We start from the raw sequence: 144,179 nt of genomic DNA, 5'->3' as shown, positions 1-144,179 counted from the left end.
GATATATGCCAACAAATTATATTTTTTTAAATTAACCGATTTTAATAAATTATTTGCCGATTTATAGTCTTTTAATTTAATTCTCAACCTATTACGCCCTATAGAATCTATGCAATTAATTTTGGAATCCAACTCTGGATGTTCTTTGAACAAAATATCTCCTATTCTAATAGCGTTTAATTTACCATCGAATTTGTCTAGACTATTTTCAATATACACGTAGTAAGGTGCGATATCGACATTATTATAAAAAGTTGCAATACGTACTGGTTTCTGTTGTATATCTGTTGTTGTCTCCGTATGTTTTACGTTAGAAATATTATTTGTACTTACATTTGGAATGTTGATATTTTCTATTGTTTTTTTGTCTAATACATTACGTTGTGATTCGACGTCCATATCCCAATTATTCGGGACATCCATGTCACCACTGCTTGGAGAATGAGTTCCAATTTGGGGGGCTTCACCACCCCCCTCGGTGGCACTCATATTATACACTCACTGTTAATTAAGTTTTTTATAAAATCTACTACACTCGAAATTTTAACAAAATTATTCGAAATTGGACACTGGTATTAATTACTTCGCACTCGATAAATCGACCGGTCGATTCAATGATCACGAACGAACTCGATAAATAAGTTAGATGTGCGTTTGTGAACATATGTATTGTCTTATACAAAATATATGTAAATGTAAATGTGTCGGGTGCCATACGCTAAATAAAATCAAATTTATTAATGTCTGCATACTAAAGATTGCTTCTCTAGTAAAAAGTCCATTTTTGAAACCAAACTGACTCCAGCCACTGACCTCTTCACATTTCTTAAATAATCTAGTGTGTAGTATTCTCAAGAAAAGTTTTAAAGAGTGACTCGTTAGGCTTATTAGTCGATGGTCCTTGCAGAAGTTCGCACGTGGTGTTTTGGGTAGGACGATAAATATAGAGCGAAACCAATCTTTTGGAATATGGCCCGTATCGTAGATGTAGTTAAAGAGCTTCACAATAATGTCTAGGTTTTTCTTCATTAAGTAACTTGATTGTTTCTGCATACATATCATCTGGTCCTGGGGTTTTGTTACTTTTTAATAGTTTGATAGCGTGTACAACCTCAGCTTTCAAAAAACTCGGGTCATACAAATGGTCTCCCAGTTTTGGTGGCTTTTGTGTTCTGTGATCATTGAACAAATTGGCTGTGTACATTTTCCAAGTATTAAGTATTTCGCTAAATATTTTCCAAGTATTAAATATAATCGCGTAAACGCGTAAATCATACTCTCTCTAAATATGAAGAATATCAGAGACAATTAACCCAAAATCATGGAACCAAAGGCATAGTCATTTTTGGATAACTCCTGTATAGATTTTTATTAAAACTATCTACCTTATATATTGTTACAGGTACAAAACAAGGAACAAAAAACAAATTCTAGCAACAAAACTCCAGAAGATGCCAATTCAGAAGTTTTATTCGTCCCTCGTCCCTCACAAAACTTCTTCAGGGATGGAGTAGTTGTTATGGTATGGTACAATGACCGCTGGCTATGATCCAGTATATTCGATCACGCAAAATTCAATTCGAGGCTACCGCCTGTCAGCACCGAACATTCTCGACTCTTGCTCTTGCAACATTAATAATTGCGATAGTATTGAAAAAACAAACTCAGCATTTGTATTCATTAAAAAAGCATCCCAAAACCACCGTTTTTTAGTCTGATATTATAATAGTTTCGATAAATCGATATATTTTTAGTCTGATTTTTATATTTTGAATTATAACTAAAATCTTTGCTAAATCTTAGTGTAAATAAAAACTTCATTTTAGTGTTAATGTTTACAAAAAAAGCGTTTTTCTAAAGAACATTCATAATTCGCGTGAAAAAAAAGGTAGAAGATTTGCCTATATTTTTATAGTAAAGTATCAATGGCATAAATAATGTTTTAATAGATCGGACTCAAAAGTGTCATTATTAGGCATTATAACAAGTTTTTTTGATTTAAAACAAGTTTTTGATCAAATTTTAAACGTAGAATGTAGAAAACGTTAAAAGACCGTTTTTTTTACATATTCCTCCATTCCCAAAATACATGTTCTTCGATTTCGATTTGGCTGTAAATTTGCCCACAGATAGCCAAAACACAGGTCTTTAAGTGGTTGAAAAAATTTGTATAGTTTTACAATACAAGAAAGGTTACACGCAATAATGTCAAGAGTCAAAATTATATAGTCCAGTCGAGTTAGCATTTGATCTTGCATGCCGAGCTACCCAAGATTCTATTTTTTTAATCTTTAGGGAGTCAATAGTAGTGTAAATTTAAAATCCCGAATGAATTCCACCGTTGCGTTAGCCGCCATCTTGATTTTAAAGGAGAACCGTTTTTGCCCAATATCTCCGCCATTTTTAACTTTTCGACAAAAAGTGTAGGGACTGAAATTGTTGAAAATAAGATTTCCTATAATTTTTTTTATTTTTTTGTGCCGTCGATATTTTCCGAGTTATGAGGGGAAATAGTGACAGTTAGAGCATAATTATTGAATTATCTCGTTTATTATTAGTTTTAGCACAAAAATGTACCTATACAAAAATGGAGAGAATTAAATTTTATACAATTTTGATCTCTTTCATTTTTTTGCTAAAATTAATATTTCAGGTAGTACGTATGCGGTAATGACGCGAGCATAAGACCTGATTGGTTTGATAGCAGTGGTTTTTGTTCAATATCTCCGCCATTTTCAACTTTTCGATAAAAATATTAGGAACTGATATTGTTCCAAATAAATCGTAATTACAATAATTATTACAATTTTTTAACCATTTTTTTCATACGGTCGATATTTTCCGAGTTATTGTACTTACAGTAGACACCTATATTTTTGACTCTGATATTATTTCACGTAGTTTTTTTTGTATTGTAAAACTATACAAATTCTTTTAACTACTTAAAGTCCTGTGTTTTGGCTATCTGTGGGAAAATTTTCAGCCAAATCGAAGGTGTATTATGGAAATGGAGGAATATATAAAAAACAGCATTTTAATGTTTTCTACCCTAAAATTTGGTCAAAAACTTGTTTTGAATCAAAATAACTTGTTATAATGCGTTATAATGACATTTTTGAGTCCCGACTATTAAAATATTATTTTTTCCATTGATATTTTACGATAAAAAATACAAATTTGATATTTAAAATGATATTTTGAGAAAAAAAAAAGAAGAATAAGACTTTTTGAGCTTAAATGTCTTATTTTTACGTTAAGAAGAAGCTATACACAAGTTTCAGACAAATTGGAGATCAAAAAGTTTTTATCTGAGTGATTTGACCTGGAATGTACCATATATAATCTAATACAGCGGTTCTTAATCTTTTTGAGTCATGTACCACCAAATACTTTTTATTATTTTTGGTACCACCTAACTGAAATACCTGTCTAGCTAAATGATCTAATTAAATATAATAGTGGTCTTGATATTAGCTGTTTTTGCGTTTTGTGTACCACCTCAAATAATGATATTTACCACCAGTGGTACACGTACCACAGATTGAGAACCGCTGATCTAATATATTGAATAAAAAGTACATTCAAGATATAAAGAACTTAGGAGTTACTAAACGGGAGTCTTACAGCTTGTAATAATATGAAGAAACGAATTCTCGTTAAGGGTGCAATAAAAAAAATACACTTTGGTTTATCAAAGGACAGTTCAAAATAAAATCATTTGGAGTTTTTATGATTTTCTTTTCAGGTCGAAAAGATTATGATTTTCTTTTCAGGTCAGGTCGAAAATAATATGTGGTGCCAGGCTGCCACATCCCTCGAAAACATGACAATACAAAAGTATTTTTTTAAAATGTAAAACTAACCATAGTGTTATTGGTTTTATATCTAGAATTTTAATTTTTTTCGGATACAGGCTACAAATGTTTGGGTTTAAATTTTAAATAAATTAACGTAGATGCATTAAGTTTTCTTAATTATCCTAACTAGCGGGTTTATTGGGTTTTATTTGTCTGTCTGTGGTTTATCATATCAGCTAATACATTTCTATGTTTATTGAAATTTATCAAAAAAATTTTTGTATCTTGTTGGGGGGGATTTCCTCTATTCCCCACCCCCCGTAGATCCGCCACTACTCTTAAGTTGATAAGAGAAGCAAAGAACAGAGTACTAATAATCAATAAGAACGTGTATTACTTTAAAGGACAGAAAGTATTACTTCAATTCAAATTTAAATACTTGGGAGTGTTGGTGGACGAAAAGAGTGTAGAAATAAGCAAAACAATTAAAGCGGAGAACGGAGTGTATTGGAAATATCACCAACTGCTTAAAGATAAAAACATGAGCAGCAAAAAAATATATAGCGCAGCAATTAGACCCATGATAAAATATGGAGCGGAAGTAATGTGTCTTACGAAAAAATATTTTTTATGTTGTCTATTTAATGCTACAATCTAGTCAAAAATCAATCAGTAACTTTTTTATAGATCCTAACTTACTATCTGCTTTAATCTAAGAATCACCCAGTGGTGTATTCTTTCTTAGTTTGTTCTAATTTTTAAAGTACTTCTTTCTTGTGCGCCCATCACAATAGCTTTTTCACTTAACTTGCACTATGCACTATACTAACTCATATGGCTTTGTCCTCTTGAGTCTTCTTTCTTGGCTAGAGTCATCCAGAAGCTGAATGGCCTCGACGTTTTGATGCCGTGAAAACCCTTCCTCGTGCCTGCAGGCGATTTGTTGTATTTCTTCATTAATATACTCACTCCAAGGTATCTGTGAATATCTTGGTTGCGGATGTATCAAGGTGCCAAGGTGCGTTAACAATGCACCTCAATACTTTATTTTCGTCTGAATTATTTTAATATTAATTTTCTTGGTACAACCCCACAATTGGATGCCATACGTCCACTTAGGTTTTAAAATCTGCTTGTAGAGTAAAAGCTTGTTATGAATTGACATTGACTAGGTTGAGTGTCTTCCCAGAAGCCAATACATATTTTTGAATCTGATAAACAATTCTTCCCGTTTTTTCGTTACGTGTGCTTTCCAGTTCAGCTTTGTATCTAGGGTTAAACCTAGATATTTGGCTGTATTAGCATATTTATGGAATTTCATGCCCGTTAAAGTTGTTTTGCAAAAATTTTCTTATTATTTTTTTTTTGAATGGAACGGTTGTCATATTTGTAATAAATAAAAATGATGTTCGGTATGCATATTTACAAATGCTCCTATACTACGGCACCAGAGTGTTGAAATCGGTTAGCATTTGATATACACTATTACGCTACAAACCTTCATTAATTTCGGCACCTATTAAATAATTATAAGACATCTATTAAATTTTGGTGTCTAAGTTTTTATTACAATTAATATTATTGTAAGTATTGTATATTTATATTTCAATTTATTGTTTGAAAAACAGGAATAGAAATGTCTTTTCTTTTCTGAAAAATGTCTTTGGCAGAGCCAATTAGCCAGACTTGTTTGTGATTGATTGCAGATTCATAGTCATAAATTTCTTATTTCATAACATAAGTACTACAATATTATTTTTATAGATACATAGGTACATTTTGTTGCTTTACTTTTTTTTTATAGAAATGTCGAAATTTTTAATAGAAATGTCTAAACTGCAATAAACCTAGCATATTTAAGAATGTGTTTTTTGACCCTAACCCGAGAAACAAATAAAACAAAAATTATAAAAAACGCCATTGAATAAAAAAGAAATAAATATTTTTATTTTTATTTATAGGTACAGATATAATTACTCGTTTACAGTGCGTCCATAAAGTATCGCATAAATTCATTATTAGCTAAATAAACAACATTATTAGAAATTACCGAAACAGGTCGACTTTTGATTTTAATTTATGATATTTGGCATATATATCATACTAGTGACGTCATCCGTCTGGACGTGATGACGTAATCGATGATTTATTAAAGGAGAATAGGGGTCGTGTGCTAGCTCATTTGAAAGGCAATTCAATTCTCTATTCAATAATATAAACATTAACATAATTATTTATACAGGGTGTTCAAATTTTTTTTATATTAAATTAATTGACACAAAAAGACGAATGTGCGTAATTTATTTAATTCAAAATACATTTTACTGCTGTCATAAAACAGAGAAATAAAATTTTTTTTGGCAAATAAACATTGCCTTTCGCTTAAATTAAATGTTCAAACTGTCAAGAGGTAGGTAGGTGGTAGCTTAAACATTGAATTTAAGCAAAAAGTAATGTTTATATTTGAAATAAACCTTTTATTTCTCTTTCCTGACAGCAGTAAAATGTATTTTGAATTAAACAAACTACGCAAAGTCTTCTTTTTGTGTCAATCAATTTAATTAAAAAATTGTTTTTGGACACCCTGTATAAATAATTATGTAATGTTTATATTACTGAATATAAAATTGAATTGCCTTTCAAATGAGCTATCACACGATCCCTATTCTTATTTAAAATATCATCGATTACGTCACCACGTCCAGACGGATGACGTCACTAGTATGATATATATGGCAAAAATCATAAATTAAAATCAAAAATTGACCTGTTTCGGTAATTTCTAATAATGTTGTTTATTTAGTTAATAATGAATTTATGCGTTACTTTATGGACGCACTGTATACAGGTAATTATATCTGTACTTATAACTAAATAAAAATAAAAAATATTTATTTCTTTTTTATTCATTGGCGTTTTTTTAATTTTTGTATTTGTTTCTCGGGTTAGGGTCAAAAAATACATTCTTAATTATGCTAGGTTTATTGCATTTTTTGCATAAAAAATTGCATTTTTTTGCTTAAAAGGATCTATGTACATATCAAAACATATTTTTTAAATTCAAACAACTTTTCATAATAACAACTTTCGATTATATTATTATAAAAAGTATAAAGGTACTTTATACTCTTAAGCAAATTTTAAAAAGCACCATGTTCAAGCTTTGACAAAAAAATTCAAACCGATTCCTGTAAAAATGCGAAAAAGCGAAGCGATTTTACTATTTCAAAAACTGAATTCATAACTTCAAATTTATAAATGTTGCAATATCTTCTTCTTCTTCATTTAATAGGACATGTCCTGTTTCTTCTGTTACAGTCTCTACTACGAGCCGTAGCTCTCGTACCATCGTTTTTTTGGGTCTTCCTATCAAGGATGGATCCAGAACCGATTTTCGGGAGGGGGTCATGAACTTTTTAGGGAAAATTTAAAATGATTATTGTCTTATTTATCAATTAATTTTGATTAACATTATGGAACATAAAAAATCAGTCAAAACCTTTAACACAGAACTTTAATCAAAAATAAAAAGAATTAACAAAATTATAAGTAACAATAATAAATAAAATCAAAGAAGATGATATATATGTCCACCACCAACATCTCTACATAACCTAACTTTTCTTGTTAAGTTGACGTACACTGCAAAGTTGACGTAAGCTGGAAAGTATATCTGAATTAAGAATAGACATGCACTGTATAGCTATCTCTGTCGTTCAGAGCCACCTATGGTGACAATAATTTTGGATCGCACGTTATTATCACTTATTTCAGGACTTTAAGAATTCATTAGTCCATTAGTGTACTGGGACTGGGAGCTTCCCAACAGAACACTGGTGGTGACCGTAAGTGGACCAGTGACTTATCGGTTTATCGGTTATCGTTATTAACGTAAAGGAAATTTTATGGATGAGAATAGCCAGCGAACTCAACAACATGGATGTAAGTGTTAGTCCCAATAATTGGCTAAATTAATGGCGTATAGAGACCGACCGATTAATCGGCATCTTCTTCTTCATGTACCATGTCCTTTCAGAACGTTGGTTACCATCATAGCTATCTTAATGTTATTCACTGCAACCCTAAATAGCATGCTTGTATCAACACCATACCAATTTCGCAAGTTCTTCAATCATGAGATTCTTCTTCGTCCTGGACTGCGTTTGCCTGCTATTTTTCCTTGCATAATATTTTGTAGCAACCTATATTTGGGACCTCTCATTACATGTCCGAAGTACTCCAGCTTTCTCTGCTTGATGCTTTTTATGATCTCACTAGTCTTGCTGAGACGTTCTAGTATTGTGGAGTCTCGAATCTTCTCCACCCAGGAAACTTTTAAAATTCTTCTATAGCACCACATTTCAAAAGCCTCAAGGCGATTTAGATCGATTTTATTCACAGTCCAGGACTCGACACCATAAAGTAAGACCGAGAACACGTAGCAGCGAAGTAGGCGGATCCTCAATGCCAATTGTAGGTCTCTGTTACATAACACCTTGGACATCCTTCTAAAAGCGGCTCTAGCCTGCTCTGTCCTAGATCTAATTGCGCCGTGACTTTCTGCGTTACAATTTAGTTGCTGTCGAAGGTAAACGATTTTATCAACTGCTCAAGTTTGGTATTATTTACATAATATACAGGGTGCGCCAAACCTCTGGTTTTCTTTGATTACGGCTAAACTATGGGATATACAAAAAAAATATTTTTAACAAAACTAATGTATATCAAAACCGTCTATATTTTAAAATTATTTTCGATTATACAGGGTGAGTCCGAACGACGGTACGAACCAAAGTTGTGTTTTATTAAATGGAACACCCAATATATTAGATCATTTTTAAATACAGTTTTTAAAAATATGAAAAATTTGTATAAAGTCTTATAGGCCTAAAGTTAATAATTTTCGAAATATTTACATTTTTATTGAGAAAAATGGTAATATTTATAGGGCTGTGGATTAGTGTGGATTATGTTTCCAAGGTAATAAAAATTTAAGCGGTAGGTCAAAGTTTTTATAGTGTCATTTTTAAATAATTTAATATCTTTTACTTATAGCCATAAAACATACAGTGTGATCACTATTTGCAAATACAAAATTTTCTCATTTTTTTAATGGAACACCCTGTATGCTAGTATTGCATTTTGTAGTAAATATTACAACCTTTCTTTTGGTATAAGGTTGTATGTACATAGCATGTTTGGTTTTGTAAATATTTAAAAAAGAACTATAGATTTTACGTTTCGCGGATATTTTAATTAAATTTTTTTGCAAAAAAAAATTATAATCTGATTTTAGAAACGTACACTAAAATATCAAAGATGAAAATAAAAACTTAATTAAAGATTAAAATAAAACGTATGCCAGTGCAACTTAATTGAATTTAATAACTTTAAAATTATGTTACAAACAATATTTTACCATACTAATAAGCAATTAATATGGATAAATTAATTATTAAATTAAACAACCAATTTTAAAATCTAGCCTAGAAATTTTTCTACCCTAGTAACTTTATTGGACCCAATTTTGTTAGTTAAATTGTATTTATGAATAAGATCAGTTAATAACTTTTTAATTTACCTACATCTTGAGAACGTATAAAGTGTGCTTTGAAACAAATGAACGTTATAGAAGTATATTATGAAGTAAATAGTATCCATGTAGTCGTGTCACAAAAGCTGGTAATAAATAATTTCTAATGGTTTCGCCCAAAACAAATGTCATATCCACCAATTGTTCGGTTGAAAAATTAAAATTTAAAACATAAAAAATTGTTACAAAAATTTCAACTACAAAAGTATTACCAGCTATTGTGACACCATTTAATACTATTTATATTAATAAATAATTTGACTGATACATTTAACATTCATTTGTTTCAAAGCATACTTTATAATTATTATGTTCTCAAGATGTAGTAAATTTAAAAGGTACATAAATTAAAATTTTAACTGATCTTACTCGTAAATACAATACCTATATTATGTAACTAACAATTAATTTGGTACAGGAAAGTTGCTGTGGTAGAAAAATTACTAGGGTAGATATCAAATTTGGTTGTTTATTTAATTTAGTAACTAATTTATGCATTCATTAGTATGGTAAAATATTTTTTATAAAATAATTTAAGTTATTAAATCAACTGAATTGTACTAGTATACGATTTATTTTAATCTTTAATTACGTTTTTATTTTCATATTTAATATTTTAATGTATGTTTCTAAAACCAGATTATAATTATTTTTTTTTGCAAAAAAAATCTTTAATAAAAAATCCGCGAAAACGTAAAATCTATAGTTTTTTTTTAAATATCTACAAAACGAAACATGCTAGGTACATACAACCTTATACCAAAAGAAAGGTTGTAATATTTACTACAAATGGCAATACTAATATACAGGGAGTCCCATTTAAAAAAAAGTAAGAAAATTTTGTATTTGCAGATAGTGATCACACTGTATATTTTATGGCTATATGTCAAATTTGTTAATTTATTTAAAAATAGTAGTATACTAAAAAACTTTGACATGTCATTTAAATTTTTATTACCTTGAAAGCCTAATTCACAGCCCTTTGAATATTACCATTTTTCTCAATAAAAGTGTACATATTTCGAAAATTGTTAACTTTAGGCCTATAATACCTTATATAAATTCTTAATATTTTTAAAAATATATTTAAAAATGATTTAATATATAGGGTGTTCCATTTAAAAAAACACAACTTTGGTTCGTACCGTCGTTCTGACTCACCCTGTATAATCGAAAATAATTTTAAATTATAGACGGCTTCAATATACATTAATTTTGTTAAAAACATTTTTTTGTATATCCCATAATTTAGCCGCAATCAAAGAAAACCAGAGGTTTGGCACCCTGTATCGACGGTTTTATATGCTGTTGTTTACTTAATTCGAGTATTTTGATTTTCCGTATGTTCAGATCCAGACCTGCCTTCTTACAACTCTCAACGACACTATCAAGTAGTGTTTGCAGATCTTCTTGACTAGAAGCTAGGAGTACTGTATCGTCCGCATATCGTAAGTTATTGATGACTTCACCGTTCACAAGTACAGTAAAACCTGTGTTAACGGTCACCTGCCAACATCGGCCACCTGTCCTAACGGCCAGTTTAAAAATTTCCCAAACCAATTATATGTAGACTACAAAAACTGGCAATAGCGGCCACCTTTCTATATCGGCCAAAAGTTCTTTCATTTTTAGTGGCCGTTACTGACAGGTTTTACTGTATTCCTTCTTGTTTTTCAGAATCGGCATCGGCCGATGTTTAAACATTCTGTTTCAATGTGAAATTGTTTTTTTAATGTTATTTATTTTTGGTATTGCTCCTATTACTAAAGAATGTATGTATGTTTGACTTTTTGATATTATAATTTCATATTTTTGTTTATCACATATCAGTTAATAAAAATATAATGCACATGATTTAAATTTTTATCATTTAATATATTTTTAGTCACCTTCGGCTGAAGGTAAGCCACAGGCCGAACTTCGGCTTCGGCTAAAAAATCAAATTCGGTCGGTTTTGACGGGTACTAGAAAGAGGCTTTAAAAAGTTTAAAGACAACAAAAACCAGACTAGAAGAAGAAGAAGAAAGTTTTTCGAATACGAAAAGGAAATGAATGGGGTGTTCCAGACCAGAAGAAATATAAATCCAGAATTGCTGCTGGAGGTGGATGCCCACCCGAGTTGGACACTGTTCTTCCAGAGAAGAAAATATTGAGGAAGAGACAAACGACGTTGAAACCAAAACAATGTTTGCAACAACTTACAACAAACGGAAGCGAGATGGCAGTTTTAAGAGGAAAACAAATATGGAGCAGATGAGAATGGATAGAAATAGAAAGCACGGGCGCCCATATAAAAATTGCAAGATGTTGCACATTATATTTTGATAACCTTATTATTAACCTTTAAGCCACCCGAAAAGCAGGGGGGCCACGCCCCCCCTCTGCCCATGGGTATGGGCGCCCATGATAGAAAGCGTTATCAAGATGAACGGATAAGTGTTGTGAGAGAAAAGATGGCTTAAATGAAAAGACGGAACGATTTAATCGGTTCCAGAAATTTCAATTTTGGAGAAGCTAGTGGAGGTACTAGATAAACTAAATAAATGAATATGGGTCCGCCGAATAACGTAAGCGCCACATTATTCGTTTTCCAGGAATCGAAAAAAAGGTTTAAAAATTATAATAATGGGTAATTTATACATGTTAAGGGTTACTTTTTTACTGAACTGATTATTTTCTGAATAATAACATTGCAGAAAAAAGCTCTGTGGGATAAACAAATTGAATAAAATTTAAACTAATTATTGACGAATAGTCTTAAAAATTTTTGTGCATTATATAGACTGCTTGGTCATAAATTATACTACAGATTCTGGGGTCAAAAATAGGTTGATTGACCGCACTTACCTATATACAATAGTGCACACAAAAAAAGTTACAGCCCTTTGAAGTTACAAAATGAAAATCGATTTTTTTCATACATCTTAGAGATTTTTTATTGAAAATGGACATGTGTCATTCTTAGGGCAGGATGATCTTTAAAAAAACAACAGTGAAATTTGTACACTCCATAAAAATTTTATGGGGTTTTGTTCCCTTAAACCCCCAAACTTTTGTGTACGTTCCCATTGAATTATTATTGTGGTACCATTAGTTAAACACGATATTTTTAAAACTTTTTTGCCTCTAAGTATTTTTTCGATAAGCCAGTTTTTATCGAGATTCGACTTCTTTCTTAATATGTTTACATATGTACGGGGCTTTCGTTCCTTTAAACCCCCCAAATGTTTGTGTACGTTCCAATTAAACTTGTTTTGCGGTGTTTTTAAAACTTTTTTGCCTCTTAGTATTTTTTCATATTATAAAAATTTAAATTATACATTTTTCATATTATTATCTACCAGGTCTCGATAATCGTACTTAACCATATACAGGGTGTTTCATTAACAATTGTCCATATCGTAACTGAAGAAACCTTAGCACAAAATACAAAGATTTAACCTAAAACACTTAAATAAAATGTAGTTCCTTACTGAGTTACAGGGTGTTTTATCTAAAAATTTAAAAATTATTTTTGCTCAGCAGTTTAAAACTATTCAACGTATAGTTTTTATACCTGGCAGAAAGTGCGACTACTATACACCCTGGTAAATTATGGTAAACAAACGCTTCTTGCTACTACCAGAGGTGTACGACAGGGGATAGTGAATGGTTGACCCTTCTCAAATTCTACGCCACTGGAGGAATTACTATTTTAGTGCCATTTGTAGATTCTCCAATACTTTCTACGTAAATATTATACTCCTCATTGGTAACCATAAAGTCATTAGTTTTCGAGATATTTGAAGTTAAATATGAAACAGCACAGTTATTTTGATTAATTTATGATATGATTCATATGATGAAAATTTTAAAAGTATTTGTACCCAGTACTTTAAAACTACTTTGCGCATCATTTTCATACTTGGCAGAAAGTGTAGGTACTGTACACCCTACTAAACTCAGATAAATAAACGTTTTTAGCTACTACCAGAGGCGTACGACAGGGGATAGTGGCTTGTCGATCCTTCCCAAATTCTACGCCACTGACGAAATTGCTATTTTAGTGTAATTTTTGATTGTCCAATACTTTTTATGTAAATAATATACTCTTCATTCGTAACGATAAATTGATTAGTTTTCGAGATATTTGAAATTAAAAATGAAGCGACACAATACATTAATCAAAATAACCGTGTCGTTTCATTTTTAACTTCAAAGATCTCGAAAACCAATGACTCTATCGTTACGAATGAAAAGTGTATTATTTTCATAGAAAGTATTGGAGAATCCAAAAATTGAACTAAAATAGCAATTCCTCCAGTGGCGTACAATTTGGAAAGGGTCAACCATTCACTTTCCCCTGTCGTACGCCTCTGGTAATAGCCATAAACGTTTGTTTAACATAATTTAGTAGTTTGTACAGTACCTTTACTTCCTGCCAAGTATGAAAAGGATACATTGAATAGTTTTAAAATGCTCTGCAGAAATAATTTTTAAATTTGTAGATAAAACACCGTGTAACTCAGTAAGGAACCACATTTTATTTAAGTGTTTTAGGTTAGATCTTCGTATTTTGTGCTAAGGTTTCTCCAGTTACTATATGGACAATTATTAATGAAACACCCTGTATACAAATATGTGGTGGATTTGACAAATATTCAAAATATCTCGATAAAAACTGGCTTTTCGAGAAAGTACTAACAAGCAAAAAAGTTTTAAAAACAGTATATTTAACTAATAGTACTACAATAATAATTTAATAGGAACATACACAAAAGTTTAGGGGGGTTTAAGTGAACAAAACCCCCATAAATTTTTTATGGGGTGCACAAATTTCACTATATTTTTTTCAAGATGCTCCTACCATATGAATGCCACATGTCCATTTTCAGTAAAAAATCTCTATTAGTTTTCGATATATGTATTGGAAAAAATTTATTTTCATTTTGTAACTTACTTACTTTACTTTAGTTAGTCCTAAGACTTTCTACCTTTAGGTGTAAGGCTGGTGGAGTTGAGTTTGGCATTGTAGTCTCCGTGCTTTCTGATCTTGCGTTAGGTTTCTTGCACTTTCCAATGTCAATCCCTTCTTCTCGACTTCTTTCCTGATTTCATCTACCCACATAACTTGGTCTTCCTCTTTTGTTTTTCCCCTGCACTCTCGTTTCGAACACTCGTTTTGTAAGCCTCTCGTTCGACATTCTACACACGTGCCCGAACCATCTAAGTTGTCCCTCCACTTTTTTTTCATTGATTGGTTCTAGTTTTGGGTTTTGTCTAATTGTTTCGTTTCGTATTTTGTCTGTCCTCTTTCTGTTTGCTATTTTTCTCAGGAACCTCATTTCCATAGCATTATTATTATTATCCAGATTTAGCCATACGGCTCACACTCCCTCTAAGGGGAAAATTGACTCATCCCAGATACCTACGGTATCAAAAGGATTGAGCTCTGGTGGGACTCTTTCCGTGTTATCGAGCCCTAGGTGACTTGGTATGCAGGTGTATCTCCCAAAAACTTTCGTACACATCTGGCCGTTGCGAGTAGTACAGCTTTCTGCATGGTCTTGTAAAGATGTTCATTTAGACCCAGCCTTTTTATGCTTTCGAGGAGGTTCTTCGGAATGACTCCAGTAGTAGACATAACAATAGGTATCGTCTGGGTACTTTGCATTCTCCATTGCCTTCGTATTTGAATTTCTAGATCTCTGTACTTGGCGATCTTTTCAGTGAATTTACTACGTAGATTATTGTTGTTAGGTATCGCCACATCAATTAGTGTTGTTTGTCTTGTTAATTTATTAATTAGCACGAGATCCGGTCTATTATGTGCCACTGTTTGGTCTGTGAGCACAGTGCGGTCCCAGTATAGCTTGTAGTTGCCATCCTCAAGCATACTCTCAGGGACGTATTGATAATACGGGAGATGGTCCGTTTGGAGAAGTCCCAGCTTGATAGCTATCTCTTGATGAAGGATTTTTCCCACTGCGTCATGCCGTTCCTTGTATTCAGTTGCAGCAAATGCCTGGCAGCCCCCTGTAAGATGTTGGATGGTTTCTTGGGCTTGACATCCATATCGGCATCTGTCGTTTTGAACCTGAGGGTCTTTGATGATATATTTCAGGTAGTTTCTGGTTGGTATAACCTGATCCTGAATGGCCAGTAATGAACCCTCCGTTTCAGGGAACATCTTTCCTGATGTCAACTTGTCCTGATCTTATTATTATCCAGATTTAGCCATACGGCTCACACTCCCTCTAAAGGGGAAAATTGACTCATCCCAGATACCTACGGTATCAAAAGGATTGAGCTCTGGTGGGACTCTTTCCGTGTTATCGAGCCCTAGGTGACTTGGAATGCAGGTGTATCTCCCAGAAATTTTCGTACGCATCTGGCCGTCGCGAGTAGTACAGCTTTCTGCATGGTCTTATAAAGATGTTCATTCAGACCCAGCTTTTTTATGCTTTCGATGAGGGTCTTCGGAATAACTCCAGTAGTAGAAATAGTAATCGGTATCGTTTGGGTACTTTGCATTCTCCATTGCCTTCTTATTTGAATTTCTAGATCTCTGTATTTGGCGATCTTTTCAGTAAATTTACTACGTAGATTATTGTTGTTAGGTATCGCCACATCAATTAGTGTTGTTTGTCTTGTTAATTTATTAACTAGTACGAGATCTGGTCTATTATGTGCCACTGTTTGGTCTGTGAGCACAGTGCGGTCCCAGTATAGCTTGTAGTTGCCATCCTCAAGCATAGTCTCAGGGACGTATTGATAATACGGGAGATGGTCTGTTTGGAGAAGTCCCAGCTTGATAGCTATCTCTTGATGAAGGATTTTTCCCACTGCATCATGCCGTTCCTTGTATTCAGTTGCAGCAAATGCCTGGCAGCCCCCTGTAAGATGTTGGATGGTTTCTTGGGCTTGACATCCATATCGGCATCTGTCGTTTTGAACCTGAGGGTCTTTGATGATATATTTCAGGTAATTTCTGGTTGGTATAACCTGATCCTGAATGGCAAGTAATGAACCCTCCGTTTCAGGAAACATCTTTCCTGATGTCAACCAGTAGTTCGACGCTATATTGTCGACATAATCTTGGCTGACCTCATTGGGATGTCGCCCGTGCAGAGGTTTATCCATCCAGGCGCGCACTTTTTCGTCCTTAGTAAGGTGGTATATGCGCATTTCTGGTTCCCTCAGTTTGATCGGTGTTGTGTCATCTACTGCGCAGATAGCACGATGTAGAGTAGATGTCTCAGCCTGCATCTGAAAATAAGTTCTTAAATTAGCAATTTGTTTATCTAATTGCTCACCTATATCCATAAGTCCTCTTCCTCCTAGATTCCGTAGTAATGTTGTTCTTTCTACTGCACTTTTAGGATGGTGTTTTTGTGCCTTTGTGGGGTGTGTTCGTACTTTTCGTTGAAGAGCATCTATATCTGTTTTTGTCCACTTAATAATACCAAATGAGTAGCTAAGCGCGGAACATGCGTAGGTGTTTAGTGCCTTAAACAAATTTCTACTGTTAAGGTGTGAGCGAAGCAGCTGTTTTACCCTTCGTATAAACTCAGTAGTTATCTCTGTTTTCATTTGTTTATGGTCAATTTTCCGCGCTTGCTTTACTCCAAGATATTTATACATATCGTTTTCACCCATGGCCTCGATGTTCTGGCCATTTTGCATATCAAATCCTCCGGGCTGTACTTTTCCTCTGACTATATTTAAAATACGGCACTTGTCTAGTCCGAAGTGCATACTAATATCATTAGAAAAAGTTTCTACAGTTTTTAGCATCTCGTCGAGTTGGTTTCGAGTGGAAGCCATTAATTTCAAATCATCCATGTACAATAAATGATTAAGCTTCGCCACCACATTGTTGTTATTTTTAATGCCAAAACCTGCATCTGTGGAGTTCAATAGCTGAGATAGTGGGTTCATAGCTAGACAGAACCACAGAGGACTCAACGAATCTCCTTGAAACAGGCCCCGGCTGATTGCGATATTTTCAGTTTCGATGTTACTTTCACCAGGTACTTGAAGGTGAATTCTGGTTTTCCACTTTGTTATTATATGTTGTAAAAAGGTTACTATATTATCATCGACTTTATATATTCTCAATATATCTATAAGCCATTCATGCGGCACTGAATCAAAGGCCTTCTTGTAATCAATAAAAGCAGCAAATAGGTTCCTCTTTTTGGAATATGCTTGATTAGAAATGACTGAATCGATGATAAGTTGTTCTTTGCAACCCATGGAACCCTTAGCACATCCTTTCTGTTGAGGCTCTATGATATTGTTCAGAGCACAGTGTTGGTAGATACGCCGGGCTACACAGGATGTGACCAATTTATACAAAGTTGGAAGACAAGTAATTGGGCGATATTTTGCTGGATCTTGGGTGTTATTTTGATCCTTCGGTATTAAATAAGTGGTTCCCTGAGTTAGGAATGATGGTATATCCTGCGGATTAGAAATAACATGATTAATTAGTGTTGATAAGCATTCATGAACACTCCAAAACTTCTTGAGCCAAAAGTTTTGAACTCCGTCTGGTCCAGGAGATTTCCAGTTATGAAGCTCTTTGATGATATTTGAGACTTCTTCAGTGGTGAAGGGTTCGTAGAGAGTAGTAGTGTAGTGTTGGCAGTTCTGTGCCGTATCTTCTATCCATACTGCATTGTTGTTAAGAGCAGCTGGTGTGGAAAGTTGATTTCCACAAAACTCATGAATTTCTTCTTGGCTTGGATAAGACTTATCGAGATATTATTATTATTATTATCCAGATTTAGCCATACGGCTCACACTCCCTCTAAGGGGAAAATTGACTCATCCCAGATACCTACGGTATCAAAAGGATTGAGCTCTGGTGGGACTCTTTCCGTGTTATCGAGCCCTAGGTGACTTGGAATGCAGGTGTATCTCCCAAAAATTTTCGTACACTTCTGGCCGTCGCAAGTAGTACAGCTTTCTGCATGGTCTTATAAAGATGTTCATTGAGACCCAGCTTTTTTATGCTTTCGAGGAGGGTCTTCGGAATGACTCCAGTAGTAGATATAACAATAGGTATCGTCTGGGTACTTTGCATTCTCCATTGTCTCCGTATTTGAATTTCCAGATCTCTATACTTGGCGATCTTTTCAGTAAATTTACTACGTAGATTATTATTATTATTATTATTATTAAAGAAGAAAAAGGAGCCGAGGTCTAGGACCTATATAGCTCCATTTGACTACAAAGAACTATGCAAAAAGAAACCTAAACTTAAGACTACATACGACTTATAAATTAATTTAATTTAAGAAACGAAAAATTATTGTTCCCGTGGTACAGAACTAAAAGAGTCATATTTATTTTTGAAGCAATTTACAGATACAGCCCCGACGACGTCGTGTGGAAGTGAGTTCCAGGTATAAAATATTCTATTGGATATAGAGTTCTCACGACATTTACTGTGAAACTGTTGACTGGCTAATTTGTATGGATGACCCCGCAATCTAAGGTCGTTACTCAAAGGGAAAAGATGTGATAGATCTATCCCAAACTTTCCCTGTAACGCTCTATAAGCAATTATTAAATCCCCACGAAGTCGTCGGTTCATAAATGTAGGATAATTTAAGTAGGTTAACCGTTCTTCGTAGGAAGGACGACGACGGCCATAAGGAATTCTTGTTGCCCATCTTTGCACAGATTCAAGTCGATCAGAATCCCTTTGCCAGTCGACATTCCACACGGGTCCGGCAAACTCTAAAATAGGTCTTACATATACACTAAAGAGAGCAACAAAATTTTTTGGCGATATCTTAGAGAAAGTCTTAGATAATAAGTAAACTGATGTTCTAGCTTTATTGCATACCGACTGGATATGTTCAGACCAAGATAATGTTTCCGTCACAAGTACACCCAAGTCTTTTTGCTGCGAAACAGTTTTTAGAGAAACATTTGAAAGTACATACCGATTCCTTGGATTGTTTTTACCTAAATGTAGAACTGCACACTTGGATGTGTTTAATTGCAAGCACCAATCGTCTACCCACTTAGCAACCTCTTGAAGGTCGGTCTGTAATTGATTGTAACCAGAAAAGGGATTTGCATATAACTTTGTGTCATCAGCGAAAAGCGACATGTTACTTTTAAGGTGAATTGGCAGATCAGCAACGTACACTAGGAACAAAATCGGCCCCAACACTGAACCCTGCGGAACGCCACTGTATACACTAAACATTGAGGAATAACAGTCACCGCGTACACAAAATTTACGGTTTATTAAAAATCCTTTAATCCACTCAAGTAAGTTTCCTCTAATACCGTTATGTTCAAGCTTAAATAGTAGTCTCTTATGAGGAACTCGATCAAAAGCCTTAGCAAAGTCTAAATATATAATATCAACAGGTTGATTACTGTCCAAACAAAGAGACCAGTCATTAACACATGTTAACATATTAGTAACTACCGATCTTCCAGGTACAAAACCGTGCTGGGAAATAGGAATTCTATTATTGTTTAAGAGAAAGTTCATAACCGATTCGCGAATAACTGATTCCATCAATTTAGCCGCAATGGATGTTAGACTAATTGGTCTATAATTGTCAGGATCTAACTTGTCACCTTTTTTATAAATTGGAGTAACACTAGAGATTTTCCAGCCATCAGGTAAAGTGTGTGACAAAAATGAGGTTTTCATTATAAAACTTAACGGATGGATAATCGAGTTTGCACACTTCTTAAATAAAATTGCGGCGAAACCGTCTAATCCGGGAGCGGAAAAGGATTTTAAACACAAAATTTTTTGTTTAAGAATCTCTGGATCAAAGTCTATGTCACTAATATCGTAGTTACTTCTTGTAGAAACAACACGTAAAGTATTCGGAAGAGCCTCCTCGATTGTAAACACTTCTTGAAATTTTTTGGCAAAAATAGTAGCAACTTCCATTTTCACTGAGGTTGGTTCGCCTGTTTCGGTTTTTAAAATAGGTAACGAAACTTTAGATAAAATAGAATTTCTGACATATTTATAAAGAGGTTTTTTGTTCTTATTTGAGGACAGTTGGTTTTCAAAATTTTGTTTAGATTTAAAAATAGTTGATGTTAAGTTATTAGAAAAAGTTCGATGATTGAGGTAGTCAGCATTCGTTTTACTTCGTAAATACTTTTTCCATAATGACTTTTTAAATTTTATCATTTCAAATATTTCTGCACTTATCCATGGCTTATTAGGATTACATCTACGTTGCACATAATGAGAGTTCGTGCGCATGGATTCATTCAGAAAATTTTCAAAAATTTCCCACTGTTTGTTAACATCCTTACCATTCAACATATCTGCCCAATCTGCAGTAGATACATCTAAGTTTACATGATGATAGTTTATTCTTTTATATGTCATTAGCATATTATTTTGTAATATTTCCGACTTGAGGATCTGTATGGAAGTTGAAATAACTGCGTGGTCCGACTTTCCAATTGGAGATGTAACCGAAATATTAGTTAAAAGATTAACATCAGAGGTTAAAGTAAGATCTGGCTGAGAAGGTTGTTGATTCAGACGAAAACGAGTCGGTTCATTGATTATTTGTTCTAATCCAGAATTTTCTAAGAAATTAATAAAAAGCTGAGATTGAGTATCATGAGGGTGATTGATCAGCGGCCAAGAAATGTTGCTTAGATTGAAATCACCAAAGACAATTAAGGTTTTATGTTTGGCTATGAGCGTTTCCAATTGACTGTATAATTCTTGATCACTTTGAACGGAACTGTAACCAGGTCTATATATACAAGCTATAGCAAAATTTATTTTTAACTTTTTAGAAGGAAAATTAAGCGTCAACCCTTCATAATGGTGATCAGAGAAGTTTTCACAAACAATGTTAAATTGGCAGAAGTCAGATTCCTTTGCATATATGCAACATCCGCCTCCTATTCTCCCTATGCGGTCTGCTCTAAAATTTTTATACCCAGGTATATTTACCATAGAGTCCAAAATATTTTTATGCAACCAAGATTCGGATACTAAGAACAGTGAAGGTTTTTCGCATTGCATAAAAGTAATGGTATCTAAAAATTTCGCTTGCAGAGAACAAAGATTAGTATACATAATACGCCATTGATGAAAGCTCGAACTCAGTTTTTTGGTGAAAGATCAATTATACAGGGAATACCTTTCTGATACTTGATTGTGACGTTTTTTTCTCCATTCTCGATGCGTTGATTTAATTTAAGACGCAGGTCTTTTAAGTATTGTTCTTGCATTGGAGTTTTATCGTCATCAATCTTTATTTTTTTGTATTGCGTGTTCAGTAGTTTCCTTTTGTTTTTTAAAATAATTTTAGCGACGTGTGCATTCGGAAAAATAACTTTTAATGGACGTGGAAATTTACGATTACTGTCTGGTTTACCTAATCTAAAGACAGATGTTGGTGCATTTGCGGAAAGATCTGTATTAATAGAATTCAAAATAGCGTTAACGGCATTAATATCGTTGTCAGAATCTGGAACATTTCTTATAATGATGTTACTAGACCGATGGATCCGATCCATTGTTTCAGAAATAACTGCCTCTGTATTTACCGACTCTGTCTCAAGAATATGTTGACCAGAGAGTTTTGATTCAAGCATGTCGATTTTATTTTGCAGAGACTGAATAACATCTCTCAAAGAACTAAGGTCGGCAAGGCGATCAACGCATGTATTGCAAAATATTTTAATATTCCTAGTTCGGCTACGCGTGATTTTGTCGTCGGATTTCAAACCGGCACACTTAAAGTGTATTCGGCCCTGGCAATGATCACACTGAACGGTTTCTGATAGTAAGCCTTTAACAATTTCAGTACTACAATTTAGACATGCGCTCATGTTTACAATTAGAATGGGACAGTTCACTGATAAATATAATTAGTATAAAAACCTGATTTTTAACCACAAAAGTTGCAACAGCGCATTGTAGAAAAACTGCTATAAATTTCACTTTGCTTCTTTAGCACTGAAAAAGTCACACCACTAACTATCACCCAGTAACTTTTTTTCTAAATTTCGATCACTTATAACTACAAAATTCCGTATATAATCTAGACACGACGTACAAACGATGTTGACACAGCGGTTTCATTAATGTAATCTGGATTCCATTGACTCTGGATTTTTGTCTCCCCGTCAATGTCCATGTCTCGCTGCTATACATGATTGTTGGTCTAACTACTGATTTAACGACTGCCGTTTTTACTTTCTCCGGTATCTCTTTTTTCCCCAAAAATGTTGTTTTCATAGCGTTAAATAAGCTTCTTGTTCGTCCCATTCTCTCGTTTATTTCCATGTCTTGTTTACCATTTGATTCGATTATTACTCCTAGGTATTTAAAATATTCCACTTGCTCTAGTTGTTTCCCGTCTAATTCTATTGCGTGTGTCTTCCTCGTATTTGAAATTATCATTGTTTTTGTTTTCTATGTATTAATTTTCATATTTATGTTTGATAGTTCTTCTTCTAGGATTTCAAGATTGTTCTGTAAGTCTTCTCTGTTTTCTGCTATCAATACCATGTCGTCTGCACAGTCCGTTTCATTTGCCAGTATCCTAATGTTAGTTTTCTCATTCTTCTCTTGGCTTCCTTTATCGCTTCATCCAGTACCACTGAGAATAGCAGTGGACTCAGCACGCATCCCTGTTTGACGCCTTGACTTGTAGTAAATTCTCTGGATTCCTTGTTATTGGTTCTTACTGTATTTGTATTATTTTTGTACATGTCCTTTATTACTTCTATTATGTGTCTGTCGACTCCCCTTTCTTTTAGTGTCTTCCATACGTCCTTTCTTCGGATTCTGTCAAACGTCTTTTCCATGTCAATGAAGCACATATGTATCTCTTTATTCTTCTTGATTACCTTCTCACTTACTTGTCTTAATGTGAAAATTAGGTCTTGCGTGCTTCTGTCCTTACTTCCTGAATCCACACTGTGTGTCTTCCATAGTTGTTTCTATTTGGGTTTTTATTCTTGTCTCTATTATTCTTGCGAATACCTTCCCAGGGATACTTGCTATGGTGATACCTCGGCAATTATTACAGTTTCTCTTGTCTCCCTTTTTGTGTATTGGTAATATAATGTCTTTCTTCCAGTCCTTTGGTAATTCTGCTCTATTTATGATATCATTCATTAGTTCTTTCATGCTATCCATTCCCTCTGTCCCCATGAATTTTATCATTTCCGGGTGATATTATCCTTGCCTGGTGCTTTGCCCAATTTTACTCTTTCTATTTTCTATTGCTTTCTCTAATTCCTCTCTTGTTATGGATTCCACTTGTTGTTCTTCATTCCTTTCTTGTCTCTCCCCTATGTTGTCCATGTCTGCATGAGTTAGCTCTTTGAAATGTTCTCTCCATCTTTCCATTACGTTTAGTCTACATCTTTCTGTTAGTACGTTTCCATTCTTGTCTTTTATATTCTGCATCGTGTGCTCTTTCTTTTGTCTGAGTTGTTTTAATGCGCCGTAGAAGAGTTTTTCGTTTTCCCTATAATTTTTTGTCCAAATCTCTCCCATGACCTTTCCTTTCCTGCTTTCACCGCTATTTTAACCTCTTTCCTTTTTTCTTTATATGCCTCGTAATCTTCCGGGTGTTTTGTGCTTAGGTATCTCTTCCATTTGTCTTTTTTGTTCTTTATTTTCTCTCGTATTTCTTCCGTCCACCATTCCGTTCTCCTCATGTTAGTATTTGCTATTTTTGCTTTCCCGCAAGTTTCCTCAGCTGCTTTGATTATGCTGGTTTTTAGACATTCCCATTTTTCTTCTATATTTGTATTTCTTGCCCTACCTTTCAGAGTATTATCTAATTTTTCTTGGAATTTCTTCTTATATCTTTCCTTTTTAATTTGTAACTTTTTATTTTTTTCGTTTACTACCTTTCTTCGCTTTTCTTCTTTTTCCTTTGTTGTTCTCATTCTCGTTATTACTAGATGGTGGTCACTGCCAATCTCTGAGCCTCTTTTCACTTTCGTATCCTGTACTCTTTTCCATTTGTTGCTGCTTACCAAAAAGTAATCTATGATTGATTTTTCGTTTCTGCTGTCTTGTACTCTCGTGTATTTGTGTACTTCTTTATGTTTAAATGTTTTATTTGTTATAACTAGTTTATTCTCCATACATATTTCTATTATGCTTTCACCATTTCTGTTTAGTATTTCTTCTCCTTCTTAACCCATGCACTCCTCTATTCCGCTGTTGTTGTTTCCGACTCTACCGTTTAGATCTCCCATTACAATTATGTTTTCTTCCCCATTATCAATTTGCATTTGGAGCTCCTCGAAAAATTTATCTTTCTCTTCCTTTCTTGCATCTTCATTTACTCGGTAGGCTGTTATTATTGTCCATATCTCTTCGTCCATCAGTTTCATTTTCACCGATAATATTCTCTGGTTAACATATGTTTCTTCTATAACGTGTTGCAGTCTATTCGGTGCAATTATTATCCCGACTCCTTCTTTTGCTCTCTCTTTTGTATCCGCTCCTACCCAAAGCAACCAATATCCATTGTGTATTTTCTTAAGACCTTTTCCTTACATCTTCGTTTCCGCTATTCCTAGTATTTTTATTTTTTGTTTTATCATTTCTTCTACCAGTTCTTCCTCTTTTCCATTGATGCTTCTCACATTCCATGTTCCCATTTTTATCTCTCCTTTTTTCTGCAATCTAGCTTTCCCCTTCTTCTTATTTTCATCCTTGTTTACCTGTGCATCATCTTTTTCCCTATCGCTTTTCCCATTCATTGCCTTGGTCGTCATTGTTGTGTGTCCGGTCTCATTATTTTCTATTACTTTTTTGGAGTCCTTTCCCCGATATTTCTGTGAATGTGTATAATTTTCTCAATATTGTGGTCCCATTTCCACTCCTTCCCATTAATCTCCAGTTTCATATATCCTATCTTCGTAGTATTACCTTTGTCTTTTTCTTCTTTTGCCATTTTCCTAATTTTTGCTTGTATTTCCCTTTCCTTTCTTGTTAAATCTTATTCTATATACACCTTTTGTCGCTGTAGATTCTTCAGTTTTCCTTTGTTTTTTAGTACACTTAGCTTATCCCTTAGGTTTTCCATTTCTGCTACAAAGATTTGGTCTCCGATCTTCACCGCTCCTCTCAGTTTGACCTGTAATTTCATATTTCTTCCTATGAAGTGTTCTACTGACTCCTTTACTGATTTTCTGTCGTTAGGATCCAGTGTTAGGCAATTTAATACTATATTATTTCTCCGTCTATCTTTTTCCAATTGTTCTATTCTTTTGTTTGCCATTTTTAAACCTTCCAATTTTTTGTTTTTTTCTTTTAGCTCCTTAATATATTCCATCGTTTCCTTTTGGTCTTTCCGTATGGTTCTTATTTCTGCCATCATTTCATCTTTTTTTCACATAACTTCCCGCATCATTTTTATCATCTCTTCATTTGTGTCGTTGCTTTTATTAGGTGTTCGTCTCGTCATGTTACTCTTTTCAAAATACAGTTCATCTCCTTTATATTTTTTATTCTTAGATTCTTCGTCGCTACTATATTCGTTCCTTTCGGATTGTTCCGCAACTGGCCATTTTAAATTAAATGTTAGATGTTATCCTCAGCACTAATATAAATATTATTATACACACTTTAAAGTTTATTTTTTATTTCGCACAAGTACACTTTTTAACTTTAACGATTATCGATAACGATAGGTCTTTAAAAAAAACCGGTGTTTTTATTGTGATAGGTCTCGATTCCGAAAATTACCTTAGCGCCAACCCACCGGTCGCACAACCTCTCGCTTCGCCTGCCAATCTCGAATTTAAAGGGTTGTAACTTTTTTATGTGCACATTTGTACCAAGGTAAGTAAAGTTAAATCAACCTATTTTTGAACCCAGAATCTGTGGTATAATTTATGACCAATCTTTTCGGGACACCCCTATAATAAGTTGTTTTTTGTGTGAATTTGATGGCCTTGGCTGAGCCAGTTAGCCAGACATTTTATTTTAAAAACAAACAATTTTTTTCAATTAGAGGAATTTTTTCTGTATTTCTAACTCTAAATATATGTGTACATAACAAACTAACATACCTACTCCTATCTAAAAAATACACTGTTTTGGATGTAAATATTTTTTTTGTATATTTTTTATTATATTTTTAATTTGTTTTTTTAATTGTTTTTTTACTACGCTAAGACATAAACCCGATTCAACATCTCGGAGGTTTACACCTTCTTTTTTTTTCCTTTTTTTTTTCTCTTTTTTTGTTTTTGTTTTTTTCTTCCATTATAATATACAATAATTACTTATATTTACAGGGTTAAAAAATTAACAACAAAACAAACATATTTTGTTTTAACAAACATGCCTGTTTTGTTTTAACAAAATTACTTAAATACAGGGTTAATTATATTGCTACAATTTATATTTACAGTTTTTGATATGTTCGTAAATTATTTTTAATGTATTAATATCTTCAGAAAAAATCAAATTGTTTAGGTAGACGGGAAGTGGAATTTTTAAAATATTAAGATTATCATAAAATTTGTTTATATTTACTGATTAATGGGAACATTCGAGGAGAATATGTAGTAGATCACCTTCTTTTCCACACTCACAGTTAGGTGACTCTGTGAGACCCAAACTGAACATATGAAGGGGATTAAGCGCGTAATTACATCTCAGTCTATTTATAACTCTTATGAAATGGCGATTTGATACAGAATGAAACCATCTTTTTATGGGAATTTCAGGCTGCATTTGTTTGTAATTACTTCCAGTTCTCGTGTTTCGATAATACGTTTGCCAGTTTTCTTTTTGATGTCGTTTACTAATAATATTAGCCTTACACCTAAAGGTAGAAAGACTTAGGACTAAGTAAGTAAGTAAGTACTAATAATATTAATATCCAAAATGGGTAATAAGTTCAAGGGAGGTTCTTCGCCTATTTCTAGCGCGGATTTGGCTAGCCTGTCTACTATTTCGTTACCCCTAATGCCTGCGTGTCCCTTTATCCATGATATAATGATGTTTTTTCCTAAATTTGCAATTTTATTATAAAGAGTCATAATTTCCAGTTCTATATGATTTAGTTGTTGGGACTTATGTACGTAAGTTAGTCTTTCAACGATACTCTTACTGTCTGTAAATATTATGCAGCTATAGTATATATAGTATAATAATTTATATGAGTTGATTTCAATGCAAATATGTGTTCATCCAAATATTGTAGCGAAGCGCCTATACTATTAAAATTTCATTCGACAAATTTCTAGAATCTCGTCGAAAATGACTCATCTCGTCCGCAAGCAAAGTTCAGTGGTTCAGCACTCTCCGGATGTTTACCGTAATTTTGAGTTATGAGATATAATAAGGACGCTTTTACTTATTTTTAATGGTTGATCTAAGTAAAGTATTGGAGAAATAAATTGTTCGTTGTAAATATAACTGCAGTAGAGCGTCGATAATCCGAACTAATTGGTACAGGGGTAGTTCGGATTATCAAATTGTTCGGATTACCGAACATATGTTCAAAATATATATACAAAGCTCATAAACATAGTATGGGCCATTCCACGAACATACGCCTGTTTTGGATTACTTCGACAACGAATATTGTACTGTGCAACATAAGAAATACGAAAGTAAATGGCGCTAATAATTATTCCAATAAACAACAATGTAATTTGCAATTTACTTTCGTTCTTCTTATTTTGCACAGTAAAATATTCGTTGTCGAAGTAATCCAAAACAGGCGTATGTTCGTGGAATAGGGTATACATATTATGTACATACGTTTTAGTTACAAGGAATAAAAACCTGCATAATAAACAAATATTTATATTGTATGTATTTCTGCATAAACAAAACAAAAATCCGCGGTCATATTTTGCCCATATTGTCATATTAAATCCAAAAATTCGGTCCGTGATCATATTTTTTAATTTTATAATTTTTTTTGCGTTCGGATCAGCGATCGTTCGGATTACCAGGGTTCGGATTATCGACGCTCTACTGTAAATAAAATAACCACACATTTGAATTTAACGTTATTAGCCCGATCAAATAAAATTACAATAGGTAGGTACATACATGTAAATCAAAATGTAATTCCGTACAGGTTGGAATACATTTTTTATCAAAGTTTAGGTCAAAGTAAATGAAAGAAAGTATATGATTCATATGAGGGGATCCTTGTTTAAATAATTAAAAATGGGTAATATTTGCACAAACCTTACTTTTTTAACTGCTAAAGTAATTCATCTTTTTATGAAGGTTTTTACGATTTTTTTCTGCGAAGCTGAAGAAACAATCTTTCATATAAAACATACTAAATTAAATTTGACCCTTAATTTATTTAAATAATTGTAAATCAAGATTAAAAAACAAATTTTCAAAAAAATATTATTTGCATTATAAATAACCATTATAAAACATTTTATTTTGCAGAAAAAGTTGCGTTGTGTGTTGTGTTACCATTATAAACAAAAAAAAATGGGTTAAAAATGTTGAGTAGTTTATGAGATATTTTTGCTTTTATGTATGTTTTCAGTAAAGTAAATGCATTGAGAAATCAATATTTCAATTAAACTCCCCCCGCCCGCAAAAAGTGTTTTGAAAATTGTTGTAATTTGTTTAAAATTTGTTTCTTTAATAACATCGCCGGGATTAAAAATTTTGATTTTCTTTTTCGATATTCGTATTCCGGGTAATTTTTCACACATTTACAAAAGAAAAAGTTTTTCTAGGACCTTTTTTTTGTCGAGATAGGTTTTCCAAATTTAAAAATTCATAATTTGTTTACTTATCAATATTAACATTTAAAAGTGTTTTCAAGCCTACCACTTAACAATGCCATTAATAAATATAGTAAAAATTGTACAATATTTTGAAAAATAATGATTTTGATAAATTTAATGTTTGTTTTTTAATTTGGGGTAGCGTATAAAACAATAGCATCTGCATGACTCTTGCTGCAATAAATCTTCACTAATTTGATAAAACAATTTGTATTCAAAAAATTTTCTTTCTCTAATATTTTAATACAATAACAAATGGCTCAAAAGATAAACACAAAACAGTAGGAAAACAATTTTTTATATTAAAAATTTAACAAAATAGTACTTATTTATCATTAAAATTTTGTTAAAGAAACATAAAAACTTTTTTCTTGGTCCGTACAATAATATACAGTGATAAGTGCGCTAGTAACAGGCAAAATAACGGAAAAGACGGAAAACATAATACGTTGTAAAATAAAAAGGGATGAAACTAGTAGAGGTGGAAAATTATCAATAGAAACCTATAAATTTACATTATGTTAATAGTTTCACACCTTTAGACGTATCGGAGTCAAACTGTCACAGGAGAATTTTATAAAATTCTCCAGTCACAATGGCAGTTGCCAAACTCCTCCGATACGTCTAAAGGTGGGAAACTATCAAAATAATGTAGCTATAATGTAAGGTAGCTACAAAAGTCATTATTTTTCAAAATATTGTACAAATTTTTACTACATGTACAAATAGTGTATATTCGTAACACCCTGTATATTCGCTGTGTGCAAGTACTTGGAGGGGATATGAGAAACGATCGTGCGCGAATAGCGGATATATCTTGTAGTTTTCTTAAATAATTCATATTGTCAATTGAAATTGTCATATTGACATATTTCATACCTACTGTCATTGAAGAAAATGGGATGTCGCAAATGCTGTGTTATAAATTGTAGAAATGCAACAAGAAATTGTCAATTCTATTCGTTTCCAACTTCTAAGCACAAATTAATACAAAGAGAAAAGTGGATTTCCATCATAATAAAACAGCATAATAAAGTAACTTGTAGTAACATAATAAAGTAATAAAGTGTGTGTGTGTGTGTGTGTGTGTGTGTGTGTGTGTGTGTGTGTGTGTGTGTGTGTGTGTGTGTGTGTGTGTGTGTGTGTGTGTGTGTGTGTGTGTGTGTGTGTGTGTGTGTGTGTGTGTGTGTGTGTGTGTGTGTGTGTGTGTGTGTGTGTGTGTGTGTGTGTGTGTGTGTGTGTGTGTGTGTGTGTGTGTGTGTGTGTGTGTGTGTGTGTGTGTGTGTGTGTGTGTGTGTGTGTGTGTGTGTGTGTGTGTGTGTGTGTGTGTGTGTGTGTGTGTGTGTGTGTGTGTGTGTGTGTGTGTGTGTGTGTGTGTGTGTGTGTGTGTGTGTGTGTGTGTGTGTGTGTGTGTGTGTGTGTGTGTGTGTGTGTGTGTGTGTGTGTGTGTGTGTGTGTGTGTGTGTGTGTGTGTGTGTGTGTGTGTGTGTGTGTGTGTGTGTGTGTGTGTGTGTGTGTGTGTGTGTGTGTGTGTGTGTGTGTGTGTGTGTGTGTGTGTGTGTGTGTGTGTGTGTGTGTGTGTGTGTGTGTGTGTGTGTGTGTGTGTGTGTGTGTGTGTGTGTGTGTGTGTGTGTGTGTGTGTGTGTGTGTGTGTGTGTGTGTGTGTGTGTGTGTGTGTGTGTGTGTGTGTGTGTGTGTGTGTGTGTGTGTGTGTGTGTGTGTGTGTGTGTGTGTGTGTGTGTGTGTGTGTGTGTGTGTGTGTGTGTGTGTGTGTGTGTGTGTGTGTGTGTGTGTGTGTGTGTGTGTGTGTGTGTGTGTGTGTGTGTGTGTGTGTGTGTGTGTGTGTGTGTGTGTGTGTGTGTGTGTGTGTGTGTGTGTGTGTGTGTGTGTGTGTGTGTGTGTGTGTGTGTGTGTGTGTGTGTGTGTGTGTGTGTGTGTGTGTGTGTGTGTGTGTGTGTGTGTGTGTGTGTGTGTGTGTGTGTGTGTGTGTGTGTGTGTGTGTGTGTGTGTGTGTGTGTGTGTGTGTGTGTGTGTGTGTGTGTGTGTGTGTGTGTGTGTGTGTGTGTGTGTGTGTGTGTGTGTGTGTGTGTGTGTGTGTGTGTGTGTGTGTGTGTGTGTGTGTGTGTGTGTGTGTGTGTGTGTGTGTGTGTGTGTGTGTGTGTGTGTGTGTGTGTGTGTGTGTGTGTGTGTGTGTGTGTGTGTGTGTGTGTGTGTGTGTGTGTGTGTGTGTGTGTGTGTGTGTGTGTGTGTGTGTGTGTGTGTGTGTGTGTGTGTGTGTGTGTGTGTGTGTGTGTGTGTGTGTGTGTGTGTGTGTGTGTGTGTGTGTGTGTGTGTGTGTGTGTGTGTGTGTGTGTGTGTGTGTGTGTGTGTGTGTGTGTGTGTGTGTGTGTGTGTGTGTGTGTGTGTGTGTGTGTGTGTGTGTGTGTGTGTGTGTGTGTGTGTGTGTGTGTGTGTGTGTGTGTGTGTGTGTGTGTGTGTGTGTGTGTGTGTGTGTGTGTGTGTGTGTGTGTGTGTGTGTGTGTGTGTGTGTGTGTGTGTGTGTGTGTGTGTGTGTGTGTGTGTGTGTGTGTGTGTGTGTGTGTGTGTGTGTGTGTGTGTGTGTGTGTGTGTGTGTGTGTGTGTGTGTGTGTGTGTGTGTGTGTGTGTGTGTGTGTGTGTGTGTTTGAGCATTATTGGCTTCGGAGTCAATGTCCATTCGCCATCTTACCATTTTGAAATTGTTTGTATTATTTATGCGGAAGCTCTAAAGGAGTGCTTCCTGCTTTCTACTGGTTTGTTTCGATAGGTATCCAATCACAATCCTGCTCCAATTTTACAAAGAACCGTTTTATATACCTATATCTAATTTTTCAACGATTTTTATTTCTATTTGGAATTATTTCCTTTCGTTGTAATTTTTTTTAAATCTTTATTTATTTATTTATTTATTTATTTTTTCCATTTTTTTTTCATTGTCTTTTTTCCAATATAAATTGGGATATTAGACTAGGACACAATTTGACGCTCAGGGGTCGATCAGAGCATTTAGACGATTTATGTACTTTATGTGAAAAGTAGCGTACCGATAGATCAGCGGGCCCTGGTTCTAGTTGAGATGAGGGGCCGCCCGCCCAATAAAAGCACACATTGTATACCAAAGTTTTTAATAAACATTAAATATAAATCATCATATATATCATAAAATATATCATATACCTGTTGTCCGATTTTAACGATTTTTTTAATATGTTATAGCTTTATTCTCTGAGAATATCGATGTATTAATAGTGTTGCTAAAAAGGTAAATGTCATTGTATACCGGGTGTAACAATAATACTGTGTTTTTTCCTGAAAGTTCACCCTGTGGAATATTCTGGCATTTAACAAATATTGAAATTAAAGCTAAACTATAGCCTTAGCCTTTCTTAACATTCTGCTTTTTGACTTATTCACTTATGTTGGATAATGAAAAAGTTAGGTACTTTGACAACTAGCCATGTTCTTCATCAATACAGGGTGTTTCTAAATAAGTGCAACAAACTTAAAGGGTTAATTCTGCATGAAAAAATAATGACAGTTTGCTTCATAAACATATGTCCTCAAATGCTTCGTTTCCGAATTTTTGAATTTTTTCTTACAAACTGACGATTTATTTATTGCTCTAAAACCGGTTGAGATAGTTATTTCACATTTTTTGACATACTAATAAAAATTTTATATTCACCATTGGCGTGCATACAGGTAATATGACCGGGTGATATGACCCGTATGCACGCCAATGGTGAATATAAAATACATAATTGTATGTCAAAAAATGGTCAATAACTGCCTCTTAAAACCCACCAAATTTCATTTGCATATATCAGCCGGTTTTAGAGCAATAAATAAATCGTCAGTGTGTTAGAAAAAATTCAACATCCTGTATTTCGGAAACGAAGCATTTGCAGACATATGTCAGACATAAATCAAACGGTCATTATTTTTTCATACAGAATTACCCCTTAAAGTTTGTCGCACTTATTTAGAAGCATCCTGTATTGATGAAGAACCTGGCTGGTTGTCAAAGTACCTAACTTTTTCATTATCCAACATAAGTGAACGAGTCAAAAAGCAGAATGTTAAGAAAGGCTAAGGCTATAGTTCAGCTTTAATTTCAATATTTTTTAAATGCTAGAATATTCCACAGGGTGTTACGAACTTTCAGGAAAAAACAAAGTATTATTGTTACATCCGGTATACAATGACATTTACCGGTTCAGCAACACTATTACTACATCGATATTCTCAGAGAATAAGGCTATAACATATTAAAAAAATCATTAAAATCGGACAACAGGCTTAGGAGATTCGAGAAATAAAAAATGACCCATTTTTAAGGTGTCCCATTTTTTTTTGGCCAGGAGTGTATTTATAAAACCTCAAGCTAATAGTCCATTTACTCACGGTTTTTGCTGTAAATTTTAAAGAACCGCTCGGATTAAGATGAACTTTTGAATATACATTACATAGCTAACATGTCAAAAAAAAAAAGTGATCCTAGGTATTGTGCCCATGTGTGATTTTGCCCTGGGGGTGAATTTCACCCCTTATGGGGGGTGAAAAACACACGTTCAAGATAAGTTCGGAATTGGATCAACGATCAACTAACTAATTCTAAGCAACTTTAGTTCTATAGAAATTTTTTACTAAGTTCATACTTTTCGAGTTATTTGTGAGTGAATATGTTCATTTTTCAACAAAAAAAAAAACACGTTTTGAGACGGTTTTTCGCAAATAACTCAAAAAGTAAGTATTTTATCGAAAACTAGCTTATAAAAAAGTGAAAAAAATGGTGTATATACGAAGTCTGTTGACCCAGGAGGAGCAGAGTTGTAGGTAATGAAATGTAGGTTCTTATCCGTCAAATTCGAAATCGAATACTTTAACGTGAAATAGGAATACTAACCAAAAAATAAAGCACTTTTCGGAAAAAACTCATCACAACTTTTTAAAGTTTTTAAAAAAGCTTTATTTTTGTTTTTTTAGGTCTAGCACCAATATTAAGTAGAGTTGGTATCTCTACTCTATATCAAAATAAAGTTGGTCCTTTTTCTTTGGTAAAAAATCGTTAAAATCACCCCCTAATTAGCATCCCTAATGAAATTAATCGTTACCGCTTCATATTTCACACGTTACTTGACTTATGTATTGTTTATATGATCTGTAAGTTTCAGCGGTTCAAAATGCTCATTTTTTGAAAAAAATTCGTTTTAAATTAAAAAAAAATTTAATTTTGAATTTTTTTTAAATAACTTAAAAATTATTGGTGATACCCAAAATCTTAACTAGTAAAAAAATATAAGTTTTACTATTGTGAATATTTTCGACTTTTTGTTTCCCTGAAGACAAAAATTGGTTATATGAGATATGGCTGTTCAAAATTTGCATACACTCGTGATTAGTGACTCGTTTAAGCCCATTTAACTACAGCCTTTTCCAAAATAAGCACTTTGAACCAACGAATATTACATATCTTATAAACAATACATAAGTAAAGTAATTTGTGAAGATAACGATTAATTTAATTTCGGATGCTAATTAGAGGGCGATTTTCACGATTTTTTTTTACCAACTTTACCAACAAAAAAGATACCAACATGATTTTGATCGTAACTTATTTACTTTTGATGTTAGAATTAAAAAAAAACAATGGACTGTTAAAACAGTAAGTTAATATTAATCCTATCGTATTTCATACTGACATGAGTGATCACTTTACGCCAGCTGTTTTTATAAATAATGAAACTCAAAAATTTTGTACATCTAAATCTCCAGTCATAGTTAAAAACCTTAATACTGGAAAACCAAAACAGCTTTTAAAAAATAAAAATTGGAATAAAATTTATATTAACAAAATAGATTATCAAATTGCATATGATACATTTATAAATAAGTCAAATAATTACATGCAAACCTCTAGGGAGATAAAACGGTTAAATCAAAAAATATCCAAAAAAACCCTGGATAACGGTGGGGTTTATCAAAGGACGAGATTTTCTTAAAAAGAAATTAGTGTCTATATTTATCCTTACCACTACATATTGTCTATATGTATTTTGAATTTAATTTCGTTATTAAGAATTACCTAAAAGTACAGGCTGAATGATGAGGGTGCTAGAAACACGAGTATTGAGCATCGAGCTTATTGTATTGGGATTATTTTTATGACCCACCGTATAAAACTTGCATTGATAAGTTTCCAAATTTCTACAACTTTGTAGTTTACCTAGAACTTATTTATGGATTGTGGTAATATAAAAAAATATAAGTGTTTAAGTTAGCACGTGTAGGCAGGCATCGGCGGTTAGTTTTTAAACAAGTGTTGAAACTTCGGTAAACAGGTAAAACGAGTAAGGAACCTTACAAAAGCGTTCCCTGTGTTTCTTAATAAATTTTGTTTTGAAATTTTTTCATGAATAGGTATTCTTCGTTTTTATTTTTAAGTACCTACACAAAAATTAAAATTTATTAAGCAGTTACATTTCCTAGTGTGTACTTGTATAGTTCAACATTTTCTTATCAAATCAGAAACAAAAGAAGCAAAAAGCGCGTTAGAGCGCCCTGGTACGCTCTCAGTACGCCACTGATTAGTTGATATATCCTTCTCTGCAGTTGATCTCCACCAAACTCAATCTCTATGCTTATGCCATTTTTCCCAGGACCCAGGACTTCTGTTATTTTTCATTTCTTGTATTGCTGTCGTTGCCTCCTCCTCTGTAGGCTACCTTTCAACTATCTCATTTTCTCCAACTGGCCAGTTGGCTACTGCTTCCCGCTCCACCTCACCATTCAATAATAGACGGAGAGCTGGAGGTCAAAAATCATCGTCATAAGTAATATGGAGTTTGTCCTGTGAAATGAGTCTATTGTATATTGATAATAATTATGATCCCTTGAAGGCTGACGCCTCAGTGTATACAGGAAGTAACAATAAGGGGTGAAAGTGGAAAATTAGTGCACAACTGAATGTTTTTACCTCCGATTTCGTTGAACCTCCATCGATTTGGATGAAAATTGGTGAGTAGTTAAAGGATACCTCAAGAAACGAAAGTGACATGGTTCCAACTTGCGCTTTTACCCTGGGAATGGATACCACCCCTTCTCGGGGGTAAAAATTATTTTCTTATTTTCATCTTAAATTGCTTAGCGTTGATGCTATCAACTTTATCTGGAGCTCACTTGATAGATATTTTTGAGTACTTTGACAAGTGTTTAATAAGTATATTTTATAAAATGCATAGTTTTCCCGTTATTTAATCTTGAATACTTACGATTTGAGTACTAGCCGAAAAAAATACATACATTCAATCGCCTATAACTCACTTTTAATTAATCCTAAAAGGTTTTTCAAGTAGATTCCTTACTATTTGATTTTTTATTATCTTCAATTTTGGTAATAATAACTTTTTTGTTAAAACATGTAGTTTTTGAATTATTTATGAAAACCGCTTTACACCATGGATTTTTTTTTCACGAAAAATTCTTTGATCTTTAATAACTCAAAAAGTATTGATTTATTTTAATAGCTTGATATAATAAATTTTCTTTAAAAGTTGTCCCTCTATCGATTATGGGGTTATTTTTAATAAAATTCATCCACCCCCAGGGTGAAAGCGCAAGTTGGCACAATGTCACTTTATTTGTTTCTTGAGGTATCCTCTAACTACTCACCAATTTTCATGCAAATCGATGGAGGTTCAACGTAATCGGAGGTGAAAACCTTATTTAGTGACTGCACTAATTTTCCACTTTCACCCCTTATTGCTACTTCCTGTATCCACTGAGGTGTCAGCCTGCAAGGGATCATAGTTATCAATATACAATGGACGCATTTCACAGGACAAACTCTATATTAGTTATGACCTCCAGTTCTTAGTCTATAACTCTTGGGTTAGTGTTTTTTTCACTATTTCATCAATATTTCTACCGGATCACTGATTAAATTTCCGTCTTTGCCTTTCATATGACCACAGTGAGTTTGGTAACCTTTTCCCATCTTCTTAACTTTTTGATAGAAAGACCTCACCTTTTGTTTTTGAAATTTTCTTTTATCTCGTTTTAGCTCATATCTATTTTCATTCTACACAGAGCTTCGTTTCCCTCTGTATTTTACATTCTCTATTATCTTTTAATAATTGTGGTCTGGCATTCTTCTTTTCCTTTGCTATCGCCAGATACGTACTCTTCGTCAGTCCAATCTTTGTTTTTTAGTTAGCTTAACTACTATTTTCTCGCTAGAGTCTTCTACTACGGCAGATTTAATTTGTTCCCATGCCTGCTCATACGAAATGTATACAGAAAATTGTAATAAATTCAATATTTCTGAATGGTCTTTTTTTATGTCACTTAGTACACTTCATCTTCTTCTTCAGGTGCCATCTCCGCTACGGAGGATGGCAATCATCATAGCTATTTTAATTTTTGAGGCAGTAACTCTAAATAGTTGTTTTGAGCTGCATCCAAACCATTCTCTCAGGTTCTTCAGCCATGAAATTCGTCTTCTGCCGATGCTTCTTCTGCCATCTATCTTTCCCTGCATTATGAGTCGCAGGATGCCATACTTCTCGCCCCGCATCACATGTCCGAGGTACTGTAGTTTTCTTTCTTTAATTGTAAGTTCAACTTCCTTCTCTTTACCTATTCTTCTCAGTACTTCATTGTTCGTAACTCTATCTACCCAGGAAACCCTCATAATTCTTCTATACGTCCACATTTCAAAGGCGTTAAGTCGTCTCATTGTCTCTACATTTAACGTCCATGATTCCAGTCCATAGTATAGTACACTATATACGTAACATTTTGTTAGGCGTACTTTAAGAGCTAATGTTAAATCTTTGCTACATAGGACCTTTTTCATTTTCATAAAATTAGAACGTGCTTTCTCGATTCTGACTTTGATTTCTGCAGTGTAGTCATTATTTTCGGTTATAAGTGTCCCTAGGTAAGTGTACTTTTTTACTCTTTCTATCTGCTGGCCCTCTACTATCAAGATTTCGTTAGTATTATGGTTGTTTTTACTAATTTTCATAAACTTTGTCTTTTTGATATTGAGAGAGAGTCCGTACTCCCTACTACACCTTACTATTTTATTCATGAGTATTTGCAGGTCTTGTAAATTATCGGCTATTATTACTGTATCATCTGCATATCTGATGTTGTTAACTAAGACTCCATTTACTCTTATGCCGACTGTTTCATCTTCCAGAGTTTCTCGCATTACCTCTTCAGAATAAGCGTTAAATAATAGAGGTGATAGTATGCAGCCTTGCCTGACTCCTCTCTTTATTTCCATTTCTTCAGATGTTTCTGTTTCAATTCTTACTATTGCTGGCTGATTGTAATAGAGATGTGTTATTAGTCTTAAATCTCTTTCATCTAGGTTTTTAGTTTTTAGAATTTCCATGAGTCGGTCATGTTTTACTTTATCAAACGCTTTATTGTAGTCTATAAAACAGACGTAAAGAGAACGGTTAACATCCAAACATCTCTGTGTCAGCACGTTGAAGGAGAATAATGCCTCTCTGGTGCCCATTCCATTGCGGAACCCATATTGAGTGTCACTAATATCCAGCTCCAGTTTAGAGTGTATTCTGGCGTGGATAATTTTCAGCAGAATTTTCAAGGTATGTGACATTAAGCTTATGGTTCGGTAGTCAATGCATTCTTTGGCATTCACTTTTTTTGGCAAACACACAAATGCTGATGTCAACATTTCTCTAGGAATGATTCCCGTAGTATAGATAGCGTTGAACAGTTCTACTATTATGTCCAGGTTTTTCTCGTTGACCAACTTTATCAGCTCGCTAGGTAATTCATCTGGACCAGCAGATTTATTGGTTTTCATAGAGTTTATTGCCTGACTAACCTCTGATTTGGTTATCTCTGGGCCTACATCTCCGGTTTGGCTATCTACGGATGTACTAGCTTCTCTCTGGTCATGAAATAGTTCCTCGATGTACTCTTTCCATCTTCGTAGTTTTCGTTCTGTCTCCATTATAATATTTCCGTTTTTGTCGAGCAATATATTTGAGGTTCTTCTATTTCCTATTCCGGCTAGTTCTTTGACTTTTTTTATGTAGGTTGAAGTTGTCATATCTGTTTTGAAGTTCTTCTATTTCTTTACATTTTTCAGAGAAGTAGGTTTCTTTAGCCTCCCTAATTTTTCTTCTTATTTGGTTTTGAAGCTGTTTATAGCGAGTCTTATTAATTGTTTTGTTTTTTCTTCTTTCATTCATCAACTCTAGAATTTCCTCCGTCATCCATTCTTCTTTCTTACATTTGGTTGTTGTAAGTACTTTCTTATTTGGCTCTAATATAGAGGTTTTGAAGAATTGCCACTGCTGTTCTACGTTGCAATTATTTCCTGGGTTTCTATCTAGATTTGTGTTGATTTCATGTTTCAAATTTTCTTTTATTTCTTCTGACTTAAGTTTCTGTATGTTAAGTTTATTGTTGTTGCGGCTTTTTTGCGTCTTTTTTAGTTGAAGTTGAAACCTAGCAATAAGAAGACTGTGATCAGAAGATACGTCCGCTCCTGGATATGCCTTTACTGCCTGAATTGAGTTTCGATATCTGTGCTTTATTAGGATGTAGTCAATTTGATTTCTGACGATTTTGTTGTCTTTGTCAGCTGGCGATTTCCATGTATAAAGGCGTCGCTTAGGTAATTTAAAGAATGTATTTGCGACTACAACATTATGTTCCTGGCAAAATTCTATTAGGCGATCCCCTCTGTCATTTCGTTCGCCAAGTCCATATGGCCCTACATTAGGGTAGCATTTTCCTTCGCCAATTTTTGCATTGAAATCACCCATGATCACTGTTATGTCTCTAGATGCTGTGAGCTGTAATGTTTTTTGAAGTTCGCTATAAAGTTCTCTATTTCTTCTTCATTTTTGTCAGCAGTTGGCGCATAAATCTGAATTAGGTTCATTTTTCCATGAGCTGTCAATAACTGCAACATTATAATTCTTTCGGACACCGGAACGAAGCCTGTTACTGATCTCGTTACTTTTTCACTGAGGATCATAGCAACTCCATATCTGTGTTGGGTGTCGCTGCTTCCAGAGTAATAGATTCGCCCATTGTCTGTATTGAGTTCGCCAGAACTGACCCATCTTGTATCGCTTATTCCTAATATATCGATATCTAGTCGCATCATCTCTTGCTGTATATTCCTCAGTTTTCCAGGTTCATACATACTTCTTACATTCCATGTAGCGATTTTGTAGGTGTATTTGTATATATTTAGGGAACAGGGATTTCGCTGACTAACGGCCTGGGAAGCCCTGTCGTTGCTGTTGTTTCTTCCCCTGCCGAATCTTGGCATCCGAGAACCATGATTAGTAGGTTGTTGATTGTCATTTCTGTAAGCCATGACGATTTCTAGGGATACTCCATGAGTCTTTAATGCAGTGGTTTCCCGTTGCCTTCTGCATTCTTATACCGTTGACCATTCTGTAGGGTTCATCCGCCTTCGAGAGCGATTTCTCAGTCTCAGGACAAAAGAGTGCCCTGCCACTTACCAACTCATCTGCCCGAAGCCGTTGGTCAGTAAGTGGGGGATTGCTTATACCGGCAATCATTCGGTGAAGAGCAGGTAGGTTGTAGAAAGAAATATAGTGACCCGTCTGCCCTCGGAAACCTAATAGCCATTCGGGGTCGGAAGAAGAAGAGGTAGCCAAGAGAGGCCGATAGGAAAGATTAAAGACATTTCACTCAAGACTAGTTGAAAAAGAGTAAAATGTGAAGGCCCTTATGATCCGCCAGGTGCGTTTCATAAGCGTATGAGTATTAATACACTTTTTGTTCCCGCTCATACTTCGGGGTGTTGCCTACAGGCTGTATGGCTCGTCCAGCATGCCATAGCACGGAAGGTAGGGTGCATGTCATTTTACAATGTAAACACCCCAACTCCATGGCCTGACCCAAGTACACAGTATGGATCAAATGAAAGCAATAAATTCGTTATTTCGTAAGTCGGCGACTTTAATGAAAAATCCAGAAACAGGTCGATTTTTATTTTTAACTTATATTTTGGCATATATGTCATACTAGTGACGTCATCCATCTGGGCGTGATGACGTAATCAATGATTTTTTAAATGAGAATAGGTGTCGTGTGCTAGCTCATTTGAAAGTTTATTTATTTGTCTATTCAGTAATATACAAGCTATACGCTCCCGAGGAAGCTGAAGCTGTTTTCACTTGAAGATTCTTTTGTGGGGGATCATCCCATTCTGAGTTAGGTTTTACAGTTGCTGGTGTGACTTCGCTGTTTCCACTACCTTTCTCCATTCTTCTCTCTCTTTGATTTTCCTTCCTATATTTCTAATTTCTATAGGTACTTCTTAAGTCTTCTTCCACTTGTTGTCTCCATCTGGGTTTAGGTCTGCCTCTGGTTCTTGTACCTGGTGGTATCCATTCGGTTAAAACTTAATGGATTGTTCTTCTCTCTTCTCATTATGTGTCCTACCATCTAATTCTCTGTGCTTTTATTGCTCTAACTATGTTCTCTTGATCCATCCATTCTTGTATTTCGTGGTTCATCCATTGTCTTGCATCCTCGTTTTCCCTCTTTGGTCCCAGAATTTTTCTCATAATTTACTCTCAAAAACTTTCAGCTGCTCTTGCTCTTCTTCTCTTGCTGTTAATGTGAATATCTCCAAAGCATATAGCACTATTGTCTTATGCTCGTTTTGTAGATTTTCCTTTTTGTATTTCGGCTTATCTTCTTATCTCTGAAAATTTTTTTATTTCTGTAGAATGCTTTGTTTCCCGCTTGAATTCTTCTTTTCATATCTAGACTTTCATTTCTTCTGTTGACTAAAGGCCGCGTCCCACCATCAAATAATTTGATCAAACTGGTTTGAGCAAACTGAAAGTGACAGTTAGTGACGTCACATCCTGAGTGTTCATTGTGGATAATAATGAAAAATTTTAATTTTAAATAAAGTACAAACAAGTTAGACAATTCAATACAAAAAATTTGATCAAACTAGACTGATAGTGAGAGCAGATTTTTAGAATTTCAAAAAAACTGCAATTGTGACATCACTTTGACGTACTTCCGGAGTTTGCTCAAACTGTTTGATCAAATTATTTGATGGTGGGACGCGGTCTTTATACTCCCAAATATTTGAACATTTCAACCTCTTCGAAGCTGTGTGCGTCTATTGTTAGTTGCGTCTTCTTTTTTTTGCTTACATTCATGTATTTTGTTTTATTTTCATTTATTTCCAGTCCTCTCAGTTTGGATTCGTTTTATATTTCTTGGAAGGTTTTCTTTAATGCCCTTTTATCTGTTACTACTATGGTTATATCGTCCGCATATCCAATTATTTGTACTGCATTTTTATTTATAGTTCCTGCGTTTGACAACTTTTTTATTATCTTGTCTAATGATAGAATAAATAGTACCGTTGAGAGCGCATCTCCTTGTCTTACTCCATTTTTTATTTTTATTATTTCTGTTCTCTCTTCCGGTGTCTATTGTTGCTTGTAATCTCGCATTGTCATTTCTATCACTCTTATAATTTTATTTGGTATTTTGCTCTCTTGTAAGTCTTGGATCATTCTTCTTCTACTTAGTTTGTCAAAGGCCGGTTTAAAGTCTAGGAAAATAATAATATGTGCTTCTCCGTTGTACTCGTATGTTTTCTCTATCGCTTGTTTTAGTGTATGGATAGCATCTATCGTAGATCTTCCTTTTCTGAAACCGTACTGGTAGCCTCCTATGCTTTGTTCTGTGGATATTGTTAGTCTGTCTCTAATTATACCAGTCATTACTTTATATGTTACATTGAGTAAATTAATTGCTCGGTAGTTTTGACATATCCTGTGGTCTCCTTGTTTTGGGATTGTCACAATAATTCCTTTCTTCCATTCTTCGGGCATTGTTTCCTTACTCCATATATTCTGTATTAGTTCATAAATCTTTCTGTATAGTGCCTCACCTCCGTATTTTATAAGTTCTGCACATATTCCGTCGTCTCCCGCTGTTTTTCCCGTTTTTCAATTTGCATATTTTATCTTTTACTTCTGTATAGGTCAATTTTTCTTCTTCACCTTGTTCCGGGTTCATTATTGTTTTTCTTTCTTCTTCTATATGCGTTTCTTGATGCATTTCTTCGAAATACTTCTGCCATGTTTCTGCTTCTATGGCTACATTAGCTGTCCGTTTTCGACTACCTAGCTTTAAGTATTGGTACAGTGGTTTTGAATTGTGTCTCTTATTTTCTGTTTCGATCTCGTTCAAAATTTCGTCAACTTTTTTATTTTTCTTTGATTTAAACAATTTCTTTGTCTTTTTCCTTTGATCTTGGTATTTTTCTCGTTCCTCTTCTTTGTCTGTGCTTAGCCATTTCAATCTGGTTTTATTCTTTTCGTCCACTGCTAGTTTGCACTCTTCGTCAAACCAATTGTTTCTTCTTTCTTTTTGCATTTTTCCAACCACTTTCTCTGCTGCTTTGTTTATTCCTTGTTTGATTTTTTCCACTGTTCCTCCTTGAACTGCATCTCTGCATTTACTTCTTTTACAAATCTTCTTTTTACTCTTTTCTCTTTCAATTTATCTACGCCCCATATTCCCTGTGCTTTTCGTCTTTCATTCTTTGTTATTTTTATTTTACATTTTGCAATCACTAGCATATGGTCCGAATCGATGTTGGTCCCTCTGTGAGATCTAACGTCATTTATCGACTGTTTGTGTGACTTTTTAATAAGTACATGGTCTATTTGATTCCCCTCCAGACTTCCTGGTCTCATCCATGTTATTTTGTGTATGTATCTCGTGCTACTTATGTCCATGTTTAATGCCGCTTCTAAATTACATAGTCTTTCTCCATTATTGTTTGTTGTGCTATGTAATGAGTTTTCCCCTGCAACCTCCCTAAAGCATTTTTCTTTGCCTATTTGGGCGTTGAAATCGCCTATAATAATTAGTATATCTTCTCCTGGGATTTTTTCGGCATTTTCTTCTAGTGTTTCATAGAACTGTTGTTTTATCAAGTCATCACTGTTTTCTGTGGGTGCACAGACATTTATTATGGACAATTTGTTCGGTTTGCTGTTTACCCTTATGTATGATATTCTTTCACTTATGGGTTTAAATTCCATAACTTTATGTCTCATTTCCCCTAACACCATAAAAGCCGTTCATCCATATCCGTTTTTCTTCTCCAGCATACCATACTGTATAATTTTTTTTTTCGATTTTTACATGTCTCCCCACCTGGTTTCCTGAATTCCTGCAATATCTATCTTGTATTGTTTTAACTGTGTGGCTAGTTCTTCTATTTTTCCTTCTTCTAGCAGTGCCTTGACGTTCCATGTTTCAATTTTTCTTTGTCATTTTCTTAATTCTCTTTCTTTTTTTTGTATTTTTCTTATTATTTTGAATATACCGTGACTCATTTTCCTCTTCTTTTGCATTGTCTGTTTCCTTTTCATCCATCCATTCTATTTTGTCTTGTTTTTTGGGACATTTTCAATTTCTATGAGTTTATTTTCTCTTGTATTCCATTTTAGCACCTTGTCATTTATTTCTAATTTCTGACTTTTACTTTTGCTTCTCTCCTGTTTTGCTATGTCTCTGATTTCTTTTTGTATCTTTGCTTCCTTGAACGTCAGCGCTGCATCTATGTATATTTCTCTACAGTCTCTTGTGTATTTAAGTTTACCTTTTTCTTGCACTATTTTCTGTTTGTCTTCAAAGCTCTTCGTTTCTATTATAGGTACATTTCCTGTATCCTATCTTAAACGCACTTTTAAATTCTATTTTCAGTTGCAGCTCTTTTTCCATCATTTTTTTGTATGTTTTCTCTTAGTCCAACTTCATCTTCAAGATCTACCTCAATTCCTGTTATGATTAATTTATTGCGTATTTTTTCTTTATCGATCTTCTCTAATCTATTCTCCATGAGTGTTAACGCTTTTTTGAGTTTTTCGTTTTCTTTTTCCCATGTTTGTTCTTTCTTTTCTACTTCTCTTTTTAAATGTTCTGTTTCTGCTTAATATCTTCCAGTTCACTTTTCATATACTTGATTTCATCTTTAATTTCTGTTTTGCTTTCCAAGATATCTTTGATTTCTTGCCTCATCTGGCTCAGCAATATCTTAATCTCTTCCATGTCCGTTAATATTGTACTCACTTTTTTTATGCGCGGCTGGAGCTATTTTACTTTTATGTTGCTCTTCTTTGTCTTCTTCAATCGAGCTGTCGTGTTACGGTTTGTGTCTTTTTCCTTCGTTGTTCATCTGTTTGTCTTCTAGACTGAAAATCCTATTCTAATAATTTATTATAAGATTATTATTTTTTTTATTTATGTTTTTATTCTCTCTGTACGTAGTATTGTTCGCGATAAGGTGACCCGCCCCACTCAACACGTCGAAAGCGGATGTCCCTCTCAAACAATACTCCGGGTTTCTATATTACTCGTTTATCCTAAATCAATAATTAATTAATTAAACTTAATTTGTATTAAGTTTCTAATATTTACAAGCCGGTTCTGTCTTTTCGGTACTTCCGTAATATAACCATTAACATAATTATTTATGCAGGGTGTCCAAAAAACATTTTTTAAATTAAATTATTTGACAAAAAAAAGAAGAATGTATGTAATTTATTTAATTCAAAATACATTTTTCCAAAAAAACGTTTTTAAATTAAATTATTTGACAAAAAAAAAATGTATGTAATTTATTTAATTCAAAATATGTACATTTTATTGCTGTCGGAAATCAGAAAAAAATGTTTCTTTCACAAATAAACATTGCTATTCGCTTAAATTACATGTTCAAACTTCTAAGAAGCAGGTGGCGGCTGGCGGGAGCTGGCTGGAACATTCAATTTAATCAAAAGTAATATTTATTTGTGAAATAAACATTTTTTTCTGTTTTCGGGCAACAGTAAAATGTATTTTGAATTAAATAAATTACATATAATCTTTTTTGTCAAATAATTTAATTAAAATTTTTTTGGACACCCTGTATAAATAATTATGTAAATGTTTATATTACTGAATAAAGAATTGAATAACCTTTTTATTCCCATTTAAAAAAATCATCATTACGTCATCACACCCGGATGGATGACGTCACTAGTATGACATATGCCAAAATATCATAATTTAAAAATAAAAATCCACCTGCTTTGGTATTTTTCCTTATCGTCGCCGGTTTACGAAATACCGAATTTATTCCTTTCATTTGCACCATACTGTATGTACCTCATTTTTTCTCATCGCACGTGATACTACGAACCCTAACAACTATATTTTGGAACAAGCAGGTATTTGGTGAATAAAATGCAAATTTACCGAAATTCTTTTTTTAAATGTAAATATGAAATGAACAACATTTTTTATGATGTATGGAATTATTTCTACGGTTTCATTATATATTTTATGTGGATTACTGTTCAATTAATTGTCTAATAATCGAAAACTGCTGAGAACTAAATATTGGAACATTTTTTTAATTTTCCTCGTGTTTTGGCGTGCCTGGCGAGAATCGCGTGAAGTTTTATCAGCTTGACGGAAAGAAGGCGTTGAAATCAAACATACGAGTAGGTAGCTAGTTTGTTGTTAACAATAATTATAACGCGTAATTTGAGTATGAATAAATTAACAACTGTCAGTTTTATTATCAGTAAAGTACAATAATGCCACGTGGAAAACCTACTGATCCAAAAGTGCGAGAAATTATTATTCATCAGTACCACAAAGGGAAAACAATGTGTAAAATTTCCAGTGAATTGACTGTAGCAACAAATACTGTGTTTAATATAATTTAGAAATATGGTGAAACTGCCAGTATTGATGTTCGCGGCAAAAGCTCAGGCCGTTCAAAAACTGTTTGTCAAAGGAGCGTAAGACATGTAACCTTTAACTCCCCGCTCATCAAGTATAAGTACACGCGTGGGGTACTTTATAAACCACAAGAGAATACACTTAAAAGCAGTGGTTTTGTTTTCTTTTTGAAAAATACACTTAGTTGTTTGTTATAAACCTTATTTGGCATCAGCGAATGCTCAAAGTTCTTTCTCAGTAAGTGAATTGGGATTTCTAGCTGGAATAGAAAAATAAAATTACTAATAAGAAATTTTTTAAATATGATTTTTTACATGAGAAAAATATTGTTTATAAAGAAAAATATATTTAGTGCCATAATGACTAAAAACACAATTGAAAGATGTATTTAAATTACTACAATTGTGGCGTATTTTGTACACCACCGGAAACAACAAATAATAAAATGGTAATTACGATCTTCTCAGAACGCCGATTATAACGAAACTAAAACCAATTGTAAAGTACATTCCAGTCATAGGTTAGATCAGTGGTTCCCAACCATTTATGTCTGGCGACCCACCTTCTGATGTTTTTTCATATTCGCAACCCATCCCTCGCCCATGATGATACGCTATTCTGTACTTCACTCAGCTACTATAAGAGCCACGCCGCGACCCACCTGAAATCTGCTCGCGGCCCACCGGTTGGGAAACGCTGGGTTAGATAGATAAACAAGGTAAAAAATTAAATTTTTAAATATATTTGCAGTGGAATTCTTATATCTGGCGTACAAAATACGCCAGCGCGTGTAGTTAAATGTTAATCAAAATGTGTAAGTTGGGAAGAAGAAATACACTACGAGAAGTAACTGCTAGATGGAATAGAAAAACTGGGATGAATGTTTCCAGATAATGCTGTCGCAAATATATCGACAATAGCAGTCTTAGTTTTTATAAGGTATGTTTGATAGGTTCTTATTTGCGATATAAATTGTCTCATTTTTTTATTTACTCGAATAGGACAAAGAAAAACCATTATTGACGGAAACTCAGAAAAGGAATCGTTATATTTGGACCAAATCAAAATTTTCGTGGACCAAACTTTACTGGAACAAAGTTATCTATAGCGACGAAAGCATTCCATTAAGATTGTCTAAAAAGGACTGTAAAGTTTCCACAGGGCATCATGGTGTGGGGTTGTATGCCGGCCAAAGGGATGAGAACTTTACCTTTTATTGAATGCATACTAAACGCAGCCAAATATCAAGATATCCTTGAACATTCATTTTTACCAAGTGCGGCAACATTATATCCATAACATATGGCTAAATCTACCAAAAAATGGATGGGAGAACATAACATTAAAGTTTTAGTAGCCCGGAAGTTAATCCAATAGACACTTTGGCGCAAAATGAAACAACACCTAAGAAATAACCCTCAGCGTACTTTGCCACAACTACATACTAAATTGCAAGAAATATGGGATAGTTTCACCCCTGAATTCTGTGAAGGCCTAGTTGATACTAAACTAGTTGATAATGCCTAATAGAGTTCAGGCTGTCATTCAAGCTAAGGGTGACGTTACGTCTTATTAATTTTTATTTTAATTTGTTAAAAACTGCTTGTTCCAATATTTAGTTGTCAGCATTTTTCGATTATCCAACAATTAGTTAAGTAGTAATCAACATAAAATATATAATTAAATTGTAAAAATAATTTTACCCACCAAAAGAAATGTTGTTAATTGCATATCTACAATTAAAAAAATTAAACAAAAGAATTTCGGTAAATTGATATTTTATTTGCAAAATAACTGCTTGTTCCAACATATAGTTGTTAGGGCTCGTATTATGAAACTAAATTACTGATACCATTAATGAAAACTAAAAGACGTTACTAATAAGGACTTTATTAAGTATCATACAAAATATATAATTTATACATTTAAAAACTAGGTGTAGAATTCTCATTTAATATTATGTAATTAAAAAAATAAGTAAATATATATGAAGTACATTCAATGTAACACATATTTATGCGTAACGTTCGGCTATAATCTTATAATATGTTAACATCTATTTTATATACGTCTCCAGTTTTAAACAGTCAAAATAATCAATCAAACAATAAATAAGTAGAAATCACAAACTCACTTTCCCTAAACAATTTAAATTACCGTTTCAAGTACCTTTGGTATATTTTTGACTATATTGCAGCGTCAGGATGAAAACGATAAGGTGAATAAGTTTGCTGTTCTAGCCACTTCTAGGTTCAATATGACTACAAATCTGTTCATTTGTATCATAATTTTATATTATAACGAAACCAATTTTCAAATTTAAATTAACGAATTACCGAAGATATTTTAATATGATGTTAAGATGTATATTTCGCTATCACAGCAATCTAGATAAATTATTCATAAAAATGTTACATGCTACTTCAATATAACCAGTGGCGGATCAAGGCGGCGCGCAACCAAGTGATTTAATTTTCTTTTAATTGTGTACATATAAAGATTATAAAAACATTCATTTAATTTATAGAAATTTAGCCAATCGGCCCTCCCTCTTAACGATGCTGTATCCGCCACTGAATATAACTCAATTAATAAACAAAACTTATTATTCCAATAATTCTAACCAAAATCAGGTATTTTCGTCGATGAGTTTGTGATATCTTGATGACATGGATTAAAACACCTTTAATAGGATGAAGCAATACATAACTTGAATTATAAGGATATTTCAAAGTAGCCATATTTTAAAATCCATTTCAAATATACATTTGTAACTAACAAACTAATTACAATAATTCTGACTAATACTCCATATTCGTCCCTGCCATTTCCAACTATCGAATGTGAAAAGTGGTACTTGTCAGGAGAGCAAAATAACTCTTTTTTAGACTCCTAAATCACGCATTGACGAATGGGAAAATTTTTATATTTTTTGTATGTAATGTTTAATTCCTTGTTAGATTGATAACAAATTTGAACTGCTTATCATTTTTTTCTTTCCAAAAAATCACATTCGTCACTTTGCTTTTTGTATTAATCAAATATTTGTTTCGGTCCGATGTTTCAAAGTAGCGAATGTATAATAGCGAAAACTGTATAGTCAAATAATGAAAATCCGTTAAAATGAAATCATAGACTGCCTCACAAGAATTTCTTGGAAGCGATACTGAAAAAAAATTCGCACAAATTGTAAACACGTGCATTTTGTTCTTCTCAGCAGTTTAGCATTTTCGACAGTTTAAAGATTATAATTGAATAACTATTGAATAAATTACAACACAAACTAACGAATGTGACACATTCGATATTTAGCGTTGTACAAAAATATACCTTTAGTTATATTTATACAAAACAAAAGTATCGAGTATACCATTTTCGTCAGTTTGCCTGAAACCAAATGGAAAAATGTTCATATTCGATAGTTTAAACAGCATAGTTCCCGCGCTCCTAATCAAGCTACAATAACGAGAATTTGCCACAAGATGTACCACGTATAATGTGAGGACATGGTATCGAATCTGAAAAACCCGATTTTTCACATTCGATAGTTGGAAATGGTATGGACGATATATAGAAAAATTCTAAATTTACTTCCTACAATTTCTAACTTTGCATTCGAGTCTACGCCTCTAATCCTAAGTTTGGAAAAGAGGATATAACCCGGATATGTTTTCCAAGTACTAACATCGAAGATCGATGTACCAAAGTAATATATGGTCCCATACAAAAAACTCAGCACAGACCAATTAGTATAAACATCTTTCTGATTATTAGACCACAAGTTATCAAATTCAGATTTAACTTCAAACAGGCAAATTGGGAAAAGAATGCAGACATGCTAGATTTCGATCTGCTACGTCTTGAACCAAAATCAGAAAACTACGAAAAATTTGTAGAATTAATAAAGAAATGTGTCTAGGACAGTTATCCCCAGGGGAAGTAGAGGACAATGGATGTCCAGTGAATACTGGGAAGCCAGAAAGGAAAAGTGGATCGAAGCCAGAAAGGAAAAGTGGATCGAAGCCCTGGAGAAATGGACATGAGACATAGTAGCAAAATAGCATGTAACTTTGTTAAAAAACTTAGCAGTGATCCTAAGGAACATAAATCATCTTGCAAGTTTACATCAAACCAAATAGCTCCTCAACTCCTTGTGAATGGAAGAAGTAAGAACCATTATAAAGACACTAGAAGAAGACTGAATCGTTATAAAACAGTAAAGCTGCAGGTGTGGATGATATATGCAGCGAGCAAATAAAAGCACCTAGGCCAAGGAACAAAAACATGGATCTTGCAACTTTATAACACAGTAAAGCCTGCGAAATTCCAAAATCACGGAGAAAATCCCAGTATTGTTACTTCTTTAAACTATATGAAACCCACAACAAGGATGATTCAGACCCTGCAAATCTTACAGCGCACTAACAAAACACATTGAGGGGGGCTTAGAAGAAAAATTTATAACAGGGGTTGCTTTCGTGCAAGTTGATGCGCTAAGTACCCTTTCCGACTAAGGCACTGGTGTCCGCCACCGGCAGCAAAGCATTGTTTTAAATGAACGACTACAGACGAGCCACTTTGAGTGTCTGGCTGATTTTAGTGGCTCAACAATGCTTGGGTGCAATTGAACACCAGTCGTGGACACCGGTGTCAGACACCAGTGTCTTAGTCTGAAAGGGTACTTAATGAGACATAAGAATAGTAACGGGATGCATGAAACCGACGCCAGTCTCAAATCTATATAAAGCAGAGAGTTTTGCAGATTCCTCAACATGCAGAAATGTAGCAGATCACATAGAGAAAATTAAATCGCGGATGAGCAGAATGCCCTATACAGAGCTGGAACTCCACGAAAGCGACTAAAATCCAGGAAAAGCTTCCTGGAACAGTGCAGGATCAACCGCCCGAATATTTTCCTCTTTCCCATGTTGAATGGATCGACGAATTTCTAGACTTTAAATAGGATAAGAAGGGGGTCGCTCCAGTAAAATCAAACATGACAAAATGGGGGAAAATAGACTGAGATGAGGTAAACTATGACTGTGGAGAAATGCACAATACAGAACATCTTATATGCAGAAACTGTCCACATCGGTGTATCCTTAAAGATTTATGGCTCGCCAACAAATATGGAACAGACGTAGCCCGCTACTCGGCCTAAATTATATGAATGACATGTTTGGACATGATAAAGTAAATGCCTCCAATGTCTTTAATGGCTTCATCCATGAACGGAAGTTCTGTACTTCATCCATGAACGGAATTTAAATTTTTCATATGTTAGTGTGTTGATAAAATAGTCCTTATTCTTTCCAAGACAGAAACTTTCCAGCTGAAAATATCAAAGAGAATCGCCAAATTTTTCTTTATCAAGCTAAAGGTTCCATAGCTTTAATACAATAGAAGTGTACAATAATTAAATTTGGTACAAATTAATAAGCATAGAATTGACAATATGACTACTTCAAATTTAGATATGTATTTTTAAAAATATAAGGTTACGTTTTGGTATCACTTCAACCTAATGACACAAAACCTCACTGTATGAAAAAATGCATGGTAATAAATTACCAAAGCACTGTGTATTCTACAGATGCATAAAACGTGATAAGTACAGTCAACAAAGAGATCCCATAATGCTATAAACATTAGGAAGTATTATTGTCACAGCATTCAAAGTAGGCGGTTTGTTCTAGGCATTTTTTCATATAGTGGTGGTCAAAATATACTCTACAGGAAGGCACATTGTACTGTATATTGTTAAAAAATTATTTTTTTATGGCATCTGAGGAAATTTTTAAATCCTACATCCATTCGACTATATAATCTCTTTACATTATAATACAATAAATAGAAAAAAGTCTATTTCTTCCAAATGTAAAATTGTATCAAAATTTAAATACTGCAATGTGGCAGATATAGTTATCGCAAGTCTTTTTCTCGGAATGATATCTAATACAAAAAATGTATATGGCTTCACAAAACTAAGTACTACTAAAACAGAGAGCAAAACTGTACTTCAAGGAAACATCACAGGAAATTAAGAGAGATAGGTCACAAATTAATTTAAATGTCCCATTCAAGTAAAAATACAAAATAAACAAATTCAATACGAACTCTAAAGATACTCTTTATACCAAATAATGAAAGAACCTGTAAAAACTTATTAAAAATAGACATAATCTGGTACAAAATAGTTAATCTTTAAACAATTTAGTTGATCACTACATATGTACTATGTACTACTCATATGTAATATAACTAGTATGTACATATAAAAGATGTACAGATATTCAAGCTACAGCCCAGAATTTGTGGTGAGTTTTGTTATTCAAACATTTTGTAAGAAGATAGGCAAATATTTCTCAGTTCAAAGCATGCTTATAAAGGAATAATTTTCTTCTACAAATTCGGCAATGTTATTCTGAAGTATTTACTTTTACCCTAAAATCTACGCATAAGCTGACGTCACTCAATAATAAATACATATGCACATAATAACGAAGATATTTTAAAAACGTCAACAGCTTCTGTTTTATAGGCTTTTGAATTGTATTCAAGAAGAAGAGAAGAATTGTATCCGAAATTTCTCTCATTCTTCTTCTTAATGTGTCTATCATCATGGCAATCTAGTGCGGAAAAGCTGCACAGATGTTGTGTTGAACCAGGTTGTGAGGTTCTTTAACCAGGATATTCTTCTTCTTCCTGGCCCTCGCTTTCCAAATATTTTTCCTTGCAGGACGGCATATCTGGATTCATTTCGCATTATGTGTCCCGAAGTATTGTAACGTTCGAGACTTGATGGTGGTCAGTACCTTTCTTTATTCTTCTGAGGACCTTCTCATTTGCGACTCGGTCAGTCCACGGGAATTCTGTGCCTTTTCAATAGTACCTAGACGTGAAGAAGCCACTTTTTTTAAAGCTGTTTTGATTTTGTACATTTCCTCGTTCTCATCTGTCAGTTTTTCAGATCTTGTGATTGGTTTTTATTACCGAATTTAATTGTTCAGGATTATGGTGTAAATATCTGTTAGTATGGGTTGGATTTCGGTATCCTGTATATCCTCTGCTTTCGTCTTCTTTTTTTATAACCAACACATCTAAGAATGGAAGTTGTTGGGTATTCTCGGGTTCCATGGAAAACAGTAGGCAGTAGACAGTACTAGGAGATGCACAAGTACAGAACCATAGAAGAGAATTGATAGACGAAAGGACGCAGCAGCAGAAACAGCCAGAACAACAGCAAAGACCAAATCAGAGGCGACAACTGAGAGGCAGGCGAGTTCAGGTAGCAAGAGAAGCCGAGCCGGCCGTTTGGATGGGGATGATTCGTCTTCTAGCAGCGACACAACGTCTACTGAGTCCGACAGTGGACAAGAAGACGCCGAATGAGAGGACAACTACTACTACAACGATTGATATGTTTATTTCTTGCTGCTCTCCGATCTCATCTAAAAAAGTTACTACGCTAAACGCAAAACAAAAGTCGTCCCTCATCGATTTCTTGTGTTGCCATATTTCGAATGTGGCTCATGCCGAATCATTGCAAAAAACGAATGGTATAACAACGAATGTAAAGAACTAAGAGCAAAAAAGGTACAAGCAAGAATTAAATGGCTGAGAACGGATAAAGAGGAAGACAGAAAGTTATGAAAAATTAAGAAAGGACGCTAAAAAAATTATAAGACAAAATAAAAGAAGATGGGCAGATGAAAAGATGCAAGAAATAGAACAGGAAAGAACAAATAGAAACACGAAACATTTCTATAAAAATATTATAGAACATACCAAAAAACACAAAGGTAAAACAAACGGAATAAAAAATAAAGAGGGAATAGAATTAAATGGCTGAGAACGGATAAAGAGGAAGACAGAAAGTTATGAAAAATTAAGAAAGGACGCTAAAAAAATTATAAGATAAAAGAAGATGGGCAGATGAAAAGATGCAAGAAATAGAACAGGAAAGAACAAATAGAAACACGAAACATTTCTATAAAAATATTATAGAACAAACCAAAAAACACAAAGGTAAAACAAACGGAATAAAAAATAAAGAGGGAATAGTCATATTGGAAGACAATGAATATAAGCAGGTATGGGCAGATCAATATAGAGAAGTCTTGACGGAGGAATACAATGGAGAAGAAATGCACGAGGAAGACGACACGGTGGACGAAGAAGCAGACGAAATACATATCGAGTCTCAAAAGAGCCAACAATAGATTAACTCGAGGAAGTAGAGAGAAGTAAAAAATGGAAAAGTTTAAGGAAAAGACGAAATTAACATGGAACTTATAAAATATGGAGAAAAGGAACTGAAGGAAAAAATACTATCACTATTGAAAAATATATGGAAGGAAGAGAAGGCGGACTGGGAGATAGGGCAGGTAATAACAATACATAAAAGGGAGACCAACAAATTTGTGAAAATTATAGAGGAAAAACACTACTAAGCACAACGTATAAAATATTGACTTCGATAATAAGAAAAAGATTGTCAAAGATCACGAAGAAGAGAGTGGGACAATACCAATGTGGATTCACAGAAGGAAGATCGACAATAGATGCTATACACATGATAAAACAAATAATGGAAAAAGCAAATGAATTAGAAAAGCTGTTCATCGACTTCAAACAGGCATTTGATTCGATTAAGAGAAAAGAACTAATGATTGCCCTGGAAAAATTAAAAATTCTACAAAACTCAGAAAATCAATAAATATGACAATGAAAACTACCAAAATTAGCATAAAGACGCAAAGAGGCGAGACAGATGAATTCATTATAAATAAAGGAATGAAACAAGGAGATGGTTTATCCACAACACTGTTTAATCTAGCTTTAGAATATGTACTACGAAATATAAACAAAGGGAACCTAAGAACAAGAGGTGGACAAATAATCGCCTACGCAGATAACATTCTTATTGTTGCAAAGAATAGAAACATAATAAAAGAAATGCTAGAAGAAATAAAAGAGAAAGGGGAGACAATGGGACTCAGATTAATGAAAAAAAGACAAAAATATTAAGACTAGGGAAAACAGCAATAAAAGGTAAAACCAAAATAGGAAATTCAGAGTTTGAAGATGTAGAACATTTCAAATACCTGGGAGTGACAATAAGCAAAACGGGTGAAAGAACACCAGAAATAAAAAAAACATTGGCAGCGAATAAAGCTTATTTTGCAAATAAAACACTCCTTAAAAGCAAAATACTGACTGCGAAAACCAAGATGAGAATGTATAACACCATAATTAGACCAATATTATTATACGCAGCAGAAACAATTACGATGACTAAAAAAGATGAAAAAACTTAAGAATAGTGGAGAGAAAGATCATGAGAACCATACTGGGACCAATAGAACAGCAAAATGAATATAGAAGCCGAACAAATGCAGAGATTAGGAAAGTACTTAAAAAAGATATCGTGACCAAAATAAAGCAATGTAGAGTTAGATCTGGCGGGCAGGAGATGAAGCAGTGACCTATGCTATGATGGAATGGAATCCAGGAGGAAGAAAGAAAAGAGGAAGACCAAGATCAAAATGGTGGCAAGAAGTTGAAGAAGACTTAAAAAACGCATGAGTCAGAGAATGGCGGGAAAAACTAGAGACAGGAAAAAATGGAGAAAATCGTTAAGAAGATAACATAAGCAAAAGGGACTCATACTCCAAAGAAATAGGATCTAGAAAGCTTTCGTCACTATATATATATATATAACAAAATTCAGTTTGGCAACATTGTGTAAATACCAAGTCTTTTCGGATATCAAAAGAACCGTAATTTAGTCCAGACAAATTAACTTTCTTACCAACAAAAAAGAGAGTTAAATGTTTAAAATATGATGTGCAAAATAATTTTGAATTCAGTTCCGTCAATGAACTTGCTTTTTGTCCTTAAAAGTAGAAAAAAGTTGAATTTCTGTTGGTTAATATTTATCGTCTAATTATTTAAACTGTACTAATATGCAAGTGTTTACTGTAAGTTCTAAAATGACTAATTATAATGGTTAATGGGATGTTAAATTACCCGCATGTACTTATCTTTAAAGCGGCTACTCGAATTTCTTAAACACTAATACCAAACCGCCAATTTGTTGCGCATTCTGACTGATTTCTGTTTTAACTATTATAGTTTTATATTAGTATTATAATACCTTAGTATGTTTAGATGTATTTAACTGTGCTATTATTATTCTTGTATTATCAATACAACATATTAAAAACCTCTAAAAAAACACATACTCTAAACTGCAGCTTGAAATTTGTAGTAACTTATGAAACATCACCTGAAGTACACCTAATAAAATTTAGTATTGTATCCAGCTTTACGAAAAGGAACATAACTATTATTTCTATTAAAAACCCCATGTACATTATATTTGACTTGTTCTGACACATTTTGTAGTTTTCTTCAATTAAATTCAATGTCCTACTTTATGTAAAGGATACAACAGAGAAAATAGGAAGAGTGCTACGAAAAAACACAGAATGGAAACGATTTTTCTGTAGCGTTATGGCAATAGTTGATATGTCCACGTAACTTAATTTTTCAGCAGAACATTTTGAAAGTTTGAAAGAGCCTCTAAATACTTGATATTTTCAAAGCGTTGTCAATGTGATTTTCAACTTACCGGTGTAACGAAATTTATTAACTGGTGTTAGATAATTGTGTAGTGAATATCTTTTTTTAATGATTTTCTTTAGAATACACACATAATATACAGAATACATATCATGTTTTGCCCACCCAAAGATGTAAAGTAAATCGACATATCAATCACTGTAAAGTTCTGCCGTAACTAAAAGTACCACAGCGGACATATCATAATATATTTCATTCTCATTTTTAACGATTTTACCTTCACTACAGACATACCAATCTCTGCAAACTTGAAGAAATGTTACTAAGTAACATATCAAACAAATAATCTAATCTTGACAAAAATCGGACATATCAAGTTTTGCCATACCACTACTAGTCCAGGGCGCATCTGTTTTGAGATGGACGTTGAGAGGTGACTCATATTTTTTTGCAGAAATTGCTTGGAATTAACTCATATAATAATAATTGAGTTATCCTCCCACTCAAAAAAGGTTCGTAACATTGTTTAAATAATTAAAATGTCAAAAAATGAAGGAAAAATTGATTTTTTTCTTCGTTTTTTGATTATAACTTTTTAAGTATTCAGTTCCAAGAAAAGTTGTACAGATATAAAAGTTGCGTAATTAAATTTCCTACAACATAGGATTGGTTAAATATTTTAAAAATTGTCACCCTTGTTGCAAAATAGCAATAATTGCGAAAAAAACATAAAAAAAAACAAGTATTTGCATTTCACGTTTTTTAAACATTTGTGCTACACTTAGGACTTTAATGTTTTACCCAGAAAAACTTTAGGATATAATAAAACAGTACTGTAAATTTCATTAAGATCGGTTCAATAGATTTTGCAAAATAAATTTTGTAATCCAGCTTTCGCAAAAAAATTCATTTTTTCAAAAATGTTGCAGGACTGAAAATTAAGCAGATAAGTTGAAATTTTTTTACATATAGAAGAACACTGTACCTTTGATTTACAATTTGCAAAATTAAAATCGGTTTACTACCACGGCGTCATGATTTTTTTTAAATAAACATAAATTTTTGGTGCTACGCGCAGGACAGCGGTGTTCGATTCACACAACTTGATTTCCACCAAAATTTCTTCCAATCTATATCTAATATACTATTTTCTTAATACTCTATATTTTGTTCTAATTTAATATTTTAATTCCGCAAAAATCAAACTAATTTGATTATTGTTTGTGAAATATTGTTTAAACAATTGCATATGTTTAAAAATAATAAACTTTTATTCTCTAAGTTAAAATATATGAACAAAGAAAGTTTTTGCTAAAAAAACTAATTTCGAAGGACAGAGTATGTGTTTTTATTTTGCAATAAACAAATTTATTTATATCGAAATGTACTAAAAATTAAAATTTATCAATTATTATCAAAGGTCATTGGAATGCCCAATCCGAGCAAACTTATCCGCTGTCCTGCGCGTAGCACCAAAAATTAATGTTTATTTAAAAAAATTCCTGACGCCGTGGTAGTTAACCGATTTTAATTTTGCAAATTGCAAATCAAAGGTTCAGTATTCCTCTATATGTAAAAAAATCAACTTGCTGTCTGCTTTATGTTCAGTCCTGCAACATTTTGAAAAAAAAAATGAATTTTTTTGCGAAAGCTGGATTGCAAAATTTATTTTGCAAAATTTATTGAACCGACCTTAATGAAATTTACAGTTTTGTTTTATTATATCATAAAGTTTTTCAGGGTGAAGTATGAAGGTCGTAAGTGTAGCATAAATGGTTGAAAATCGTAAAATGAAAATACTTGTTTTTTATGTTTTTTTTCGCAATTATTGCTATTTTGCAACAAGGGTGACAATTTTTAAAATTTTTAACTAATCCTATATTGTAGGAAATTTAATTAGGCAACTTTTATGTCAGTGCAACTTTTCTCGGAAATGAATAGTTTTAAAGTTATAATCAACAAACGAAGAAAAAAATAAAATTTGTCCTTAATTTTTTGCAAATCAAAGGTACAGTATTCCTCTATATGTAAAAATCAGAGGATCCTTAATTCGTTACACTACACATTTTAATTCTATCAAAAACAATCCTTTAGATCAAATTAACTTCACAGAGTTGCAACTTAGACTTGATAGAATTCAGTTTTTGATAATTTTGACAAGACTCAATCACTTATTGAGGCCTCTGATGAGAAATATACTGCCAACGCAAATACTATCCACTGTATAGAAAGGATGTCATTTCAAACATCGTTTTCCCAGATTACTAACGCTATGCGAGATTTTATTGACACCAATCGTTCTAAACGCCATGTTCAAACCACTCAATCTTCAAATTCAATCGTTTCTTCAGGAAAAACTTCACAAAAATCTCTTAATCATCAAGAGGAAAAATCTCGTTCTAAATTTTCATCTAAGGGCAATTCCAAATCAAAAAACTTCTTGTCGACCAATAATGTTTCGCCCCACTGTTCTTTATGTAAACAGAAACACTTAATTTACACTTGTCTTGATTTTCTTAAATTAGACATGTCATTAAGACATAATGAAGCGAAACGTTTACGACTTTGCATAAATTGTCTGCGTAGTGGTCATTTCACTAAAGGGAAAATTCACAACACACTTTTACCAAACACTTTGAAGTTACTCTAAGGTAACTCGCAAAGGCATACTGAAACCAGTAGTCAACCCATAAGCAATTTCCCTTACGTAATTCCTGGTCCATCACAAGTCTCTAATGCACTGACAGCACGTAACATTTCGTTTGAGCACAACTACACTACGCTGCTGTCAACTGAAAAAGAACTATCAACATTAGAATTATTATCAGAGGTAATAATACATGACAAAAAACGTGAAGGTTTAGGTTATCAAAGTTCCTAGAACTCAAAAAATTTGTCAGATACCTGGCCTGGTCAAAATAACGGGAATACCTTATTTCTCTGGACTACTGTACTGTTAGGAAAGTTTTCCGATTATCCTAAGTAACGATGTCAAACACTCCTCAATCTCACTTTTCAGGAAACACATTCCGTTATTGTCTATATATAAGGAGAATATTTTCTGAATCAAATGTAAAGTACATGGAGTCTTTAAATAATGGATAAAACACTGGAGTTTTTAGCAAATCTCGCATCAAGTACAGGTTAAAAAAATCAACAACCTTTTAAGTATTTTAAGAGCTGCCAGTTTCAAATAAAATTCATATCGTTTAGAATTGAATAAAGTTGTTTTTATATAACCCTGTATATCTACAGCATACATACTCACTCTTCCATCAATTTTTAGTTATATACATATTTCGATGCAGTTTTTTCAGGGTGTTTAGTAGGTACACCTTCCACCACAGTATATAAGATTAGATGGAATTTTGCACAATATACAGGGTAGGTTACACAGTTCATAAAACTTGTTTTTGGGCACTCCTGTATAAAACATCCTGTAAAAACAGTTTAAGTCTACATCAAAAGACCACAATCCTTCAGATTATTTTTTATAATGACGTCAGTTACTGCATCAAACACAAATTGTATGTTAGTTGTATTAGTAGCGCACGTGAAATGTGTATATATTTCTTTCTGGTCCTTAAGTTTATTGAGATTTTCGAATTTCATTCTTATGTATGCTGAAGCATCTTCGTAAGTATTAGGGCCTGTATATTCTGGGAAACAGATGGTCAACGGACTGCGTACAATTTTTTCTTCAAATAGATCTTTTTTGTTCAAAAACAAGATTATAGACGTAGTCACGAACCATTTACTATTGCAAATAGAATCGAAAAGTTTCATGGATTCTACCATACGGTTCATTTCTTCATCTTCTGCGAGGACCAAATCATAACCTGAAAAATAAAAACCCATTAACTAGTCATCCATGGTTAGATATTTTAATTTATTTTGATTACAACTTATATGCATGTTTTTGGTTAATTTTTTAAGAAATTTGAATTTTGCAGTGTTTTTTGAGTTGTTACAGTGAAATTTAGTTAGATTTAACATAGTCTTATATAGTATACAACAAACTCATAAAAAGAAAAATTAAACGGGCCAAAGAATCCTGGCTCGAGAATTCATGTAAAGAAACAGAAGACCTCAAAAAACATGATAGTTTCAACCTCCACAAGAACACTCCACGTACTTAAAACGCAGACGGAAAAATTTGTGATCACGAACAACAGTGCAAACAATGGGAGAGATACATCAGTGACCTTTTTGACGATGCTTCTCGAGAAAATGCTCCAAATACTACCTGTGACAACCAATTAGACAGAGGTCTCAGTATACTGAATTCGGAAGTCAGAAAAGCAATACAGCAAGCCAAAAACAATAAAGCACCTGGACCAGATCAAATCCCTGTTGAGATACTTAAACTTTAATACGAAGGAAAATACCAGATGATTGGTTGGAGTCACTGTTTATAACATTACCAAATAAAAGCAGGCCCACCAAATGCAGCGATTTTAGACTAATCAATTTGATGAGTCACACACTTAAGATACCTTTACGTATTATACAAAACCGAGTATTCCTTCTATGCGAAAGTAAAATGGGTAATAAGCAATTTGGATTTAGAAATGGTATAGGAACTAGAGAGGCACTATTTTGTATGCGCGTTCTCTTACAAAAAAGTTGTGAGTTCCGAAAGAACGTTTATGTTTGTTTCATCGACTTCGAGAAGGCATTCGACCGAGTACAACATGATACACTTTTCGATTGCCTGCGGGCAGCAGGACTTGACCACTACGATATAAGACTACTGAAATACTCATATTACAATCAAGTAGCCTCTATCCAAATTGGAGACACTCGTACTGAAAAACTACCCATAAAACGTGGAGAACGACAGGGTTGTGTTTTATCACCCACCCTTTTTAATCTGTACTCTGAAGAAATCTTTAGGGAGGCTTTGGATAAGAGACAAGAGGGAGTAAAACTAGGCGGAGAAGTAATCAACAATATTAGATACGCTGAAGATACAGCCATTCTTGCAGAAATTTACAAGATCTTCAGACACTACTAAATCTAGTCAATAAAGCAAGTTATCGGAGAGGCCTTAAAATCAACATTTCAAAGACAAAGTGGATGACAGTTGGAAAGATTAATATAGGTCAAGGTCTGCTTTCACTTAATGGAGGGGAGATAGAACGGGTAAATCATTTCAAATACCTTGACAGCTGGTTAAATGTAAATTGTGACTCTAATGAAGAGATAATAACCAGGATTGAAATATCACGTAAGGCTTTTATGACCTGGAAACCAGTTTTATGTAACAGAAACCTGTCGATGAATATTCGCAAGAAGGTCCTGAAATGTTACGTGTAGTCTATCCTGTTGTATGGTTGTGAGACATGGACTTTAAAGACCACAATTCTAAACAAATTAGAAGCATTCGAATTGTGGTGCTATCGACGAATTCTAAATATATCGTAGGTTTCGCACACTTCCAATGAATATGTTTTTCAAATGATGAATTCAGAACATCTGCTCATAAGCATCATAAAGAGGAGAAAAACAGAATACTTAGGCCATATAATTTGAGGACCTATACTAAATTCACAATCAAGATGCAGTAGAAATAAACAAAACCAAGACACTTCAATGTTACGAGGAGCACCCTCGAATCATGATTTACAATGTATAAACTTTGTAAATCATGATTTGAGATTTATACAATGTATATACATTGAAAATCATAATTTGGGAGTGCTCCTCGTAACATTGAAGTGTCTTGGTTTGCTTATTTCTACTGCATCTTGATTGTGAATTTAGTATAAATACCATCTGTTTCGCCTTATAATACACGGAAAAGTGGAGGGAAAGAGATGGATTGGTCGAAAGGAACTTTCATGGCTGCGTAATATTAGACAATGGTGTAGCTCTACAGCAGAAGAATAATTTCGCGCAGCAGCCGATAGAGAAAGATTTCAGGAAATTGTACACATGATGACGGCTAACGTCTAAATACAGACACGGCACTTAAAGAAGAAGAAGATAGTATACAGCAGGGGTTGGCAAATACTTCTAAGCGGGGGCCAAAATGAAATTTTCAAAATGTCTCCTGCTCCCGGAACAAAGGAATGTTTTTGGTGGAGGTTTTTCCCCACACAAGAAATTTTTTTGACAAAAATACTATAAGTATCACTTTAAAACATTTGGACAAAGAAAGAAATAATAAATTCTCTTATTTGGGTGTCTTACATGCGAACAATTTGTGCCCACTAAAATGTCACGTAATTTTTAAAGAAACATGATCCATTATATTGAATTAGTGGTCATTAAATAAATCAGTTAATGAAAGATTTTCGATACAAATTAATTTATATTGCAAAAAATGAAAGGCAGTTAATATTTTGTTTGGTTTCAGAGGTAGACCATCATCCTCTTACATACTTTTTACTTTTTTGAGCTCTCCAGAGAGGACTGTGGTCTACTTTAAACCAAAAAGAAAAGGAACTGTCTCGATAAGCAAAATTATACAGAGTGTTTCATTAACAATTGTCCATATCGTAACTGGAGAAACCTTAGCACAAAATACGAAGATTTAATCCAAAACACTTAAAATAAAATATTCCTCCTTACCGAGATACAGAGTGTTTTATTACAAATATTCTAAAATGATTTTAGCCCATTGTTCAAGTACCTTTTAATATTTTTTGTTCAAACTTGACACACAGTTTACACATGTTAGGATAAGAACAGAACAAGTGGGTCGCGGTGGAGGTGGAGGTCGCGGTCGATGTCGATATCCATGTAAAACAAACACATTGTAGTGAATGGAAGAGAACAGAGCAGGTAAGTGGCGGTGGAGGTTTAGCGCGATGCCATCCAGGAGGTTTACATCGATGCTTTTGAAAATAAAAAGAGTTTGTTTTACATGGATGTCTACTGCGCGGCCTACAAGGATGCTTCCCTGTGATTGGTCCGTTCGAAGCCAAGTTGTCATTACCTGCGTTATCTGAGTTGATACTTTTATTTAATCCCTTTTTTGTATTCAGTTTATTTTTGAATTTCTAAAGTAATTAAATTCAGTAAATTTTTGAAATATGAAGGAGGATCTGATTATTTACAGCTGACATTTCATCACTATCATCACTTGACTGACACAACATCGCAAAAGCAGTCTTTTGTCATTCAAATTTCATTAAACTACTTCACTTGATACTGGTTCTAGCTCAACTGACAGCGCAGGTGACCTCCTTGCTATGTGCTGTCGACATCGACCGCGACTTAAGTAGTAGAATCCACCGCGACCTACACCTCCACCTCGACCCACTTGTTCTGTTCTTACCCTTAGGGTACTTTAACTAGTCTTAAAAGTCTTATTTTTCCGCTGTTACCAGAGACGTGCTGTAGGGATATATACTTCATTTTCGCCCTCTTTTCCCCCTCACAATCTACGCCACTGTCGTAATAATCATTTCAGCATGTTTTTTTGATTCCTCGATACTTTTTACATAAATATCATCCTTTTGTCTCATTGCGATAAAGTAAGTAGTTTTCAAGTTATTTGCGTTTAAAGATAATGGATTCCATAAGACTGTGTACTTTAAACTACATTCAATAAGATTGTGTTTAAAATACATAATCTTATTGAATCCATTACATTAAAACGCAAATAACTTGAAAACTACTTACTCTATCGCATTGAGACAAACGATGAAATTTACGTAAAAAGTAACGAAAAATAAAAAAAAACAAACTGAAATGATTATTACGACAGTGGCGTAGATTGTAAGGGGCAAAAGGGGCGAGAAGGAAGTATATATCCCTACAGCACGCCTCTGGTAACAGCGGAAAACTATCTTTTAAGACTAGTTAAAGTACCCTAGCATGTGTAAACTGTGTGTCAAGTTTGAACAAAAAATATTAAAAGGTACTTAAATCATGGGCTAAAATCATTTTAGAACATTTTTAATAAAACACTCTGTATCTCGGTAAGGAAGAATATTTTATTTAAGTGACTTGGGTTAAATCTTCGTATTTTGTGCTAAGGTTTCTTCAGTTACGATATGGACAATTGTTAATGAAACATCCTGTATACAATAATTTACTTTTAGACTTTTTTGTTCGTTTTCTTTTTGGTACAGAGCAGACCATAGGCCTATTTAAAGAGGCCAAAAGGGTGAAACGTACGTAAGAGTTTCACTATGTTTCACTCTTTTGGGCTATGGTCTGTTCTGAACAAAAAAAAACGAACTGTCTGACTTAGCAAAATTATAAACAATAATTTGCTTTTAGACTTTTTTGTGCAGAGCAAACCATAGGTCCCTCTGAAGAGGTAAAAAGAGTGAAACGTACGTAAGAGGATTATGGTCTACCTCTGAAACAAAGTGAAATATTAACTGCATATTAGCTTTACTCCTATCTGAGTACAGGGAACCAAGATTCGATAGAATTTAAGCTAGATAAATAGACGGGTTGTGGAATGCTCCCCTCAAGTGCTCTTATTTATCGTTCGTTTGCTTTGCACATTTTAGAAGGGACGAATTTGGGTGTCACCCAAGAGTGTAAGTCTTTAGATTTTCGAATCTAAAACTTCGAATAGTTTTAATTTATATTGATACATATTTTGTAAATCTAATAGTAAATATTATTATAAAAAGAAAAGACAAACATATATATACTAAGGATTTCCACAGTTTTCACTGTATTCCTTCACTCAACCATTCTCTCCAGCTCTTTCTGTCTTGCCAGTCCCCTTCCTGTAGATTTCTTCTCTCCATTGCTTCGTCTACTTCATCTCTGAAGGATCTTCGGAGTCTGCCTCTCTTCCTTTTTCCTATCGGGCTCCACTCTGTTATTCGGTTTAACCACCGATTTTGGTCTGCTCTTCTGACATGTCCGTACCAGGTTAATCTCTTCTGTTCGATGTAGTCTATTATGTCTGAGTTCACTCCCATTCTTCTCTTAATCTCTATGTTATTTATTCTATCTCTCCTTGTTATTCTGCAGCTTCTCCTTAGGAATTCCATCTCTGTTGCTCTTATTTTATTTTTGCTTTTCTTATTTATTGTCCAATTTTCACACCCACAAGTGACGATACTTCTTGTCATGGTATTATATATTCTTCTTTTTGTTTTTATGCTGATGTTCTTATCCCACAGTATCGGGTTCAATTTTCGTATGCAGTCTCTTGTTTGTCCTAGTCTATTTTTTATATCTTCCTCAGTTGTTCCTTTGTTTGATATTATAAAACATAAATACTTGTACTTATCTGTTCCTCTGATTTGTTTACCTTCGTCTATTTTCAGTTGTTTTATTTCTGTATTCTCCGTTGTTAGGTATTCAGTTTTCTTTAGGTTTATTTCCATCCCATTCTTTGTATATTCCTGTTCCAGTTTCCTCGTCATAAAACTTAGGTCATCTTCGTCTTGTGCGATCATTATTTGGTCGTCAGCAAAACTTAGGGTATATAGATACTCATTTCTTACTGGTATACCCATTCCTTCGCACTTTCTTTTCCATGGTTTCAGGGTCTTTTCCAGGAATATTTTGAATCGGGTAGGGGATGTGGAGCAGCCCTGTAGTAGTCCCAGAAAAGACAAACATCAAACGTTAAAATAGAATACTTATACATTTCATTATTTATATGAACACTACGCACACTAATACTGTTGATTTCAACAAAATCGCATATGAGGTAAAAAAAATTTAAACGGGCCGGATAAAGTAAGCAAAAGGGCCGGCCCGCGGCCGGCTTTTGCCCACCCCTGATATACTTCTTCTTCTTAAGGTGCCGAGACCGCTTGTCGATCGTTGGCTCTCATGTTGTGCAGCATATTAACAATCATTGTCTTATTTACAGCCGCACGAAATAGTTCAGTGCTAGTTTTCCCAAACCATTGGCGTAGGTTTTTAAGCCAAGAAGTTGTACGGCGGCCCACACTTCTTTTTCCCATTATTTTACCTTGCATGACAAGGTGAAGTATGTCATATTTTTCTGGGTGACGCATTATATGACCAAAGTATTCCAATTTGCGCCTTTTAACCGTGTTCACTACTTCGCAACTTTTATTCAAACGTTGCAAAACCCTTTCGTTTGTGACTCTTTCTACCCAACTGATCTTCAGAATACGGCGGTAGACCCACATTTCAAATGCTTCTAGGTTTTTTTAAGTGATTTAAGTTTTTTTAAATGATATACAGTAAGATGCAAAAGTATGGAATAAATACATTATTTCAGAAACAGACGACTTTAAAAAAATCTTAAAACACGTCAATTTTAATGTTTGTGATGAATAAAATAGCGCTACTGTCGATTAGTAAAAAGTATATTAAACTATTAGACTGAGAACTGAGAATATTAACAAACCGTGTAATAGTCGACAATATTGTACATAAACTAAAAAATAAAAACTCTTCTATTTTCTACCTTGAATATTACATATTAGTTCAAGAGCTTACTTTAATATTCCCACTTATTCACGATTTGATAGCGAATATTAATTTTCTTGTGGCGTATAAAGTATGCCACGCGTGTAGTTATGTTATAACTTGATTAAAGGTTAGGTTGAGTTAAAGGTTAATAAGATCGAAGCTGCTAATAAGACAATCTAAATTAACGCTGTACAGATCAATTATTTGCCCAGTTGTTACATATGACAGTGAAATATGAACTGTTGAGAATTATATTTGTTCCTCAAAGAGATGAATTGACTGGTGATTAAACAAGGTGCCACAATGCTGAATTAGTGACTCTACATTACTGAAAACTTAGTTTAAAATCTAAATAATTAAACATATAAAAGCTAACTGGATAAGATGACAACAGAGTGGTAAAGACTGTGTTTTTTGAAAGACAAGGTGGTTGAAGATCAGAGGCCATATGAGAAAAAGATGGAGGCATGATGTTGAAGCCGATTTATCTAGAAGTTGGTAGGTACAATAATGGGAAATGGAAGCACAAGATCATATAAGATAGAGGGCAATAAAAAATAAAAGAAAAAAAGAAGAAGATTAGCAATGATCGTCTTGCCATGTCACCCTTCCCACAGTATTAAAATATTGTACAAATTCTTCTCTTTTTTCTTGTGCTTCTGTGTTTGATCTATTTTCCCCTTATTGGCTCAAACTAAATTTAAAGACGATTTTTGAAGTGAATACTTCTTTAGGGACGTTGTGCGATTTTTGAATAGGGGAAAAAGCATTGAATTCGCGACCGTCATCGCTTGTGCTATATATTATTTGTATGTATATATAAATTGTATAGAAGTATTTAAATTTAAAATAAATGTAAAACCTATTTTAGGATGGGAAAAAAGGATTTATTTCGCGACCGTCATCTCTTCGGCGAAATACACTTTGTATGTATCTATATTATGTGTATATATACATAAATTGTATAGAAGTATTTAAATTTAAAATAAATGTAAAACCTATTTTTGGATGGGGAAAAAGGATTTATTTCGCGACCGTCATCTCTTCGGCGAAATAAAGGACCAGGCAAAACTCCTTATGGAAAAGTGGTCCCGGTCAAATTTGATGAAAGTTTGGTCAATGATACATCTTGATGTGTAGATTAAAAAAGTCCATGGCATCTGGGTCTGAATAACTACTATTCTCGAGTTACAGCCTTCTGAAGTTATTGGATTCGTGTGCTCGGTTTACGTTAAGTGCACTAATTTACGGTCAAGTGAACGAAAATATTTATTATTAGAAGAAGAGAAACTCATGTTCTTCATACATACTTGCGTGTTGTATATGAATTTGTGGTCAAAAATAGTTGGATCGTATTTTAGTCTTCAGAAAACCTCCGAAAAGTCTTCAGAAAACTAAAGAAGTGCGGTATAAAATGTGCTGCTAGATCGATATAAGCATTATCATGTTTTCATGAATGCTTCTCAGTTATGCAATACCAGCAAAACTGCAGTTCGGCTTTATCTTTAGAAAACTACTCAACAGTGGCGGATCTAGGGGGGATAGGGGTAATTCCACCGGTAACATGTTCCAGAATTATTGAAATAACTTTATTTAACGAAAATGAACGAGATGGAGCCATCAAAACACATTTATAACCAAAGAGCGGATAGTGTGACGAAAAGACGTAAGCCCAGAGCACGGGCGCCCATATAAAAATTTTTAGGGGGGTGGCAAACGTGAAGATGTTGCACATTATATTTTGTATACTTTGAATAACCATATACAGGGTGAGGCGAATAAAGGGCCTATTAGAAATATCTCGAGAACTAAAGGCAACAGAATCATGAAAATTGGAATAAAGGGGTTTTGAAGGATGATCTATTAAATGAAAATATTTTCATCTCTTTGCAACTTCCAGTTATACCGGAAGTTGCTTATAACTTCGTTTTTTTAAATGGGACACCCTGTATATTTTTACATTTTTGGATTCTCTTCGATGTCTTCTTTCTTAAAATATGAGGTTGTGTAACATACAGGGTATTTTAAAAGATAATTATGTTTTTTTATTAATTTCGTAGCAAAATTAACACCCTGTAGAATTGTAGTAGTTTGACATCTAAAACTCTACTTACGTTCAAATGATTTTTAATATACTCTACTATTGTTAAGAATCATTAGTATAGCTATATTTTTAATTTTAGTATACAGGATTGGTCGAAACTCGGAATGAGTATTTTCTGAGTTTTCTTAAATAGAACACCCTGTATTTCAGTATTGTAATGAAATGATATTTTATGGTACTTTTTTATTTCTTAAGCATTCCCTATACCTAACTGCTTTAATCTCTGCTTAATTGTTACTCGCACCAACAATCTTAACTACGTAGGTATTTTGATAGCTAAACCATTATTGGTAATTTTAAGGACCAGTCTGGATTAATATATATTTATTTCTGAAAAATTATTTGGGATTGAGTATTTTCACGGCCAACCTAATAAAATTTTACGTATTTTTTGTTGCAATTAATGTTTACTTGAATCACCAATAACTCACAAATTAAAGCAGTTAGGTATAGGGAATGCTTAAGAAATAAAAAGGTACTATAAAATATCATTTCACTACAATACAAAAATACAGGGTGTTCTATTTAAGAAAACTCAGAAAATACTAATTCCGAGTTTCGACCAACCCTGTATATTAAAATTAAAAATTTAGCTATACTAATGATTCTTAACAATAGTAGAGTATATTAAAAATCATTTGAACGTAAGTAGAGTTTTAGATGTCAACCTACTACCATTCTACAGGGTGTGAATGTTGCTACGAAATTAATAAAAAACGTAATTATCTTTTAAAATACCCTGTATAATATTACAAAACCTCATATTTTAAGAAAGAAGACATCGAAGAGAATCCAAAAATGTAAAAATATACAGGGTGTCCCATTTAAAAAAACGAAGTTATAAGCAACTTCCGGTATAACTGGAAGTTGCAAAGAGATGAAAATATTTTCATTTAATAGATCATCCTTCAAAACCCCTTTATTCCAATTTTCATGATTCTGTTGCCTTTAGTTCTCGAGATATTTCTAATAGGTCAGTTATCTGCCTCACCCTATATTATAATTCAAAGCACCCGAAAAGCCAGAGGGGTCACGCCCCCCCCCCCCCCCCCCCCCGCCCATGGCCCAGAGTACGATTTAAGGACCAGAGAAGATGAGTTACGGGTGTTAAGAGTACGAAATTTGAAAACCAAGGCGGAGGATAGAATGGAATGGAAGCTGATTCTCGAACAGACCGAGGTCCACCAGGGGTTCTACAGCCAATAATGATGAGCTTTTTAATACAAAATATTATGGAGAATAATTTTGTAGGGTTATTTTTATAACAACTATAATATTCATACTTAGGTATAAATATAATATAGAAGAAATGGTCAATGGAGAAGGCTTCATAATCATGATTTTGCTAACTTTCCTGTTTTCGACTTACACTACCTAAAAGACCTTACCATTGGGATATATCAAATTAAACTGGCACCATCTTACATACAAGATAAAATAATAAGAGAAAATGACGAAGAGTTTCAAATTGATGAGAATATGGATAAACCGGGATTCATAAGAGTTCGAATATTTTCTAGGTTTCGGCAAGCTACAAAACACCAAGTATTCATTTCCTATACGATAAATGAAGATAATGATGAAGATGAGCCTGTAGAAGAACCGATTAACGGGTACTACTGTACCTGTCAATCTGGTGCGAGAACTGTAGGTACTTGTGCTCATATCACCAGTGTGTTATTGTTTTTAGGCTTTGCAAGACATCAACCCAATGTTAAGTATCCTGATAGGTCGTTAGTTAACACGACGTATGATGCATCTAACCGAAATCAGCAAAATGTTAACATACGAATAGTCGAAGATGATTTAAACCCGATTTTTCCATAGACAATTGGAATTAATATTTAACATTTACAAACTACCATTTACTTTGTTTTTTTTTTGTATTGAAATCAAGTCCATGTTCTCTACCTGTCATATCTAATATCCGGGACAAGTTTCATGTCAACTAATGCATTTTTTTATGTTTCAACAATTTTTTCTTTAATTATTCTGGAACATGTTACGAGTGGAATTACCCCCATCCCCGCTAGATCCGCCACTGTTCAGTAGTATTCTAAAGATAAGGCGGAACTGTAGTTTTGCTGGTATTCCATAACTGAGAAGCATTCATGAAAACATGATAATGCTTATATCGATCTAGCAGCACCTTTTATACCGCACTTCTTTAGTTTTCTGAAGACTTTTCGGAGGTTTTCTGAAGACTAAAATACGATCCAACTATTTTTGACCACGAATTCATATACAACACGCAAGTATGTATGAAGAACATGAGTTTCTCTTCTTCTAATAATAAATATTTTCGTTCACTTGACCGTAAATTAGTGCACTTAACGTAAACCGAGCACTCGAATCCAATAACTTCAGAAGGCTATAACTCGAGAATAGTAGTTATTCAGACCCAGGTGCCATGGACTTTTTTAATCTACACATCAAGAAGTATCATTGACCAAACTTTCATCAAATTTGACCGGGACCACTTTTACATAAGGAGTGTTGCCTGGTCCTTTTGTACGTATATGTATTGAAGTGAAAACTTCTTTTGTGCACTTTTTGGATGGGAAAAAGTTTTAAATTGGCGACCGTCACCGCTTCGAAGAAATAAATTTTTGAAGTGAAAACTTCTTGAGGGTCGTTGTGCACTTTTTGGATGTTAAAAAAGTATTAAATTAGCGACCGTCATCGCTTCGACGAAATAAAATTTTGAAGTGAAAATTTCTTTAGGGACGTTGTGCACTTTTTAGATGGGGAAAAAGTATTGATAGCCACCGTCATCGCGATTGTCATCGCTTCGGCGAAATAAATTTTTAAAGTGAAAACTTCTTTTAGGGACGTTGTGCACTTTTTAGATGGGGAAAAAGTATTGAATTAGCGACCGTCATCTCTTCGACGAAATAAATTTTTGAAGTGAAAACTTCTTTAAGGGCGTTGTGCACTTTTTGGATGGGAAAAAGTATTAAATTAGCGGCCGTCATCGCTTCAACGAAATAAATATTTGAAGTGAAAACTTCTTGAGAGACGTTGTGCACTTTTAGGATGGGGAAAAATATTAAATTAGCGACCGTCATCACTTCGACGAAATAAATTTTTGATGTGAAAATTTCATTAGGGACGTTGTGCACTTTTTGGATGGGGGAAAAATATTGAATTAGGGACCGTCATCGCTTCGACGAAATAAATTTTTGAAGTGAAAACTTCTTTAGAGACGTTGTGCATTTTTGTATAGGAGAAAGTATTAAATTAGCGACCATTATCGCTTCGACGAAATAAATATTTGAAGTGAAAACTTCTTGAGGGACGTTGTGCACTTTTTGCATGGGGAAAAAGTATTAAATTAGTGACCATCATCGCTTCAACGAAATAAATTTTTGATGTGAAAATTTCTTTAGGGACGTTGTGCACTTCTTGGATGAGGAAAAATTATGGAATTTGCGACCGTCATCACTTCGCTGAAATAAATTTTGTACCAATATAAATTATGTGTACGTATACATAAATAGCATAGGGCAAACGCATCGCGTATATGATATAGGTATAGCACTTTTTTTTGAATGGGGAAAAAGCATTGAGCTCGTAATTTATATACTATAAGAAGTTTTCACTTCTGTCGGCACTCACACGAGTGCCTTCAATTTTTTTATCAAGATCATCTTCGACATTGTGATACACACACACTGCTTAGATAGTTGTGCAGTGCACAACAGGCCAAAGTAATCACTTCCACTTTATCTGCCGAGAGACCAATTACAGTTTGAAAAACCCTAAAACGATTGGCCAAAATCCCAAAAGTATTTTCTACCACACCTGCGTCTTTTTCTATCACTTTTCTACCACGTCTTGCTCGGCTAAGGCGGTAGTTATAGATTTGTTGGAAAGGCGTCAGATTCTTAAATTACATTCTTCTGAAGGGCAAAGGCTGAATCTGTCACCATTACATACGGCATAATTCTTTGCCTGCCAGCCAATGGTCCTTCAATTGGAAAATTTAAGAAATTATCCCTTATGGCGGTATTAAGGGAGCTCCTACGAAAAACACCCCCATCTGATATTCTCCCATTAACCCCTACATCCACATATAAAAAATTATAGCGTGAATCCACCAAAGCCAAAAGCACGATGCTGTGGGTGCCTTTATAATTAAAAAATGTAGATCCAGCACTACTTGGAGCTTTAAACACGATGTGTTTTCCATCCATGGCTCCCAAGCACTGTGGAAAGTTCCACATATTTTGAAAATCTTCCGCAATATTCAGCCAATCTGCTGCAGTATTAGGCACCTAAAAGCAATATAAAAAAAATAACCATCTCATTCTTAAGAAGCATCAGTTCTACTTACTTTCAAGTATTGATCTTTCAAACGTTAATAAATTGAAGCACATACTTCGGGTACAAATTTTGAAATTGTTGATTCCGACACTCTAAATTCGTACATTAAGCTTCTATATGATTTGCCAGTTGCCAAGAACCTTATAGTTATTATGAGTGGGTGTTTTGCAGAGATTGACTCCCTCATAACAGTATTCTGCTTTTAAATGTCTGGTGTGACCAAATGTAGTCGGCGCTCAAAAGCATTCTGATCCATTCTGACATAATTTAAATATATAGAGGGTTCATTGAACTCCTCTAAGAGGTTTAAATTGCCTTTACTGTTATCGCTATTTGATAGCCAGGGTCTAACCCAACAACGCCGTGTTTTCTTCTTAATTTCCTCTTGTCGCAGTTTCATAGTTGCTGCGGCAAGCAGTATTGCGGATGTCCCAAGAATAATCTTATAATATAAATCGGTAAAGAATTTATATCTACCCAACAATACAACAATAATAAAATATCAACCACAAAAGCAAAGTGTGACTTTGAAATTGAGAATGACAGAATGTCAATGTCATCAAACACTTTTAATTGTTGACAGAAAAGTAAAAACACAAACAGTGCAGCGTTAAAGTTACTAAAAATATAACCAAACTGCAGAAAAAATTGCATGAAAAATAGGACATGTTGCATGGTGTAAAGTGGCTATTATATTCAGAAAAGGTAACTGAGTGCAAGAGTAACCCGAGGTGTGCAATTTCTTTGTTAGGGATCGTCGGACGTTATTTTTTTTTAGAACGAGGATGGGTATGCAGTAACAGTAAACTCTGAGCGCTGCGTGCACGTGCACATGTTAAATATTTTTTTCTCCTGGCAATCAAGAATTACAGAAATCAGCACACGACTTTTGGCTGCAAGAATGTGTCCGACAAAATTGAGACAACCTTTCCAACATTATTCTCAAAAACTGAATATTTCTTCACTTACATAATATCAATTTCTATCTTTGAGATAAACGTTTTTTTATTAACTTAAATAAAAATATAATTAACTAGTTTTGATGGGAAATAAGCCACAATTTTATAAAAATGCCACAAGAAAATAGTTTCAGAACAACATTAATAAAAATATGTTTTTTCAGTTTTGTTTGTTTGAAATCGTACCGTTTCATTGAATCACCTTGTATTAGATCAGAAAAAAATATTGGTGTAATTATAGTTATATAGAAATCTACAATGCATTCACAAAGAAGCACTTATTGTAGTACATATTTAAGCTCTAATATTGTGCTTATGTTCTTTTAATTCTTTGTTTTCTTCTTATAAACTATCTACCGATAGTATCTAACTACTTTGAAAAGGAAACTTTAAAATCACTTTATCAGTGATGAACATTTGCAAGTCATATTATTCATAATGCTAGAATTTGTTTTTGAAAATACGAACACCATCAGAAAAATAATTAATACCAGTGCTTAATATGCTTTCTCCATTATATTACAAACATTACTTACCAGATAATGCTACACAAAAGATAATAGCAGTGACTCCTTCAAAGCAGTGAATCCATTTCTTTCTTTCAGATCGCTGACCACCAACATCAAACATTCTAAAATTAAAAAATAACATATTTTTATATAAAATTTAAATCTAAAGCATTATAACTATGTATGTAAACATATCAAAATTCCGGGGGTGCACTCAGAGTTGGAAAAAAACCAGGGTTTTTTTTTCAAAAAACCAGGTTTTTGATTTAAAACAGGTTTATTTGCTTTAAACCAGGTTTATTTGATACAAAGTATTATGTCTAAATACTTTAAAAACGAATAAATTATTTCATAAAATAAGCAATGAAAAAATGATTAGGACAACTTTTATTTTTATTTACTGATTAAACTGTTTTCAAAAAAATGTTTAAACGTCAGAAGTTTACAGAAAACCAACAACCACTGATACTTTGATCAATTATCTTTCTAATCATCCATTCTCACATAAACTTGCCTCATTCAACTGCTTTTTTACACGTGCCTTAAAACTACCTCTTTCTGACACAGCTTTCAATAAAGAAATTAACATAATTCGACAATTAGGAGTTAACAACAATTTTCCATTACAGTTAATTGATAAGCTCTTGCTCAGACTTCATAATAAGCTGAATTTAACATACCCTACTATAACGACTAATACCACTTCCTCATTTTATGGTTCATTACATTTTCTAGGTCCTCACTCCTATCAAGTTCAAAAAATTTTCAAAAAATATGACATCCCTATTGCTTTCAAAACTAATCATAACCTTAGTTCCATAGTAAACTCTAAAGATTCAGTTCCACCTTTCCACAAATCAGGTTTATACAGTTTATACAAACTTTGCTGTTCTTCTTGTAATTCCGTTTATATTGGACAGAGTGGGAGACGTCTAGACACCCGTTTTGCAGAACATTTGAAATTTATTGAAAAATATAAAGACACGGATATCTTTAACACTAATTCTGCCTTTGCTAATCACATTCTAACTACCAATCATAATTTTTCTACCTCTGACTTTCAAATAGTTCATTCTTGTAATAAAGGCAATAGATTAAACATACTAGAAGCTTTTGAAATACATGAAGCTACCAATAACACATCTTTAAATGTTCTTAATGAACAACTCCTACCTACTGAACCTTACATTTGTCTTAATTTAACGTTCTAATAAAGTTTTTTCAGTCACCAAGATATTTGATCTTACCCATATTCTCAGTTAATATTCTCTCATTCTTGATTTTAACATAATCTGTCTCTTTTTTCTTTTCAATAAACAGACTCACAGGATGCTTCCTCCTATAGAACATTTTTTCATAAAATCTCTTACACTAATCACCTATTCATAATACACACATCTAGATATATCCTCTCATTGATCCCAATCTTCACCTCTTCCTTCCAGCCAGGTAAACCCTTCCCTTTTATTTCAATATACTTGTTGTTCAATATACAAAGATTGTTTGTGGCGTTGTCTGAGAGTTGGGTTTTGTTTTTGTTGTGACCTAATCTAGTGTTCTTAAAGAATCTTTTACTATTTAAATCCCACTTTTTCAACTTGCCTTCTTTTCCATATCAATTTTGTTAAAATAATCAATCAATATCAATCTAAAAATTTTATTTCACATATTTCTCATGGTGTCACTGCCAAGTAACATGTTCAAATACACTCATGATTTTTTGTACAATATTATATTTTTTCACCTAATCATTGTAGTTCATCACTTTTGTAACTTCTTGTGATAGAACCGTTATAACACCCATACTCTCACCAAATAACCTTTTACATTTAGTCTATGTACTCTTTTAGTTCAAACACTTCTGAGTGTACTGGGTGTTATTACGGTTTTTTAAACCATTTTACCTAAACAGATATTGTAATATATATTATTTAATTTACTTTTTCATCCCTGACTGTGATACCTAATTCGGAGTATTATCTTATTGTAATTTATTTGGTGCTACCGTAATATGTTTTGTCCTGATTGAATCTTTTTGTTAACTGGCCTACTTCTATCCAACCTTGCTTGGTCTCGTCCACCTCAGTAGTTATTTACATAAAGGTTATTGCTATTCAACATTATATCAGACATTCTCTCGTCGTTTCCATCTCTGTCACACTTTAATACAGTCTCAGTTTCCTTTCCACTCGGTTCATTCCACTTAAATTAATTCTGACGTTTATCTTCTTTTTCTTTCCTTAGTTCGAGCGGTCTCCTAGTTACAAAGTTTACCACCATTAATGACACTTCATTGTTGAGTACTCTATGTCATCATTGACAGTAATTTGACTTTTCACCGGAAGGTCTTTACAATCGGCTCACATGATGGTTCCTCTACATGCTGAAGTTCTTCAAGATTTTACAGTACAATAAGAACAAAATGCTATAAATAGCTACATATTAATGATGAAGTGTGTGCATCTCTATACTATATAAAGGCGGAGATACATATGCGCTCTGCTCGGTGTGCGAGCCGCTCGCGCGCAGCGTATTCGTCAGATTAGTACGTGTTTTCAAGTGACGCACAAACGGCACGCACACGGCGCACCACGATCTAAATTCTGTCGGTTTTTCAACAAACGCTTTGATGGTTCGCAATACGTATTTGGACGGGTTTGCGAGTGGTTTGTTGGTTTTGGCGCGCATGAGTTGAAGATTTGTTAGTAATGGAATGGTCGGAACTGTCGGAAGGAAATTGATGTTTACCGTGGAAAATCATTATTGTGGGATCCTCAATAAAGAACCATTTAATTTAAAGAAACAACTGATTTAAATCCGATCTGAACGGAAATAGAAGCTGAAATAAAAAAATGTAAATGCGGACCTTTTTAAAAAATGTTAGTTCATTGTTGTAAAAATAACATGTATTAAAAATAAGATTTATTATTTTATTTGGGCATAAGCCACAATTCGAGTTTGAAATCAAGTTTACTTGACCTTTCGACTTTCATTTCGGAAATAGTTATCAATATCAAAAAAACATTCATAAGCAGATATATATTATGTGTCACCGGAAAGCGAAATAGGTAACGCACGACTTGGAGAACCTATAGTTTTCTAACTTCGTGTCTGAAGAAGCAACGCAGTTGAAACAAGCGGATATATTATAATTGTGTCACCGGAAAGCGAAAAAGGTAAGGCACAACTTGGAAGACCCAATAGTTTTCTAACTTCGCTTCTGGTGAAGCAACAGAGTTGGAACAAGCAGATATATTATAATTGGGTCACCGGAAAGCCAAAAAAGTAACGCACAACTTGGAAGACCCAATAGTTTTCTAACTTCGCTTCTGGTGAAGCAACGGAGTTGGAACAAGCATATATATTATAATTGGGTCACCGGAAACCGAAAAAGGTCACGCACAACTTGGAAGAGCCTATAGTTTCCTAACTTCGCTTCTGGTGAAGCAACGGAGTTGGAACAAGTAGATATGTTATAATTGTGTCGTCGGAAAGCGAAAAAGGTAACGCACATCTTGGAAGAGCTTATAGTTTCCTAACTTCGCTTCTGGTGAAGCAACTGAGTTGGAACAAGCAGATATATTATAATTGGGTCACCGGAAAGCCAAAAAGCTAACGCACAACTTGGAAGACCCAGTAGTTTTCTAACTTCGCTTCTGGTGAAGCAACGGAGTTGGAACAAGCAGATATATTATAATTGGGTCACCGGAAAGCCAAAAACGTAACGCACAACTTGGAAGACCCAATAGTTTTCTAACTTCGCTTCTGGTGAAGCAACGTAGTTGGAACAAGCATATATATTATAATTGGGTCACCGGAAAACGAAAAAGGTAACGCACAACTTGGAAGAGCCTATAGTTTCCTAACTTCGCTTCTGGTGAAGCAACGGAGTTGGAACAAGTAGATATGTTACAATTGTGTCGTCGGAAAGCGAAAAAGGTAACGTACATCTTGGAAGAGCCTATAATTTCCTAACTTCGCTTCTGGTGAAGCAACAGAGTTGGAACAAGCAGATATATTATAATTGGGTCACCGGAAAGCCAAAAAGGTAACGCACAACTTGGAAGACCCAATAGTTTTCTAACTTCGCTTCTGGTGAAGCAACGGAGTTGGAACAAGCAGATATATTATAATTGGGTCACCGGAAAGCCAAAAAGGTAACGCACAACTTGGAAGACCCAATAGTTTTCTAACTTCGCTTCTGGTGAAGCAACGTAGTTGGAACAAGCATATATATTATAATTGGGTCACCGGAAAACGAAAAAGGTAACGCACAACTTGGAAGAGCCTATAGTTTCCTAACTTCGCTTCTGGTGAAGCAACGGAGTTGGAACAAGTAGATATGTTATAATTGTGCCGTCGGAAAGCGAAAAAGGTAACGCACATCTTGGAAGAGCCTATAGTTTCCTAACTTCGCTTCTGGTGAAGCAACTGAGTTGGAACAAGCAGATATATTATAATTGGGTCACCGGAAAGCGAAAAAGTTAACACAGGGCTTGGAAGAACCTATAGTTCTCTAATTTCGTTTCTAGTGAAGCTACGCAGTTGAAACAAGCAGATACATTACAATTGTGTCACCGGAAAACGAAAAAGTTATCGCATGACTTGGAAGTACCTATAGTTCTCTAATTTTGTTTCTGGTTGTAGGAACAAGCAGATATATTATGGTAGGGGAGCAAAGTATGCTAAATATGCTCGAGCGCTTTGGCGACCTATTGGGTTGTGATTATTAGGTCCTAAAACCAAAAAAGTTAAGTAAAATTTTCCATTTTAGTGGGGACTTCCCATTTTTTAATTTAATTTTCCATTTCCAACAATCTTTTTTCCGATTATAGCGCCATCTATCCATAATTCAAAAAAATGTTTCGAATAAAAGTTGTTTATTTTTATACAAACAATCCAAATCTGCAATAAGAAACGGGGTCTACCATTTAAGATTTTAAAGTAACCCCCCACCTCACCTCCGTGGGTGGTCGTGTTTGGAACCGTTCGATAGATTTTTCAAAAACATTGATAAAGTGTATTTTGCAGTTTTTCGATATGATGTTTATTTTGCGAAAGATCGCGGGATTTGTATTTAAAATTTTAAATTTACCCCCCACCCCTCTCCGTGGGGGGTCAAGTTTGGTATTTTTCGATAGATTTTTGAAAAATATTGAACACGTAGTTTTTAGTTTTTCAATCTGACGTTCATTTCGCGAAATATTCGCTTTTTTTTTGTGAAACTTTTTGACTCTCCCATTTCCGTACGCCCCGCTCAAATCGTCATATTTTTGAAATATAGACTATTTTGCATGTACTTAACTTACCTTATCTTAATCTGACAATTTCGAATATTTTAAGGATAGATTTTTTTTCGGGCCCCCCTGAACGAACTCCCCTGTGTTAAGAGCCAATATATGGTGGAGGTACATCTGCGGGGTACCACGTTTCTCCCCATATGATAATCTGACGCGCTCGAGTAACTGCAAAAATCCCCGCTTGGGCTCCCCTACCATTATATTTGTGTTGCCAGGAAGCGAAAAAGGTAGTTCCCGAAATGTTCCCAAACTGTGGCTTATTCCACATAAAATAGTAAATTGCATAAGATGACACAAGAAAATAGTTTCAGAACAATACCAAAATAAGATGTAGTAGAAGTACAGGACAGAGACATGATTATCTACAATTACTAAACGTTCGTAAGTTTCCTCTGGATCGTCAAAATGAAAAATTTTAACGAACAATAACCGCGCCACGAACGCGCGGCGCACACACGGCGCGGAGTTCGCGGCGCGGATATGTATTTCCGCCTTAATGTAAACTAGCTGATTCTTCCTCCTTCCTGTTTTCTGGTAAGTTCCTTAACTGAGGTGGGGCTGTCACCACTTGCTTTATTCTCATGTGTAATGTTGGATATTTTTACATTGTAGGTCAGTCCGTTGTTTTCTGTCTTGTATTTAAGCTGATGATGGCTTGTGTAAAGCCGAAACGCGTCCTTTTATGATTTTTAACAATAATAAATAACCTTGTGGTACCTCTTCGAGTTTTTTTGTAACTGGTTAGTTACTTTTATATCTATATAATATATACCTAGATATAAAAGTATAAGTAGATCATAATATTATTATGATCTAGTTACTTTTATAGGTCATAATTTAAAACTATTGGACCAGTAATCAATTGGGTCGGAGTTGTCAGAGGATGTATAATAATTTGACAATTTTCTGACTCAAATAATTTTATTTAAGCTTCTGTTTTGTTTTCTATTCTCTTGAAAAATAGGAATATTTTGTTTTTTATTTTAGTTATACTCCATAAAATTTTGCATTGGTTTTGTTAATTTTAATAGGCTGTTCTCAGAAAATTCTCGTTATCGAGATTATTTTCATATTTTTTGTTCACAAGAGTTTTCCATCAGTACTAGGGCGGTCCGATAAGTACTTAACCTTTCAAAGGAAAACGATAATTTTGGAAAAGTGGTATTTATTCAAGCTCGATAAACTTGATTCAGCGATGCTCCACTTTCTTTAACATCATCATTCTCTTTGCCTTATCCCTATGCGGGGTCGGTTTCCCTAATTGCATTTCTCCACACAATTCTATGTTGGGTCATATCAATGTTAATCCCCTTTACCAACATGTCCTGCCTTATCGTCTCCCCCCAGGTCTTCTTTGGTCTTCCTCTCCTACTCCTTCCAGGAATCTGCACTTCAGCTATTCTTCGTATTGGGTGATTAACGTCTCGACGTTGAACATGACCAAACCATCTTAACATATGCTCTCCCATTTTGGCATAAATTGGTGCCACACCTAGACTTCCCCTAATATACTGATTTCTAATTTTATCCTTCTTTGTCACTCCACTCATCCATCTAAGCATTCTCATTTCCGCCACATGCATTCGTTGTTCCTCTTTCTTTTTCACTGCCCAACATTCAGTTCCGTACATCATAGCCGGTCTTATGGCTGTTTTATAGAATTTTCCCTTCAGCTTCATTGGAATTTTTCTGTCACACAACACACCACTCGCTTCTTTCCACTTCATCCATCCAGCCCTAATTCTACTGCATGCATCTCCATCTATTTCTCCATTACTCTGTAATACCGATCCTAGGTACTTAAAACTATTGCTTTTCACAATCATTTCACCATCCAAAGATACCATTTTATTTGTAGTAACTCCATCTTTAAATGAACATTCCAAATACTATGTTTTTGTCCTACTACGTTTTAAACCTTTTTCCTCCAGAGCTTGTCTCCACTGTTCCAGTTTTTGTTCTAAGTCTCTTTCACTATTTCCTATTAACACTACATCATCAGCATACATTAGGCACCATGGAATGTTACCCTGTAGTTTCGCTGTTATCTGGTCCAAAACTAATGAGAATAAATAAGGACTAAGCACCGAGCCTTGGTGCAATCCTACTTTTACCTGAAATTTATCAGTCTCTCCCACACCTGTCCTAACACTAGTCGTTACTCCCTCATACATATCTCTCACAATCTTTACATATTCGCCAGGGACTCCTTTCTTATTGAGTGCCCACCACAGAATCTCTCGAGCAACTCTATCACATGCTTTCTCAAGATCAATGAATACCATATGAGCGCTGGTCTCTTTATTCCTGTATTTTTCCATCAGTTGCCTCACAATGAAAATTGCATCTGTTGTTGATCTGCCCTGCATAAAGCCAAATTGATTATCGGATATTTCGGTTTCTTCACGTATCCGTCTATCAATTACTCTCTCCCATATTTTCATGGTGTGGCTAAGTAGTTTTATAGCCCTGTAGTTTGTACATTGTTGTATATCTCCCTTGTTTTTGTAGACAGGTACTAGTATACTGCTTCTCCATTCGTCTGGCATTTGTCCAACTTCCATAATTCTATTAAATAGACCTGCTAGCCAACTTATTCCTGTCTCTCCCAATGTTCTCCATACTTCCCCAGGAATATCATCTGGTCCGACTGCTTTTCCTTTCTTTATTTTTTGAAGCGCTTGAGCCACTTCCTCGTTTGTTATTCTGGTAACCATTGCTGTTACTGTCTCCGTTAACTGGCTCCACTTTCTTTAACCAATCTGAAAAATAGGTCTTCTCCAGGTCTGCAAAGTAGGCTTCCGTGGTGTCCTCATTCGACTTAAATTTCTGCCCGGCGAGTGACTTTTCAAGTTTGGAAACAAAAAAAATCGTACAGGCACAAATCTTGAAAATACATTGGATGAGACAGCATTTCGCAGCCCAATTCGCGCAATTTGGCCATGGCGACGGCGTGAGCCGGAGCGTTGTCATGGTGGAAGAGTACTTTTTTCTTCCTCAGTTGGGGCTGTTTTTTTCTGAAATTTGGCGTCAAATCAACCCAATAATGCGGCCTGTAAAGTTGTGACTGTTTTGCCCTTTTCCAGAAGTGGATGTAGATCACACCTTGTGAATCCCAGAAAATGGTGGCCATCACTTTTATGACCGATTGGTCAGTACTCGTTCTCTTCAGAATACGTTTGTGTCAACTGTTCCTTGTTCTCTGAAGCCTTGGTACGCTTAAACAGCCTTAGTCACTGCTCTGAAATGGTCTCACGGTTGCGCTTATTGTCGCGTCGAGAGCTGTTTTATGCCCAAAATTCCATGCAGGATATGATCAACGAGATCTATTGAGATGCCTACTGTCACAGCTATATCACGCACCTTCAGTCGGCGGTCTGCCAATACGAGATCGTGGATTTGTTTTCACATTATCCTCCGTGCTAGCCGTTTTCGGGGCACCTTTATCAAAAGCACCGTTTATCAAAAACCGAGTGCGACCACGTTGAAACTGATTAAACCAATCTTTGACGGTCGCCATCGAAGGAGAAGTCACTACACAGCAGTTAAGTGCTTTTGGATTTCGCTGCGAGATTTCCCTTCAAAAAACAAGAGTCGAATCACCGACTGATATTGCTCTTTTTCATTTTCCTAAAATCCCCAGACATTCTCGTTAACACAAGCGGTCAAAACAAAACTACGTGTCCGATTCGGCCGAGATTTCTTAGCAGATTCTCGGCCACAGCAGATTTCTCTTGTGGTAGTGGCGCCATCGGGCGGAGAGGCTAAGTACTTATCGGACCACCCACGTAACTGTGATTGCTGTTATTACTGTAGCATATTGTTTTTGTTTTCAATTTGGAACAGTTTTTGCTATTTACTATCAAATAGGTACCGCTTGAACTCACTATGAATGTACCAGTTTGGTTGTTTATTGTATAGCCATATTGTTCATAATTATACTTCAATTTAGTTATCTATAACAAGGCAATTTCCTTGAGCATTCAGGTATTGTTTGTACAACTATGTGAGTGGTTACACTAGCACAATTGCAACACTCATTATTTTTTTAAATACAGTTAATATTGAATATTATATTGCCGGCCTCAATTAAAATGCGGTATCTGCAAAAAAAATTGAAAATCGAGTTTTTGCTATATGTGGTTTCCTTGTGACCTTATTTATGCTTCTGCAATGTCTGAAAGCCGTATCATTTTATTTACATACTACCAAAATAAATAAATTGGAATATGCTGTATGTGCTAAATTTCAATAGTTGCTTAATCAAAATGCGGTATCTACAGAGTACTCGAACTAAAAAGCGGTATGTTCTAGACAGTATCATGTACTTACCGCGTTTTAATTGAGCACAGCGCATTTACCGCGTTTTTATCGAGACTCGTGTTGCGGCCTCGTATTTTGAACATTTATGGCATGTAATTATTTTGCGTATATAATAAACAATTACAAGCTGTTTAATTTTCTTTTTTGGTAAATATTCTTCCTTGTAAAAAATCCTATTTGTAAATAAAATGCAGATACGGCACCACTTCTGATCCAGTAATATGTCCGCTGCTCAATTAAAATGCGGTATATGATTTTTTATTTACAGCTTTGATAAGATATGATTTTTTTTAAGAATATATTTTTAAATAATGTTCAACTATCATTAGAACATGTTTTGCGTTAAAATGTTGTCAAAATATATGAGTCTTGAGAAAAAACTTTGAGAGCAGATTTATCGGTTTTAAGTTGGCTGCACATACCGCGTTTTATTTTAGGACGGCAGTATACTAAAATGCAGCAGTGTTTTTTAATCTACACTACTCAGAGATAATCGAGGAGTATCACTTCTAATTATAATCAAACAAAACTTACTTAAAATGTAGACCTTTGAAGAGAAAATTGGTCTCAACAATTCCAGTGGTCTTGACCCTAGTTCGTAAGACATCCTGTTGTGATGGTACATAAGTAGAATTTGAAATTCTATCTAATGCATTTAGATAGTAAGCAGCAGAGTCATTTAACTGGTATTCTCTTGACCTGGCAAAACATAACTGGACACCAGCATCCTGCCAAAGCTTTTTCATTAACATTACCAATTCTGGAGTCAGTTCACCTTCCTCTGCTGAGCTGGCATAGGTGAAAAACTGTCTTGCTATATCCTTAAAGAAGAAATATGTATTAAGATTTAAAAGTTTGATGTACTTTATACTGAAGAATTCATAAAAACTACTTGATAGGCACATTAGGGATGGTTGTATTCTTGCATGCCACATAAATATTGGATGAAAGTCTGATATATAAGGGACATTATGTTTATTGAGCAGAACTCTTCATATATAACAAGCATTGGAGCATTTCTCAATATAGAGAAATCATTTGGTAACACCTCCCATAATCAATCAATTAATCACAAGGGACAAAACAAGCTGCAGATGGATAGACTGAATGCCGAGAACATAATATGTAACATACACAAAGCTACTGGGGTATAGATTATAGCATAGGTAGCAAGAGGCTGTCTGTGGGGGGAAGTTTTATCTCCTTTCTTGTGTAATATGGTTGCAGATGGGCTGACAGCTACACTCAGTAACAATGGGGTCCATGTCATGGGCAATGCAGATGGTCAATGGTCATCTTAGCCTACAGCCAATTTAATGGTATAATCATGAAAACATGAAATCTACCAGAAGGGGAACTTTAAAGAGATTGGGTCCTCGTAAGTCTAAATGGTGAGTAAGGTACTGTATCTTTGGGTAGTACTATACCTACTTACTATTAGTGATGGGCAGAATCGAATACTTTCAAGTATCCATAACTTTTTCCAGTACCGAGAACCCTATTCATTTTTAAGTTGATTTAAAAAATAAATACTGTTTTACATTCTTCAATACTTCCTGATTTGTTTAATGTTTGTATGCACTACATATATGTAATGGCTCTCACACTCACTGAAATATGTTTACAGAAATGTGACAGGTTCAATTTGGTTGTTTTGATGATATTGAGACTTGAGAATAAGCACCTTTTCTTTGTTGAATGGGGAATCCTATTAAAAATAAATATTAGTAGCAGTTGTGCATTCAAAGTCGTTTTTTTATCCGAAATATTCATTATTTAAGTTTATTACATTATTTGACCTCAAATATTTTTCTATACTCATACTTTAATATTTATAAATGATGATTTCAATACCTGTATTACAATGCGCTTCATTATGATACAGATTATTAACCAATAGACTCACGAGATGACAATTTGGCTGTGGGCCATGAGCAATGAGTAATGTCAAGTGAAATGCATAGGGATATTGTAAATTTAACCTCAAATTAATAATTGTAAATATTATTCATTCATTTTAATAATTGTGGCTTTTATACATAGGAATATGGAAAATTTAACCTTAGTCATGTTAATAATTGTAATATTCAAAATATAAATGTATCAACAGGATAATTAATTTAATCATATAATAACTTACATAGGCGTAACCAGGGGGGTTTTGAGGGTTAAACCCCCCCATTTGGATGTACTTCGAGCTCTATACGCTTAACACCATTATTATTCCATACCCCCCAGAGACCATCAAATAATTGTAACACCCCCCTTAGGATCATCCTAGTTACACCTCCGACTACTTAATTTGTTTGTGTTGTAAATGATCATAGAAAAAATCATGTATACAACTTGCATTTTATATATTTTAGCATTATGACTTCAAAAGTCGCAGTTGAGTAGATAGAGAACTGTCTCGCCTCTTTGACATCAACATGGGGGTGAGACAGGGAGACGCACTTTCAACCTAGTTCTTGAGGCAGTCGTCAGAAAAACCAATGTAACCAGCCATATAAATACAAAAACAGTACAAATTACTGTATATGTAGACGATGTTGCCATTATTAGTAGAAGCACAAAAAAGAGGGCTTAACATAAACAAAACAAAAACTAAGTATGATTATCAAAAGAATACCTGAGAATGAAAATAGTATAGTGATAGACAACTATACTATTGAACGTGTCTATGCTAATAAAATATTGATGACATCGAAATTATTAGACAAAAGAACCAAAATAACTATCTACAGAACCTTGATTAGACCCGTAGTAACCTATGGTTGTGAAACCTGGGTAATGACGAAAAAAGATGAAGCCCAACTCAGGACATTCGAGAGAAACATACTGAGAAAAGTATATGGCTCGGTGCAAGAGGAAGACGGCACATGGAAAATCAGGAGAAACCACGAGGATAATGAACTGAATGAAGGGTATGACATTGTAAGATTGGTGAAAAGTCAAAGACTGTCATGGCTGGGACATGTTCAGCCACAAGAAGATACAAAAACGACACAAAAGATATTACAGTGGAAGGCGGTAGGAAGGCAAAAAAAAGGAAGGCCCAAGACGAGATGGTTGATGGTTGGATGACGTGGAAGAAGACCTGAAAACCATGAATATAAGACAATGGAGGAGAAGGTGTAAGGGTTTATCAACATCCAAAATTGAAATCAACACATATTCATTTAATTCTTAAATGTACTAGAAACGAAACCAAAACATACACATTTGTTTACATTTTAGTAGGTCACCTAGATTTGTTAGAAGCACCAGTCGACAATATTGCATAGTCAACTAATTCATATTTTCGTAAGTCATGGTCAACCTGAGTCGACAATATAAACAAACTACATGTTACAAGTTTGTTTATACAGGGTGTCCAGAAACTCTACCGACAAACGAAGACAGGAGATTCCTCAGATAATTATAAGACAATTTAACCCAATTCACCTAGTCCGAAAATGCTTCCTACGGGAGCTAGAGCTCTTTGAAGATGGCGTCATGTAATTAGTTTTTCTTAAATACCTCCAGAACGCTTCTATTTAGAAAAACGAAAATTGGTATGCGTATTTACCTTTCAGAAACGCATCGATTCCATCCATTACGAATTTCTAGTACCGGTCATAGGCGTCCGTTTTGGGTAGGACAACGGTTATTTTATCGTCTAACTTTTTTGTCTTTAATGGTTAAGCATTTTTGACTCTGAATTATTAAATTATGAGGTATTCTAATACTAAAAGGTGCTCTTACTTTAAGTCAATAGGATACACCGTTTTCTAGAAAAATCGATTTGAAAATTTTTCGTTCTTTGAATTACAAAAAAAAAAAAGATTAAAAAAAACTATTTAGAAAGATGAAAACTGGTACATTTATTTATATTCCAGAGATTAATCGATTTCATTAATGGCGAATTTCTAGTACCGGTCATAGGCGTCCGTTTTGGGTAGGTCAACAGTTATTTCATAGCATAACTTTATTGTCTTTAATTTTTAAGTATTTTTGACACTGGATTTTTCAATTATGAGATATTCGATTACTAAAAGTTACTCTTGCTTTAAGTTGGTAAAATACATCGTTTTTTTTTAATTTTAAAATTTTTTTTTTAAATTCCCAAAACTAAAAACTTTCAAATCGATTTTTCTAGAAAACGCTGTGTCCTACGGACTTAAAATAAGAGTACCTTTTAGTACTAGAATACCTCACCATTTAATACTCCAGTATGAAAAATGCTTAAAAGTTGAAGACAAAAAAGTTATGCGATAAAATAACCGTTGCCCTACCCAAAACGGACGCCTATGACCGGTACTAGAAATTTGCAATGGATGAAATCGATTCATTTCTGGAAAGTAAATATGTATATAAATTTTCGTTTTTCTAAATAGAAGCGTTCTGGAGTTATTTAAGAAAAACTAATTACAAGACGCCATCTTCAAAGAGCTCTAGCTCCCTTAGGAAGCATTTTCGGACTAGGTGAATTGGGTTCAAATACCTTAAAATTATCTGAGGAATCTCCTGTCTTTGTTTGTCGGTAGAGTTTCTGGACACCCTGTATAAACATGAAGGCATGGTGATTCATTCTAATTCATTCGTATTATTAAAAAGATCATTCTTAATCCAGATGCACTAGCAGATGGTTTTACCGTGAGCACATCAACTATTTACTGTGGTCTTTATAGTTGGTAATAAACAAGTAGTTATAAATATTGTTTAATTCAGCAACCCCTATTGGTAGGGGGTAACTACCCCCAACTACCCTAAGATGTTTCCCGAGGGTGCATACCCGCATATGGCGATCTAAGACCAGGGACGAACACAGGAACTAGCAGTCTGGGACGAGTATGTAAAGAAAAACGTCAATGGATGAGGTTCCTTGCACCTCGACCACCCTAGAATAGTGTGGTATATAGAAAAAGGATGGAGAAATCAGACCCGGAGCTGAGGATGAAATGGTATGGAGATGGAACATCGTGTGAAAATGGAACATGGTATGGGACGTGCAGCGAGGACTTTTGGTGATACGAACACAGACGTTTAAAAGTAGTAAGTCCATTATTATTTATTCTTATGGTATTTCCAAGATATTGGAAATTCTTGGTTCTAATTCGTATAAGCATATAATAAAGTAATATAACCGTAATGTAAGATACACATAATCTAATTTTTACCTACTGATTTTTTATCTACTTAATCTATTTTTAATTACTTATCCATTATCTAGAATCTATTATCGAGAATTTTTCTCAAGTATTATGGTATTGATTTATTTATCAATAGGACGTATTGATACATTTTTATATGATTTTTATATAATTTACTAGCATATATTTTTATCTTTACCGACTTTTTATCCAATTATTATTTTACCTACTGATTTTTATGACATTTTGACATGTCTACTGATTTTTATGGTGATTTATATTGATTGATATAATGATTTTTATTGCAATTTACTATATTTTTACTATTTTTGACATAATATTTTATATACATATTTACTATACCTCGTAAAGACTGTCGAATTTATGGTTTCGTGTCTCTGATTCTTTTGGAAGACAAAGTTATATGCTCATTTCAAGCTGTAAACTTAAGAACAGTAGTTCCAAGTTCAATACACCAACCAATCGACAAGGAAATAGAGGAAGAACAAAGCGACAAAGAAGTAGAAGAGGAAAAAAGTGACGAGGAGATAGAGGAAAAAATTGACGAGGAAATAGAAGAGGGAAAAAGCGACATAAAACAAGATATAAAAATATTAAACATGGCTCTGACAATCAACGAATTTTTGAATATTGCAAGCAAGGTATTGCCCAACGAGTTTGATGGAAGCGCAGGTAAACTACAACCATTTTTAGACGCACTAGAACTACTTGGAAAAATAGCAGAAGGACATGAAGAAACAGCGATAACATTAATAAAGACAAGATTTACCAATAAGGCTAGAAACCTGACAACTACAGAGGATACGATCCCACTTATAGCCGCGGCACTGAAGAAAGAATTAAGAGGCGACAATCCGAAAACGATAATAGACAAGTTAGCAAAGAAAAGGCAAGGAAACAAAGATGCAGCAGTGTACGCATCTGAAGTAGAGGAACTAGCGGAACAGTTAAAGGTAGCATACATAGCGGAAGGAATGCCATTGGAACTAGCGAAAAAATACACAACGGAAACAGTTGTAGCAACAATGAAATGGAATGTTAATACGGATAGAGCTAAGTTAATACTGGAGGCAGGTAATTTCACAACACTGCAGGAAGTAGTATCCAAATTTTTATCGATTGATACGACAGAGGAGAACATACAGGGAAGAGTGTTCAATTATAGGACGAATTATGAAAATATTAATCAAATTAAATCAATTAGTTGAACCTAGCTTTCCTATTCCAACCGACGGAATCATTGGGAGAGACTTTCTTTCAAACTTTCAATGCATACTAGACTACGCTAACCTTAAAATGCACATTAAAGAGGACAACGATTGTTACATTAGTACGAACATTTTGGATAATATAGATAATGACACGATAATAATACCGCCTAGATGTGAAATTTACAGAGTCGTAAAATTTTTTCAAACGCTGAAGAACGACAGGATAGTGGAACAACAGGAAATACAACCAGGAATATTCATAGCGAGAGCAATTATTTCAAGTAATAATCCGTACATCAAAATTTTGAACACAACCTACGAAACAGTAAAAGTAGAGACAAACGCAATCAAAACATTAGACATTAAATTATTCAACATATATAGATTGATCAACGAGAGCAAGGATAGGAAAAAGGAATTACGGGAATCACTGAAGTTAGACATTCCAGAATACATACGCGATAAATTAGTATCTTTATGCGAAGATTATTCAGATATATTCGCCCTAAGGCATGACATGCTAACATGTAACAACTTCTACGAACAGAAACTGAGAGTTAAAGACCAAACTCCGGTATATATCAAAAACTATAGGACACCTCATGCACAAACAGATGAATTAAACCGACAAGTACAAAAACTGAGAGACCAAGGAATAATAGAACCGTCCACATCAGAATACAACAGCCCCGTAGTGCTGGTACCGAAAAAAGCTATAGATGGAAATAAAGCATGGAGATTATGCATAGATTTTAGACAACTGAACAAGAAAATAGTCACTGATAAATTTCCTTTACCAAGAATCGACTCGATATTAGATCAACTAGGAAGAGCAAAATGGTTTTCAGTTATAGACTTAATGTCAGGTTTTCACCAAATACCACTAGAAAAATCATCTAGGAAATACACATCGTTTAGCACGGAAAATGGAGCATTTCAATTTACCAGATTACCTTTTGGATTAAACGTGAGCCCAAATAGCTTTTCAAGGATGATGTCAACAGAATTTTCAGGATTAACACCAGACAAAGCATTTCTTTACATGGACGATATAGTAGTAATAGGAATATCTGAAAAACATCACCTAGACAACCTGAAAAAGACATTCGTGATATGTCGAAAATTAAATTTGAAACTTAACCCAGGAAAATGTCAATTTTTTAGAAGAGAAGTAACATATTTAGGACATGATCTTTCTCAGGAAGGAGTATCACCAGACAAAGAGAAATATGCAACGATTGAACAATACCCGACACCTAAGACAGCGGAAGAAACAAAAAGATTCGTAGTAAATCATCTTGGAGGATATTACTAACTCAGTGAGCTTTATTAGTGGACTGTTTAGCATAGGGTGAATTTAAAATAGAATAAAAAAAAATAACAGTAAAAAAACCAGACCTTAAAGTAAATTGTAATAAAAATATTTCCTACCTTGTCATTTCTCGTTGCACAAGCTGGAGCAGGCCTGCTATTTTTCGTACTGCTATTGCTGAGTAGTATAAAGTATAAATCACTCGCGAGGACTATATTGAGTTTCTATACACTTTTTGGAATGATTGTAAGTGACTGTTAACCAAGAGAGTTGGTTGGCGAATTGTCTTTTTAAAATGAGGCGAGTAGGCAGGTAATCACATACAAAAAACTTTAAGGTTTTTACTTGAAAATAATGATAAAAATTAATACATACTCACTGAATTAGGTATTGGCCTACTCGTATATACGGGGTGTCCCATAATATTGAAAAGAAAATGAATTAAAATATTCTTTACAAAAACAAGAAAATTAAAAATTGTTATTCCTACTTATGTGGACGAACCACAACCGCCCACCACAATACGCAGTATTGTTACGGCTCAAAAGGCAAAGGACATAATTTTACTATAGAGCGTTTATATATACCACTATTAGTTTTCACTGTGGCCACTCTAACTATACCATCAGATCCAGGATGAACCTCAATTATACGGCCCAAAGGCCATTGTAGCGGGGGAATATTATTTTGACGGATTACCACTAAGGTACCTAGTTGGACGTTTGGAGACGGAGAATTCCATTTAGCCCTTTGATGAAGAGTTTGGAGGTACTCCTTAGACCACCGTTCCCAAATCTGTTGGTGCAACTTATTTAATAATTGCCAACGATTCAACCGATTGTGCGGAACATCGAGCAACGTTTCTTCGGCCGGAGCACTCAAAGGCTCCATGGTCAAAAAATGTCCTGGAGTTAACGCACTAAGATCGTTTGGGTCTGAACTTAACGGGCATATTGGCCTCGAATTCATGATGGCCTCAATTTGAGAAAAAATAGTATATAACTCTTCAAAAGTTAGTACTTGTTCTCCAATTGTGCGAATTAAATGACCCTTTACCGTCTTAATATTAGATTCCCATAAACCTCCAAAGTGTGGAGAAGAAGGGGGAATGAGATGCCATTGAATAGATTCATGAGAAGCAGCTTGTGATGCCAATCTGTTAAGTTCTGCTCTGGCTCCAACAAAGTTAGTGCCATTGTCACTATAAACATGTTGACATCGGCCTCTACGACTGACAAATCGCTTAAACGCAGCTAAAAACGCGTCAGTGGATAAATCAGATACGAGCTCTAAATGAAGAGCTTTTGTTGAGAAACAAATAAAAAGCGACAAATACGCTTTAAGAGTTTGAGACTTTCGAAGTTTGGAAGCTCTTATAGGAAAAGGGCCCGCAAAATCAACTCCAACATTACTGAAAGGTTTTAGTTGAGATATTCGAGCTAGCGGTAGATTTCCCATTAACGGAACTGGGGACAAAGGATTCACCTTAAAACATTTAACACATTTAGACAGTACTCTACGAATGGCTCGTTTGGAAGATATAATCCAAAAACGCTGAGAAATTAGGTATTGAACAGTTTGAAGCCCGGCGTGTAGATATTGCAGATGAGTAGATTCAATAATCATATCAGTTAATTTACAACTGTTAGGAAGTAATGCCGGAAATTTGCGATCATACGAAATGGGCGCATTAGCTAGGCGACTACCTACACGTAGAATTCCCTTTGCATCGATAAAAGGTGAAAGCTTTCTTAAATTTTTTGGAAGCAGCTGTTTATCTTGGATAAAATTTATTAAAGTATTAAAAAAGATCTGCTGTGTTCGTTTAACAAAAACCAGTAAGGAGTTATGTTGCTCCAATAAACTTAAACAACCTATTTCCAGATTACCATATCGGTTTTTGGTTACATAATGGAAAAAACGAATAATGTAACACAAACATCGAACACACCTATTTAAAGACGAATGACGATCCAATAAAATATCTAAAAAATTATTGGGAATTTCAGCAATCAATGCGACAGTCCGCACTTCCAAATTTACATTAGTAGACTCCTTTGAATTAAGTTCAAAGAACGTTAGCGGATCAGATTGTAAGAAGGTTGGCCCCGCCCACCATTTGGAACAGTTAATTAACTCAGAGGGTAAGCAACCCCTTGAACCAATGTCAGCAGGATTTTCTTCAGAAGGAACATAGTGCCAACATGAAGAAGTTACTCGTTCCTGCACATAAGCTACTCTATTGCTCACAAAAGTTTTCCACTGATGAGGGGAAAATTGTAACCAACGTAATGTAACAGCAGAATCAGAATAACAGTATATTTCCTTGATTTCTACTTTATCTTTAATAACAGAAGAAACAAAGGAGACTAGTCGAGCCACTAAAACCGCAGCAGACAATTCTAATCTGGGAATAGTAAGTCCCTTATTAATGGGTGCGACCTCAGATTTAGCTATAACAAAAGAAACAAAAGGTTGGCCTGAAGGTGATAAGCATCGAAAGTACAAGACAGCGCAGTAACCTTTCTCGCTAGCGTCACCAAAACAGTGAACTTCTAAGCGTAAAATATCGTCAATTAATAAACGACGAGGTAAATTTAATTTACTCAAATATGCTACATCATCAATGTATTTTTTCCACAAACGGATAATTTCTTTTGATGGAGCATCATCCCAACCAATCTTTTGAGTCCATATTCTTTGAATAAGGTGTTTAATTAGAAATGTTATTGGAGATAAAAATCCAAGAGGATCAAATATTTTTGCTAAATTGGACAAAAGATGACGTTTTGTACAAGAAGAGTCTAAAACTTGAACTTTAAAAGCAAATGTATCCGAAGAAGCGTCCCATTCCAACCCTAATACTTTAAGTGTTTTGGACGAAATATCATCATTAAATGTAAGAGGTTTTATTGCTAAATCTGATACAGCTAATCCTTTCAATAAATCGGGTACATTACTGGACCATTTTTTCAACTCAAAACCTCCTTTGGCAAGTAAGGCAATAAGTTCGTCTCTTAGTGCTAAGGCATTTTCGAAACTAGGACAGGAAGAAACGATATCATCAACGTAGGTTCCAGTTTTAAGTGCCTCGGCTGCTAGAGGAAACGAATCCCCGTCATCATTAGCCAACTGATGTAGACATCTAATAGCAAGATAAGGAGAACAAGAGAGACCATAAGCAACTCTGTTGATACGAAGATCTCGAACAGGTTCAGAATTATTAGAACGCCAAAGTACTCTTTGATAATCTGTTTGAGTAGGATTAATTAAAATTTGCCTATACATTTTAGAAATATCGGCCGTAATTACATAACCATGCAATCGAAAATTAATCAAAATTGTACAGATGTCAGTCTGAAGCTTAGGACCAGTGAATAATTTGTCATTGAGTGAGGGTTGATTTGGAAGATGCCCGGAACCATTAAAAACGACCCTTAATTTACTTGTTAGACTTTCAGGTCTTAAAACACAATGATGCGATAAATAGTAAACATAAGGTGAATCGAAGTTATTCAATGGGACAGGTTCCATGTGACCGAGCTCAACAAATTCCTTCATAAAGGTGCGGTATTGGTCATAAAGTTCAGGAGATTTTTGAAGCCTTCTTTCTAATGAATAAAACCTACTAAGAGCAAGTGATCTAATATTAGGAAAGACAGGATTTTCTTCCTTAAAAGGTAGATCTACTACAAAGCGTCCTGAATGTTCACGCGTATAAGTATTCATAAACATATTTTCCACTTTAGCGTCATCAGGAGCTAAGCAAAAAACTTCAGGGACTGCTTCTAATTCCCAGAATTTCTTTATTTGCTGATCCAAAGAAACCGTATCTTCAACTTGGCAAAATAAAGACGTAAGAGTAGGTGCCTTTGAAATATTTACTTTTCCCATAAGCACATAGCCAAATATAGTATTAATTGCATCAGGTTCATCTTGATTGCCGTAAATACGTCCATCCAAAAGAATGGTAGAGAATACATCAGCTCCTAAAAGAATGTCTATGGATCCTCTACGAAAGAAGTTATCATCTGCTAACTTTAAATTAGCAATATGGGGCCAAGTATTAACTTCTAAATTACATAAAGGCTGATCCTCACATATTTTTGTCAAGACTAACGCATCGGTTGTCAAAATAGGAGAAGATTTACGTACTGGTTTAAAAGAAATGGTAACCCCACCTAAATTAGTGTTCGACTGCATAGAACCTAATCCTTGGATGTTAGCTGAAGTTTTCATGGGACGTAAACCTAAACGCCTAAGGGTCTTTTGACAGATGAAGGACGTCATGCTTCCCGAATCTAACAGACACCTAACAGGTTGGTAGTTACCGTGACAATCAAGCACCTCAATACATGCAGTGGAAAGCAAAGTACTTTTATCAGCGGAAGAAAAACACACAGAAACGGATGATCCAGTCGTTGAATTTAAAGTGGATGCCGCCGAATCTTGAACATTCTCTTCTTTCTTAGAAGAGGAGAAGCAAAGGAGTGTATGATGTTTTTTATGGCACGAGTGACAAGTCCATGTAGATTTGCATAGGCTAGAACGATGTGATCCAAGACAGTTAATACACATCTTGTTCTTTTTTATTAATTGAAATCGATCTACAGGAGATTTTGCCAAAAAAACGGAGCATTTATAAATGGCATGGGTATCATTAGTTTTACAGATAGAACATTTTGGTTCAGGTTCTGTTTGAGCAAGCAATGATGTAGATTTGGAAGAATTAGGTTTTTTAGAAAAGTTAGATTTTGGTTTAGTGTGAAAATCAATATTATCTAAAGCGAGACAACTTTGATTTAAAAAATCAATCAGTTTTTTATAGCTTGGGATGGTTGAATTATTATGAAAAAGCTCAAAACGTGTTACTAAAGAAACAGTTAATCGTTTTAAAATCATTTGAACAAGTATAAAATCCCAATGTACTGTGGGTAGTCCTAGCTTATTTAGAGATGCCACATTTTTCGAAAATGTATCTAACAACTTGCGTAGTTCTTTTGGATCTTCTGAAGTCAGTTGTGGTGAACTTTCAAGGTTATTCCATAAATTGGCAGCGATTACCCTAACATTATTAAACCTTTCACAAAGCAGATCATAGGCAATTGGATAATTGTTTGCTGTGATGTCAATATGATCCACAGCATCGCGCGCTGCACCCTTTAAACACGATAGTAACAAATTAAATTTGTCAATTGGCTGTAAGTAAGTAAGAGTATGAACGCGAGCATCAAACTGATCTATAAAACTTCTAAATTCAGTTATTTTTCCACTGAAAGATGGCAATTCCGGTTTCGGTAAATTAAAATAATTTATAGGTAAAGGATTTTGAGACTGTGAAGTTGATGTAGTTTGCTGACTTGATGTTGAAGATTTTCTAAAGGCTTGCACGTATGTTAATTTAATTTTATAATATAATTTGTCAAAATTACTACGGCAATCATCTTCGACTTTAAATAGCGCGTCCTCATTATCTTGCTCAGAAACTAACATAATTATTTTATTATGAAGATCATAAAAATTGTCACGAATTTTTTCCAATCCTTCATACATAACTTCCAAAACCGGGTAAAAATTCTTATCGTCAGCAGCTACCTTTAAAGCAACAGCATGAATTTCAGTCATTTGTTGCACTTCAACTTGTCTTAAAGATTGATATTTTTTAATTTTATCTGCCATTTTGTAAATTTAAATGTAGAATTAATAAATTTAGAAAAATATGAAATTAGCGTTAGGAAATAAAATAGGTTCACCACACGAAAATTAATAAAATACAACCGAACTTTGTGCTAATAAAATAGAAAACTATGTCCTCTGCTATTTGAATATTTATAGACAAAAAATAATTATAAAACATAAACCCTTTAAATAAAAATTACTGTGTAAAATAAACACACAGTTTCATCTATAATAGAGTCAACCTGTATAATAATTATTATAACAAAATTTGTCTATTGGCCGACGTTGACAATTTAATAATAATTACTTTTACATTAATGTGTTCCTTTTTTACTTAAAAAACAACATTAACTGAGGTATAGGTATCACTAACGATCGGCACAAACAAAAAACCAATTTACTAATTGATACGTGATTTTAATTTGGTAAAGAATATTTTATCGCCTTATGTTAAAGAATAACAAAAAAATAAAGTCAAAGGAAATGCGGTTAAATAACCTGAATTTGACTCTGATCTTTGTAAATTAGCAAAGTATGACAATAAAATCAAACAATTCAGGTTTAAAAGAAACTTTCCCCGACTATATTACCCTCTTAGAAAAATGAAAAATGCAAGAAAAAAATATAGAAAATGGATCTATCAGGCTCGTAACGGATCAATAAATCATCTTGGAGGATATTACTAACTCAGTGAGCTTTATTAGTGGACTGTTTAGCATAGGGTGAATTTAAAATAGAATAAAAAAAAATAACAGTAAAAAAACCAGACCTTAAAGTAAATTGTAATAAAAATATTTCCTACCTTGTCATTTCTCGTTGCACAAGCTGGAGCAGGCCTGCTATTTTTCGTACTGCTATTGCTGAGTAGTATAAAGTATAAATCACTCGCGAGGACTATATTGAGTTTCTATACACTTTTTGGAATGATTGTAAGTGACTGTTAACCAAGAGAGTTGGTTGGCGAATTGTCTTTTTAAAATGAGGCGAGTAGGCAGGTAATTACATACAAAAAACTTTAAGGTTTTTACTTGAAAATAATGATAAAAATTAATACATACTCACTGAATTAGGTATTGGCCTACTCGTATATACGGGGTGTCCCATAATATTGAAAAGAAAATGAATTAAAATATTCTTTACAAAAACAAGAAAATTAAAAATTGTTATTCCTACTTATGTGGACGAACCACGTAGCATTTTGTAACTATTATAGACGTTTTATTCAAAATTTTGCTGAAATATGCAGACCATTATCGAGAAAAGGAGTAGAATTTTTTTGGTCAGAAGAATGTGAAAAAGCATTCAATAAGCTTAAATCATCTCTGATGAAGCCACCGATCCTAAAATATCCAGATTTCAATAAACAATTCATCCTAACAACAGACGCATCCAACGAGAGTTGTTCAGCAATTTTAAGTCAAGATTATAACGGAACAGACCTACCAATAGCATACGCATCAAGAAGTTTCAATAAAGGAGAATGTAATAAACCTATAATCGTTAAGGAATTACTAGCGATTCATTGGGGAATTAATCATTTCAAATGTTATTTATATGGAGCACCAACATTTTTAGTAAAAACGGATCATAAACCACTAACACATTTATTTGCAATGAAAGAACCAACTTCGAAACTTACAAGGATCAGACTAGACTAGATTTAGAGGAATACGATTTCGAAATAGAGTATATAACAGGGAAAAATAACTATGCAGACAGTCTTTCAAGAATAACATTACATCAACTAAAGAACCTATACATAGACAATACCCATATATTAGCTATAATACGAGCTCAAGCAACAGAAAAGAAGAAAGAAGCAAGGCAAACGAAGGCAGAAAGTGAACTCGCACTACAGCCAGAAGCCCCCAAACAGACAGTAAGGAAGGTACTAAATAATTTAGAGGCGCATAGACTACCAATTTTGTCTTTTGGAGCAGAACTAATCTCACCAAAGCTGAGCATTAGGGTCAAAAACAAAATAAAATGCAGCAAGAGCATAGCCACAGGATTCAATCATTTCGATTTAAACCAAATGTTGGCACAGCTTGATAAGCTGGCGGTAGAGAATGCAGTACGTAAAGTAAAAATATACGTAAACGATATTATTTGTGCACAATTGAGGAATTTATTAAACAAGGAAACAAAATATTGAAGAATGTAGAAATATACATATGTGAAGTACCAGAAACAATAGAAGATGACAAAGAAAAACACAGGTTAATAGAAGAATATCATAATCACCCGATGTTTGGAGGACACGTAGGAAATAATAGACTAATAAAGAAGCTAAAAGCAAGATTTAGATGGAAAAATTTGGAAAAAGACGTAAGAAAATACGTTAAACAATGTCATAAATATGTCAAATTAACAAACCGAAAAGAACACATGTCGAGGAATTCGTGATATCGGACACTTCTTCCAAACCATGGGACATAGTATACATAGATACGATAGGTCCATTCACTAAAAGTAACGAAGGTAATAGATACTGTATAACAATGTTATGTGAACTTACTAAATACGCGGTCAGTATACCCGTGTGCAATAAAGAAGCAGAGACAATAGCCCGAGGAATTTTTGATCATACATACGGACTCATGAAGCAAATAAGAACAGACCAAGGCACAGAGTATAAGAATGAAGTAATGCAGGAACTAACAAAGCTACTAAAAATAGAGCACAACTTCTCAACGGCATACCATCCACAGTCCATTGGAAATTGCGAAAAACTACACAGAACATTAAACGAGTACATAAGAGCATTTATAGACGAAGACAGAGAAAATTGGGATGTGTGTTGCAGGATGTTCACATACTGCTATAATACAACCCCTAACGCGTATCATGGTTACACACCGTTTGAACTGTTATATGGCAGGAAGGTTAACCTACCAGAAGACCTTACACAGGAGATTCAACCATGTTACAATATAGATGCTTACTACAATGAGTTACGCTACAAACTACAAAACGCACACGAGAGAGCTAGAACCTTCTTACTAAAGCACAAAAAAGAGCGACAAGAAAAGAATAAGCTCAAAGCAACACCACAACACTTTAAAATAGGAGACCTAGTCCTGGTAAAAAGGGAAGAGAATGGTAAGTTTGATAGTCTTTATGTAGGTCCCTTCGCAATAACAGAGGTAAATAACGTTAATTGTAAGATCAAAACAGAAAACAATAAAATCAAGGAAATACATAAGAATAGATTATATGCTTACTGTCCGAGGACACAGTGAGTGACAGTGAAACGGGAACAGTGTTGATGTAGAACATTTTTTTTGTACCTCACTTTATTTACTAATTAGTTATAGGAAATAAATATTTAATTTTGTATCGATTAAAACACAGTAACGAGTTGGTGGCGCTATCAAACAACAATTTTCTTCCTTGCATGTAGTCAGAAAATTTCCCGAAGGGGATGGATGTAAGGGTTTATCAACATCCAAAATTGAGATCAACACATATTCATTTAATTCTTAAATGTACTAGAAACGAAACCAAAACATACACATTTGTTTACATTTTAGTAGGTCACCTAGATTTGTTAGAATCACCAGTCGACAATATTGCATAGTCAACTAATTCATATTTTCGTAAGTCATGGTCAAGCTGAGTCGACAATATAAACAAACTACATGTTACAAGTTTGATTATATAAACATGAAGGCATGGTGATTCATTCTAATTCATTCGTATTATTAAAAAGATCATTCTTAATCCAGATGCACTAGCAGATGGTTTTACCGTGAGCACATCAACTATTTACTGTGGTCTTTATAGTTGGTAATAAACAAGTAGTTATAAATATTGTTTAATTCAGCAACCCCTATTGGTAGGGGGTAACTACCCCCAACTACCCTAAGATGTTTCCCGAGGGTGCATACCCGCATAAAGGGCACAAGAGAGATCTGGATGGAAGGACAAAGCCAGACAGGCAAAGACCCATCCAGGGTTAAGATGCCAAAAGAAGAAGAAGCAGAAAAATTATGACTTCAAAAAAGGGATTATCAGAAACTCCTTTCTGCCTCAGAAGATTGGTCTAATGTTGATTCTGACTCTGATGATGTCATTTTTTTACCATCCCCATCTACTTGATTCATAAATGAATTAATATGCTGTACAAAAAGGCAGATTTTTATTTTAACGGGATTGCACCCTTTACCAGAAAGAAATTGATGTTGGTCAAGTGATCCCTTTTATAATAATCCTGTTATGTCCAAAGCTTTTACAATAACCAGATTCAAAAAGTTAATAGAAAATATCCACCTAATGATCACATAAAAGACCATTTATAGTTAGAATAAATGGAATTTTTAAAGAACAAGCCAAATCTGTAAGTAGATTTTCTATTGATGAATGTAGGTGAAATTTAAAGGACATCTACCAAATATATGCCCAAGAAGCTAATTAACCTTTTGACTGCTACCCGCAATAAGAAGTTAATCTCCATATGCCAGCGGAATATTAGACCTATAAGATAAATAAAATGGAGAACGTGGTAGCCGCGTTGCCGTAACCGTCACATAAACAAAGTTTGTCAAAACGTGGGTATAAAATTTGGGCAAAGTGTAATACTATTACTGGATACCTGTAGGCAGTGCAAATGATGACATGGGATGCAATGTTGTAACTGAATTATTGCTAAGATATATGATACAAATCTTTGGTTGTTCTTGATGTTACAAGGTTTGGTTGTTACAAGTTGCAAGCTATTGGAACTACTTGTTATGAAGGTAAAGTTCCTCCGCATGTTTTGTTTGTGGATTTTAGACAAGCATATGATAGTCAAAAGGTATGGAGCAATCGAACATTTGGGTATATCAAAAAAATTGATCAGGTTAGTAAACATGAGACTAAAATAAGTCTACCTGTGACATTGATTGGCATGGTCACATTTCAGATCAATTTGTTCAATAAGTCTCTTGATGATATGATCTGTATTTTTTACGATATTATATACTTAACAATTGATCTTTATGTTCCTGTTAAAAAGTATTCAGCAAAGAAATTTCCGGTGTGGTTTTCTCCAGATCTCAAAGTTACAATTATTCAGAAAAAGAAAGTTCACAAAGAATATCTGAGAACTAAATCCCCCACTCTCTTTAATGAGTTTTCTGCATTAAGGGCTCAATGTAAACGCTTAAAACAACAATGTTATTGTGATTACATTGCATTAACTGAATCATCTCTCAGGGATAATATTAGAAATTTTTGGAAATTTGTTAGTAATAAAAATAGAAAGCCTAATATACAATCAGTTGTACACTATAATAATAGAAAGATTTTGCACCTCTTAAAATAACCGCTGATTTTGGCTCCGCTATGGTTAACTTTATTAGGCATAACGATTACGGCAACGTTAAAAAGCAGAGTTTTGCAGCCTGTCAAGTAGGTTTTTCGTGTCATCGTTATCGTTATTTAAACATAACCTCACTTCACAACGTTATTGTAATTTTAAGCATATACTTGTAATAGTTTTTGATATTTTAATTTATAGGTCATCAAAATTAGAATCTATGTAAATGTAATTTTACTGATTTTTTTACATTCTGGCAACAAAGCAATTTAACCATTACTATAACGATAACGATAAGCACTACTTTAAACCTCCGTAAATTACGAAATCCCTTATGTTTAATAAAGATAATGGATCATATATTCGCTACTGCGCAGACGTAGTATAACGATAACCATAACGGAATTGCAAAATAAGAGGTGCAAAATCTCTCTATTATCACTGGTTCTAGTGGTACAGAAATTGTTAATTTGTTTGCTGCATACTTTTCAAAAACTTATAGCGATAGAGATTGTGTTTTACAGGATAATATTTTAATTTCTGGTGACATCAACTTATCACAATTTACTATATCTCAATTTGGCATTTCTATTTCGTCTATTTATGAAAAACTTTCCATTTTGGATAGCAACAAGGGGCCAGGTCCAGATGGTCTTCCACCTTCTTTTCTTAAACACTTAAGCTTTTTTACTTTCTAGACCTCTTTTTCACATTTTTAACCTGCCATTAAAGACAGGGATGTTCCCAGCCTACTGGAAAACTAGCTTTATTACCCCAATACTAAAATCTGGAGATAAGTCTCAAGTGAACAATTATCGTCCGATTAGCATTCTGAATTGTATTCCAAAAGTTTTTGAGAGCCTTGTGTGTGACTATTTGCCAGCAAGTTTAAAAGGCTGTTTTATCGACCAGCAATTTGGATTTCTCCCTAGCCGCTCCACTGAACTTAACCTATTGACATTTACCGACTTCCTTTTGGAATCTCTTGAAGGCGGCTTCCAGGTTCATGCTGTATACACAGACTTTACAAAGGCGTTTGATCGGGTAAATTACAAGATTTTAATCAATAAGTTGAGAGGTCTGGGTATCCAGGGTGAAGTTTTAGAATGGTTATTATCACAAATAGTATGTGTTCAAGGTTTTCAATCGTTTGAAATTAAGGTACCTTCAGGAGTGTCACAAGGGTCACATCTGTGACCCCTTCTATTCAATATCTATGTTAATGATATTACCTCCTGTTTCCACTTTGCTTTTTTCCTAATGTTTGTTGACGATTTAAAATTATATTTGAAAATAGAGAATGATAGTGACTATCAAAAATTACAATCTGACTTGGATCGGTTGAGCTATTGGTGTAATAGCAACGGAATGGAACTTAATGTTAAAAAGTGTCACTTAATGGTTTTTGGTCGAAATAGAACTCCTACAAATCATATATATATACTATTAAGGATTGTCCTTTAGACTCTGTATCTCAGATAAAAGACCTAGGTGTTGTGCTCGAATCCAGCTTATCCTACATCCCCCATATCTCATCTATTGTCTCAAAATCACTTCAACTTTTAGGGTTTATCAAACGTTGCGCTAAAGACTTTTTAAATATCCCATCCATAAAAATATTGTATTGTTCACTTGTGAGACCTCACCTAGATTACTGTTCATGTGTTTGGTCTCCACACTATAACACCCATATTCTGGCTATTGAGAGAGTTCAGCAAAAGTTTTTAAGATTTGTTGCATTTAAACAAAACAAGAGGGTTGATGAAATTAACTATTCTAATATAGAAAAGTCTCTCAACATAACCTCTCTCCAAATCCGACGCATGCATAAGGATCTCACAATGTTTTATAATATACTACACCAATTTTGGTCCTCAATTATTGGTGAAAATTAGCCTCCATGTTCCCAGTAGACAAACGAGGCTAAATCAACCTTTTTACATTAGACCCCATCACACTAACTACGGACACAACTCCTTCATGTCCAGAACCTGGAACTCCTGGCAAACTCCTAGGTTTGCTAACCAATATTTGGAAGGTTTAGATTGTTATAGTTTTCCAAATGAATGTAAAGCTCAGCTTAAAAACTGTGTGTGATAACTTGATATCCTTGTGTTTTGTACATTTTTTGTTAATGTTTGTTATTTAATGTTCCTAGTTTGTATGATTAAAATTTTTAAATTTACTTTAGGTTAGGTTACAAATCTCCTGTGATTAATGTTTATATTGTATTTTAATTATGTGATTGCACGTTGATAAATAAAATAAAATAAAAATTTGCGGTTGCAAAAGACTTAGATCCTTTATCCACTACATTATACAACTTATGTGTTAGAAATTGTAATCAGAAATCAGAATGAAGGTGAAAGAAACAACCATGAAAAATGAGCACCAGTGCATGGCATTTCGTCGGTGATGTGACAATACTTCATATCTGCTGTAACATGAGTTTTGTAGGAGACGAAAAACCTATTTTAGGGTTACCTCCTGTTTTCCTGTTTCATTTCAAATATCATATGAAAACAGGAGGTAACCCTAAATAAGGTTTTTCGTCTCTCCTACAAAACTCACTACTGTTACAGCAGATAGGAAGTATTGTCACATCACCGACAATTTGCTGATTATCTAACGATCCTAGCAAGAACCACCAAAGAATTAAGAAGAGTTGTAAAGAAAATTATTGAAGAAGCACAGAAATTCGGATTGGAGCTAAATGAAGACAAAACCAAATATATGATCATGGAAGGGATGGAAGAAAAGAAAGAAGAAGAAAACTTTAGTGTGAGGTCTGTAAGTGGTAAAAGCTATAGTTTTAAAAGGTTGGACAATTTTGAATACCTGGGTGTCGTATTTGTTTAAAATGAAAAGAGAATTTCGGGTTAAGTGGAAGAACTTCGGGTTAAGTGGAAGAACATTTTCTGTAAATGGCGACATTTCAGAAAATGAACTTCGCCCTTTATTTCTGAAAATAATATATTATGTTTTATATAAAAATGTACATTTCTATATTGAAGAAATAATAAAGACGATATTATTATTATTATTATTATTATTAATTAAGCAGTTTAAGAGCCCTATTGAACTCAAAATAGGTTTCTAGATAAGGCAAACTCAGATTATATAAAACAGTAATTAGACCCACAGTATCATATGCTTGTGAGGCATAGACATTAAATAGGAAGGAAGAAGATACTCTGGGGAAAGATGGGAAAGGAATATATTGAGATGTGTATTCGGAGGACCAAAGATAGAAGACAAGTGGGAGAGAAAAACCAACAACAAATTAATGGCTTTGTACTAGGGCTTCCTATACCGCATCAATTTCCAATCTCGCATGATGCGGGATCCACGGGATTTGCGGGACTAAAAAAAAGCGAAAAGTTTACTTCGAAAAGAAATTTACGATTTTGTAACGAGAATGAACTTCAGCATTTTAAATTCATCTGAGAGCAATGATAAACGAAGAGGCTGATCAAGTAAGAAACGCCAGAGGTTCCGTCATCGGGTTCCAATCTTGATCTTGCAGCAGGAGTTAGAGTTGCAACAGGATATTGTCAGCATGTAATGTACTTCGCCCGTCACCATCTCGAACTAATACACTTGAGTCCATTATGAAAAAAGAAATGACTATGAATCTGGGGGTCAACAGGAAAATATCTTACATTTACATAATATAAAGCCTTAAAAGCTTGAAAAATACCGCCGCCAAGTGTAGAAGCCAAAAGGGCATTTTCTGCTACTGGCTAAATTGCCTCTAAAATAGACAGTAGTTCGGCAGACGACAGTTTACATATGCTGTATTTCCTTCGCAAACATTTTCAGTTGAAAGCTTTAGCTAAATAATAGTAACCTATAGCTAGGTAATATAGCAACTAAATAAGTAAAGTAAACTACTTGCTTGAGTTTTAAAATATTGTTTGTCTATTTTTTGAAGAAAATAGATTTTTTGTTTTTTCAGTATTTGTTACTGTTTTTTGTGAAGAAGCAGTATAATTTGATTGATATCATACAAATAGTATTACGTAAATAAATGTGGAGCTAGTTTATTGATTCATTGTCTTATTTGGCTTATATAAATACGACTATTAAAATATATGACTGATTAAAAACAATCACAGAAAAGATCTAATAAATTTATTAGCTGAATTTAACATTAAACACTTTATTAATGTTCCCACCAGAATAACAAACACATCTTCAACATGTATTGACAATTTTTTTTTTAGTAGTTTGGACTTAAATAACATAGAAGTAGTTGACTCATTCCTCTCTGATCATACATATCAATTAGGCTCTTTCATTGTCCCGTTAATGCATAACTGTAATCATTCCTTTCAAACACGCAATTTTATGGAATCTAATATGGATGCTTTCCGAAATGTATTATCTAGGGAAACCTGGGATGAAACTTATTCGGCTATCACTTTCAATGATAAAATATCAGCATTTTATGGAACGTTTTTATATCATTACAACACAATTTTTCCTAAAATAAAAAAACCAGCCAAATTGTATAGCAAAATATGGAATCCCCAAGGAGAAAGAAAAAGGGTCGCCCAGCACAAACTTGGATAAGATCCATCATGGACGAGATAAGAAGTCAAGGAAAGTCTTGGAATGAGGTGAAGACCCTAGTGCAAAATAGAACCCGATGGCACGTTTTCACTGAAGCTCTATGCTCCACTTAACGAGTTCAAGAACATTATATATATAGAGGTGTTACATTTCAATAGGAATTTCATGGGACATCTAGCATACCTTGTTATAAGCGAAACCTCATAATATCCGCGTTTGTTATAGAGAGAATCCACTGTATTTAATTATACCAGAATATATCGATATATTGCATCGATATTTTTCTTCCGATATACAGGGTGTCCCCGAAAATAGTGAGTTCCTTAAAGGCATAGGTAGAAGGCATCATGTAGAGCAAAAAAGTCTTATAACATTTTTTTCTAAATTCCACTGTTTGAGCAAAAAATCAAAATACATTTTGGAATGCAAATTTAAATCTGACAACTATGTGCAGTACAAAAATCTAAATAAAGACAGTCACAACTTTAGTAAACATTATTGAACATTTTCTGTTGTAATTTCAGTTGTAACCTTACGAATTAAACCACAGTAGATAGTTACTTACTTATGTTAAAATAATAATGTATTTAAAATTTCCAGCTTTAATCCAAAACATTAATTAATTCAGATAATAGCAAATGCCATATTATTAAAACAAGAAATAGTTATTTTGCAGATATTAAGTACCTACATTAAGGTGAAAAAACGTCTCGTAAAAACGGGATTGTCCAGTTTTTTAACGATGGTACCGGGGGTCCCGAAAAAGTCTCCCGGGACGCCCAAATGTCCCGTATTTACGTTGGCATTATTAGAATATAATATGTGACGTTGAGTTGATGATTTTTGTTGCGTCTCTCTTCGATCCATCCAATAATCCTTTAAGTGGATAATATGTATGGTTTGTCCATAGAAAATTTAATATTTTTCAGCAAGGAATTAAAAAGATTGAAAGAAGTACAAAAAGTGTCATGGAAGTTAATGATGTATTGGAATCTATTCTCATAGTTTTGACCGGAAGAAAAAAGGAACAGTTCTTATCATTTAATGTAAAATCCATTTTTAAGTGTGGCAGTATTATGCAACAAGACGAAATTAACTTAGAACTGAAGTTAATGATTTTTATGAAACCTGCAAACTTACTGTATCTTGAAAAATAGAGCTTACTTTTCTCTACTTTCTCAAAGTTTAAATGGGTGCTTTGAAGGAGATTCCCAGTTGGAACAAATTGAAGAAACTGTGTGTTATTCGAATGAAAAAACCATTCATAGAAGTCATACTTTGCTACTTGATCAACTTGCACCATTAGGGGATTTGGTAAGTGAAAAAAATAAAGAATGAACTGATCAAGATGACAAAACTACCTCAGTATCACGAAAATGGGTTTGTTTTTTAAAACGCATACCAGACCAGGAATTTTTAAAGATATGCCAGTACCTATGTGTTTGCAATCCCTTCCCTGAACATTCAACGGACAAAGGAAAGGAACAATATGGGAGTGGATACTCTTTCTGTAATCTTGTAGGTAGTTATATGCCCAGTTGCACCAACAGACTGTAAAACAACTGATTTGCTAACCGTCAATTCGACGATTTAAATCAATGATCAATGATTATTTTTCAAACGAGTTGCACCATTCTAAAAAACTGTTGGTTTACAAACCGATAATGTATAAGTGGCAACATCGTATTAGTACAGATTATTTCATTCGAATCCGAGTTTGGTCTGTCAAAGATTATTGTCAAAGAAAGCTTTGTAAGGTTATGTTATGAAATTGAATTGCCAAAATAAAAACAGTCGATTATTCAAATAACCGCAGAAAATGGGCTGGTTACTTTTGACAGTTCAAAAACTGTCGGTTCCAATTGAGTAATAATTGGTGCAACATATTTTAAAATAAATGTACAATCCAAATAAAAAAATCAATCGTTTATCTGTTGGTGCAACTGGACATTTTTTAGTCTACAATTTAAAAATGGACTGTTTTAGTTTTTATACTTTATATTGGAAAAAGAAGAGGTTTTAAAATTGGTTGGAACGAAAGAAAAATATCTCCAATTAAAATCCTAAAGATCTTTTGATTCCTAAAATTTTAACTTTGACCAACAATTTAAGCTATCTTGTTTAATTACGTTTTCAAGTACCTATGTTATAATAAATAAGTATTAATTCCAAAATTGTTGTTTTAAATTAAATTACATATTCAAAGGAAAAATGAAAAGGATTTAGGTCACAAATTAGCTAAAAAAAGAATGTCTCAATAATTATGTCTCCATGCAGGCGCCTCGGTCAGACACCCCTTTAGTTGGAGTTCATCGCCCCAAACCCTTCATGGATATTACCTGTTTTTTCAAGTTTATAGTATCGTTCGCGGTAACGATTCCGTACTTGTCCAGGACAACTTCGCATGCGCACTTTAAAAATCGCATGCACACTTTAAAAAAGAGAACGCTCTTTTTTAAAGTGCGCATGCGAAGTTGTCCTGGACAAGTATGGAATCGTTACCGCGAACGATACTTATGATTTGGTCACCCTAACCTACATAGATGTCGACGACCTTGAAATAATAGTAAATAAAATAAGGTTGGATTATGCTAAAAACCTTAAGTCACAAACGATAATATTGAATAGTGCTTTGACTGCGGACGGCGACATTGTCAGATTAGTTAAATTTCTGTAAATAAAAATTCACGTATATGGAAAACAATGTAATTTTTTTTTGGAAACGGTTTTAGAAAAATATGTTACAGGACTTTTTTGTTTCTAATTGTGAATTATATTCATACCTTAAAGGAATGTACTATTTTCGGGGACACTCTGTATATTGTATATCGATATCTTCATTCAATGTATCATAATATGATATCATATATAATTTGTTTTTGCCATTCCTAATCAAGACACCATATTGGGAACTAGTGTTAACATTGTTCCAACGGTTAATGGGGTTTTCCCATAATAAATAAATAAATAAACATGTTTAAAAATATTTTCTTTAGACCACTGAATTATTTTACAATGGCATTATTTATTGTTTCAGAATTTTGTTTGATGTTTCTTAATTGTAACTTTATAATTTTTATTAGTTTTATAATATTTTTCCTTGGTTTTGGGCATAATAGGAGCTCGCTTCTCTGCCTTATTGGTTTAATAATAATAATAAATCTGGATAATAATAATTAGACACTAAAAGTATACGAGCAAACAAATTACTTCTTCTTATATGTCATGTCTTATTAAGGACAAACATATTTATATCATGTAAATAAACAGTAATAAATAAAAAATGCGAAAATAAAAAAAATATTTGTAAAATAATATTTTGATAACTACAAAAAATATGAAACTGCACAATTTTGTTACTTTCCCGGGTTTTATTTCCACAAAATTTAAGTAACAAGTGTTTAGATGTAATAACCACAAATTTTATCATATTATATCATTGCATCACTTGAAAGTGTAGGAGGAAAATATTTTGAAAGTGGAAACAAAAGTTCACATATATGTAGGTATACAAGGAAAAAGTATGAATCAACCACTTCATATATTTATGTACCAATAAAATTTCCCAGTTATAGAAGTGTTTAATTAGTAATAGTCAGTTTATGAATCACCAGTATGAGTGTAAATGGAATGGATGATAAAAATTCTTGGAATATGTTTACAATAGTGATAAGGCTAATAATTATGTAATTTGATATAACTACCCAGAAATTTCTAAAATACTAAATTTTTATAATACTTACAGCTTTATTAGGATCAGCAAAATCAATCCCCAATTGGCCCATAGCTCTTATTATGGCTATTAAACTTTGTATAGTATTGCTGTAAACAACGGGTCTATACTGTTCACATTCTTCTGGTGTGTATCCCAATTCATGAATTATTTTCATTTGCTTAACTATTGTACTTTTGCCTGACTCGCCAGCTCCTACAACAATATGGGCTTATAATAAGGAATACATAAATAAAATCACTAATAAAAATAGTATATTATTCAACAAGCATGTAATTACATGCGAGTAGAATACTATACTTTTTCTATGACCTTTTTTTTATTTTAATTAGTAAAAAATATAATTATCAACTACTCGAGATTAAAATTATCATTTACCAAAATAAATTTCATTTACCAGTAGTACACAGCTGAAAATTGGTTGCCTACTATTTCTTATGTTAATGTAAAAATACTGCAAGAAAGTCAATTTAAGCTATTCGTTTCCGATTATAAGCACAAATTAAAGCTATACGATTAATTATTATGATTAGTTATTAAAAAATATAAAGTTATGTATATCAAAGCAACAAAAATTTTGGTCTCATTTTTGAAGTAACTTTTTGCAAGTTATAAATAAACTCCAATAAACACAGCAAATACGCTAATGCCATGTCACTGTCATTGAAAATTATAAACGTCAAAATTCATAATAAACAAGATATAAAGTAAAAAATATACTGACCCATTGTTACAGTTAAAAATCCTTTTTAAGTTAATTATTAATTTAATATAATTATTGTATAAAATAAACAAGTTTAACCTTTAACTACCCGCGCATCAAGTTATAACATAACTACAAACGTGGCATACTTTATATGCCACAAGAAAATACACTTAAAAACAGTGGATTTGTTTATTTTTTTTGAAAAAATACACTCAGTTGTTTGTTATAAACCTTATTCGGCATCAGTGAATACTTGGAGTTTCTTCTCAGTAAGCCAATTGGGATTTATAACTGGAATCATGGAATAACTGGATTCCATGATAAATAAAATTACTAATAAAAAATTTTTTGAAATGTGATTTTTTACAGGAGAAAAAGTATTGTTTATAAAGAAAAATATATTTTGTGCCATAATGACTAAAAAACAATTGACATATGTACTTATATTACCACTTATATTAGGATAATCGTGGCGTATATTATCCACAACCGGAAACAACATATTTAAACTGTAAATTACAATCTTCCCAGAACGCTGATTATAACAAAACTAAAACCAAATTGTAAAGCACATTCCACTGATAGGTTAGAGAGATAAACAAGGTCAAAAATTAAATTTTTAAATATATTTGCAGTAGAATTTTTCTATCTGGTGTACAAAATATGCCAGTGCGTGTAGTTAAAGGTTAAGTAATTTCATTTATTAAAAGTGGAATTCACCACTTGAACCTAACTTCAGCCCTTGAGTAATGAACTATTACTCACAGGTAGAGAAATGGGTGTTATTATCTATTCAAAAATAGTGAATAATGAGCAAGTTACTAACAGGTCATAGAAAAATACTTATATAGTTACTAGCTGCTTATTATAGTTAGGTAAACTTTATAAGTAGGTATACATTTATATACACTTGAGTCCACGATACTTTACCTATGCGTCATTAATACCTGACAAGACAAAACATACATTTTATCTAGCATCATTCTCTTCCACGCATGAAACTAAAGACAAACCATCTAACACCTCTTCTCAAGTAAAAACACGTTATTTTTATGAAAGCTGTAGACTCAGTACCTCGAAAAGAGATAGGTAAAAAAAAGATATTATGGGATATTTTCAGACTTTACAAGTACAATTTGTGACATTTCTGGTTTGTTTACTTTTGTGGCTGTCAGTCTGTTGAATTTTTTGCTGTTTTTTTGGCGAATTTTTGCATTTTGAACTTTTTTATATCACACAAACAGTTGTTTTCACAACTAATTTTATATTGGAGTTTGAAATTTTATGGTAAGTGTATTTTTATTTTGCAATTAATTTTTACAAGATACAAAGTTAACCTAATTCACACAGTTAAGGAATGGTTGTGTTTAAGTTTCTGCCAAAGTGAATAAAATGACAAAAAGAAAATATGGTATTGAATTTTTTTATAAATTTAATGGTGCGCTGCAACAATGTTGTAAGCGACATATTGGGTCAAAGTGAGGTTTTAATGCAATATTATTGTACAGTAGAACGTCGATTATCCGAACGTCGATCAACCGAACAACCTCTTATCCGAACTCCCAACTTGTGTAAAAACTCGATTGAAAATGCCTAAATGAAAGCGTATTGTCCTTTCTATGAAATTTTTTAATGCTTAAAAATCTTCATTTTGTTGCAAATACAGCACTTTTTTGTTTAATTCATATCCTATTTGTCACTAAAGATATGTAAATAAGGCTTTCATTCGAATATGGATAAATAATATTGCTATATCAATACAGTTCGATTATCTGAAAAAATCGATTTTCCGAACATATCTGCCCCCCCAATTAGTTCGGATAATCGACGCTCTACTGTATATCCAAAGACCAATGCGAGCATCTTTCAATCTGGCTAAAAACATTTTGCCTTCCCTGAGTTTCTCGTACCGCAATGTTGGTATCCGTATGTTCATAAATAGCTTGTCAATACATTTTTTTCATCTCCTGCATAATCTCAATTCTGTCGCTTACAGCATTGTTGCAGCGCACCATTCAATTGTTTATTTATTTATTAATCACTAATGATATTAAAAGAATTTATTAAGCTACTTCAAATCTAGCTGTAATTCTGCAGCAAAATTTTAAAGCAAAACTTACATTTTGACATTCTATTTATTTGATAACAACAAATTTTATATTATAACCTAGCTGTTAAGTTTAGTAAATTTCCGACTTATTTCCTATGCTTTAAATGATGATGCACACTAAAGAACAGACTCAACTCATCGGCTTAGAGACACAAAAATGTAACTACATTTCACATTTTGAAGTTCAATCTACAAAATTGAACGTATCTTAGTGAGTTTCGTAGTTTTCGTAACTCCTCACTGGGGTTTTAGGTGTTCAGAAAGAGGTGTCACTCAAAATTAACTTATTAAGATAAGTTCAGTGGTGTAGATATCTCAAAATGAGACAAAATGTAGTTACATTTCTGTGTCACTAAGCTGACGAACTGTAGGTAAGTGGTCTGAAGGGGATATTGAAAACAAATTAATTTAAAAGTGATAGAATAAAATTACACTTGCAGAGTAATACAAGTAACACATACACTAGATTTAAAAATAACTTATAATATACACTAAACAACCATGTAAATTTATAGTACTTTTGACACTCATATAAATGGGATATCACAACTATACACAGAAAGAAGATACACAAGACAGTGTTCAAAAAGCTTAGTTGAAAATTTGGACTGGAGTACTACAGAATGATAAATAAATAATACAACAATTAAATAAAAAAAGTGGCATTATAGTCAGGAGCAAGCATGGATAGTCATAATAGTTTTAAAACAAACATGAATATTAGATTAGAAGTTGTTATAAAAACATAACATTTAATGTAATAGATAATATGTAATACAGGACTTCAACTTACCCAGTAGTAACAATTTCACTTCACTGGCAGCCTTTTCTCCAGCTGCTCGGAGATCCCGATCAATCTTTCTGGATCTAGCTAGAGCAGCTTTTTCCCCAGTTGTACTCACCGCACAACCCATTTTCTATTTGAATTTCTTCGATTTTTTCACACTTGTTGCTATTCCTTCAGATAAAACGACTCCACCCGCTCAGTAAAAACATTTCCGTTGTCGGTTAAAAAGTCACTAAGTCAATGGAATTCATAAAAACATTGGCGACAGAAATTTCCTGTTCACCGAACATTGCTACCAACATTTATTATTCACGCCTATATATAGGCAATTTGAAGACACATATAGCAAACTGTAGGAATCTGTATTGAAGTTCTATAATAGTGCAAGTTTGTAATAGATGGGGCGATGGAATATTCTACACGAAAGTAGGATTCTGCATTGTACCTCTGTAATAGTGCCAGTTTACCATATAGATGGGGCGATGCAATAATATATTAAATTCATATTTAAATAATAAATATTTGAAATTATCTAGGTACTTGAGAAGAGTAGTCGTTCCGCATAAAGTGTCCGTTGAAGAGAAAAAAAAAAAAAAAAAGAAAAAATATGTTGAAAACTTAAAATTTTACTCTAAGGCTAAGGTATGCATGTATATCTGGGGTTTGGTTCACTAAGGGCGGATGTCACATTTTTGGCTAATTTTGGTTGTTAAATAAATCGAAAATTTCCATCAAAATAAAATATATAATAATAAGAAAAAAATAAGGTTATAAAGTAAATTCTTTTTCTCCTCTGGAAGTTGCCGCAAACGTGTCACACCTCTAGAACAACACAGGGTCGTGACGTGACAGACAAATACTCAACTACAGAGTCGGCCAGGGCGTAAATTAGTTTAACATTACAGTGGAACCTCGATTATCCGTCTCTCCATTAACCGTCACCTCTGTTAACCGTCAGGGTACATACAGAAGTTGTATTAACCACATAAGCAAAAATTTTAATGTAAAAAAATAAAAAAAGTTAATTTGATTTGTGATGAGGCCACAAACGGCTATCCATTGCTGACAGATAAAGAAATCGTTGAAATGGCAACAAAGGCGGACCAGACAAATTCAGAAGCTGACACAGACTCGGAATTTGACTGTAGCTGTGTTAATGGACCTATTTTAACTGACAAAGATTTGCGTAAATAACCTAGAGAAGCTGCATCGCATATGCAATAATTCATCGAGTGATATTCTCAACAAGAAGAAGCCAATAAAGTAGATTGCATGATGTTATGCCGATTAAGAAATTCAGCAGTCGCAAAATGTGAAGAAACAGTAAAACAAACAAAGATTTCAGAATATTTTAAATTGATACGATTGTACGAACACAAATCCCTCTTATATTGTCAAACAAACCATATACCCTATTCCACGAACATACGCCTGTTTTGGATTACTTCGACAACGACTATTTTACTGTGCAAAATAAGAAGAACGAAAGTAAATTGCAAATTACATTGTTGTTTATTGGAATAATTATTAGCCCCATTTACTTTCGTACTTCTTATGTTGCACAGTAAAATATTCGTTGTCGAAGTAATCCAAAACAGGCGTAACTTCGTGGAATGGCCCATACAAATGAAATTTGAGAGTTGTACTATGAGCTTTTAATTTTTTTTAATGTTCTGTTAACCGTCTTTTCGATTATCCGTCATACCCTTGGTCCGGTGCCCTGACGGATAATCGAGGTTCTACTGTATAACATTTTTAAGTCGTTGCGATTGTTGAAAAAACTGAACTGTGATATGTAGTTGCTGTGTTCCCAGATGACTTTTTTGATGATCAGTAGGTGTCGCTTCAAAAGATCAGTAGATTTCAGTAGTATCAAGTCGCCTCTAAAATCGGTATAATTCGGTAGATTTAGCTGGTGGAGTAATTTAGTTTATACATAGACAACTAGATGTCGCCCCGAAAAATCAGTAGAATTCAGTAGAATTAGGGGGAAGGGGAAGGCAACCTCAAAGGCATCTTCCTTGGGGGAAGATGCCTCAAAAAATCGGTCGATTCAACCGATTTTTCGTTAAATTTACCGAATCCCTCTATTAAAATACGATGATTTTGAGTATTTTAGTAATTTTTAGTATTTCAGTAGGTTTAAGGATGCCATCAGTAGATCAGTAGACGAAGATCGAGATCAGTAGGTCTACTGATTTTTCAGTAGGTCTGGGAACACTTTGTAGTTGTCTCAATGGTAATAAATTAGTTGCCCGTATAACTACAGGTTGTAACATCGTAATGTCAGTCGGGGTAGGGGACGTTGGCCGAATACAACTGAAAATGCTCTCGGGCAACGTTGTAGACCGTGCATTTGTTTGTACTGACAACCAATGCGTTGAAAAATTGCTACTTGGGGATGCTGCTGCTGCTTGCCCTGCGCGAACTCTGGCTCTTGTTATTGGTCCGGTGTAGGTTGTAGTCGTCGGCGGGATGTTACGCGTGGATGTTGCGGCCTGATTTATTTTGTTCTTTTTCTTCAGTACCGTTTTCCATGTTTCCATGTTTTGGTTTAAACCGTTGGGATTTCTTTCAATTTCTATCGATTCTCTGATTTTCCGTTTTCTTTTTACTTCGATGTTAGCTAACATCGTTGTTTGGTTCAGGTTTATTGTGTGTCCTGTATTTGCGATATGTTGCGCCAGGGATGACGTGGTTTCTCCCCTTTCGATAGCATTTCGGTGTTCTTCTCGTCTTACCTGGATTCTTCGGTTGGTCTGTCCAATGTACGACTTTCCACAATCCCCACACGGAATCTCGTATACACCTTGACTTTCTAACGATATTTTGGTCTTTGGTGTTGGTAAAATAGTTGAGATCTTTCTGTCCGTATTAAATATCGTTTCTATGTTGTGTTTTCTCAGCACTCTCCCTATTTTCTCTGTCGTACCCTTGACATATGGCAGAATGGTTTTGCCGATCGGTTTATTGTCTTCTGTAGGGTCCTTATCTCTTCTTCGAGCATTTTGAGCTTTTTCGATGTTGTATGTTGAGAAGCCGTTTTTTCTTAACGCTGTTTTTACGTTATGCATTTCTTCATTTTGATGTTCTTGGTCTGTCAGTCTTTCGGATCTTGTAATCAAGGTTTTGATGACTGAATGCAATTGTACAGGATGGTGGTGTGAAGCAGCATTTAGATATCTATCGGTATGTGCCGGTTTCCGATACACTGTATGGCCTATGTGTCCGTCTTGTTTCTTTATTATTAACACATCTAAGAATGGAATTTGGTCGTTTTCTTCCAGTTCCATGGTAAACTGAATTTTATGGTGGATATTGTTGATGTGTTCTAAAAAAGTTCCCCACTGTCACCAGTAATAGCGAACTTGTTTATGAATGAAATAGAACAGCGGGCAATAGAAACAGCTGAATACAAACCCAAACTGTGGCTTAGATACGTGGATGACACTTTTATCATCTGGACCCACGGAGAAGAAAAACTAAAGGCTTTTGTAGAACACATCAACAATATCCACCATAAAATTCAGTTTACCATGGAACTGGAAGAAAACGACCAAATTCCATTCTTAGATGTGTTAATAATAAAGAAACAAGACGGACACATAGGCCATACAGTGTATCGGAAACCGACACATACCGATAGATATCTAAATGCTGCTGGGAGAGCCCACGGGAGTGCCAAAGATTTGTGAGTAAAAAGTTCCACCAACTAATCGATTTTATTTTTTCTAATGTTTACTTTTCTTTCAGTGGAACTTTTTACTCACAAATCTTTGGCACTCCCATGGGCTCTCCTATCAGCCCCATTCTAGCCACCATAGTTTTAGATCATCTATTTAATATAGTAATTCCACGACTACCGTTCAAGTTACCGTTCATATATAAATATGTGGATGATGTGATAAGTGCGATCCCCGAGGACTCTATTCAAACTACACTGGACCTCTTCAATGGATTTCACAAACACCTACAATTTACCGTTGAGGAGGAGAAAGAACAAAGTGTGCCCTTTTTAGACACTAAGGTGATAAGAACCACAGAGAACAAGATAATTTTGGATTGGTATCAGAAACCAACTGACTCTGGAAGATATATAAATTATTTCTCTCAGCACTCGAAAAGCCAAAAACACAACACTGTTGTGGCAATGAAAAACAGAATTTTACACATCAGCAATGACCTGTTCACACAAAAGAATTTAAAAACACTCTATAACATATTCTTGAACAACGGCTATCCAAGTAAAATTCTTAAGCAACTGATATATAACTCAGACTTATACGACGGGCAACGTGACAACAGACCATCAGATCCCGTGATTTACAAAAAGTTGCCCTTCATAAATGGCTTAACCAACAATATAATCAAGCTGCTGAACGGAATTCATAAAATCAAAATAGCGAAATACAATAGCATATCCAACTATAGCTTATTCTCGAAGCTTAAAGACCAGACACCGCTTCTAAATCAGAGTCATATCATCTATCAACTTTCTTGTCTCGAATGTGATGGGCAGTATATAGGACAAACATCGCAATGGTTGAAACAAAGAATAACGCAGCACAAAAGTGATTGTAAAACACACAAAAATACTTGTGCAGCAGCACACCATTCCATAACAACAGGACACCAATTTAATTTGTCAGATATCAAGATCTTAGATTCAGAAAACAATTATAAGAAAAGATTGTTTCTCGAGATGTACCACAGAAACAGTAATAAACGTTCAATTAATTACAAATCAGACACAAGTAGATTAAGCGAAATTTACTGCAATGTTTTAAAATTCGAAAAATAGCAGATTATTAAACAGATGGCTTGATATTGGAACTTTTGACCCTTAACACATGTGAGAAAAGATACCTGACTCAGTGCCGCCCTCGACGTTCTCGTGAAACGACATGCATAGCTTTAAGTTAAATTGCTTTATATAACATACCTACAACAATTCGTAAGTTATATCATTGTAATATTATGTTTGTACCTAACTGTTAGTTAATTTTGTAGTTTGTTCCTGATGAAGATGAAAAATTAATAAATACTCATCGAAATATCGAATTCAACAGAATTAAATGTAGTTTCAATCTAAGCCACAGACCGCAATTCCCGATAATTTCAACACTGTTTTATAGTGTTATAGTATATATATATATATATATATATATATATATATATATATATATATATATATATATATATATATATATATATATACAGTGCTAGTCAAAAGTCCGTACCCCCCCTCGTATCTTTTGATCGGTTATACATATAATAGTGAAATTTGGAGTGAGGAAATAAACGGACGTACGCTTCTTAACTAGTCATGACAGGTGACGTAATAGTGACAGATGACTTTACAGCGCCACTGTGACAGATAATTTTAAATGGGACCTTATGGCAAGTGACACCTCATTTGAAAGGTATTGAAAATATCTCTTCAGTCATACTAACTTTTTGGGTTTAAGTTGATTTTGATTTTGGTGAATAAATGAAATAAATATAACTTTGTAGTTTCGCATTTAATTCTTAAAAATTAAAATGTCCGCCCATGGTTATTTTGTCAAAAAAGTTGACATTTTTCAGCTCTCTAGTAGTTTTTACGTCAACGTCAACCTTTTTGACAAGTAACCATAGGCGGAGGTTTGAATTTTTATTAATTAAATGCGAAACTACAAGTTTATATTATTTCATTTATTCATCCAAATGAGCTTAAACTCAAACAAAATTAGTATAGCTGAATAGGTATTTTCAATACCTATCAAACGAGGTGTCGCTTACCATAGGGTACCATTTAAAATTATCTGTCACAGTGGCGCTGTAAAGTCATCTGTCACTTTTACGTCACCTGTCATGACTAGTTAAGAAGCCTACGTCCGTTCATTTCCTTCCTCCAAATTTCACTATTATAAGTATAACCGGTCAAAAGATACGAGGGGGGGTACGGACTTTTGACTAGCACTATATATATATATATATATATATATATATATATATATATATATATATATATATATATAAAATCTTGTTAAAATCTGCCCCCTGAAATTTATGACTGCAACCTCAAAATTAACAAGATTTTACATAGTGTCAGTCAATATTACCTAACTGCTTTATATATATATATATATATATATAAAATGATGTTGGATAATCGAGTACAAATTTTAAAAAAATCGAGTACAAAAAAATGGTAACCTTGCTCCTGTAGTAATCCTTTTACAAGTTAACAAACAACTTTTTTAACTTGCTACACTATACTGACGAAGCCCAAATAGGCCGAAACACCGGTGTATATAGTTGCACAGAAATGTATGGAATGATGACCCTTCATCATTTTATATATTTCCAACTAAATTCACATTCACTTTACGAGTATTAGCCAATGATTTTGCTTATTTATATATATATATATATATATATATATATATATATATATATATATATATATATATATATATATATAGATAGATAGATAGATAGATAGATACATTTATTTCCTTTTAAAATTTTACAATTTTATGGAAAGGGTGAGAACAAATATTTCGTTCCTTTTTTCATCCCAAGAAACACACAATATGTTTATTTTAGGGATAAACAAAAGAAAGAAATAAATAAAAAAAAAAAAAAAAAAAAACAACGAGTTATATAAGAATTAATTAAAGATACAAAGTATAATTTACGTATTTAACTATTCATTTATGATGAAAGACCTAAGTTTTAGAACATTCCAGATATAGCCAGCTATTATTTTAGCTGAATATACTGTAATGTTATTTAAGGTATGAGTTACAGTATCAATATCGGCTATATAATTAATGGATGATTGTTTCATACAAGAATATATTGGACAATCAAAAAGTATATGTTCAATTGTTTCTAACTCCTTATTGTTACAAATAGTACAGATTTCATTAGGATTAATTTTATATGTAGAATCCTTATAAGTGAACGTTAAGCAGAATGAATTACATAATCGAAGCTGTGCAATAGTTCTTGTAATCTGGATGGGCATTTTTAGGCATAAGTATTTTTGACTTAATTCGGAAAGAGCTAGGTGTTTATATAAGGGGAGAAAATTGGATTGCTGACAAAGAGAAATATCTAATTCTGAGAGCTTATTTTTAAATTTGATTAACAAGGCTTTTCTATTCAGTTGAAGGGAATGAAGGGAGAGATTATTCCAAATAGGTTCAGCATCAATAAAAGTAAAAAGTGATTTTACCTGCGCTGCCCAGTTATACCTGCTATCGGTCTCCATCAGTTGTAGTTGACGAAAAAAGCACATTTTGGGGTAACGGGAATCGTCCATCATATAAATTTTCTTTAACCAGTTTAGTGTCCACTTGAATATATTATACAAGAGTTTGACTCTGCCGCATTCTACTCTGACTATGTAACCGGGTGTGGATATGGGAAGCATAAGAATTCGTTTTAGGAATTGTACTTGAACTTGTTCGAGAACATCTACATAACGGAGTGCCCATACAGAAATACAATTGGAGATTGTACTTGTTACTAATGCATCAAAAAGTTGTAGCCTCGTTTGCATGCAGTCAATTTTAAGTTTAGCTAGAACAGGTATAAGTGCTCCAGTTGCTTGTTTAGCTTTCGCATTACTCACATCTGCCATTTCACGGAATAGAGACGAAGAGGCAAAAGTCACTCCAAGGTAATTATAGGTGTTAGTTAATAGAATGGGATATTGATTGAAAGTGAATTTAATATTATTTTTTAAGTTATAAGGACCCCTAGAGAAACACATAATTTTAGTTTTAGCAGTATTGACAGTAAGTTTGTTTTGTTTGCAGTAATCCTCCAACATTTTTAATTTTTTTGATATATCGATCTCCGAGTGACCTAATATTACCAAATCGTCAGCGTATAAAAGCATAAGAATTTCATTTACGTTATTAACATTGATGCCTTCTGCTCCGCGGCTTTTAAAAAAATCTTCGATGTCTGCAAGAAATAACGCAAATAACAAGGGACTGAGGACTTCTCCCTGTAACACGCCCTCACAAATGTTAAACGATTTATATATATATATATTATATATATATATATATTATATATAAATAGTTGGTTTTTAATTCCTGCGTTTGCGGTCTGTTATAAATAAAACACTTGATTTTGCTTAGACGTTTTGGCTGTTTGCCATTTTCAATAAGCACTTTTAATTATTAAACATTACACTGTTAACAAACATATTTTATATACAATACACGTAATATTTTGAAAATTTAAAAAAATGCACATCGTGTTTCTCTAAGATGTTATGAGAGAATTCCAGGCATGGGCATTGGGCATATGGTAAAAGCACTTCACAACGGTTTTGGATGTGAAACCCTCTATACTCTGGGTATAGAGATTTTTGAAGAGAAGAACTGAATAAAGATGGGTAAAATAAATGATAAGAGATTTAAGACAAAAGAAGAGGGGCTTAGCTCAGAAGGAAAAAAAAAAGGGCAGAGAGACACTAAATCTCAAGTATGAGTATTCGGGCTAGCTTCCATACACCGAATATTGGCTTTAGAGATATAAGAAGAAAATTTGGTAATGAAATGATAGTAACTAGGAAGGAAATGAGACTGTTAATACAAAAATGGAAGGAAAATAGATAAGAATGCTAGAGATAAAATAATATCGAGTTACAACAAAGAAAGAAGAAGAAAAAAGGGCGCCAACTCGAACGAACAACTCGGCTCTCAGAACCAAGAAGTTGGACAGGTTCGAGATTTTGAAATAACGAACAACAGGAACTCTATGACACTGGTTACAACCACCTGAAATACAAAATACTAAATACTGATCTTGTCTTGCTATGTTATATACTGGTAATACAGACTGAAATAAAACACCAACCTTAATACATACAAATATATTAATAATAAATATTAAATGTTAACACTTTACATATAACGCAACGTAATAACAGTGATAGTGGATGGGGAAAAGATAAAATAGGACCGCAAAGGCCACTCAACAAGCAATTATCCACTATCACTGGCCAAGCAAAAGTATTAAAATCAAAATCCAAATTAAAAGTCCGTTGGAATAGCAAAAAGGTCTATATAAATGAGTTGGTCAGTGACTCTTTATATATTTTACAAAAAAAAAACCTACGAGACGTATTCCCTATTTAAAATCCGCGACAAAATTTTACAACCCGATTCCCTATTAAATTTTAAGATACAATTATTGATGATTATTAAACAAGACCTGATTTTATTTATTTAAAACTACTACTTATATTAAATCAAAAAAAAAACCAACGACCTAAAACCCTGTCTATCACGAAAATATATGTACTCTTCCTAATCGTATGCATACGAAAAGTTTACAATGTAGCAAATATATCTTACCCAAAAGTAAATACAGAAAAAGTAAATAAACTTAGCTTTTACACAACAGCCGGTTAAAAGTAGGGTTGCAAGTCCATAGAGATGAATTCCGTAGGAAATTCCCTTTTGGCACGATAAAACGGTTGGCTGCTGTGGTGAGTAAGTCCTACTGCAAGGTCCTGGGTGAAGATGCTGGTTGTAATAAAATCCGGTATGGTGTATTATCCAACAAAAACAGCCCACTCTAGGGATAAACCATCACAGAGTGGCTAGCAATCTAACTAGGTAGTACATAATTAACGTGATAGAGTCACGTTGTGTGACTAAATAACTAAGTTACGGGATCTAAAATAAAGTTTATTTAATTAGTTATGATGTATTTCAAGAACAGTAGCAGTACATATTGAACAGGCCCAAACAAAAACACCAAATATTAGGTAGGTTAGGTATTCATATGTCATGTCAAAATTTCTGAAGTTTACTTCAATTCAGACATGACAGGGACGTGCGCATTAGATGGGCGTGACAGAAGGCTGTATAGATACTCGTTAAAACTTTTTATAAATCACAGATAAAAAACCTTAAGTAAAAAGCCTAACGATCAGGTATAAAAGATATTAAAATTTAGGTTTGGACTAAAAAAAACTATGGCCTTGATTGAATGTTCCTTTGCAAATGATAATGAATATCATTATTATACTATGAATTATATATAAACTTATGTGGTAAATTAATCTACCGAAAGATCTAACTACAATGATGCATTGGATTTCACAAGGAAGGAATGAGAGATAAATGTATTATGTACTTACTGAAACAAGGCAGGCACGCCGGAATATCCACTTCTGTTATGTGAAGAAGTCCAAAGACATGTTTAACTTTGGTTATCTAGTTTTGTAGATGGGATTAGCTGACGCTTAATTTCCTTCTAATTATTTGATTTCCATCGAAAATTTGTTTCAATCCCGTCACTTAAAAGTGGGAATAACCTTACTAGCGGCGCGCCATCCGCCCTTCGAGCCGTTTCCTGACCAACTGCTGTTCAATGTTATCGGAAATCGATTCGTATCGATCCGATAGAAACATGCGCGGTGCTTTCCTCTTGCTTCGCTGCGAAAATAGGCACCTAAGCGATTAAATAGGCGTCTCCAAAGAATTTTCTAGAGGGGTATTTTTAATGAAATATAATTGAATGAATCGAAAATCGTAATTAATTTTAAATGGTCCGTAGCATAACTGCTACATTCTCCCTTATCTCCAGCAAAAAAAAAGGAAAACTCCACAAGTTTCCTTTTTTTTTATTTTCCAGAACTAACTGACGCTAGGGCGAACCTGAGGGTGGACACGGTAAAGGAGTAACGTTGTGGGATAAAAACATAATGATGGTAGGCTCAACAGTCATACTATTTGCTGAGGGGACAGAACACAAATCAGGAACGAAGTCATACATAGTATAGAGGCCACGTGAGATATATTTAATCATATTTGCAGAAAGTATAGAACATAGAAGGGATGTGTAACTGACCGACATAGATAATTCAACAAGATAATTTACTTTAATTTAGTAAAAATAAAGATAGAGAAAAACAAATAATTACACGTTAATCACTTACATTCTAAATATAATTATACAACCTTATAGAGTAAGTCAACTCTTAACACTACTTACTATCTGCATTCTCAAGTGTTAGTAACCCATCATTAAATCTAAATTACAGGTGTGTATTAACAACACCTAACACAGTATAACCAAGAACCATACACAACAATCAACATATCAAATTTACCCAACATTGATACTAGAGCGAACAAATTCTACTAATCACCCGAGAATTCAATGAGGGACTAATTCATCAAGACTAGTTGAAACTACATTACTACAAAGCTAAACATAAATAATGATATGGTTCTGGATATCACCAACAACTAAAAATCAAGGTAAAAGATAATCCTTAACATCTACTCTCTTGAGCAGTGATAGGAAGACACAATCTAGGTAAAGATACTAGCAAGCCCACTATACTCATGGTATAGAGTATGCTAAAAGGTAAAGATAATTGCAAGCCCACATCTACTCGTGGTAGAGGGTATGCACAAAAGGTAAGATATAATTAGGGTCCTAACTGTAATACCTAAACTGCACTATTGACGTGATCCAATTCTTTACTCACGACAAGCACAGAGAAGGACAGATTCTTAGGACTTTATAATAATCAAGATAAAGATAAGATATACATTCAATCAGATATAGATAAGAGATGCACTCATCAAGGTAAAGGTACGAGATAAACTCAAGGTAAAGATAAACTCACTTCAGGTAAAGGTAAAGTCACTTCAGGTAAAGATAAAGATAAACTCACTTCAGGTAAAGGTAAAGATAAGCTCACCTCAGGTAAAGGTAAAGATAAGCTCACTTCAGGTAAAGGTAAACTCACTTCAGGTAAAGGTAAAGTCACTTCAGGTAAAGATAAACTCACTTCAGGTAAAGGTAAAGATAAGCTCACCTCAGGTAAAGGTAAAGATAAGCTCACTTCAGGTAAAGGTAAACTCACTTCAGGTAAAGGTAAAGTCACTTCAGGTAAAGATATGTTAAAACTCAAATCATTTAAAAGATAACAGCATAGGAGATGACAACCAAGTTAAACAGACTTACTTACTGCTGAATATCAGAACGATCCAATTCTAGATGACACATTCTAATTTCAACCTAAGAGACACTCTGGGAACAACTTATAGATATTAATGTATTTCTGAGCCAAGTGAAGTGCACAAGTTCGGGGTGATCAGTCCTGAACCCACGCTAAACCCTGACACAGTAAAGCGACTACATAAGCTTTATGGGCATGGTCCGCGCGAAACCATATAAGACCATAAGTAAATCAAAGAAAATATTTTTTTTTGAAAAGTGTTTTCCAATTATCCCTGTAAATACTTATTTAACCCAGAATTCAAGATGGGGAAAATTCCCATTATCCATCCTGTACTCCTATGGTATATAGTTTGGACTTTCAAGAGGCAACTCACAGCAAAATGAACAAGTCCAAAACTAAGATATTAGTCAACATTAAGATAAGATAAAATAAGATAAAAGGCACAACAACAGATGTTAACTAGGTAAACAAAATAAATAAAAAGATTTTATACCTTAACGATGCCATTATAAACAACTGGGAAATAAACACGAGAATGAGATAAAATGTAAGTAGGTAAAGTTTAACTTACTCTCTGTCCTCAAGTTAATGTTCTGAGTGGATACCTATACCAGTAATGTTTATTTGTTTGGTCCAGTCGTGAAATCTGATGAAATGTACTGCTACAACTTCCGATAAACCTAAAATTGAAAATGACTTTTAATTCAAGGTAGTGATTCACTTTTAATGCTATTCCGGACTTGTAAAATAGTTAAATTCAAGATATTAAATTCTCAATTTATTTATTATTAATTCAAAATAATTATTTGACCAATCAAAACAAAACAATTTATTCAGTCAACACAGTATACTATAGCAAAACAAGTTTATTCAAAATATAGATATAAGATAATGTCCAAAAAAAAAACCAAATTGAAGTACAAACTAAACGTTAAAATGAAAATCTAAAAACACAATCACTGAAACCACCAAGATAAAACCAAAAGTTAAAGAAAATATTTTTACAGCCAAAAATGTAAAAGAAGCCCCACGTTGGGCGCCAATTGAAACCCTCTATACTCTGGGTATAGAGATTTTTGAAGAGAAGAACTGAATAAAGATGGGTAAAATAAATGATAAGAGATTTAAGACAAAAGAAGAGGGGCTTAGCTCAGAAGGAAAAAAAATCAAAAGGGCAGAGAGACACTAAATCTCAAGTATGAGTATTCGGGCTAGCTTCCATACACCGAATATTGGCTTTAGAGATATAAGAAGAAAATTTGGTAATGAAATGATAGTAACTAGGAAGGAAATGAGACTGTTAATACAAAAATGGAAGGAAAATAGATAAGAATGCTAGAGATAAAATAATATCGAGTTACAACAAAGAAAGAAGAAGAAAAAAGGGCGCCAACTCGAACGAACAACTCGGCTCTCAGAACCAAGAAGTTGGACAGGTTCGAGATTTTGAAATAACGAACAACAGGAACTCTATGACACTGGCTACAACCACCTGAAATACAAAATACTAAATACTGATCTTGTCTTGCTATGTTATATACTGGTAATACAGACTGAAATAAAACACCAACCTTAATACATACAAATATATTAATAATAAATATTAAATGTTAACACTTTACATATAACGCAACGTAATAACAGTGATAGTGGATGGGGAAAAGATAAAATAGGACCGCAAAGGCCACTCAACAAGCAATTATCCACTATCACTGGCCAAGCAAAAGTATTAAAATCAAAATCCAAATTAAAAGTCCGTTGGAATAGCAAAAAGGTCTATATAAATGAGTTGGTCAGTGACTCTTTATATATTTTACAAAAAAAAAAACCTACGAGACGTATTCCCTATTTAAAATCCGCGACAAAATTTTACAACCCGATTCCCTATTAAATTTTAAGATACAATTATTGATGATTATTAAACAAGACCTGATTTTATTTATTTAAAACTACTACTTATATTAAATCAAAAAAAAACCAACGACCTAAAACCCTGTCTATCACGAAAATATATGTACTCTTCCTAATCGTATGCATACGAAAAGTTTACAATGTAGCAAATATATCTTACCCAAAAGTAAATAAAGAAAAAGTAAATAAACTTAGCTTTTACACAACAGCCGGTTAAAAGTAGGGTTGCAAGTCCATAGAGATGAATTCCGTAGGAAATTCCCTTTTGGCACGATAAAACGGTTGGCTGCTGTGGTGAGTAAGTCCTACTGCAAGGTCCTGGGTGAAGATGCTGGTTGTAATAAAATCCGGTATGGTGTATTATCCAACAAAAACAGCCCACTCTAGGGATAAACCATCACAGAGTGGCTAGCAATCTAACTAGGTAGTACATAATTAACGTGATAGAGTCACGTTGTGTGACTAAATAACTAAGTTACGGGATCTAAAATAAAGTTTATTTAATTAGTTATGATGTATTTCAAGAACAGTAGCAGTACATATTGAACAGGCCCAAACAAAAACACCAAATATTAGGTAGGTTAGGTATTCATATGTCATGTCAAAATTTCTGAAGTTTACTTCAATTCAGACATGACAGGGACGTGCGCATTAGATGGGCGTGACAGAAGGCTGTATAGATACTCGTTAAAACTTTTTATAAATCACAGATAAAAAACCTTAAGTAAAAAGCCTAACGATCAGGTATAAAAGATATTAAAATTTAGGTTTGGACTAAAAAAAACTATGGCCTTGATTGAATGTTCCTTTGCAAATGATAATGAATATCATTATTATACTATGAATTATATATAAACTTATGTGGTAAATTAATCTACCGAAAGATCTAACTACAATGATGCATTGGATTTCACAAGGAAGGAATGAGAGATAAATGTATTATGTACTTACTGAAACAAGGCAGGCACGCCGGAATATCCACTTCTGTTATGTGAAGAAGTCCAAAGACATGTTTAACTTTGGTTATCTAGTTTTGTAGATGGGATTAGCTGACGCTTAATTTCCTTCTAATTATTTGATTTCCATCGAAAATTTGTTTCAATCCCGTCACTTAAAAGTGGGAATAACCTTACTAGCGGCGCGCCATCCGCCCTTCGAGCCGTTTCCTGACCAACTGCTGTTCAATGTTATCGGAAATCGATTCGTATCGATCCGATAGAAACATGCGCGGTGCTTTCCTCTTGCTTCGCTGCGAAAATAGGCACCTAAGCGATTAAATAGGCGTCTCCAAAGAATTTTCTAGAGGGGTATTTTTAATGAAATATAATTGAATGAATCGAAAATCGTAATTAATTTTAAATGGTCCGTAGCATAACTGCTACAGATGGTGGTCGTAAAACCAAAACGATAATATACAGGAGATCAAGTTACATAATATACGAGAGAAATAAATCTGACTAATGTTTAACTTTCAATAATGGGAGCAAGATTTTTTGTAGTTATGATCTGAGTATGTAACTCGAAATATGAATACTGAGGTGCGTATTTTTTTGTATTTTATATGGAACAGAGGCTTGAACGCTAAAACAAGGATATTCATTAATGATAGAACATTATAATAGAACAGAGTATTTGAGATGTGGGCATATAGAAGATTTTTAAAAATAACCTTGGTTCAAAAGATTAAGAGACAACCACGTTTTGTAACCGAATGAAATAAAGAAAAATGAGATATTAAATACAATTAAAAGAAGAAATTTACATTATTTGGAAACATTTTATAAGAAATGAGATATGTGTTTATGTAGATCGTTATATAGGAAAAGATACTGGACAGAAGAAGCTTAGGACGCTGACATATATCCTGGCTAAACAAAATTGATCTAATGATACAAACTGTAACTCTGTGGAGTTGCTATAAGAGGTAGCACGTAAAAAAAAAATTATTTATAATTTTTATTTTTATTTATATTTTTTTATAAAAATTTATAATATAATTTTTTTTTTTTTTTTTGTTATGTGCTACCTCTTATAGCAACTCCACAGAGTTACAGTTTGTATCATTACATCAATTTTGTTTAGCCAGGATATATGTCAGCGTCCTAAGCTTCTTCTGTCCAGTATCTTTTCCTATATAACGATCTACATAAACACATATCTCATTTCTCATAAAATGTTTCCAAATAATGTAAATTTCTTATTTGTTTAGCCAGGATATATGTCAGCGTCCTAAGCTTCTTCTGTCCAGTATCTTTTCCTATATAACGATCTACATAAACACATATCTCATTTCTTATAAAATGTTTCCAAATAATGTAAATTTCTTATTTTAATTGTATTTAATATCTCATTTTTCTTTATTTCATTCGGTTACAAAACATGGTTGTCTCTTAATCTTTTGAACCAAGGTTATTTTTAAAAATCTTCTATATGCCCACATCTCAAATACTCTGTTCTATTATAATGTTCTATCATTAATGAATATCCTTGTTTTAGCGTTCAAGCCTCTGTTCCATATAAAATACAAAAAAATACGCACCTCAGTATGCATATTTCGATTTACATACTCAGATCATAACTACAAAAAATCTTGCTCCCATTATTGAAAGTTAAACATTAGTCAGATTTATTTCTCTCGTATATTATGTAACTTGATCTCCTGTATATTATCGTTTTGGTTTTACGACCACCATCCAAAACCGTTGTGAAGTGCTTTTACCATATGCTCAATGCCCATGCCTGGCATTCTCTCATAACATCTTAGAGAAACACGATGTGCATTTTTTTAAATTTTCAAAATATTACGTGTATTGTATATAAAATATGTTTGTTAACAGTGTAATGTTTAATAATTAAAAGTGCTTATTGAAGATGGCAAACAGCCGAAACGTCTAAGCAAAATCAAGTGTTTTATTTATAACAGACCGCAAACCCAGGAATTAAAAACCAACTATTTAAAAATTCACGGTCAGGAAATAAGCAATATATATATATATATATATATATATATATATATATATATATATATATATATATATATATATATATATATATATATATATATATATATATATATATATAAGTAGTGACTCTTGAGGATGCAGTCAGTTTATTTGGCCCACAAGACAAAGAAAACTCTTTGACTTACTGTCAAGCTTTCGAATTATCTTTAATTCTTCTTCAAGACATCTACAAAATTTATAAATATAAAAATTATGTACTTACAGTTTATTTTTTTGTTAACTTACTAGTCGTGAGATTGATTTAAAAAGTTGAAACTTTACAGAAAGGACAATCACACACATATTAAAATATTATAAACAATCTATAACATCATGTTGTTTCCATGGCTCAATGTTCAACAATGTATTAAGTGTATACCATTTCTTTAGAAGGAAAGCAAAACCAGTAACAATAGTTGTTTTTATTATACTTAGTTATTAATTTGATTGCTGAAAAATAAATTAGTCCAGTCAATTTGCCTCTAACATACTATGAATTTTTATTAATGGAATGTATGATGGAAAATCAGATTATGATGTTATACCAAATGTTTGTTGATATGCTAATATATAGCAATAAATATTGCTTAATTTATCTATATCTGACCTTCTATTTAAGTTTTATTCTTTATAAAATGATGTGTGTTCGTTGGAGAATTAAATAACGAAACTATTGAAGGAAATGCACAAGTTTTATTTAGATGTTAACAGCTCAGAGTACAAAACGATACTGAATTCCAAATTAATAAATACAAAATTTCTTAAAACCTCTCACAGTCCTGGCACATATCATTGACACCTCGAAATCATCAGCGTGGGTGTTTCTTATCTCCGCTCTAGTCTAGATATGGGAATAAAAACGCACACAGTGCTGCAGTGGCGTGCTCGCCATAACACCTCGCTTCTGAAGACCGAAGCTGGGGTGTCCAACGTTGCAATTTCCCAGATCAAGTGGTCTAACACTGGAACGGGTAGAGAACGGGTGTGAGCACGTTTTGTACCTTCCAGATCAAGTGGCCTTACACTGGAACTGGTCGAAATTCTAAACTGTATGTAGCCGGTATGGTAGCGGCGATGTTGTTGCTTCTTCTGTGGAAATGCTTCACCTTTTCCAGGGTCGAGTGGCTTTTCACTGAAGCTGGTGGTTGAGAAGATTTCACGAAGTTGCTAGTTGCGCCTCCCCAGAACTTCCGAATTGCTTTGTGGCTACACAACAAGTGGCCTTACACTTGGAATTCTTCAAAGTTGCTTACGGGTTCCTTCAGTTTTCCTTCCTCGTGGCCTTACATACTCGGAACTCAACTACTTAGTCACTAATTCTCTAGTTTCCCAATTAACGATTAAAATCGATTAAAAAAGGCTTTACTTTTTCTAATTGGAAAATTTCTACTAACTGCGCCAGTTTTATTCTTTATACAATGATGTGTGTTCGTTGGAGAATTAAATAACGAAACTATTGAAGGAAATGCACAAGTTTTATTTAGCTGTTAACAGCTCAAAGTACAAAACGATACTGAATTCCAAATTAATAAATACAAAATTTCTTAAAACCTCTCACAGTCCTGGCACATATCATTGACACCTCGAAATCATCAGCGTGTGTGTTTCTTATCTCCGCTCTAGTCTAGATATGGGAATAAAAACGCACACAGTGCTGCAGTGGCGTGCTCGCCATAACATTTATAGGTTAGGCATCTGAAACCCAGATTTCAAACCGTCTCGAAACCCAGGCATCTGAAACTGGCGTTTCATGGCCCATCTCGAAAGCGAATAAACTATAAGCAACAACATTTTTGTTTAATTTAGTAATATTTTGTATTTTGACAACTACATCCGATTTGGGCGTCGCGTCGAAACGTTAATAAAATTATTTTTTCAATTTAATTGTGGCTTATTTTCCAATCAAAATAGTTAAACATTTCAAAGAGCTAACACATGCAGACATGGAAAACATACGGGACATACAAGAAAGGAATGAAGAACAACAAATGGAATCCATAACAAGAGAGGAATTAGAGAAAACAATAGAAAGAGTAAAATTGGGCAATGTATACCAGGCAAGTATCATATCACCCCGGAAATGATAAAATGCATAGGAATAGAGGGAATGGACAGCATGAAAGAACTAATGAATGACATCTTAAATAGAGCAGAAATACCAAAGGACTGGAAGAAAGACATTATATTATATTACCAATACACAAAAAGGGAGACAAGAGAAACTGTAATAATTACCGAGGTATTACCATATCAAGTATCTCTGGGAAGGTGTTCGCAAGAATAATAGAGACAAGAATAAAAACCCAAATAGAAACAACTATGGAAGAAACACAGTGCGGATTCAGGAAGGACAGAAGCACGCAACACCTAATATTCACAATAAGGCAAGTAAATGAGAAGGTAATTAATAAGAATAGAGAGATACATACATGCTTCATCGACCTAGAAAAGGCGTTCGACAGAATCCGAAAAAAGGACGTATGGAAGACACTAAAAGAATGGGGAGTCGACAGACACATAATAGAAGTAATAAAGGCTATGTACAAAAATAATACAAATACGGTAAGAACCAATAACGAGGAATTTAGAGAATTTACTACAATTCACAAGGAAAAATTTCCTGTAGCTGGCTGTATACCATTAATTACAAAATTGAAGAAAAATATTCTGCGTAAAAGGCATATTTATATACCGTAAAGTGAGGCTCCTTTGTGACACATATATGGTTACTTTGTGACAGTGGCCTCTAAAGTTAAACTTATTAAATTGGCAGAGCCATTAGAAATGCTGGAATAATTAAAATGTTTTATTTCCACCTACCTCTACCGAAAGTATACTTTTCCGGACCTGTTTGTAGGGAGCAAAGTTGTACTTTTCCTCCCTAGGGAGGAAAATATTTTTCCTCCCTAGGGAGGAAAAGTAAAAGTGACGTCATGGTATTTCATTCATGAAATGTAACTTATTGACGCCCTGTACAATATCTATTTTTTATTACGTAAGTTTCTATACATTTTAACGTTTATTTATAAAACACTCTGTATTTTGCATAATGGTAAAAAACAGTAAATTGTTATTTTGATTTAACAATGTTTACATTATTTATTTGACTTATATTTGACAGTTGACAGTTATATTGTACGTACTTGTTAGTTTTAGTTCTAATAAATTTTGTTGGTTAGTTACATAAATAAACTAAGTAAAAATCAAAAAATGACTTGTTATTTGAGGAAGGTGGAAAAACCATATGTATAACATGGGAGTAAAGTGCCTTTTCCTCCCTTGAATGATTACTGCCCTCCGCTACGCGTCGGGCAGTAAACTTCATTCTCGGGAGGAAAAGTAGCACTTTCCTCCCTTGTTATACAAATAGCTATTTCAATAGTAGACTATGTGCACTATCTAGGGATAACGTTTATCGGCATTGTAATGTGTCTCTGGTCAGGAGATCCTAAGATTATCTGACCGCCAGTATTTTCTAGTTCATTTAGCGTTACCCAGGGTGCACGTGTAGTATTCTACTACGGACGCGAACTAGCTCTACACCCCCAACTAGCTCCTATAACAAGGAACAAAAGAACAATTAACCCAAACACTATTGCCTCACATCTGGTATCAACATCTAGAGCACCGAAAGACAAGCCACATACAACCAAGGTAAAACGAGAGCTCAAAACTTTAAAATTCCAATCTACAGACACCGAATACTCCCGCCCTTTCACTTCCGAAGAAGTCACTATTGCTCTCAAGGATGTAAAGCCAGGTAAAGCCCCAGGTTTTGACAATATTCATCCCGAATTCTTAATTAACTGCGGCAAATATGCGAGAGAATGGATAGCCCACTTTTTCGCGGACATTATGAAGACTGGTATCATACCACAGGAACTCAAACGCTCGAAGGTCATTGCCACATTAAAACCAGGGAAACCAAATGATAACAACCCTAAGAATTACAGACCAATAGCCCTACTATCGGTTACGTTTAAGCTTCTAGAGCGCCTTATCTACAATAGAATTAGCACAAAGCTGCTTGAAACAATACCGGTTGATCAGGCAGGTTTTCGACCCAAAAGAAGCTGCGCAGATCAGGTTCTTTCACTTACCACATTTATCGAGGCAGGGTTCCAGCGAAAACTTAAAACTGCAGCCGCATTCATAGACCTAACAGCGGCCTACGATACAGTCTGGAGAGAAGGCATGATATACAAGCTCCTCCGAACAATCCCCTGTAAATCCACCGCTCGAATAATCAACAGCATGCTAGCCGACAGAACGATTCAAGTGGTCATGGGATCTGACATCAGCACCCCAAGGAAGCTGAAGAATGGACTGCCTCAGGGATATGTCTTGGCTCCTCTTCTCTTTAGCCTATACATCTCTGATATACCAGAAACCAGATCAAGAAAGTTTGGTTACGCCGATGACTGGGTCCTTGCAACAAGGTGTAAGTCATTTGAAGAAACAGAAGAAATCCTCACGGCGGACTTACACATAGTGGGAAAATATTTCCGTAAATGGAGGCTACAACCAAACGCTACGAAAACAGAGGTTTCCAGTTTCCACCTAAATAACAAGCTTGCAGGAAGAATACTCAATATTCAGTTCGAAAACACCACACTCGCCTACAATAAAACACCAAAGTACCTTGGGGTGACTCTTGACAGAACCCTATCATTCAAGGAACATCTGACAAAAACAGCGGAAAAACTTAAATCCAGAAACAACATCATCCAGAAGCTGTGCGGCACAACATGGGAAGCATCAGCTTCCACCTTGCGATCATCTGCCTTGGGCCTAGTCTTCTCAACTGCGGAATACTGCTCTTCAGCATGGCTTAACAGCCCACATATACACAAAGTAGATGTCCAATTGAATAATACAATGAGAATGATTGCTGGAGTTATCAAATCCACCCCTACGCAATGGCTCCCAGTACTGAGCCACATTCCACTACCCAAACCACTACGCATACACGCACTCACTAGTGAGTACAGAAAGATAGTAGGTAACGAGAACCTGCCAATCCATCAAGATATAGATGCAGCCAACGGTAACCGTCTACGCTCCAGACGACCACCAATAAAAACAGCAAAGGTTGCTGTGGAGGGTGAGTTCAATTTAACGACAACATGGACTCGAGAATGGATGAAACAACAAAATAGCAACTTACCCTGCATCACACAAAAACCACCAGGCTTTGACTTACCACGCAACACATGGTCTATGCTGAACCGAATCAGAACCCAACCCCAACACGGCAGATGTGGTTACATGATGCACAAATGGGGTAAACGACCATCCCCACTCTGTGACTGTGGACAACCACAAACCATCTATCACATCACAGAACAGTGTCCCACAAGATTATATCATGGCAGGTCAGAGGATTTCCTGATGGCGACTCCAGAGTCGATAGACTATGTAAATAAGTTAGATGTGCGTTTGTGAACCTATGTATTGTCTTATACAAAATATATGTAAACGTAAATGTGTCAGGTGCCATACGCTAAATAAAATAAAACTATCTAGGGAACAATAACCAAGACTCCTAGTGCAACTTCGCTCGTCATACCACAGCTGATTTGATCATCGTCAAAACAGATGATTTTAGGTTGGCGTGAAAACTTTGACTTTTGAAGAAGAATTTTTAGAAGATATTTCTAGCAAAGTAAATTTATATTTTAACACAATATGTTACCTCCATTTAACATTAAAATGTTGTTTGTAAAAAATGGACGGGAGTTTCTTTGTGTCACAGTTAGAATTCCATATAAATATCACAGAAAAAATTACGTGTCACAAAGAAACCCCGCCCATGGGGCGACTTTGTGACAACGTTTTTTGACATTTTCTTGATTTCTGTAACATATAGCGCATTCTAGTTGTCACTGAACATAGAGGAAAGATTGAGCTTTCAGGTGATATTTTTAAAATTAATAATAAACCGAAAGTGTATGTACTATATGATCACAAAACCTAAAAAAGTGTCACAAAGTAGCCTCACTTTACGGTACCTTTAATACCATATACATACCTTAAATAAATATACCTACCCTTTACGCAGAAAATTTTTCTTCAATTTTTGTAATTTACTACAAATCAAGGCGTCAAACAGGGATGCGTGCCACCGCTATTCTCAGTGATACCGGATGACATAGGCGTAACCAGGATGATCCTAAGGGGGGGTTACAACTACTGGAAAGGGGTGGGTTACAACTACTGGAAGGTCTCTGAGGGGTATGGTGTTAAGCGTATAGAGCTCAAAGTCCATCCCAATGGGGGGGTTATAACCCCCAAAACCCCCCCTGGTTACGCCTATGCCGGATGAAGCAATAAAAAAGCCGAGAGAAGAATGAGAAAACTAACATTAGGATATGTACTGGCAAATGAAACAGATTCAACTATCGGAGCTACTATTTGCAGACGACATGGTATTGATAGCAGAAAACAGAGAAGACTTACAGTGACAACAATCTTGAAATTCTAGAAGAAGAACTATCAAACATATCTAAATATGAAAATTGATACAGAGAAAACAAATAACAATGATAATTTCAAATACGAGGAAGACACACACAATAGAATTAGACGGGAAACAACTAGAGCAACTGGAATATTTTAAATACCTATAGGAGTCATAATTGAATCAAATGGTAAACAAGACATGGAAATAAACGAGAGAATGGGATGAACAGGAAGCTTATTTAACGCTATGAAAACAACATTTTTGAACCAAAAATTAGTAGTTGAACCAAAAATTGTGTATAGCAGCGAGACATGGACGGGGAGGCAAAAATCCAGAGTCAATGCTATGAAAATGAGGTTTCTGAGGAGGAACCTCAGGAAAGAGGACAGGCAAAATATGAAACGAAACAATCAGACGAAACCTAGAACTAGAACCAATGAAAAGATAGTAGACAACTTAGATGGTTCAGGCACGTGTGTAGAATGTCGAACGAGAGACTAACAAAACCAGTGTTCGAAACGAGAGTGCAGGAGAAAAACAAAAGAGGAAGACCAAGAGCTATGTGGGTAGATGAAATCAGGAAAGAATTCGAGAAGAAAGGATTGACATTGGAAATTGCAAGAAATCTAACACAAGATCGGAAAGCATGGAGACTACAATGTCAAACTCAACTCCACCAGCCTTACACCTAAAGGTAGAAAGGCTTAGGATTAAGTAAGTAAGTAAATTTGATGTAGGGTTTCTAGATTACGAGATAAAGCGCGAAAACCCTTTTGCACCCCTTTCTCCAAGATGGCGCCCGGGGGACAAGGCTAACGACAACACACACTTGAACTTAAGCTTCTACTGATCCCCCCTACACATCACAAAAATAAAATTGCGTTCTCTAAAAACGCAAGCTAAGGCCTTTAAAAATGTAACATTTCAATGGACTATTGGGATTTTGGTAGTTTTGATATTTTTCATGCGTAATAGCGATCGTTTTTATGATTATGATATGTATATGTTATGCCTTTGAGATATGAAAATTTGTATGCCGAAAGAGGACTCAAATAAAAACGTAATGGTTTAAACATTACGATCCTATTGTTTATAACTTTGTCGCAAATGCTGGTCAAATTTGACCGGTTGTGGCTCAGGAACCATTCCTTGCAATTTCCCCAAAGCATCCTGCCAGGTACTTTCCAATACCTTGTTCTTAATTGAATTTAATGTAATAGTTGCCGAGATATTCTATTTGTTTATAAGCTAAAAAATTAGGTATTTTTCAAACGGTTTTTTAATTACAATTTTGGTAAAATTTTGAAATTTTTCAATATGTCTTTAGTCGATCTGGTTGAAATTTAGCATACTTCACTGAGTAACTCATTAATTAACATAATTTCAAGTAGTTATATTAGGCTGTCATTTTTTGCAATTATCTCAGTCAATTGTTCATGTATTTTAAATTACAAACTAGCAAATTAAAGAACTTTTTAAGGTCTACAACATTTATTTGAAACATTTTTCTCTAAACTGCACAAGACACGTTTTATAGGCCAAAAAATGATTTTTTTAAACTTTATACTTACATAATAATTGTTAAAAAAAAAACAAAGCAAAATTAGCTGTACGTTTTCACGGAATTATCATTAGTTATCCCTCATCTACAGTTTAGAACCATCAAAAACCTGTATAACATGTTTTCATGTGTTTCTCTATTGACTGGGGTAAATTATACAGAGTGAGTCTGTAATTTAGAATAAATTGAATAGAAAATGCTCAAATCTGTGGATTAATATTTCCAGACGAAATTTTTTACATACAATAATAATGCATACAGGGTGTCCCAACTTAGAGATATGGCGTCATCGTTGATTTTCTTAAATGGCAACACTGTCATTTTGATAGCTATTTTGATAGGGCGTGTAAAGTTATACATAACTGCAAAATATCAAATTTTTATTCCTTACCATTTAAAAATAATAAAAAATAACAAAGTTATGAAAAATAGGAGTCTGTAATTTGGAATAAATCCAATGGTTCAAATACTAATTTTTTTTTATAAAAAATGCTCGGTCCTGTCGATTAGTATTTCAAATCGAAATCTTTTACATATAATTATAATGTATATAGGGTGTCCCAATTTAGAGATATGACGTCATCGTTAATTTTCTTAAATAGCAACACTATCATTTTGATGGGGTGTGTAAAATTATGTATAACTGCAAAATATCAAATTTTTATTCCCTGCCATTTACAAGATAATAAAAAATAACAAAGTTTTGAAAAACAAGTAATCAAATGATTGAATTTAATTATTTCAATTAAGCAAATGCTCATAATGTTCAAAACGAATTTCGATCTCGTTTAGGATATTGTCAAATAGTCAATGGGCAACATTATGAGCATTTGCTTAATTGAAATAATTAAATTCAATTATTTGATTACTTGTTTTTTATAACTTTGTTATTTTTTATTATACAGTGGGTGATCATATTTTTAGAACCACCTAGTAAAATTCAATGTTTTAGAGGAAGGGTATATAATTGAGCTGTATCATATATTAATGGATTTGTTTCCATTTTTCTGTCTTGTTACACTTTATGAAAGTGCAATAAATAGTCTGACAATAGTGGCAACATGCATGTGTGACAATGCGTGACCCAGATGCCATTGTTTGTCAGTGCTGCCCAGCCTAGCTTGCAACTTGTGTGCCTATTATTTTGTATTCTTGGTGTTAAGAGTTATAATAAACTTTGCGAGTTTCCATTGCTCTCTAGTGATATTCTGACAGGCCTATACTATTTTTTGTGAATGCAGTAAAAATTGCGCGTTAGTTACACTAGTGGTACCAGAACATTAGTATTCAATACTAATCACTCCAACAGAAACATAGCATCAATTTCTAAAGTTTCAAAGGCAACGTGGACCGTATAAAGAAAAAACTTACATACCATTATTAAACAAAAGTAAAATTTTCTGAGGTGGCTCTAATAATATGATCACTCACTGTATTGTAAATGGTAGGGAATAAAAATTTGATATTTTGTAGTTATGGATAACTTTACACATCCTACCAAAATAGCTATCAAAATGACAGTGTTGTTATTTAAGACAATTAACGATGACGTCATATATCTAAATAGGGACACCCTGTATACATTATTATTACATGTAAAACATTTCGATTTGAAATAGTAATCGACAGGTCCGAGCATTTTTTAAAAAAACAATTAGTATTTGAACTATTGAATGTATTCCAAGTTACAGACTCTTAGTTTTCATAACTTGGTTATTTTTTATTATCTTGTAAATGGTAAGGAATAAAAATTTGATATTTTGCAGTTATGTATAACTTTATACACCCTATCGAAATAGTTATCAAAATGATAGTGTTGCCATTTAAGAAAATCAACGATGCCGTCATATCTCTAAATTGGGACACCCTGCATACATTATTATTGTATGTAAAAAATTTCGATTTGAAATACTAATCGACAGTCTGAGCATTTAAAAAAACAATAAGTATTTGAACTATTGAATTTATTCCAAATTACAGACTCACTCTGTATGCATAAAATATTGAAAGCAAATGAGTGAAAATAATTATTGAAAGTATTACCCATATTGGTTGATAAAACTTTTTTAGAAATGCAACTGCGGGATTTTATTGAAATCGTATGTACCTAACGACATAATTAGGGAAAAAATTAAAACACAAATGAAAAAAATGAACGCTTCTCAAGGGCAAACGAAGAATTTTGGTCTGTAGAATAAATGCGATTCAAACAACATCCTGTATATTGCGACTGTCATTTTATTTTACATAATTATTACTTTTTTTAATGCAGCTGGTTCATAAAATTAATTTTGGTATCTCAAGAAATTAAGCATTAGGCCCCGTTCAAATTATAATCGGATACCCTGTTTAAATGAATAAAATAGATTACTTACCTATAATAGCAGAACCAGTAGATAAATCAATGCTTAGATGATGATATTTGAAGTTGAAGCCACACTTCATTTTTGTAGCATTCCAAAGTCTTTCAGATATTTCATGTTCCCACACACCCGGCTCCAACTTTAACACCTCACGACCTTTATAGGTTTTCTTCACGACAAGTTTCTCAAACAAAGTCATTTTCATTGAAATTGTTACATGGTTTTCTGTTTCATTTCCATTACTGGAATAATCTGAATCACCGCAATTTTCACATCGTCTTGGATAGGTACGACATGCGTATTATTGTAAATTATGTTCGTATGTCTTTGTACTTTTTTCTCTACCATTTAACAAATCTCGCACGAAATCTATATTGTTGCACACATAGGAATATAGGGATTTTGGCTTTTTTTCTTTTCTAACTCTTGCGATACCTTTTCCCAGAGATCGTGTGTATGCGTTACAACTTTATCACCCGGTAAGAGGTAACACTATTTCACTTTTGTATTTTGAGAATACCTCAATGACTTTGTCTGTTGAGATTAATTTTGGCCTTCCCGGACCTCTCATTTTGAACAACTTCAAAATAATGCCAGTAGCAACACAATATTCTTAACCCTTTAATGTACACCCTCGACTGGGACACGAGTGACCATTAAATTTTCATCCTTAAATTTTTTAAGCACATGCAAAGCTGGTATTTGTATAGAATCATACAAATTCTTAATAGTGGTACCGAAATCCTTTTTTCTATTGCTCAGCAGAGGCGGATTTATTCATTAGTGGGCCCGGTGCTAATTCTTATAGAGGGCCCTACCCAACTCTTTTTTGACAAGGCACTTTAAAAATTAAAACAATA

General features: G+C 34.0%; 1 protein-coding gene and 1 long non-coding RNA gene across 2 annotated transcripts; one reads left to right on the top strand and one right to left on the bottom strand.

The window, feature by feature from the left end:
• Nucleotides 1-48,848: 48,848 nt before the first annotated feature.
• Nucleotides 48,849-116,299, bottom strand: LOC126878464 (guanine nucleotide-binding protein G(i) subunit alpha). The gene is made up of 5 exons (XM_050641204.1): nucleotides 116,031-116,299; nucleotides 112,432-112,616; nucleotides 85,991-86,277; nucleotides 75,861-75,955; nucleotides 48,849-61,400 (listed from the first exon to the last, which is right to left on the bottom strand). The coding sequence occupies exons 1-5, from the start codon at nucleotides 116,149-116,151 to the stop codon at nucleotides 61,018-61,020; spliced, it is 1,071 nt and encodes a 356-aa protein (XP_050497161.1). The 5' UTR covers nucleotides 116,152-116,299; the 3' UTR covers nucleotides 48,849-61,017.
• An 11,264-nt stretch (nucleotides 116,300-127,563) lies between these two features.
• Nucleotides 127,564-128,080, top strand: LOC126893165 (uncharacterized). Its single transcript, XR_007701079.1, has 3 exons — nucleotides 127,564-127,691; nucleotides 127,740-127,814; nucleotides 127,953-128,080. It is a non-coding gene; the product is annotated as an uncharacterized LOC126893165 (long non-coding RNA).
• The last annotated feature ends 16,099 nt before the right edge of the window (nucleotides 128,081-144,179 follow it).

The sequence above is a fragment of the Diabrotica virgifera genome, chromosome 10 (assembly GCF_917563875.1).
Source record: "Diabrotica virgifera virgifera chromosome 10, PGI_DIABVI_V3a".
NCBI lineage: Eukaryota > Metazoa > Arthropoda > Insecta > Coleoptera > Chrysomelidae > Diabrotica > Diabrotica virgifera.
Note: the sequence above shows the minus strand (reverse complement) of the source record. Positions and strands in the feature narration are given on the sequence as shown.

Bases quoted from the DNA above. Each gene is read 5' to 3' on its own strand.
- LOC126878464 (XM_050641204.1), bottom strand. From the start codon at position 116,151: ATGGGTTGTGCGGTGAGTACAACTGGGGAAAAAGCTGCTCTAGCTAGA. The intron at 86,278-112,431 runs GTAAGTATTATA...TTCTTCTTTAAG, and splicing joins TTGCTGATCCTAATAAAGCT to GATATAGCAAGACAGTTTTT. The intron at 61,401-75,860 runs GTAAGTAATGTT...TTTATTTTTCAG, and splicing joins CTTTTGTGTAGCATTATCTG to GTTATGATTTGGTCCTCGCA.